Raw genomic sequence first — 121,896 nt, forward strand, 5'->3', positions numbered from 1 at the left:
GCCTTCTGGTGCACTGTAAGAAAAGTCCATACAAATAGGGGCAAATATATTGCGCTTTTTAAAGGAATTTTCTCTATCGATTTTTGACAGCTGTTTTTTTATTTTTAAATTACACATTACATTTTGGGAGAACCCCCTCTAATTGCAAAAGGTGCAAGGGGCAGGCAGCCATTCACACACATTAGTCATTGAAATCTGTCAAAGTTTAATTCGAATTTTTGGAGTTGGGAAAAGCTTTCTCACACTTCTGTGTGCACGGGTCACCAACTGAAGCTAAACATCACAAAGACATGGCAGTTGAAAAGTTTCTGTTGGTGGACCTGTGGCAGGGAAGGAGAATTCCCATCGTGCTTGCGTGTGACAGTGAGAGGTTTGGCCACTGTGGGAAGTCCCCAACCAATAGCACAAAGAATTTCTTAGTGTCTTTGAGAACTGTGAAAAGCGCTATATAAATGTGATGTACTCTTATAAATACCTGGGTATTTTGATGGATGACTCCCTCACTTTTAAGCCACATGTGCTGTACCTGGTGAAAAAGCTGAGGCTAAAACTGGGTTTTTATTTTCGAAATAAGTTGTGTTTTTCTTTTAATGTACATTTTTTTTATCTGTGCTGGACTATGGTGATCTATTGTAAATGCACACCTCTGCTCAGTGTCTTCATAAGGTTGACACAGCATACCATGCTTCCTTGAGGTTCATCACAAACTGTAAAGCTCTGACTCACCACTATGAGTTATACTCTCGGGTAGGATGGCCTGCTCTGGCCACCTGTAGGCTCTGTCATTGGTTCGCCTTTATATATAAGGCCATTCTTGGTCTGCTCCCATACTACCTTTGTGTCCTTATCAAGCAGAAAAGTGCCGGGAAATACTCTTTGCGTTCTCAGGACTTATTTATGCTATCTGTCCCAAATGCCCGTACAGAAACTGGGAAAAGGGCTTTTGTGTATTCTGCACCCTCAGCATGGAAGATGTTGCAAAAGGACTTGAAACTAATTGAATTCATCTCGCTAAATGCTTTTAAATCCAAAATGAAAGAACTAGAGACAGATTCCTTAAGATGTAAATGTTTTTAATGTACCTGGCTACGACACTGACTCCTATAGTTCTGCTTAATTTTGTCTCCTTTTGTGTTTCTGTCTGTAACTATGTTTGTATGTATGCTGCTGCCTGTCTTGGCCAGGTCTCCCTTGAAAAAGAGATTCTCAATCTCAATGGGTCTCTCCTGGTCAAATAAAGGTTATAATAATGTATTATTATTATTATTATTATTATTATTATTAACTGTGTAGAGAAAAAAAAAACTACAACATTAACAATGTATACTTATTATATTTCTGATCACTTCTAGATTTCTAGAATTGGGAAAAGTGTGATTTTCCCAGCGAAACTTTTGAACGCTACTATTGTTTATTTATGATATATTTAGTTATGTATTTAAAATGTATGATGATAAGGATGCAAACCTACACAGAACAAATTGTTCTTAATGACTCAGCTATCAAATGTATCTATTTGTGTATATGGAGATGAAATATAGAGCCGAGCGCGTGTGTTGTGGAACACAAGCAAACAACTAGGTAGATTTGTAAGTTTGAGCCAGAATGGGATCCTGACTGGCCTTGGCAAGCATGTCATCATTTTTGGGCTTGGTGATAGATGGATTTAATGGTTCCATCATCCATGTTTTCATTGTGGTGCTCTGTGGAAATAACTTTTCAGCAAGTAGCGTGCAAAATACACCCCTGCTGTAAGCAAATCATTTTTATTAAAAAATGCTCATCAGCCTCTGAGGAGGGGGGTCAAGTAGTGCCCTCCGGGTTTTAGCAGGCTGCTTTATACTCCCATATAGGCACGAGCTTGACTGCCAGATGGATAACAGATAATAAGCATCCAGTACATTTTTCTAATATATTTCAGCACTGACAGACAGTTATACATCTTATCTCGTCTCAATATCAGCCTTCCATATGGGCCTGAGGCAATATACCAGAGGCTAATTAGACTTCAAAAATGTGGAGCTGTAGTGATAGATATGTACCTGATATGAGAGACCCTATCTACTCCCTCGTTTTAAGTGCAGAGTGAGTGGTGAAGACAGAGGGCTAACAGGATGTTCTAAGGACACTGCCCACGCTGCCCCAGCATTGGCTGAACACAAGCTGATCTGCGCCATTTTTTCAAGGGACTCTTGGTTGCATTGGCAAATTTCTGTTGAGTTTTTAAAGTTGTATATTCCACATAATAATGAGTGCTATTCTTACATGTAAACAAAACCTATTTAATAAATAACAAATTGTTATTGCTGTGTTTAAAAGTTAAGATCAAGCCCTTGTTAGCAAGGCAGTTAGCTGTCATTTCTATATTATTTTCATGTGTGTAGTAGATGAGATCACTAAAGAGTACATCATACTTCTCTTACCACTGGCGGAGTCCCCCTTTCATTAAAAACTGTTATTGTCAGAGCAACACTGAAAAAGCCTGGCCTGGATCCTGATGAATTATTGACCAACCTACCATTTATATTAAAAGTCCCTGAGAGGATAGTGGGCTCTCAACTCCAGTATCACCTAAAAAACTTGGTTAAGATAAACAATGAACTCCTTTGTGCAGCTGATACTGGACTTCTTTCTATACTCTTTCTCATCAACTTCTCCTAGAACATTTAGCCAACATTGGAGTCCATGGCACTGTACATCAGTGGTTCAAGTCCTACCTCACTGAGACACAGTTTGTCCAAATAAAGAGCTGCACGTTGGAGAGCTCAGCTGTCACCAAGGCGGTTCCCCAGGGCTCAGTATTGGGGCCTCTCCTATTTATCATCTATCTCCTCTGAAAAATATTGGTGTTTTTTCATATACTTTTATATTCACATTTATATTCAATAAACTGGTACCAAATGCGTCTGTATTCTATCTTTCTATATCTGAACATCATTTGTATGATATTGAGGAATTTTCCTGTGGAGTCACTACATGTGGTGTGAGAACAGAGCGAAGACTGATGCTGGGAGTTTGAAGGAACGTCGCTGACTTTGGAAGACAAAGGGATGCAAGCAAGGCCAACACAGAGGAGACTTACACTACACAATATCTCAATCATCGTTCCAATCCTGCTCCTCTCAGTGAGCGCTTCTGATGATACAGTATCACTCTATAAAAGCATGTAAGGAGGGTACAAAGCTGTCCTGGAAGAAAACTCGCTTCCTTCTGCTCTGACAATGTTCCCCAACTCTGAGGAGTGTTTTTTCCAGCAGGACAATGCTCCATGCCACACAGCCAGGTCAGTGAAGGTGTGAATGAAGGACCACCAGATCAGGACCCTGTCATAACCAGCCCAATCTCCAGACCTGAATCCCATTGAAAACCTATGGCATGTAATCAAGAGGAAGATGGATGGTCACAAGCCATCAAACAAAGCCGAGCTGCTTGAATTTTTGCGCCAGGAGTGGCATAATCACCCAACTGCAATGTGAGAAACTGGTGGAGAGCATGCCAAGACGGATGAAAGCTGTGATTGTAAATCAAGGTTATTCCACCAAATATTGATTTCTGAACTCTTCCTAAGTTAAAACATTAGTATTGTGTTGTTTAAAAATTAAAATGAACTTGTTTTCTTTGCATTATTCGAGATCTGAAAACACTGCATATTTTTTCGTTATTTTGACCAGTTGTAGTTTTTCTGCAAATAAATGCTCTAAATGACAATATTTTTATTTGAAATTTGGTAGAAATGTTGTCAGTAGTTTATAGAATAAAACAAAAATGTTTTTCAAACAAAAATTTTACTCAAACACATACCAATAAATAGTAAAACCAAAGGAACTGATCATTTTGAAGTGGTCTCTTAATTTGTTCCAGAGCTGTATAGTGATTGGACTCAAGAACCACAGGTGAGAAGGTCACAGGTGTACTCAATTTAGTTTCAATCACAGGTTTTCTAACTTGTGTGTCAGGGATCCTTTTTTTCTAACTTCTTGGGTGTATTCATTTTTGCTGCATTGAGTTTCTACTTTGAGACCTGTTTCATCAATGTAGTCTTCCTAAAGTATTTGTTTTTGATTGTTCAAAGGAGGAAATACTCGCTTGGCAGTTTAGAAATAATGCAATTATTGAGAGGTGATACAATTTCAGAGTAACACAAATAAATAAAAGGAAAAAAGCAGTGGGAGGTTTTTGTCCCAAAGTTCATAATAACTCAATCCTAGCTACCTGCTACAAAACCCTGGAATTATCTAATGAGTTGCTGTGTCTGTTCATTCTCCCATACAAATTTTGGAAAATATAATCAACGTTTATTAGGGTATTTCAGGAAGCTTTGTAATGGAAAAGCCACATAGAATTACATGAAAAATAAATAATGAATAATGAACCAGCCTGTTCAAACGTGGGGGCTATTTTCAGGAGCATAGCCATACAAATTGTGATTGTGGGAGGCATCTAAATGTACCGCCATGGCATCTATGGTCTTAAACTCCTTCATTTTGTGATAGGAGAGGTTACAACAAAAGGAGCAATTCGATTGAGCATTAGAAAAGCTAATAGATTATTTGTATACAAAGATATATATATCAGAGTACAACTCCAACGTAAACAACTAACCAAACTATTATCTTACAAGAAGGATTTATTCAGTTTTTAAAATAATGTGCTAGTTCTGCAACAGAGCCTTTTGGGGCTCCAGCCCAGATCCCATCAGAGGCAGTAGGAATGATATGATTGGCCCCGTTTCTACTTGGTGTTGGTCTCAAAGTCGTGGCTTCTCATGCAACAGGCATGGGATACAAATCCGGTCTCTCTCCTTGATCCCATTCTGTCTGCAGCTCTGAGGACACCTCGGTTAATAGATGTTCCCACTCCCAGCCGATATCCTCCTGGTCAAGAAAAGAAAGAGAGCAGTTAGATAGGGACAATCAGCATGAGAGGGTGTAAGAAAGGAAGATGAGGCAGATTGAACAAGATGGAGACAGGAGTGAGAAAGACTGTGCCAGAATGACTAGATAGATGGGTAAAGCATACAAGAAACAGGAGTGGGGAAAGATGGTAGAAGAGAACCAGAGCATCATTTGTACTGGAGCATGCTATACAAATCAGTACATTATCCAGGGGCGTCACCTGGCCTGGGCCTTCAGGGCTATAGCCCAACAGATTATTTATTTAGCCCTAAATAATTCTCCACTTTGAGCTGTTTGTTACTACATAACTTAAAGTCAGTAAAAGAAGACAGCCGTGTTGTCATTTAGTATCCTCAATGAATGGAGTGTTGTATTTAATCTTCAATGAACAGGGGCGAGACCAATCAGAGAGGGTTTACAGGAAAATACTTCCAAATACTCATATGTTATTGGCTGACAGGTGTCGCTTCAATTGATGGGGTTACTATGTCAAACACTAGCTCACACAGTCAGTATGAGGGGGAAATGGATATACACAGATTTTTTTACCAAGCATTCTCTAATACTGAGCCAGGAAAACATAGTGTGTAAATGTTTCTAGGAGTTCCATGTTATGTGAGCATTCTCTAATACTGAGGCAGGAACACATGGTGTGTAAATGTCTATAGGACTTCCATGTTATGTGAGCATGACATGAGCAGAGCACAATATGCAGCTATTCTGAATTAGCATTGCACTGTACTGCTAAATCGTTAGCTAACATTAGCGTTCGGCCTCCCCTTGGCTAGGAATACTAAACTAGCCTAATCTTGTGTTAGCTAGCCAAAACGTTTTATTTTTCATTTTTCTTTGGTAGTCCTACAAACAGTCATAACACTCGGGCAAGATTTATGACCAATTACATTTTTTGTGATTATGCCATACATTGATAACTACCACAGCTTTCATAAAACTGCTAAGTTACAGAGCTGATATCATATGTTCAGTTGTCTCACTAACGAGATGTCAGATTAGGAAATGAACATTAAATCTAAATGATTTCGATGCACACATTACTGTAGGTCAGGGTGAGGTAATAGTGGTGTGTGTGCCATGAACATACCTATGTTTAATAGTAGTTTCCTTCGACTGCCCTTCCAAATCAAATCAAGATTTGGGCATTTAAACGTATTGAAGCGCATATGACAACTGTTTAGTCTCGACAAGAATAGATGCATGTAAACAGTATTTGGAAGTAGCTTATGTTGCAAACCAAATCCAACTCCTTCCTTTCAATGTTTTGTGTGTGTGAGTGTGTGCGTGTGTGTGTGCAATGTGTAGCCCTCGCAGGCAAGAGCAAATGCGAGGACACAATCTATTAAGAAGTATGTTTTTCCTAGATTTTTGATGGAGTAGAATCTGGGCTCAGTCCAGCCGACGCCCCTGGTAATAGTATCTGATCCTTCATGCTTGTATTTCCCAATGAAGTAAAACCCTAAAACACGCGATAATAGTTTGGTTTCTTAGCCTGCTTGCTTTTCATGACTGTAAACAGAACGTTCGGCCCTAATTACATTTTCTCACATTGTCACAATCTATAGACAGAAGGGAAACGACAGGGAAGTGAAGGGACTGTCAACGAGAGAGAGAGAGAGAGAGAGAGAGAGAGAGAGAGAGAGAGAGAGAGAGAGAGGGAGTGGGCGAGAGAGAGAGAGAGAGAGAGAGAGGGAGAGAGAGAGAGCTGCAAGTTGTAAATAGCTGTTTCTACGTGCCTCCTCCTGCTGATTTTGAGTGATTATTGTGAATATTCTGATTATTAAGTGTAAATAAATAACATTTGAGTTTAGTTTAGTTTGAATTGCTAGCACCTAGGCATTGTCCAAGGTGCTCCCGGAACACTGAGAGGGTGCTGTTCCGTTCGGTCAGGGAGAGAAATAAAAGCCCCGCTATGTATACAAAAATCCACAGTGCTTGAGCACATTGGACAATGCCTAGGTGCTAGCAATTCAAACTAAACTAAACTAAACTAAACTAAACTAAACTAAACTAAAATGTTATTTATTTACACTTTATAATCAGAGTATTCACAATTCAATTAAGCACTGATGAGGAGAAGAAGTCCACACCTGAAATACTCATATAATCATTACTCCTCCGCCCCTCCACACACACGCAACACTTCCACCACAGCCCCACTATCCCAGAAACTACTAGCTCAGAGCAACTTCAAATCCCACTCACCTCATGCACCTCCTGCTCAGGGGCCAAAACCTCAGTGAGAAGCTTCAGGTCAATCTCCCCATCCTGTTTCAAACACAAGGTTTTATGTCATTTAATCAAAGGATTTCCATCAAATGGATGCCATAAACTGTGTGACTGAAACTAATGGTGAGCAGGCTTGAAACCAAAGTTGGATCAACACACATCTTTAAACCCATCTAGAATAACTGTCACCAATAAAGCATTTGATAATAGATTACACCTAACCTGGGATATTTACTATACACTTTTCGTCTGAGCATTCATCTGTCACGAGTCGGGACACTGTTGGGCCTCGTGAGGCTGCCAATGACTGCCTGTTGTTGTGCTTTGTGTTTGGTTGACCATGTGCTTTTGCTCCGACCTTTCCCCTTCTTTGGTCTTGAGTTTCATACTTGAGGTCATTCAGCATGCTTGAATTACCCTGTTGGTTTTCCTGCAAGTCTTTGGATATTTTTGGTCTCCTGTTTGGTTTGTTTTTTTGCTGTTAGTTGCCGTTTTTTCCTGCCCTGTTTTCTGTTCAGAATTCCTGAAATTTTCTGCCATGTCTTTTCCCCCAAGATTCTTTCTGTTTTTTGATTGGATCTTCTGAGCTTTGACTTTATTCTGACCTCTTGCTTTTGTTTTCATCTTCTGAGCGTTGGGTTATTTCTTGTTTTTTGGGAAAATAAAAGACAACGTTTTTGCACACCTTTTCTGCACTTTGGTCCTACATTGCTCAGCGTGACACTCAATGGACTAGCAATCCAGCGGCCTGGTTTCAATACCTAATGTTAGTTTGAGGTGACACACACTCAGCATGTTACCACCTTAAAAATATAGCAAGGATAAGAGGCCCTCTATCTAAACCAGACCTGGAAAAGCTTATCCATGCTTTTATCTCCCATAGACTCCATTACTGCAACGGGCTTTATACCGGCCTTGCTAAGAAAACCCTCTAAAAACTACAGCGTGTTCAAAATGCAGCTGCAAGGGTTCTCACAAAAAACTAAAAATACGACCACATCACAGAAGTTCTCAGATCTTTTGCACTGGCTTCCACTGTGCAAGAGAGTTGAATTTTAAATGATTTTATTGGTCTACAAAACCCTAAATGGTTTTGGCCCAAAATACCTCCTAGATCTTCTTACTCCCTATCAACCATCAAGAACCCTTTGGTCGTCTGGAAAGGGACTGCTAACTGTGTATAGACCTAAGACAAAATATGGTAAAGCATCATTCAAATATTTTGCTTCTTATTCCTGGAACAAACTCCCAAAAACACTTAGATGTGCCCCAAATGTTGCTACTTTTAAATCAAGGCTCAAAACGTTCTTGTTTTATCGGGCCTATGAACACTGATTTGCTTCACTGATTTGCTTGGAGTACCTGTCTAAACTGTGAGTTGTGGCACCTATATTCCATATGATTATGTTCTTCCAGTACACTTACTTTCTTATCTTTTATTTTTATGTTTATGATCTTCTTTTTACTTGTTTCACTTTACTCTTATTTTTTTTATCATTTTAATTCTTTATTGTCTTTCCTGCTATTGTATATGTAAAGCACATTGAGTTGCACATGTGCATGAAATGCACTACATAAATAAAATTGCCTTGCCTTGCCTTTGTTTTTAGCAGTGATGCAGTCAATTGCCATGATGGTTTTAGCAGACACATTCCCATCATCTGTGGCTCCACTTCAGGAGTTAGGTCATGCAAGTGAGGCTTCACATGCTTGAGGTGAGACATTAGCATGCAAACGTATGGAAGTATGAGAATGTTCATATTACTTGACCATAAGATACAAAGGGTATTGAATTGTTTTTATGAGTATATTTGTTTTTCTCTTTTAGGTTTGCGTCTGCAGAAGACCCCTACACATTTCTTCAGGCGACACCACTCTTTAGCCCCGTCATGGTTGTCTGTGAAACCAACTGCATGCTGGGCATTTGAACCATGGCTGGGGTGACGTTCCCAAAAGAGGACCTCTATGAGCGCGTGACATCTATCTCTTGGCGTGTTACTACAGGCTGCTTTCTGAGTTGAGCTTGTAATGCAGTATTGTCCTTTTTTCTACTTCTAACTACCCTGTTACATTTTCTTAACCCCCCCCCCACACACACACACACAATTGGACTACCCAAAATACAATTTCTACCTATGCCACTAGTGCTTAGGTGCCCGTAAAATGCATTAAAGGCTGGCTTACCAGTGTCTGGAAGGTTGAGTACTTCATTAGGTCATTGTCGAGGTCTCTGTATGTCATCACTCTGTTCACTTGGATACTAGGGAGTCAAATGAGAAGCTGGTGAACTTCATAAACTGGCTTGAGCTTTAAATAGTTAGAATATCTATATAAGGCTGAATTTGATCAACAGCAGTGAATCAAACGAATGTCAAATTAGTATGGGACAATACATTTCCCTTTTCAAAGTAAATATTAACTCTGATGTATTAACTGAGCACATACATCAGCATATTTTGTGAGAATTATAGAAAAACTATTATATATTATAAATGACTAAATGCTAGGACACCACTCCCAACTTACACTTAGTCATTTCCAAAACGTACAAGCACCGATGATTTATTGAGCAGCAACAGGCTTTGCTGCCTATAGGGCTCCTACCTTACTATACACATTTGGGACTAAGCTAAGACAATTCTGCTTTGTGTGTGGGCGTGCGTGCGCGCATGCGCCCGCGAGTGCCCGCGGGTGAACAGATCACCTTGGGGGAGCAGCCACCTGCATGCTGAGGTCCTCCTCCTGAACCTCCTCCAAATCTGGGATCACAGGGATGTCTGAAACACAGCACAATTTCATCAATGAGCCTCAGGAAACAGACTAGACAGCCAAGTCACACAGGACAGGAAGTCATCCACAGAAGCCAGCACTGATGGAGCAATGCAGACAGGACAACACTGTCTATACCTTCCAGAGCTTGTCCAATTGTGTACGCTTGTAATGTTTGCTTTATGCAACATGGAAATTTGCATTCAGTTCCCATCATCCCTCACTCCCTCTGCACGTATGCCGCCCCCTCCACCTCCCTCTGTCTCTCCGACATGCTCCTCAGAGCTGCCTCCTGTCATAGTGGCCAGGCGGCCATGAATATTCAGCGGCAGAGGCGGCAGCTCTTCCTGCTGTGTGAGAGAGAGAGTGTGTGTATGTGTGTGTGTATGTGTGTTGGTGGGGCTCTGGCCAAACCATACATAGAAATTGACACCCAACCCAACACTCTCTCTCTCTCTCTCTCACACACACACACACACACACACACACACACAGGCCCACCATAGTCCTATCACTAGGTCTTCTCTTCCTTCCTGAAACAATAAACAAATCTAACCTCCACCCACCTATTTCCCTCTCCTGCCTCCCCTCCATCTCTACCCCCTGCTACTACAGCATTCGGGCCCTGTCAGCGTCTGCTCTCCTCTCCATCCCTCTGGTGGCTGGAGCGCTGACCTGCATGTCCACTCTGCCACTCTGAGCATCTGTGGGCTGAGCTCCAAGAGCATGCGCCTGCCTGTGGGCCCATCTGTGTGGGGTCGAAAGTCATGGCGTGCCCTGGCAGGAGTTGGGGGGCCTGTAGCAGCCCGCCCGCCACACAGAACAGTGGGAAACGGCTTTAATTGGCAAAACGCAACAGGACAGAGCATGGTGCCACTCCCTGGGAAGGACAACACAGTAGAAGAGTGAAAAGAAGAAAAGGACTAAGACTTTAGAGAAATCGGAGAAAATTAGATGGAAAAATGATTCCCCTCCCAAAAAACATGGATATGTGACCATTAAAGAAAATTTGCATAGGAATACACAAAAAGCAGGTGTATGGAAATTGAAATAAAGCATGTATTATCCAATGCACTCCTGGTCATACAATGGTAGGAAATCATATCAAGAATTAGGTTTGTAGATATTCCGAAAAAAGTTCTTAAGATCACCAGTGGTATCACTTGTAAAGCCATGTGCAGCCAAAAGAATGCAGGTCCACACAGCCTAACTCAATACCTAAAACAATCCAACATCAAATAAATAAGAGAAAACACAAATAAAAATTAATTCTTTACCTAGTAACTAGCTAATAACAAGCTAGCACTACTGCTGAGAGATCTGTGGGAAGGAAAGATGATGCGCTGAAGGACAATTATATTCATTATATTACCATCATTTAGGCCTTCATGCATTAACTATGCACAAGTCATTAAGTGAATTCTGTACAAAAGCATTGAATTGCATTACTAAGTAAGTGGGACAATAAGATGCAATGTGTGTGCGCCAGTTAGACAGAGATGAGATGGGCACTGGTTATCTGTAATGGGTTCTATTCAAATTAGAAGTTTGAGGGGTAATCTAACTGACACACCCACAACAGGAAAGCACAACTTCAGTGGAGAGTACCATGTACCACAGTGTACCTCAGCTATTCTGACCATTATCAACAAATATCAATAAAACATGCTAAAAAACTGCACAATGACTTCAATATCTATGAACTTAGCCCTTATAACAGGAGGCCTGTTGTTAGCTGCCACCTGTTAACTCACTCACCTTTTTCCTGCTTTTTTTTTATTTCTAGTGAATTAAAAGTATCATCCATTTTTAGCCACTGACAAGACTTGTCTGTTTCTCTGAGGGCTGTGTGAGCCGCCCGCTCTGCTTCATATTCATGAGCTCCCAATGTGACACCGTGTCCTCTCGGCACCAAACCCACACGCTCAGCACATTCACAGCCCCCCTGGACCCCTAATCAAATTGAACAGTCTTAGTGCAATGGCATCAAAAAAGCTTTGAACTGCATCTTGACCTGCACCTTCTCTTCTCAAAATAGTTTCCTGGGGTCCTCCAACAAAACCCCATCCAGCCTCTGTCTCTAGCAACACTTACTCTATCCTTTTATTTCTCCTTCCCTCTGTGAAATAACACACTATGAATCCAGCCATCTACTCACACATGATGGCATCTCACTAACATCCAAATGTTTGTGTAACTATTGACCAAGGCCTCTCCTGCAACTCACATCAAACAGATTTCAAGAAGAATTTTCATCTACACATCAGTCAGGATGCAGAAAAAACAAATCCACACATTCACCACTTTGTGACCTGGACTACTGGAGTGCACTTCGGTCCGGATATACACTCACTAAAGAGCCTGTGTGATACAGCATGCTGCAGCTCGCACACTCACTAGAACTAAGAATATGAACATACCTCACCTGTACCTGCCTCTCTACACTCATTCTAACATACATGGCTTAGCTCCGCATCACCTCAAAGAATGAATTGTCCCCTACTGCCCATAAAGACCCCTTCGTTCCAAGAGTGCATGTCTTCTTGTCATTCCAAGAGTAACAGAGCCTTCTGTTTTTGAGTCCGTCTCCAGTGATGTAATCTTCCTATCTCCATCAATGTAGTATTTAGTAGATGCACCTTTGTCATCAATTGCAGCTTTGAACCTATGTAGATAGGTCTGTATCAGCTCATTCTGACATTAAACAATCCTATAGAAATAATGGGATATCAATGAAGCAAGGGCTATGATATCAATGGAATGTAGTGAAAGGGCCCCCCCCACCCCCCCCTCGCCCTTTTTGAACATGTTAAGTCAATGGTTGCAATTCCCACTGCAAGGGTATCAGAACATTAACGATCATCCAACACCATAACATTAAATAAACCCTTAATAAATGCATGGTTTTCACTGTGAGCAGGAATGATGTAGCCTTTAGCCGTGATTCTACTATGGGGCCAGTGCAAGCTAGGGCTATCTTCGGGCCAACTGGGGCTAATGGTCTGGGACCTCAAGCACGAGAGCCCCGCAGTATTAGCCTAAAACCCGCCCGTGACATGCCGCCTTGCGGTAAACGTCACCCATTTTACAAGCGAGGGGGAAGTTCAAGTTGAGATATCATGCGATAAACACTGGATGCCAGGCAACTACGAGCCATGCATTGCTACTCATTCTCGAACGCAGTTAAGAAAAAGTTAAGAAATGTCTCCTTAACTCCACTTATGAAGGTCCCGGGACAATTCTGGCATTCATGAACGTTTTCTCATCGAATTTAAGAAATATCAGTCGAAAATCGGCCAGATTGGAGTGCGCCCATGTTCATTAGGGCTGAATTTATGAGAAATCGTTGGTGATTTCGTTCACATCAATTCTACAGACATCCTCGTATTTAAATAATTATAATAATAAATAAGAGAATATTTGTATCATTATCAATTATATTTCTCATTTATATTCCGAGACTGATGCATCGTGATGTCCTAAAATAAATCAAAGCACTACCCGAGCACTGCAAATGGCAGTGAATAAATAAATAAGGACTAACTGAATCGCGTGGATATAGCCATAGTGGAATAGAATGGACACATCTACATTCTGCAACAGTACCTCCACCTCTGCACCGGTGAAGTTAGGTCTGCGTTTACTCGATTGGTGCTCGCTTTCCGCTTTGACATGATTTTGATCAGTATGAAGTTGCTTTTGCATTGCCTGTGGACACGTCTCTTCAGTTGCATGCCCTTATAAGGAGCTTGCGGGGCGTTTCTATATGCAAATTCAGGTGCACGAGAACGCGCGTTCAATTTAAGAATCAGTGCACAGCTAAGAACACTTTGGCGGTTTAAGAACACATTTCCAGGCGTTCATTAATTCGGCGGAGATGTTTTCTTAGGTTGGTCTTTCGAAGTTCGTAACAAGACATTTAAGAAGACACTTAAGAAAATGTTCGACAATGAGGTCCATTGATGTTATGAGGCATTTGTGCTGATTTGCAATTCAGAAAATGAAAAGACATACTGTATTACATCAAAACTGTTGGTAATACATTTCGTCCGTTGATTTGCTGATGCCTTTAAGGTCAACAATGGACTTCCCTAAGACTTGAAAGCCAGCTCTAATTAACCAACATGACTTCACAAATGACTGCATGTCAATCATTTGCTTTCATTGTGACATGTTACATGTCATTTGGTTATATCTATCAGCTACTACTGCTTAATTTGTCAACATCTATTTGCTAATGTGAGCATTGTAAATAAAACAAATTATTTGCTACGTCGCACTATGCTGCTCTGAGTTGCTTGCTTCCAGTCACACTAGAGAAAACACTAGAATCTATTTGATTTAGTCGTTTCATAGCGTGCTGTTATTGTTGGACTAAATAAAGAAAAGAAATAAAGCCAGCCAGCTAATATTGAGCATATTATATTCCTCTGATAAAGAGTGATGGTATCTTAAATAAACACAATGCTTCTGAGAGTGACCTCTGAGATCTGCTAAGCTCGGGAAATGGGACATACTGGTGAGCATAGGCGTAGAGGCGTATATCTTACCTCCTTCACTGTCTGACTCCTGTGGTGTTTGCGGCCTCAGGCGATGACTGCAGAAAAACAAAGCAGAGGAGTTTGGACAGGGGTAAAGCACTATGGTTAATGAGTTGTATATCATTCAGTCATCTATTCAGAACAAGAGTGATTATATGATGAGTTGGTTAAATAGCCACTTATCCAGCATTTATGAAATGTGTACCAAATACAGTAACTTTTTATTCAAGATTCTAGAATGTTCTAGAGCGTTTCCTCCGACGAAAACCTGCACCCTTTGTTCCCTCTGTCATTTCAGAGCTCACTGAATTGCTACTTTTAGTCTTTTGCTACATTTAGTCATGGCATTGCCCACTTATTCGTAATTACAATTCAACATTAATTAGTTTCATTTCCAGCAATACCTTCCCCCCAAAGCCAGTCTGTCTCATTTGCCAAACCATGCTAAGCAACGAACCATTGTTGAAGCCATGAAGCCATCGAAATTGTGCCGCCATTAAAAGTCAAAACTTGCACATCTCAAAGACAAATCGTATGACTTCTTTAAAAGGAAAATGGATGAATTGGCGAATCAAACTTAATTCATTAAAAACGATTCAATGGAAAACGGGAAACTTACAAAAGGCATCATACATAATTTCACACCCCATTTCAAAATGCCAGGCTCCACTCTTTTTAATATTTTTTTTATATTTATTTTTGGGCCTTTTGCCTTTCATCAGATATGATAGTGAAGGTTTTCGAGAGAAGAGGTGGGGAATGGGAACGGGAAATGACCGTGGGTTGGATTCAAACCCGGGTCCCCCATGGGCATTCAAGCCCTTACATGGTCGGGGCTGCTGCTTGCGCCACAGCTCCCCCGCCAGGCTCCATTCTTGATGGGGGAGAAACTTGTTTACGCACTTTCTAGATATGTTTGAGTGTTTGCTCTGAGGTGTTGGGTCAGGCTGCTACTGCAATGGCAAGGGAGGATGGTGAGCACAGTCTATGAGCCGAGACATGAGATGGTGGCGTTCTTAACTTGTACACAGTCTAGTCTTTCTCTACATCTTCTACATCAAGCCTGGGTTATGAAACTAGCTTATCTGTCTGACATACTGGACCATTTGAACCAACTAAGGCAATCAGGGAGAGTGTGTGACATTTTACTGGCAAATGACAAAATCACGGCCTTTAAAAAAGAAGCTCTCCATCTAGACTGAGTTGATAGAGGTGAGTACGATATGTTACATTGTGTGTTTTCTCTTGCTGATGAGAGTGTGCATCTGGGACTAGTATCAGACACTATAGTCAATACCTTAGCCAAACACTGCGTCATTTCGAGTTGTGCTTCCCCTCACAATCCATGATCCATTTGCCAATCTAGAGATGAGCGATCACACTTTGAGTGGCCTCGTCATCATGTCTTCCATGTTTCAATCAGTTAGTCGCAAGAAAGCAGGCACACACTCAGACGGGTTTGTTTTCCTGCCCTTTTCATGAAATTGAAATGACGGGAAATGTTGTAGGTGAAAATTGACAGTGATTTGATTTAGGGGATTAGAAGGAATCAGAGGAAAGAAGAAACTTTGTTCAGATATGATCCAAAATGAAAATGTGCTTATTACAGTGCATTATGGCCGACTTGTTTCATTGTGGTACATAGCTTCTATGTGCCATTATGAATGAAGTTGCATGAAGATCGGCCATTCACACCGTCAAAAGTTGGCTACTGTTTGGTTAAGTAGGAGTATACCAAATTTCTGTATTTAGCTCAAGCGGTTCTTGAGATATTGACACGTCTAAATTGAAAGTCCATTTTAGGAAACAAAAAAAAAGGCTATTTTGAAAATGGGTCAAGTAATTACAGGCTAAAAGAGACTGAGAGTTTGTACAGTCCTTCATGATGTCATAAATCAGTTTCAATTTTCATGTCGAATGGCCATTCAGAGGGGAAATTACAAGCTGCTGAATTTGAACTGGCTGCTGGAAGCACTGACTAAGTTATCAAAGTATTTTTTTGAAAAAAGTTAGAAAATCTAACATCTTGTGTACTTAGGCATTTTGATTAAAAAAAAAACGATTGGCTCATATAATCAAAATGGATAGACATCGAACTTTCTTCAACCCATTGCCTTTGATAGTGGGGAGTGGGAACTTACCTGAGACTAACACCTATCTCATCCACATACATGATCTAAGACACTTTCAAAAGAAACAGTGTCACTCCAAACGTATAGAGGTTTAGTAAATATGTATATATATATGTTCAATCTATATTTGTATTGTTTTTGTGTCTGAGAGCTGCTACCTTAATTTCGTTGTACTTGTGCAATGGCAATTAAATATATTCTATTCTATTCTATTCTATTCTAAACACACTAAATGAGACTGATGAATGCTTGAATTACCTTTGTGTAGCTAACACACTCTACAAATGTGCACAGTTCATGATGACTTAATAATAACAATTACATTCAATCCCCCTTCTACCTCTAGCTACCTAACAGTAAACTATCAACACTTCAACTATCAACACAATCATAATAGGGTCTAATTTACCAATGCACAGCCCCATATTAAACAAACAGAAAAGAGAGCCAGACCCGTCAAAATGCCAAAAAGGTTCAGACAGGATACTCTAGATCTGTTTCTGAGGGTAACCAAGCACTCAAGAAACCGCAGGACTCTATGTAGTCTAGAAATCACACACACACACACACACACACACACACACACACACACACAAAAGGGCCTTAATATCATTTTAACTACTTTTTGCAACATACTTGTTTCTAAGTAATAATACACAATCTATTCATATGCAATACCCCAACCTCCAAAGTCATTTCCAATCCCTAACAGCACCTGAGTAGACCACGTCTGTGTCTTTTAATCAAATTAAGAGCATGACCTCAGGCAGTGAGTATTAGTTCCAAGCTAACAAAATGTAAAAACAATCAGGACAATATCATCTAAAAGCAAAAGGTATTCAGGAATTCCAGTAGTCCTCAGTTTGTTCTATTGTTTGTTCTATACTTGGCATATGTTGATAGAAAGACAGGAACACTCATTTTAATGAGATGGACTTACTCCTCAACTTCATCAGAGGCTTGTCTTTTCCCAGACCTGAGGAGAGAACAGACAATATAGACAATATATTAGGAAGGATGCCAAGCAACAACCAAAACAACAAATCTTATTAAATACATCATTCTCCCTGTTCCATTTACAGTTTTTCTCGATTGCTTAAACACAATTTTGACTGTTTTGTTTTGTTTTTCATTTCACTCACACAATTAGCACAACCTCACACCCAATGAGCAAAACACCTCAGATCCATTGCAAAATGAAACACTCTTGTAAAAACTATACACTAATTTAACAAAACCATATTTTGTTACCATATGAAACACACACGTTGCATATGACTGAATTCTGTTTGTACCACTTACACACTGCTGTTATAAACCTAAAACACTTTTAGCAATTCTACTTCTCAGTGATTAGAGTAGTGTAAGTGAAGTACACATAGGAAGTGCAAATATACAATAAATTCAACAAACACTACACAAGACCAATGCTGCAGACTGATGAAAATATAATTTAATCCTCTCCATATACCCAAATCAGTCAACATGGAGAATCACAACAAAACATGTCCCAGTTTTCATGCTACTTCAGTAGTGTGCATAACACTGTAAGCTCAGCAAAAATCAGACAAACGTAAAAGGATGTTTCCAGTACAGGTTACAATTCAATTTTTAGAAAAGATCAGAAAAACACTGAAAATAAAATAAAGTTGTTTCATTTTACCCTGATGTCTTTTTAGGATGTGTGTTGATTGAGAGACCTGATGGACATTACTGTATTGAAAATGGCATGGTCACCGATAATGTTGGCTTGAATTTCTCTGAGCCTGATAGCATTATTTGCCAAAACCATGTTTATGATCTCTCGATCTTGTTCTTGCGTGAATACGGGCCCCCATCCTCCTTTCAACTTTATTTCAAATTTGGTCTTCTTCTTCTTTGAGCACGTTTTCCTCCTGCTTCAGGTCTTCCTCTTCCTCTACATCCACCTCGACTTCAGCCTCTGGCATGGCCTCCGCCCCTTCCTCCTTCTCCTCCTCTGTGGATTCCCCCTCTCACCCTCACTCTTCTTCTTCTGACTCCTACCATTTTGGTTGAAGACAGATGAACTCATCTGCTGCATTTCTATAGTGCTTAAACCTGTTTGGTGTGTCTACAATTAAGCAATCATGTGTTTGCGCACTTGATGGCTGTGTTTATTTGACAGGGTCATAGGTGTGGTTATTTGACACAGTGTTTTGGAATTGCAAGGAAGTGACCTCTTGATATACTCCTGTGTCTAAAGCATTCAAGTGTGTTTAGTGTTTTGCAAATCACTTGTGTGTATTGTTTTGCAAAAAGTGTGATGTTGACATGTGTTTATAGTGGTGCAAATCTGAGCCGTTGTTTTGCTCCTTGAGTAAAGGTTTTGATAATTGTGTAATACTTTTGATTTTAGTGTTTATCCAATCGTAAAAAACTGTATCATGGATTTCTCAAACAGGCATATGATCACCATAAAAAATTATACATAATACAATGACCTTCTCAGATTTGTGTTAGACCTGCTTATAAGTTTTACATGTATTATATGATATACTGTATATTTATTATTTATACATGTATTATTTATTAATGTGTTTATTTTTATTTATATATTTATCAGCTATAAGCAAGTTATTTTTGTACTTGATTTAATTCAAAACTAAAACAAATTCAATGTTTTCTTTGCCATTTTGTTTTGTTTTAAGTTGATTGCTTATTTATTGATTGCTTACACACTGTTACACAACTAGCAACATGAACAACCCAGAGTAATTGAAGATTCAACCACGTCAAGCAAGTTCCAATGACTTCATCTGCATGTTCATACTCATCCCTAAATGGATTTACATTGTTGTCATGTCCTGTGTCATATCAATCTGAATGGCAAGAATGAATGAAAAATGGTTGGAATTGTATATCATTACACACCTTTCACACTCATCATGAACATATGGACATGCAAACACATTTGAACAATACTTCAATGGGTGTTCTTGTTTCTACTGTTGTGGTGTAAGACTGAAAAGCAAGGTGGCTTCTGGGACAAGTACAGCATCCTTGTGGATGAGCGCCCCCCTTTGGACACAATCAAAACATGCTTGAAATTCTGACTCAGGACTTACAACTATCAAAACTGCTAATAATTATCAACATTAACACACTTATTCAAAATATGCTAATTCAGATATATACATCTATAGAATGAACATGATGAATAGAAGCCATCTAAAATGTCCAATCTATTTCCAATTGTCAATCTATGAAACAGTACAGTACTTCTGTATGTGAGCGAACTGAATCTGTGAATCACAAACGTGTGTCCACCACCAACAGCCAATAACACAAGTGCAGTGTTCTACTGGACTTTATGTCTATTTCCAATGTAATCAGTGCATGGGGTAAACCTGTTTTGAACATGCTAATCTCTCACAGGCACCTGATTTGTGCCTTTTTCTGAGCTATCTCTCTACCATTCCTGTCTGTAAAATGAGTCAGACAAGGTCTCTTGACTGCCCTTGACGTGTGACATGCTCGGTTTTGCCCCCTTAATGCTCACGTAAGGTTAAGCCACAGACATAGTAAAAAATGTTGGCAAATGTTGTTCAGAATGATATTTCAGACTTCAATAGGTTCATCAATAAACTGACAGATCATTTTATGTCAATTAGGAATGTCTGATCACCAAATCCAGGGATTTCAGTGCTGGGATTAAAGGCGAAGGACAAGCAGTGATTGAGCACAAAGAGTGTTATTGAACCAGGGGACGGGGGAGGGGGGGAGTCTTGGGCATTCTGAAACCAGGATCAATGTTGTCTTTTAAGATCTTCATACCCCCATCTTTACCATAGACATTTCCTCTCTCTCTCTCCAACTCAGAATCAGACAGCAATCAAAATGACTTGTATACATTGGAGAACCTATATCATGCAAACCTGCACAATAGAAATGCATATTTAGAGCCTTAACTTTACTTTACTCCCTGGCTTTCACTTTCTGTCTCCCTTCCTACACTTTCTGGCCTCTGAGGGCCATGGTGGAGCCATCGGTGGATTAAACCATAGCATAGGAAGAGTCTTAAAAGGTTTGACTAAAGTCACAACAGACCTGTAGAGCGACAAGCGGAATTGGCAACTGTTAATGAAAAGACTTACCTTTCAAAATAATAAAACCAATTCTTGCTGTGAGATAAGTCAAGATCACACATCTGTTACAGAAGCCAAGTGTTTGGTAAAACTATCAGTCATGTATTTAATCATCTGAGGTAATGAGGCATGACAGTTAATATTGCAAATATAGGACTGTTGTAGCCACAGCTTTTTATATGAATTTTCTGAGTGTACCTTGGGAAACACTGCCCTCTTGTGATAGACACAGAACATCCTGCAGTAGGAGTGATGGAGGCCATGGAGGACTCATCATTACTCATCACTGCAAGAGTTTACTGAGGATATCTCCCCCAGAGGTGTCTCTAGATGGACAGGTGCTCAGACTGCCCGGGTTGTGTTCACTTTATTGCTGGCAATAGGTTTGTGCTGTATTGTACTGGGCATTCCATTGTCCAAAAGACTTTATGTCAAGACATATACAGTGGCTTGCAAAGGTATTCAATCCCCCTGAAAGTCTTTCACAATTTTCTCAATTACAAAAGATGCTTACAGTATTTGTCTACTAACATAATGAATTCAGAACTTAAGTATACTGCTTGCATAAGTACCCAAACCTATATGCCTTTGAGTTCGAGATTCAGACACATGACAAACAATTAACAAACGATACCGACGTCACTTATTTGAAATAGCTGATCATTTTAAGGTACTACCAATAGTTGATTAAAGTTAAAGATCTCCATCTAGATCTAAAAAATACTCTCTATAAGGTTGCGAAAGAACAGAAAAGAATCAAGACTAAAGGGCATATCACTGATTTCAGCTTAAGGAAGAGACTGGCTCCATAATAAAAAGTGGAAGTTGCATCACACCACCCAAGTGCTTGGTAGAACAGAAGGACCCTCAAACCTAAACAACTGATGAGGGAGGTTAACAAGAGTCCAGCCATCATCCACAGAAATCTAAAACGTTCAGTAGACAGAATTGGAGTGCACATGTAACGGTCCACAACCTCAATTGCTCTTCATAAAACTGCCTTTTATGGGTGGGTGACAAAAAGAAGCCAGTGCTTAAGAAAGTCCACATTAAAGCATGTCTGGATATTGCTTAAGATGTGGGGAAAGGTTTTATGGTCAGCACAGGGCCAAAACAGAGGCTTTTCTCCAATCATGTCCTACACGTGGCATAGACCCTGTCCATAATTCCTTGCATTGACATTTAATAAAGTAAAATTGTATTTATTTATTTAGCGCTATTTAACAACTGACATTGTTTCAAGGACCTGAACCCATTAGAACAAGCATGTAGGCAAAGGTGGCAAGGAAAAACTCCCTTTTAACAGGAAGAAACCTTGATCAGAACCTGGTTAAAAAAGGGGGGACCCATCTGCCTGAGGCTAGCCAGTAGAAATATAAGGGGGGACAGAAAAGAAGTAAGGAGAAGCAGAGAGAATCAGGAAAAAATATGACCATTACGATGACTATGTGGGTAAATATGACCATTACGATGACTATGTGGGTAAATATGACCATTACGATGACTATGTGGATAAATATGACCATTACCAAGACTATGTGGATAAATATGACCATAATCATGACTATGTGGATAAATATGACCATTACCATGACTGTGGATAAATAAGGGGAACCTCAAAAATGTTTGAGAACCCCTGGAATAGAGAACTGAGGAATATAAATACTACTGCAAAAGAACCTGTTGCTTGGGGGAGGTCTCACCTTGCAGCCGTTCAATTACCCTGAGCACAAGACAAAAGTCACACTGGAGTGGCTCAAAATCACTAAAGTGAATATGCTTGAATGGTTAAGAGACTCTGTGGCACTGTTTGAAAACCATAGTCCAAAAGTGCCATCCCGCCAAACTAGATGAGTTCTATAAATTCTGCCAATAAGAATGGGAAAAATACAACAGAGAGCTGGAACTTCAACAAAAAGGCACAAGGCTCAGGGTCTGATGGCTTTCCTATCGAGTTTGATAAGTTGTTTTTCAACAAAGTTTTACTTATACTGATGAATATATTCAATGAATCTCTGTCATCCAGTATTCTTCCCCACTCTCTTCGGCAAGACAGTCCAATGTTCATCCTACCACCCCCATCTCTTTGGGACTACCCCTAACGCAGCTCTTCGGGAAGCTCCCACCCAGTCATCAGTTTGGCCCCACCAGGACTAAGGCTTCTCTTAGTTCAGACAGAAGATTATTTTTGTGATAACAACATAAATGTATGTGCAAGTTGAATTTTGCCCTAAATGTAAGCTCAGTATGCAATAGGTTAATTTGCTGTAATGTAAACAAGTAAAAAGATGCTTACTTAGATGTGATTGTTGCACTGGTCTCTTCTGCCCACCCTCCTTGACGTCTTAGGGGTTTAGGAGGAGGTCCCTGAGGAGAATCACAGGTGAAAGTCGGTTCAAAAAGGCCTCCCAAACAACTGTGTTAAAGTAACACTATGGAGTTTCTGGAGCCGCCAGGTAGGGGGCTACTTTCTGCTGGACTATTCACTAACTTATTTGCTGTCTTGCACTTGCTTGATGTTTGACTGTATTAGGAAAGTTGTTGGCAAGCTAGCCAACATAGCTATCACAATAACATTACAAAGAAGCCAACGCGGGAGCACTTATTACTAGCATCAATGTCCAAGCGTGTTATAACAAGCTTGCTAACAACGCTAACGAGATGTCTTGCTAGCAGCTAAACTTAGCAAAACCTTTTGAAATTTGCTTACTTTGTTTATGACAAACTAGCAAGTCAACAACTTTCTTAACACAGTCAAACATCAAGCAAGTGCAACACAAGACAGCAGATAAGTTACTGAATAGTCCAGCAGAAAGTAGCCCCCTACCTGGCAGCTCTAGAAACTCCAAAGTGTTGCTTTAACATACACACAAACACACAAAAGGCAAGTTTATTTATATAGCACATTTCATACACAGAGGCAATTAAATGTTCTTTACATAAATACAAGTAAAATGAACGTCCAAAAGAAAAATAAAGACGAAGGCCCCCTATTTTGAGGACGATAACGGCTGGCAGAAACAGGAGCACGTGTGTACTGTTGCTCAAGTGCTAAAGCGAGCAATAAAGGTGTAAACAAAGGCACTAAGTGGGCAGAGGCAGTTAATTAAGGAAATGTTTGGTTAAAGCCAAACAATAGCATTGTCAACCAATCCCTTTAAACCGAATGCATCAGATGAGATTACAATGTATATGGGTGTCTGGTGATTACAGCTAAATTATAGATTACAGCACAAGCCAGCTATGAAATATAATTTGCCATGCAGTTGTTTTGGTTTGCAGTCAGTAACATTGCATTCTAGATAGCTGGCAAACTAGTTTGATAACTCCGGCAAGCTAGCAAGCTAACGTAACATATTAAAAAATCAATATGTCTGAGGATTAATTAAAGTAGATAATTCAGCTGTTGTAAAGTAGGCTATATCGACTAGCTCTGCACTACCCATAATTATGGCTAAATTCATCGACTACGGCACCAGGCAGTTATGAAATTTTATTAAACATTATCTATCACAGTTCTTTTGGTTTCAGCAAACAGCCTTAATAATTACGTTGCATTATAAATAGCTGACAAACTTCTTTGAAAACTCTCCCTTGCCAGCAACCCAACGTAAGCTATGCTAACATATGCTAACATTGTATCTTAAGCGCAATTTATGGTCGGCTTTAACATGAAAGCTGTGATTGTAAATCAAGGTTATTCCACCAAATATTGATTTCTGAACTCTTCCTAAGTTAAAACATTAGTATTGTGTTGTTTAAAAATGTATATGAACTTGTTTTCTTTGCATTATACGACATCTGGAAACACTGCATCTTTTTTGTTATTTTGACCAATTGTCCTTTTCCTGCAAATAAATGCTCTAAATGACGATATTTTTATTTGAAATTTGGTAGAAATGTTGTCAGTAGTTTATAGAAATAAAACAAAAATGTAAATTATACTCAAACACTTTCCAATAAATAGTCAAATCAGAGAAACTGATCATTTTGAAGTGGTCTCTTAATTTTTTCCGCAGCTGTATGTTCAAATGTAGGTTGCACACACTATTGTATTCTGTATAATGCCCGCTGCGCTGCACACTTTAGATTTATTGGTGCTTGTATCCACTCAACACGAAACTCTGAACATTTCCATTTGTCACATCTGTTTTGAAGTTGGTTGCATTAAGTCTCCACTGTTCCCAATGATATTTAGCATGATTTTTTAGGTGTATGGGTGCTTGGGGACTGGAGTGGGAAGCTCCATGACAGGGCTGGCAGTAGATGCACCAATAAAGAACTACAGAGATCTAAAAATCATGGGTTCAAATAACATCTGATATTGATGAGATGAAGAAAAAATAAGCTAAATTATATATATATACAGTATATATATATATATTAGTGCTGTCAAACGATTACAATATTTAATCGCGATTAATCGCATTTATGTCATAGTTAACTCAAAATGAATCGCGATTAATCGCACATTTTTATCTATTCTAAATGTCCCTTCGTTTATTTATTTTTTCCATCATTTTTCAACATGGAAAAGTGGATTGGCTTGCTTTATGCAAATGTTTTATTTTATTGAACACCAACATTGCCAAACAGGGCGGTACAAAATAAAATTATAAAGTGCACATTTCAGGTAAACAAGGACTCAGCCTATAGTGCAGTTAAACCATGGCTTAATATTTTCTTTTTTCCAAGTTTGCTGGGAACATAGCAGTCATGCCTCTTATTTCAGAAACAATGAACTGTAACAGTTAGGTTACCAATAAAAGGCAAGCCTACTACTTCTTTGCTTTCAGCCAGCTGCCTGTTGACATTTTCAGACAACAGTGAAGCTCGCTTCTTTTGCACAACACAACTTTTAAAAGTAAACTTTCCATTCAGAAGCTTTTTATCATCCATTTCGCCGTATCGCGCTCACCATTCACTCAAACCGTAACGTTAGCCTACAACACAGTTTGCGAGGCCAAAAAAAATGTTAATCTAAAAAAAAAAAAAAAAACGCGTTAATCTCGCGATAAAAAAATGAACGGCGTTAAAATGGGTTTGCGTTAACGCCGTTAATAACGCGTTAAACTGACAGCACTAATATATATCTATACCATACCTCATTTACATAGAAATACACTTATTTGGAGTAAATAGACACCTCTTACAATACATGAAACATCTGTAAACACACCTCTCCAGGTGAAGTAACAGACGTCTTCCTTGGTCGCTGTTCGTCTGATGAGTCAACTGCAAGACGTGCTCTTCGACCAGACTTTGCAGCCTAAAGACAGAAGACATAGCAGACATGACCAAACAATTGAGGTTTCATGTTCTGTGACCAGCATTATGGAGTTTCTGACATAACATCAAAACATCACCAAATTAATAAAAAAATTGAATGGGCCACACTTCAATACAATATGGGCCATACTCAAACTCAAACTCAAACTCAAACTCAAACTCAAACTCAAAAATGAGAATGCAACAGTGTTTTGGTAGCCTAATTGTCTCAGAAACAAACAGCATGGCTCATGAGGACTTGTCAAAATTGGCTCCCACTACATTTAAAAAGCAATCTGCATTTGGTTCGAAGACAAAAAGGGGTTTTCAAGCATCAAAAAATAAAAGTATAATACAACTTAAATATTTGTCTTTATTCCTCATGTATAATGTAGCTTTAGCAGTAGGCCAATACCTTTGATTGCGTACATTTCCTAGTTTTTGCTTGTAAGGCCCCTGTTGATGACATCACCAGTAATGGAGCCTAAAATGTATAGGCCTATTTATGGAGATGTATATGCATTTGTAGGCTACTTACTTTTTTATGTCCAACTTTATACATGATTCAAATTTTCTTTTAAAAAAAGTATAAAAACTAGATACCATTTCAAAAATGAAGTTCTAAGCTGGCTAATAATATAATTCGGATTTAAGTCCCTTGCACACCAACAAAATATTCACACTGAATCACGTAGGACATGTGTTCCAATTAGTGGTGCGAAAGAAAGAACAAAACGCGGTATAATGAAAAATACATTTGCACCAATCAATATGCAAAATTTCATTAAATTTTTTCACATTTTCATGTGTGCTGGATTATCAAGGCAGTGAGTATTTGAGACACACAGCCAGTGAAGTGATCCCAGGAAGAGCTGGCCAACGCTGTCATACTAACACGTATAATGTTAGGTTAACTGCTATCAGTCACACGGGAGGAGCCGACAGGCTGTTTACTACCTCTGCAACAACCAGCGTGAAGGAGTAGTGGGCTTTTGTTGTCGGGATAACAGGCTTAGCTTTGACTAACGTACACAGCCAGCAATACATCTAGCTAACACTGAGAGTATATACATAGGACATAGGAAAGGCTCGCTGAATCACATCTTTTCTGACATAGACAGCCCATAACAAACTGACTGGGTTGGCTTTTTTCAGTGTTTTGAGATGGGTAAGCATGCCAGATACCCAAATATATGTGTAGTAGCACTAAAAGAGTGATATTGCTACATATTGCTCTTTTAAAGTTATATTGGCCGAGGAGGGAGAGGAGTCATACATCGTAGTTCCAGAGGATGACAGAGGACAATGACTTTCAAACAACCCCTAAACAAATGTGTAGCCAGGGTGTGAGTGCAAGCAGCTTTGTGGTACTTGGAGAGGAAAGAGAGAGCTGCCTGCAGATCGCCAGTCACTGGTGAATCTTAAGTTACAGCAAATAATGCACAAAGCAGAGTTTGGTCAGATGCACAGTGGGCAAACACACGAGTACACTGGGGAATACAACACTTTTTTCACAAACAACCAACACAGACTGTGACTATTATTTTAAATATGTAAAAGTGTTCCAGTATAAATATGTAAAAGTGTTCTTATACGGTGGTTTTATTTATCCTTCATCCACTTAAATTGGTTTGTATGCTTGAATATTTTAAATGATTCAGTTAATACATAGATTATCTTTCTCTTTATTATTGTGTATACACTGTGGTCCACTGGCCTTTTGTTATCTGGATGTATGGGATTAGAATCGCAGACCGTACCTTTAAAGTGGCACAATGTTGCGCTCCATTCATGCCTCAATCCATTTTCAGAGTACCAGATTAAAATTACAAATGGACCCAAGTAAGCATGGCTATTCTGTAGTTAGTATCAACAAGTAGCTCAGTAGAAAGCCCATCTGTTAACATTAATGTTTCGCCTATCAGCTAGTTCAAAAACTCGGCTGCTTAAATGAAGACCTACCGGTCAGCTTGCCTCGACTAAGTTAATGTGTGATACAGTCATTATCTAAAATTGCGAACGTTAACAATTTAAACTACCGACGTTACACTAAGACACGATCAGTCGCTTAGTAAAAGAAACAAGCCTTTCAAATCAGTTAAGAGCAACGTTACTTAAATATTACGTTCAGATAACAAGAGGTTTCGCTTCCTCAAATAAGTAATCTACCTAGCAGATGGGTTTAGCATGTCAATGATATTTAGACTGCTATCTATAGCTAGTTTGTAGAGGATGTATTTAAGCAATGCATTAATCATGAAACCTCAACTAGCCAGCTAAATTAGCTAAATTCACTGACGTTAGCAAGCTAGCGAAATGTAAGGGCCAGCTAGGATAACAGGGCAATCATGAAGTTATCTGTTCCTATAGCTTGGACTATAACTAAACGGCAACACATTTCTAGCTGTTCAGCTATGTGTTCTACAGTTGCCTTGATCATAGAACTCACATTCTTTGCATGTTCGCCGTCGCGAAGTTGTCTATCGTCCATGTTCAAGATGATAACCACCTCGGGACAACGTTATATTAAAAAAAAAAAAAAACAGCTCCGTTCTCGTCGCCCAGACCTAAGCAAGCATAGCAACCGTCTCTACAACTGAGGGTGATTCTCATTTCCCTTGTGTGTCAATCATCCCGTCCCTCTTTCCCTGCTTCCTTTCTTACGTCCTAGTCCCGCCCTCTAATGGAAATTTGAAGGAAAGGAGGAAGGAATGCAACGAGGATGGAGGAATCAAGGACAAATACACACGAGAAATGAGCTGTGAATGCCCATTCACGCATCACTTAGCAAGAGACGTTAGTCGTCAATAACTGATGAAACAGCAGCTCTTGCTACTTAACTGACCTGTTAAATAGAATATAAGCGATTAAGGACTTGATTAAGGATCAATCAAAATATTAATTCTACCATATGTAATTGTCATTGGAGACAACAAATAATCATTCGGGTTGTAGCAATGATTTATACCATGGACACAGGGCTACATTTAATTTCATTATTAATCATTATTATTTTCTTTGTCTATTATAACATAGCAATCGCAAATGGGGGTCTCCATTTAAATCCATAAACTAGGCTAAATGTGTTATTATATGAATGACACTTTTGTCCAAAGTGACTTACAAAACACATTAAGGAACAGATAAAGAAACACATTTAAAAAGGCAGTAATAGAAATAAGCCCAATGAAAAAAAATCTAGAAACAAGGTACTGTGACGATTAACGAATGAGGTCGAGACGATGAATGATTCCGAACTCTTTACTGTTCTCGAACACTCACTCTCGAACACTCACACTAAGTCATACTCGTACCAAGATTAACAGTAGGCCTAAATACAGAAGATTATAACCACGATCTGTACCACATGAACACGGTTGGCACTTCAGTTATATGTATAAACCACATTAATACAGAACAGGAAGGTTTCTACATAGACCACACACATAACAATTGAATATACACAACACATATCCTGTTAGCATAGGCTAACAGTCGCGGTGTAGTTCTCCCATAATACACCGCGGAATAACAATAACACCAGTCCGCGTAGCGGAATCCGAGCTACGCTACAGTACTAATGAATAAAATAATAATTATATAAAATGATGACTATTGAGTAGGCCTCAAGTAAATTAACTAATTAGACAGATCATAATTAAAAGGGTGACATTTTCTCAAAAGTTTTTAAGCGCTTTTTAAATATACCAAGGCTATCACTGGAACGGACAGCACTAGGTCATTCCACCACCGAGGTACCACGAACAAAAATAGTCTTGACTGCAATCTCTTGCGGCGGAGAGACGGCAAAGACACCAAATGCTCATCAGAGGGGCAAAGTGGCCGAGAGGGGGAATTTGCCTTATTCACACGCGGCCATATTGAGTTGGGGTCAATAAAGATGAACCGAGCTGGATGTTAATCTTTTGTGGGATAGTCTGGTTGGCTGGAAATGCAAGGAGCTCATTTTCGAAAGACTAAGCTGAAGGGGACTATCCATTATCCAAGCTGAAATATCACTGAGGCATGCAGAAATTCGAACCGATATAGTGGAGTCATCCTAGGGGAGAGACAAGTACATTTCAGTGTCATCCACATAACAGTGATATGAGAACGCATGGGAACCAACCATCTCATCTAAGGAAGTGGTGTAAATAGAAAAGAGGAGGGTTCTAAGGACCAATCCTTGAGGTACAACAGTGTAGAGTTGGTGAGGTTTTGACACCACAGATATGTACCAATAAGAAAATTGTAGATGTTAAATGTATCTGTATCGCAATGCTTGTTAGGCTACTCATTCAGTGCACACGTTCTAGATTAACATTCCATTCCCCACGTTCCGCTAGTTAGCTAACAGTGCTGTCATACTGAAACTAATGGTTATTTTATTTTACTTGTGCAGATCCAGTGTACACCAACAGCTTTTGTATTTTTGTATAATCCAAGTATGTTGCTCCAAGACTGAAATGTATGTTATATGTGCATTGTTATTTAGATTATTCGTGCACTGGTTTATTGTACGGTGATTTACATGTTGTTGTAAAGAAAAAGAGACAGAAGCGGTATGCCTGTCTGCGATCCTGTGTACATCCACAGCTTTTGTATTTTTGTATATTCGAAGAATAAATATAGAAAAACTCGTCTCGTCTCAATTCCTGACTGCCAGACAACCGTTACACTTGAGGATAGAGGACATACGTTATCCAGACTCTCTGTAGCATCATTAACCTCTAGTGACGAGAATGAACTCGGAGTAGGCAGATTAGATGCAACCATGGAAGAGAACTCATCAAATCATTGCAACAACCCTAATTAATTGTTGCCTCTCAGATGACAATTACACACAGTTGAATTTATGTTTTAATTGATCTTAAAGTCTTTAATTCTGTAAAAGGAGCAGGGGTGGTTTGTCCTTAAGGGCGATTTGGGCAACGCACTGCCAGACAGGAAAAGGAGAGAATTTTTTTATGTCCGATACTTCCAATGTGTTCTAGACCATCTGATCTGCCTCTGAATGTCATTGTCCAATCAGGCTAACATCGTGCTTCAAATGGCCCTTCCCCTTTTTGGGCGATTTCAGCCAGGTTGAAAATATTTTTTTTCACATAACAGGGTTCTCAATGCAATCTCTATGGGAAGTGCTTTGAAAGGCTGGTGAAAATGATATCTGCACCTCCCTGCCCAGCTCCTTCGACCCCCTCCAGTTTGCATATGAAGCAAATAGAAGCAGAGACGATGCCATCTCCAACCTTCTGCACACAACTCTAACCCACCTGGATGGGGGGAGGGGGAACTATGTGATGATGCTGTTCATTGATTACAGTTCAGAATTAAATCTTATCCTTCAACATACCTAGAGAGGGTGGTGTGCTCAGCCGAGTGGACTATCAGAGCCTCCCTACCAACCATGCCAACCAAGATACTTACCACACGAGGGTGGGGTCGAGGGCAAGGAATATCATGAGGGATGCTTCACACCCCAATGCCAGCCTCTTCAGCCTGTTGCCGTCGGGTAGACACCTCCGCAGTCTCAATGCAAGGACTGAGAGACTAAGGAGGAGTTTTTAACCCACAGGCAGTGAGACTATTGAACTTATTATATTTATAGTTGTTTTCAACTTTTTTATAAATGTCCTTATTTTTGCACAGTTTGGAACGTAGAGCCTTTTACATTTCACTACATGTTCAGTGTATGTGACAAATAAAGCACTTGAACTTGAACTTCCGGGAGGGCTCCCCCCAATGTGCTTTCGTCATACGTTACTGCGAAAAAAGCAAGGTGGTCACATTCTGTCAAGATGGCTAGCGTTCAGTGCAACAACTTGATTCCTTCTTTGAAAGAAACTCCTTTTAGTCGACGTACTTGTCAAGTGTAATATACCATGGACTGATTGGTTGGAACTTGTTTGGTGTATTGTGTTGTACCTGTTATGAACTAGGCACTGGGCTGCAATCGCTTGCTGCTTATCTAATTGCCAATTGCATGCAATTAGCTTAATGGGCTGGAGTGGAGCAGCTCATGGGGATAGGTCCCTTCCCTCTATAAAGAGGGTAGTGCAAGCGATGAGCTGGAGAGAGGCACAGATGGTGGATGTGAAACGTAAAACGGAAGATGGACGAGGAGCTGAGAACCACACGACCAGCACTGGGGATTGCAGCTCAACGAACGCTGAGTATTCCTGAAAGGGATGTGTTTGTTTCTGCCTTTGTGTGTGGGTACCTGGTGATGTGCAGCTCTAGGTACTGGCATACTGTGTAGAGCTCCCTTTTGTTTCCAGCTGGCAAAGACGAGGCCACTGGTTGCTGCTCCAGACGCGGTGCATGGACCTGCCACACTGGCCGGTAGCGACTGGACGCCTTGCCAACGCGGTTAAGCGCGGTGCTGATTCTGCATAGACTGCCTCTGTCATGGATTTTAGTACTGGTCGGTGGGTACAGACCATCCAGTACAAACTTATATTCTTCCTTACTACAGGCTGTTGGGGGAGGACAAGGGACTGCTAGGTGTGTGTATAAAGATCACCATGGTTGGCTATTGTCTGGCCTAAGATGACTCTCCTCTTTCATGTGGGGTGCTGTGTTGCTGTGGGCTTTGCTGTGGGGCTCGGTTCAAATACTGTGTATTTATAATACCTTTAGCAGGTTACTTGCTGTGGTGTGAATATTATTGGGTGGGGCCTTTCCGGTTACGACATAGTTGCCCAAAGGTGGGGTTTATGCCTAGCACTTAGTGGGGTTCTGCATACAGCAGCTCTGTGTCCACAGTCCTGTCTTATGTTTAATAAACATTTATAAACCTATTCCTGTTTCTGTGTATTGTCCGTGACCTGGGAGGATCTGCTTCCTGTGACCTGAGCGTGGTTGCTAGGCACGACAAACTAATCAAGATAAATTGGCAACAAAATAATTAGGACCTCCTAGACCAAATGTTTCCATTCAACAGGTTTCTACAAGGGGGGATCCTACACCTGTGGATTTTCCAAGAAACTCTGAGTTATTTTCTATGTGATAACCTATTTTGCTTTTGTAAGCCAATACTTTCAAGATCAGTCAATAAATATTGTTGGTTTTGATGTTGCCCCCTTTATGTTGTTACTGGACATATCATGTGTCCTGTTAAGCTATTTTACATCATACAACATTTGAGTAATGTGAATAATGAATAAGTAGGATAATTCATTGTGGAGCCACATCATTTTTGCTTATGAAGGCTCCTGGATGCAACTTTTTTCCCAAAGCTTTCCACCTGTAACTTATGTAGCTAGAGAGGAAATCTTTATGTTGTGTGTTACTATGCATAGCGCGTACAATATCTGGTTTATTTAATGCAACAGATTGTGGCTACCAACTTTGTGGTTGTTATGAGAACACTTGTGATCCCCAATCGGTAAAGCTAGCTGTGGTTAGCTTCTATATAATAGGTCTAAAGTATATGTGAAGATGACATTCACATGCATTTTATCAAATATAATCAAATGCTGGGTCTCTCAAGCAGTTTTTAGTGTTAGCATTTTATGGGTTTTTTTTTAATGACATTTCTGTCTCTGTGTATCTTTGATTCTTATGTGTGCTGATGTTTTCTTTCTCTGTGTCTGTGCTTAAAAGTGTACCTTCTGTGTGTGTGCATAAGCAAGGGCAGATAAGAAGAACTAGTAGTCCTTATTTTCTGCCTTGCTGATGCATTACGTTGCAAAAAGCAAAGCAAGATGAGCTCAGATGTGGGAGACCCACCACGTGGTTGCTAGGATATTGCTAGTCACAACCCTTTTCAGTCTATGACCTCACCAATGGGCTGTGACCGTGGGGACAAGAGTAGGTGTCTCCGCAATGCATCTACACAATTGTCAAACATGAGCATGGTGGTGACAGGATTACTTTGTAAAATCTCACATTTTGAGGGCCAATCTAGCTCAGAGCAGCACTAGATGTATAGCCCTGATAATTTCACATATTTAAGTGTTATAGGCAGAATATCTGTGCGGGGGGGGGGGGGGGGGGGGGGGGTGTGGCGGTTGCGGTTACAAACACACACGCACGTGCAGGCACATTAGTGGGCCGCAAATTACTTTCTAGTCAGAATGGTGGTCCCTGGGACAAAACCAGTTGAAAACCCCTGCTTTAGTGCAAAAAAAACGCAGTAAACTAAGAACTTTTTCCACCCAACGCTAAAACTGCATGGATTAACTGCTGCTAGCAACCTGTGGTTACCACAGGGTTTGCAGATTTATCTAATTTAGTTAGAGCCATTAACAGACAAGAGAAATCAAAGTCCCACATTAAATTAAAGCTAATCGGCAAAGTAAGGATTGATCGATCAAGCAGTGGCCATAAGCGTCAAAAACCACAATAGTCAGGTAACTAAAAACTGAGATCATGAAGAGGCTAATCAGTGTGGTGTTGTACATGGGAGAGCAAGAAGTAGCATTTTGTGGGCATGATGAATCTGCTCTTAGTCTGAACAGGGGTAATTTCATTGAGTTTGTAAATGCCAGATAGTCATAGATCGTTTCACTTCATTGAAAGAGAGGAGAATGTTACAGTCCAAGTAAGCTGGGCAGGAGCTGTATATATGCATATATTTTTCATCAATTATCCGATGTTTCCGAAAGAGTTTGTTGCTTCCACTACCATGTGAGGAGATAGCCTAATTCCTGAATTTCAGTTTGTGTTGTAAATAGGCCTACTTACAGTGTCTTACAAGGCAGCCCATTTGTCCTATCATTTACAATTTTGATAGCTTCAATCCTACAGCATGCGTTGCAAGACATTTGTTACCTGGATTATATCGTTCTTTGTTTGACATTTGAAACACATTTTCTTTGTTTTTTAGTAAGTGATGACTTGATTTGGGCAACTGACAGTTTTATATTAAATACCTAACTATCGTGATGTGAAGTGATTAGACACACTGTTACTGTGAAATGCATCACCGTAGGATATGTTTAGCATTGCTCAACTTAGTGTAAATACCGTGTTGGGCCTTCTCTATAACATTTGTCACGCTTTGCTACTGATAGCTAGGTCAATGAACACCACTTGGTCACCAATATTATTATATGTGTATTATATGTTAGTATTATATGTATAGCTTATTATAGGTTTAGCATACTGTATTGTATATTTATCTTGTATATTTAGTAAGGTTATTGCATGTTATCATTATATGTAGAGGTTATTATATTTTTAACACGTGTAAATTATGTTCAGAGTACTTGTACAGAGTGTATGTCATGTTATGTTATACTATGTTATGGTAGGTTGTTGTGCGGTGCCTTGTCCTAAGAATTTTAGTGCCCACTCTGACCCTGTGTCATTCTGTGCATCTGACAATAAAAGACTTGTTGCTTGGTACACAGACTATGTGGCGGCTCTTAGCGGTAGGCAGGGGAAGCCAGGTTTCCTCAGAAATAAATTATTTGAGACGTAATACGCATTTGAAATACTACTTAATGAAACATTTCACGTCATTATGGATCAATTTTGCTTGTGCACATTATATTTCTTCTGTGACTCTGGTGACGATGTCATATCATACGCTTTTCGCTTTACAGTAGGCTTGCTTGTACATTAATGCTGCCGAGGGGAAGCCCTATGCCCTATTCAGCTCTGTCCGGGTCGGAACACCCCGCATGTAAAATGTACAAAAAAGCTTTCACAGCAGGACATCTGCGACTATTGAATGCCTTTTCAGTAGTTAGATTTCAAAAAGCCTACTGCTGCTTTAACCTGACCGGAGAGGATTGAGTAAAATCTTTGACCTGACCCTGCCATCAGCTTGCCCACCGAATCGCTACGGACTTGTGACGTCAGGGATTTGTTTTACAGAGAGTCGATATACCTAATGCGATGTGAACCCATTGAACAACAGAACTGCCATCCAAAGTTAACTTAACGTTACTTGTGAAACAATCGGGTAGGTACAAGGAATTTCTCTGTACGTTTTAACATGAATGCTTTAATGCGTTGTTAATTACTTCATTTGCTTGTCAGGTAACATTAGCTAACTTATCAACTAACGTATATGTTACATCAGCTAAATTATCCAAGCTGTCGCTAGCCAGCGACAATGGTATCAACTAACGTTGAAGTGTAGCTAGTCACCTTGTATTGCCAAACCAGGAACTACACTTAGCTTGCTCTAAGTTAACGTTATCTTATGTTAACATTAACTTTATTCATAGTGAAGTAACGTTAAATTAACCATGAACAGGTAACTCTAACGTTACTGTTAATTTAGCCGGATTAGAAAAATCGGCTAACGTTAACAGTTCCCTGTAACATTAACGTTACCTTGACATCTCCCCTATTATCTAAATGTATTGAAATTACATTATCTAAACACCGACGTTACGTTATTTCTCTGTTGCACTTTGCAATTGCAAGTCAGCTGCGAGCAACTCCTAAGCTGTTTAAGCCAAATAATCAAACGTTAATGTTCCCGTGAGTAGATCCGTAGCGTTAGTTTGCTATGGCAAAGTTAATGTTAATATGCTACATTTCGTCTGTCAGTTGTTTGTGGTTACCAATCGGCAACCATCTAACGTACGTTGCTAACATCATGTAACACTGTTACTAACAATTGACGTGCCAAGAGCCAACAAGTTAGCCTACAACTTGGGCTATGCAATGTCTGTGTGTGCTTCTTGTTTTGGTGACATGTTTACCATCAAACAAAGCACCTGATAGATATGAAGGATGAGATAAATGAACTTCCGATTAAATTCAAAGGCATTCCTGTCACCTGTGTCCTGTCTTAGTTTTTGTAAAGATATTTTCACAAAATATATCACAAAATATATCAGGGAGTTGCACATAAGCAATAGCTTATGGTTTGTTTAGAATTGAATAAAACACTGAACATGTCCCCTTTTACAGCAGTGATGCATGTATAGAAATGAACAGTGGCACAATGATTCTAACAGCAGTTACAGCAGCTGTAAGTGTAGAGTTTTGGTTTAAAATGATAACTACCTAAAAGGCATATAAAAACTTTGCAAACACCAGTAACAGCATATTGGTACTAAAATCTTGGTAGCATGCCAACTGTCTATTGGTGATATAAGTTATCCTGCTTTAATAAGTCTGATATTTTTGCAGAATGGTCTGTCCTGCACCACAAAACTACAAAATGCATAGACTGGGCAGTTAACGACAGGTGTGTTCCTCACATGACCATAAAGCATGCATCAAAATGAATTTGAAGATGCTGTCAAAGCTAGTTACTCAACAGACTTCACAAAGTGGTAAATTGCTGCATCAAAACACTGGAGACTCAAAGGAACTCAATTTGCACGAATGTTTAATGAACAATATAAATTCATTGCTTTCAGTGCGTTGCAACTCACGGCCCACTAGCTGTCCATTTTGTGTGTGTCCTAGGCCTGGGCAATGAAACGGTATAACGATACAAACTACAGTAGACACTTTCTAGATCCTGCAGGGCCGTTCCTGACAAAAGGCTGGTCTGAACCAATTCAACTGTCAAAATGATCCTGTAGTGTGAGGGCTTTACAAAAATCTTAACGTTACCAACTTGATCGGGAGCTCAACGGGAAGTTTCACCAACCAGAGCACAGTAATATTAATATGGAATGGCATCTCCATGGCAGTCACAAGTGACACAAACAGCCAATCTTTATCAAGTGTATTGCTCGGTTCCACCTTCCACATGTCATAGAACAACATAGGCAGCATGACATGTGAATGAGAAGATGATTGCGGTTTGGAAGGAAGCAAGTTTTTGAGTCTGTTTTTGAGTCTGGCCAAGATCAAAGTATAGCTGATCATGATTGTGTAGGAGTGTAATCGTTTTTAACCAACAAACCTGTTTTATCCAGAACTGAATAGAAAGAGTGTAGCTCCACTCCCATTGACTTCAATGGAACGAATGGAAGTGCACGGAGAAGCTCAAAAGTTCCAAACATTGGATATATTATACTGATATTGGCATTTGTTTTCAGCTTGCATCATCGCCCATGTCATCTTTCTTCTGAGATAAATAAACATACGTCTAGGCTACTGAAAGTTTGACAGATGCCTGAAAACAACAACACATGCTAAAGTAGGGTATGGTGAGCAAATCTGGTAAAAGTTTAGTTCTAGGTTTTCAAGTTTTGCTAGCAACAAGCAACAAGTTTGGCAATTAGGCTACTGTAGACTCTTAACACTGTCCACGTCAGACCTGATGTGTTTGGACCCAAATGTTTCATGAAGTTAGTGTTGTGTAGTGGTGATTTACAAAGGACATTTAGAATGTTTCATATTGGTGTTTTATCAGCATAGATGGTGGAAACATGATGCGCCTAATATTAAATTGTAAACAAGGCATATTATTCACATTGTTGTTAATGTTTCACTTTGAGTAGGTATGAGAGGGTGTTTTTTTTTAAATTCTTGATAACGTTTGAAGGTTTAGTTGGTTTTATTTTGGTGCAATGCAATGCAACACTTTATTTAGCAAAAATAGCTTAATGCATGTCCCAGAAATGAGAAACAATACAGATTGTGTATCTTATCATATGTCACTGATATAGTTGCCACAAGATGCTATGCCATGGTATTATTTAAATCAGTCTGTCGGCAGGCAAAAGGAAGCACAGACCAAACTATACTGAATGCAGAAAAGTTTGTGATGTGACATGTTTTTCTTTACTTCACATTGGAGAAGTCAATTTTGTCTCCTAAATATGTGGCAGTTCATGAACCATGAACTATGTTTGTGTTTTTTCCTTTTTCTTTTCTGCTATTTGATGGGTTTTGGTGTGTGGTTCACATTTAGAGTCGACAAACTCCCAGTTACATATAAGATCTGTCTTCTATCCAATAGTGCGTTTGTAATATTACTATGACTTATAGCTTCTGCATGGTGAATAATACATTGCAATCGCGAAATTGGTCTAACAAACGCAATTTAAATATTTTCCCATATTGTTCTGCCCTAGCAGTAAAGAACATGCTTAAAGTACTCACCTTTTGAGTTTGTTTCTTTTGGAGTGCCCCCATGACTTCAAATTGATTAGGCCTCATTTACATTACCTTAAATGATTGTTTTGTCATTCTATTACAGTCACTTAATGTTTGTAATCTGATCCGGATCCAGACTGTATGTGTTATGTTACTTTCCATCATTGACTGAGTTGGCAGTAAAACATTATGTTTTGTAATTGCAGTGAACAGTGGATGGCAGGAAATGTCCATCTCTTCAGCTTTAGACACATAGCACAAAGGACCCTACCTTAGGGTGTTCTGATTGCTTAGTGAAGAAAATGCCAGCAGTGCCATGGGGTATGGAAGAGACGGAGTCCACGTTGGATGACGATCTACAGTAAGTTATATGCTCTCTTTACTATTGTTCAGGCCTGGGCGATAAAATAAGAACTCAATAGCAATCAGAAAACTATTAACAGCACAGTATCAATGTCTTATTATTGATGATGATATTGCGCAAATTATGCTCTTCGGGAGCACATACTCGTCTTTGGTATTCTAGAACACACATTGTGGGCACATACATGCGCCTGAGGCAGTAAATGGGTTAAACAGATGTTCCGTCAAAGTCAAATGCAGTTTTTTAATTGGCTAATTAGCAGCAGATACAAGTCCAGATACAATAGTATGTGTAGATAGTATGCATATCATATTTGTAATTGTCTCTGAAATCAAATCATTAAATAAAATAATCAAATAATCATGAACCGCAATGACGAGCTGTTGCAGAGTCAGAGACTGCGCAAAACATGTACTAGATTTAAATATGGCAGCCATCTCCTTTCAGGTAGTCACCTTGTGCAGTGATACCCTGCCCCGACTGCTCCTGCCATGCTCTGAAGTCCTGTTCATTAAGTGTATCCAGCACCAGCTGCCATGTGCTCTGAAGTCCTGTTCTTTAAGTGTATCCAGCACCAGCTGCCATGTGCTCTGAAGTCCTGTTCTTTAAGTGTATCCAGCACCAGCTGCCATGCTCTGAAGTCCTTTTCTTTAAGTGTATCCAGCACCAGCTGCCATGTGCTCTGAAGTCCTGTTCTTTAAGTGTATCCATTACCAGCTGCCATGCGCTCTGGATCTCCTCCACTTTGCCACAGCCCAGAAACCTAACCTGACCAATAGATCCTGAGCAGCAGGATACTAAAACAACACACAACTGGCTGACCAATAGATCCTGAGCAGCAGGACACTAAAACAACACACAACTGGCTGACCAATAGATTCTGAGCAGCAGGACACTACACCAACACACAACTGGCTGACCAATAGATCCTGAGCAGCAGGACACTACACCAACACACAACTGGCTGACAAATAGATTCTGAGCAGCAGGACACTACACCAACACACAACTGGCTGACCAATAGATCCTGAGCAGCAGGACACTAAAACAACACACAACTGGCTGGTGACCGCTCCAATACGAGCCTCATGTTGTACTCATGATCCGTAAAGGCCCTCCTTCACAGTACAACATGTGATGTCTGTAGCCCACAGGTTCTAAACACAACAACATGCAACCATAGAACCTGAGCAGCAGGATGCACTGGGGTTTTGAAGCAGGCGCGTTTCATCAGTGTTCCGTTGAGTTGGGTCCATTAGGTTATGTTCTTTCTGTAATATGAGCTCACCTTTTTTTTTTTATTATTAATATGTCACAATTTTTAGAGGCATATGTCTGCCGTGTCCTGCTGTGTATCAGGCAACCTAAATGCAAGTTGAACAGGGAGTTAAGCGATGAAGGTGCCCGTTGTTGGTTGGGCAGGTCATCAGTTCTCACTTGTCTGATTTACAATATATGCTTTGTCCCAGGCAGTTAGACAAGCGTTAATGTCAATAATGCCATTATATAATATGTGACTGAATTGAAACCACAGCTGACCCACCCCTTTCTCTTTTCTTATTTTGCCTCCATTTCTCCTCTCTGGCATCATGCTCATCAGGGACCATCTTTGTATTTCTTGGAGTGGAATCTGTAGGAAGACTCCAGTTCTGTTGTTCTATGCTGAGGCCCTTTTGACCAAAGATGGCAGTATCCGTACTATTGGTGGTAATGTATCCATTTTGTCTATTACTATTACATTTTGGGCCTTAGCTCTTTTTATTCTTTCGATTGTCCTGTCTGTAAATTGAAAAAATATTTGGCATTACAAGTCTCATTGTTCACTTGCAGAGCGGTATAATTTGGCCTTTAAGATTGTCCGAACAGAAAGTCGACTGGTGCGTGGACTACTCACCAACCATGGATTCCATGAGGTAAAATGCCCTCTTTAGCATTAGCTAACCCTTTGGAGTCAGGATTGATAATGAACAAAATCAGTCGATTCTATCTCAATTAAAAGCTCTTCGCCACTGTATCACACAGACAGAATTTAAGCATTGGCATAAACCTTAAGGTGAAGGCCTTAATCAAAATGACATCCATCAAAATGTTTAGTATGACATGTTGGCAGGTTTATTTTCCAGTTGTTGCCTTCCTAAACTAAACACTTTCAGCAACATTCAGTGGTTTTTCCAGTATTGTGTTCATGTCACATCACTTTTTTATGTCCCAACATAAAAACATAACCTAAATCTCCTGATTTCTTGAAGAAGTCATATCATTGATAGGCCATGAGCAAAGTCCGCCACACATGAACTAAAGCTCATTAAAAAACTTGACAAAATAATTTCACTAATTTAATACCATGAGCAAGTTCCTAAGTGCATGTGTGGGTCAGCACAATGCTCCCACACACCATAGGATAGCTTTAGTTCATGCGTGACAGACTTTACTTGTTGCTTTGCTCTTTGCCTCTCAATGAAATTAGGGCCCTGTGAGTTAGTTAGACAAAAAGTGGCCTTGGTTTCTTTTTTACACATCTACATTCCACCGCATTTACAGCCCTTAAAATGAGAGGATGTTTTGCAGCTTTGTCTTTAAATGTTAGATATGACAGCAGCACCAATACAATCTTGGTGATCTCACTCAATTGGATAGGCATCGACTTTTCAACACAACAGCAGATAAATAATGGGCATCTTATGAAAACACCTCGATTACATCGATCATGCTTTGGGATTGTGTTGCAGCCAGTGGTACGAGGAACATTTTAGTGGTAGAGGGAAGAATTCATTCAATTAAATAACACATTACAGAAATGAACTAATTGCAGCTAACTTTGCGTTTCTGGGTTGCTATGGTTATCTAGTTGCTATGCTAGCTACCTAAGGAAACTTTTTGATAACCTTAAACGGTTAAATGGAAGAGTTCCATTTGCATGAAATGATATAGTCTTATTGATTGAAGTTATAATAAGATAAGGTAGAAGAGTGTCTGTGTAGCTTCATTTTAAGAAGTTCATATTTACACATATTAACTAGGGCTGTGAAATGATTACAAATTTTAATCAGATTAAACACAGGTTTCTGTGGATTAATCATGATTAATCACATATTACCAATTTTATCTGTATATTTTTGTGAGAACAAAAAGATTTATGACAAAGGACGGATATATACATTTAACACGTTTTCTTTTTTTTTAAAACCAATGGTGCTGCAACTCAGCAGCTCTTTAGCAGTTATCTTTGCTATTCCATATGGAACATTAATATAATCTTCATCCTAAACAGAATTTGGGCTTCTTAGCCATTGTATGGTTGAATACAAATTTTCTTTTCTTTTTAAATCAAACAGAAATGATTTGGGCTTCTTAGCCATTGTTTTTATAGGATGTTTGAAATGTTTTCTCTTTTTTGTCAAACAACCATTAACCACACCATGACACAATCTAATGCCTCTAAATGCCCTTTTACAGTAGTCTAGCCGCGGCTATCATATTACGTGCACTCTTTCCCTATAGTGGTCGTTTTGTCTTCAATTGCCCAGTTGCTTGCAACAGTTTGGAACTGTTGTGCACATGCCTCTGCAAAGTGGCGCTCTTCTGTTTTCATGCACGTTAGTGTAAACGACTTTAACTTCCATTCGTCGGTGATTATATGTGCAGTTACACCCAGGTAGTTATCGTTACTCACAGAAGTCCAGTGATCTCCTGTCAGCGCCTGATGTTTCGTAGCAGCCAAGTCATTTTCCTTTTTTTTCTTTTCAGCTTCATACAGCTCGTGGATTTTTGTCATTATTGTGCTTTGATGCTCGAGTCCCCCGTTGCCACTCGCAAAACTTCGGTGAACCCCTCGTCCTCAACAATATTAATCGGTCTACAGATTTTTGCAATCCATTTGGCAACTGTGCTAGTCAACTTTGCAAAGACAGACTTAATGAGGGGCCTACGTTGTTCAGAGAGGGTGGTTTGGCGCATTCCACTTTAACTCCCCTCGCCGACCAACGCATGCATCGCGTTGAGGTGGTACTTAAGGCTGGTATTGCTACGGTGAAACGATAACGTCTTCGCGCGCAGAGTGTGCATATCACTTTGATTTTATTGAATGTTCCATCTTTGTTTTTTTTAAACACGAACTTCCCATTACAGCGGCGAGCCACCGACTAATGCAGATTGGGCGGAATTGTGGGTATATTGGAAGCTCATTTTGCGCATGCGTTAAATGCGTTAAAAAAATGAACTAATTAATCCTGTAATTTAATCATAACGCGTTATTTTTCACAGCTCTAATATTAACATAAGTTCATCACATGCTAGCAGCTGCCAACTGTTAAGATGGTTCCCTAAGCTAGAGATAGCAAGGATAGGTAAACAGCTGGGTGCCCATGCAGTTCAACACAAGTTCACATTAACTTCATAGATATATAGATAGATAGATACGGAAATATATATATAATAGAGAGTAGGGGGGGGGGCACAATTGTACGATAGTATGTATGTGTGTATAATTTGAAGTTTAATAAGGGTTAACCAACATCATCCAGTAACAAATGCATACGTTTTGGTGTATTGCCACAGGTCCATCCCAACAGTAATGACTTCAACCTGATGTGGACAGGCTCTCATCTGAAGCCTTACCTGCTCCGTGGTCTTCAGGCTTTTCAGAAGGTCAACCATTTTCCAAGGTTTGTCAAAAAGTTTAGGTTTCAATTTTTCCTCCTTAGCCTTTTTCATGTGACCACCTGTCTAGCACTGCTCTCGTTCTTAAACCTGTCTAGCACTGCTCTCGTTCTTAAACCTGTCTAGCACTGCTCTCGTTCCTAAACCTGTCTAGCACTGCTCTCGTTCTTAAACCTGTCTAGCACTGCTCTCGTTCCTAAACCTGTCTAGCACTGCTCTCGTTCTTAAACCTGTCTAGCACTGCTCTCGTTCCTAAACCTGTCTAGCACTGCTCTCGTTCTTAAACCTGTCTAGCACTGCTCTCGTTCTTAAACCTGTCTAGCACTGCTCTCGTTCGTAAACCTGTCTAGCACTGCTCTCGTTCCTAAACCTGTCTAGCACTGCTCTCGTTCTTAAACCTGTCTAGCACTGCTCTCATTCTTAAACCTGTCTAGTTAGTTCAGTAAATTCATTGAAGGTTCATTAAAGTACATTAATGAGTCACACTATCAGATCGCTTTTCATAGATTTGCACACCTCTCAGAAAATATAAGCCTATGGTCCACACTGCGTCCGCCCTTGGTGTAGACGCGAAAGGGAGGGAGTTGTGGGAGACGACGATGATTGGTGAAATTTGCGGGAAAGTTGAGGTGATGTGTTAAAATTGCAATGTCGCGCTGAATTCATGGGGAACTCGTGTTCCACCATTGTGAAGATAGCAACCTGTTGTTTCTGAAAGTCCAGTCCATGGGAAATTGTGGCAACTCTCCCCCCCCCAAATAAAAACTCTTCGGATCTACACGACTCACGTAAATGACATATTTCGATGGAAAACAGCGAATTTAGCCGAAAAGCAACTAGTTTGCAGGTATGTTCACCACCCTGGGAGCGATATTTTTGTCTGCTTTTCAGGTGGTTGACGAGACATATTTTCTGACGCGCGCTCGCTGTCCTCACCTGTGTGAGCGCGCACGTGTCTATGTGTGTGTGTGTGTGTGCATCGGGGCAGAACTCCGCCATGCGCGATACAGAGAGTAGAGGAGAATTGTAAACGTGCGACCATGTAGAGACAAAAATGACATGCCGTCGTCTAAATAAGATAAATAACACAAGGCTATTTAGTTTCTTTAATAAAAGAACAAGCTATAGACCTGTTCTATAAGAAAGGTAACCTTAAATGACTTCTGTTGTGATCTGGTGCTATATAGAAAATAAAATTAATTAATATAATGGTGGGGGAAACACTGCTACTAACAATACCATGCTCATTCACATTCTCAACCAGTTCTGAGCTACCATACTTATGGTGGAGCTTTACAGCTAGCCCCAAAGTTGTCTGATTCCAGCTTTTACTGATGTGCTGCTGGATGCATTGTGCAAGTGTAGGACACGTTTGAGGAGAGTTGGACTTGTATCCTGAAGGACCTTGTCAAGTCAAAAGCTGTCAAGGTTATATTCACCAGGCAAAGGAATATTCCGGACCTCGGCCAGCACTTTTCTAACAACCTTAGTGACATCATCATCATCGTCATTAGCGGTCTCAGCTTGTCCTACTAGTTTGAGTGACTTACCAATGTACTGTCTAAAGTCAACAATAGTCTGGCATCCTTCAACTCTCAACAGCATAACCATAATAATAACATAAGTTAGCTAGCATTTGCTTCCTGCACAAGCCCCAAGGATTAGCGACATAAACATTGTGTAACTCTGACACAGTCCAAGTCACAGACTTGTTTGAATTCATGTGGTCAATAACAGCAGCTAAGCAGCTATCAACTGGTTTACTAGCACTTGCACTTGAGTAAATAGGCACCTTCCAAAAGGCATTGGTGAACAAAAGTATCAGGTGATACTAGTTTTTGAGGTGAGTTAATCTTCCTATGATCTCTTCTTGTCCAGGTCATATGAGTTAACACGGAAGGACCGGCTGTACAAAAACATCCAGCGTATGCAGCAGGCATATGGATACAAGAACTTCCACTTTATTCCACAGACCTTCGTACTCCCATCAGAATATCAGGAGTTCTGCAGTAAGATATTCCTTCTTTCTTTTGAACATTATTGTTTGATTTCACAGGTTGATTTCATTATCAATCATGTAATCATGTATGCAAATAGAACTTGACCTTGTCATCACAAGAATGGCATTTACATGTTCATGGCTCAACAGTAAGCATTGTCATGTACTTGTCCTTAGGACTGTTTTCCAATTAATTTAAAAAATATAATTTTCCCACGCTGTTCACACAAAGGCGTCGGAGGCTGGAGAAATATTGGTAGCTTTTCTTTTCCTCTAATTGTAAATGTATGTGTCTGCCGCTACCCAAGATAAGGATGAATCAAATTCGAATTGGTCAAGCAAGGCCATATTGTTTCTAAGTGACTGCGTGTTTGAAAGACACATCTGGCTTCCAGTCTATGCAGTAGGTTATGTGCTTTAGACTATTTTCAATAGCAGAATGTGAAGTTAAAGGTGCAGTCCTTGATTATAACGCATTACACTTTTCAAGCTAAGCTAAATTCTTCTTAAGCTAATGTTCTTCTAGCTATCTGTCTAGAATGTGCAATCAAATAAAACTTGAGTCTTCGTTTACAGTTTTGAGTCAGACTGAGCCAAACATTCTTCCAGCCAATCACCACTTTGCTTCAGGAGAATGGAAGACAGTAGTGTAATTTTATTGGTGGTTGAACTCAAATATCGACAATCTTTCGCCAGAATTGAGGACTGCATGTTTAACATATACTTTTGTGAAAAGGCCTAGGCTACATTACAAATTGTTGTTGTAAATATGACTTTTTAATCAGGCTACTTGATTGCAAGTGAAAAAAATTGTGATTTGTCATAACAACATCAGGTTTCCATGGCAACTATGCCTTGCTGGACTGCTTGGCCTCCACATCCCTGATTGCAGCTATATTTTTCTTTTTAAATTTGTTTTCTTCTTTTAATCTTTGAACTTCCTCTCCTTGTTTATATGGCAGACTCCTTCTCTAAGGACAAGGGACCTTGGATCATCAAGCCAGTGGCCTCCTCCCGTGGCAGAGGCATTTATTTGGTTAGCAATGTAAGTCAGACCAACACCATCACTACTCGTTCAGTCCATACATTCTTCACATATGATCAATGTAAGTCAGACCAACACCATCACTACTCGTTCAGTCCATACATTCTTCACATATGATCTTTGTTTAATGATCTTTTATGTCATCCCGGTCACCTCTTCTACACATAATGCAAGTCTTATAGTCATGTCTTGTATTGCACAGCAGTGTTAATTGCATTAATACACAATCAATAATAGTGCACACTGGTACTGCACTGGAAATGTGTCCCTGCAATTGGATTTCTGGTATGCACTCAGAATGACATTGTTCTATTAGAACTCAGCAGTGTAATTTCACCTCAACCTAACATGGAAGTGGGGTTTTGACTTACTTTTACCATTCTTGCCATAATTAATATCCACTTTTAAGAAACACAATTGTATATATGTTGACATAACCCATGTCTGTTTTGACTTGGACTAGCCTAATAGTGAGATTTACCAAAACTGTTTAAAATGTTTCTGGCGTATTGATAGATAAAACTGACTATATAGCTGTCAAGAACTAACAAGTGACCAGGAAGAAAACAGCAATGAAGTATGATGGCAAAACACTTCTGCACTATCAGACAGACAAAGGTGTGGTCCACAATTCCAATCCAATTTAGAAATACAAATAGAATTACAAGTGTGAGTGTGATCAAAAGACTCTTGTTCTTTGTACAGTCCAGGCTCTATAAATGGGATACAAATATAGTGGCTTGGACCGAACCAATTCCAGCCAATCAAAACATTGCTTTAATAGCATGGAGGAAAAGGTTGTAATTTGATTGGCTGTTGAGCTGAAACATCAACAACCTTTCGGCAGAAACCCGAACCGCACCTTTGATATCTTAATGGCATGGATACTTAGTACAATTAAAAGGTTGCCCCTTCCATTTACTCAACCCTGCATGAAAAGTGGGATTTTCGTCCCCATGAATGCCCAAAAATCTCACGAATTCCTGGCAGTTAACAGCAGTTTGCAGCCTGTGAAGTTCACATTCGCCTGTACCAGAAATGGTTGAGAAAGAATAACTAATCAGCCTATGGAAAGCAGTGGAACTACCTGGCCTGATCTTGGTAGATCTGTCGCTATTGGTCACATTATCCTACAGGCTTGGGTTAGCCCTCCCTTACAACAACAATGGGGCGACAGTGGTACAGGAGGTAAAGAAGTCGTTTAGTAATCAGGAGGTTGCTAGTTCGATTCCCTGTCGAAGCGTCCTTGAGCAAGACACTGAACCCCTAATTGCTCCTGATGTGCAGTGTGCCATCAGTGTACATGTAAAATGTGTATACATTGTAAGTCGCTTTGGATAAAAGCGTCTGCTAAATGACTAAATGTAATGTAAATGTAACAATAATAATAATAATAATAATTGTAATAATAATTGTGTATTATTAGTAAGCCTATGCCCAAAATACAGCACTTACTGAAGATTATGTATATGTATATGCTATATGGTATTGTCATCCTATGAGCTACACTACAATCAAGGACATAAACAAAGAAAAAAATAGGTTTATTGATAAAAAAGCAAAATGCACAAAACCAATTGTGTAGAATTTAAAGTGTAGAGGTTCAAGTGTGCAACTGTGTGAATAGAACTCCTGGCCTAGCCAGTAACTATCCGGCCACTAGAAAAAAGATTAGCCTACAGTGGGCCGCCTCAAACACATTTATTTGGTCATATTCTGTCCGAATGTGGTCTAGGGTGCAGACGTCTCTGCTTTGTAGCTGTGTACCTGGGTTTGACACCTCCTCAGAGGTGGCCAAAACAAATAGTTAATAAACAGAGAATGTGTATATTTACTTATCCATCAGAATGTATGCAGCCTATTTATTAACTTATTTATTATAAATACGTTACCCTTGCTCCGGGTCGCAGCACCTGCAATTTGCTTCGGAGTTCTGTAAACAAGGCACCACTTCCTATAAAATACAACAAGACAAAAAAAGTGTTCCTGCCGGTTGAGATATACGAGATGCAGAGAAAATAAAACTGAATGAGTTGCCATGAGCACTAAACTTTTCCAGTGTAGATATTTCTAATGTAAATATTTTTCATTTTGTTAATTTGATCATTTTGGTTGTTTGAACCAATGACTGTAAAAACTGTAATTTTCAAGTCATTGGTTTGAACCAAGGTTATTATAGTTAACGAAAACTAACGAAAAAACGAAAACGAGGTGTGATTTTTTTTTTCGTTAACTGAAATAAAAATAAAAACGAGGCTTCATAAAAAAACGATAACTAACTGAAACTGTATTGTGTCTTTACAAAACTAACTAAAATAAAATAGAATTATAGAGAAAATGTCCTTAGTTTTCATCTTTGTCAATGAATTTCATAGGTGTCAATTTATTTCATACATAGTCTATCTTCCGCCGTACCACTTTTAGTACACGCCCCTCACCTGGTTTCATAGCGGCAAAAGTCGGGAGAAAGCGACAGAGTCCTATTTGGGATTACTTGGAACAGTAACGTGCGGTGAGATTCGTGGCTGGTGAGGCACTTCAGAGTCAGATTTACAAATATAGAAACCCAATACAGTAGCTTAAATCACCATTCAATTGGCAGCTTGCACATTGACTACTGGTTGTTTTTCATATTCATTCATTTACACACACATAGGTAAGGTAGCTACATACAGTTGGCAGCTGCTAGCTTGTGATGAACTCGTGTTAATATGTGTGATTATGCACTCGTGAATATGAACTCTTACGAAGTTGCACAGGCCCCCTGAGGGTCTCCGCTGTACGTCCAAAACCAAAATCTATTCTTGAGGTATTTTCAAAGCAATTTGGCTTTGGGTGTGAGAAGTCGATCGAGTTATCTTCTGTCTCGTCGTTTGAAGCATACCTTTTAGCTACGGCATTCTCCCATTATTGATCAATTCACGTTTTGATTGAAAGTCCAGTTGTGAGAAATGTTTTAGCTTAGCTATAGAATTTTCCATTTTCGTAGTCAAGGTCAAATATAAGAAGAGTAACGGCAGAACAAGCATAAACCCGACCGGTGGCCTCTCGCATGCTCCCTTCATTGAAGCGGAGGTAGGGCCGAAACACACCAAACGCGTTTTTAAAAACGGGACGCTAGCAAATGCATTGTTTCCTATGGTACGGCGCGTCTTGCGTGTGCGCCTTTTCTCCGCCACGCGTTGCGTCTTTCTAGCGTTTTTTAGATGCGCTTAAAAGTTGAACTATTCTCAACTTTCCAGCGCAAGGCGCGGAGGCGCACCGCTCATCAATGTCACACTCGGCCCAGGCAGGTTGCGCACGCAGCTCCGCTTCCTAGGCGCCGGGCAAAACAGCCTGGTGATCCTGCGAATGTTTTGCCCGCCGCACTTTGCCAAGGCGTTTTTGAAGCGTCTGCCGTTTTAAAAACGCGTTTGGTGTGTTTCAGCCCGTAGGCTACTGTTTGCCTCCTCTCCGTGCTTTTTCACTGCGGCTTTACGTCAGATCAGCAAAGCTAAATAGGTTCTACGCATGCGCTCAACCCAGTTTGTGATGGATTGCGCAATCTGAGATGAGGCACAGCTCGTCGCTGCCTCACCGTCTCGCTGTCTCCTGTCTGTTTGAAAAGGACATGCGCAAATTTTGACTGACACACGTCTGACACAGATCTTTCATAGTTGTCTTTTGTGGATGGCTGTTCATCTGTCCTAAGTGAATAATTTTTTTTAAATGGTATGTTTGGTGAGTTTTTATTACATATTATTTATTATAGGTTGTATCTTCTATTCATTTTGAGCATTTTGTTTTGCAAGCAACAAAATTAAGCTTCCCTGACTGGGCCCCCCTTGGTCTGTTGCATTCCGCGGTAAAGACTAAAACTAATACTGAAACTAATAAAAACTAAACTCAAACTAAGCATTTTCAAAAAATAGAAACTAAACTAAACTAGCAAACCCGCTTTAAAAACTAATTAAAACTAAACTGAAATTGAAAACAAAAAGTCAAAACGAAATAAAAATAAAAACTAGTGAAAAATGCAAAACTATAATAACCTTGGTTTGAACAGATACAGATAGTATCAGATAGTATGCTGTACTCGCTGTAATACGCAAACATGTAAACTGTTTTTTAAACGGTTTAAAGGCTGTCTGTTATTTGACACCGTTAAAGATTAAAAAAAGAAAAAGTTATTTTCTTCTTCTTTAAGTCCTCTGTTGGTCCCTGACTTTGGACATTGCCAAACATAAAACAAAACATACCATCAAAGTTCATATGAACAGCCGGTCAAATAAACAAATTACATTGATTGCTCAGGGTGTAAATTAATTCTGTAATAGCATTTATAGTAACAATTTAGATTTTATGATAAAGACTTCAAGAGTCTAGGAATGTTTTTGTTTAGGTACCTTGATAGGGCTTGAATTCTACTCTTAAAGCTGTATACATCTTGATTTAAATAAATTGTTGAAATATATTGTACTGTTTTGTGTATCTTCTTTTATAACATTGACTATTGATTGTGGCATACAAGGTAATGGAATTTGTTCATTGTGTGGTTTAATCAGGAACTTGTGTAAACGGTCAGCACCTCTCCTCCAATCGATCACTGTAACTGTAGCCTGATGTCACCTGAACTACGCCATCTGACCTGGTGAACAAAACCCCAAGACACCTAGAGTGTGTTATCTTTACCGTGTAGTCTGCTCAGACTGCTGCAGACTCACCAAACTCATTTCTCAAGGCAGTGACTGCCTAAGATTTCTTGTAAGGCAAGAACACACCGCTAACCAAGAATAAACAAGTTTAGTGCAAGCAGCTGCAACAGAAAGTGCTATCTAGCTTTACAATGAGCCAGCAAAGCGAGTTAAACCCTCTCCAGTCTGGCTCAACAGACATCGGTAATCGCCAGCGCACCCTTCTTCCGTCAAGGACTGGTAACTTCAATATAATAACGGTGCATACATCTAGCTAAAGGCCCCGTCACACCATAACGTTCTGGTCAACGTTCTCTGAACTTTCTAATCGTTCAATTTCGAGCGTTCTAGGGCGAGGTGGACACATCTGGCGTGTGACTTAACGAAAGAATAGCGTAGGACTGACGCATGACTACTAGCGTGGGACTCACGCATGAGGAGCATGTAACCGCGACTTGTGACATGTCACTTGTGCGCGACAAACGTGTGCTGACGTGTCTGCTACTAGCGCTGCTGCAAGTAAGAAGATGATAAATCCTGCTGAAAGTAAGAAGAATACAAAGCCTCTTTCACTAGCAATGTCTTCGGACGAAGATTTACTGTTATTATTACTGTGATTTACGAAATACCGGGCGTTATTCCTGGGGTTTTATGTTATTAAAATAAATGATTTAAATTTGACACTGAATTTGTGTTTCTCAATGTTTATTATTAGAAAACATCAACACATCCACACACATTGTCCATGTCACAAGAGTCTTCATATCATATCCATCTGCCATGGAACAGCACCAGCTATAACAGTGCTCAGCTATGTTCAAGTTCAGTACATCTACTTCATGCTGGGCTCAAGCAAGCATATATACCCTCCACTCCGCTTTTCGCTCGATTATGCAATGACCTTGCATGACATGATAGCATGGAATATGTAGATTTATAGTGCACAGAATAACGTTTGCAATGATGTAAGTTGTGTTTGTTGATCACGTATGGTTAATAACATATTAATTGTAGAAGGGACATGAATCATGATAAAATCAAGATCTTCCCTTGGTGAAAAAACTTTCGCCGATATCTTTGTATGAGAGATGGGTTAGGTGCTCAAATTTCCCGGGATCAAAGAGGACGTTAGTAGGCATGTCCAAACAAAAAATCACGTCTCAGGATTGCTGCGCACATAAGTTATTTCGGGTGCATCAACTGTACTCGGTCTACCCTACCCAACGACTGACTACAATAGCCAAACGCGTGCAAAGTTAATAAAACGTTCCACTAAAGTTCTCCAGCGTTGAAACGTTGAAGAACGCTGGTCTCCATGAGAACTTTTGTGCATGTTCAAAAATGTATTTTCGGACCAGCGTTCTCCGCCGATCACTGACGATTACTGACGATTACAGCGTTCACCAGCTTTCACACAACGCTCTTCTGGTGCTATACCAGCGACCATGGACGATTACCAACGTTTCCTCTAACTTCATAGAACGTTGACAAGAACGTCATGGTGTGACGGGGCCTTAACCTAGCGTAGTCGTTTACATGGCTAAGCAACAGATTGTTTAACTTTCATTTACTGATGCGATTTGTCCACTGAACTTTATTGTCGTGACATCTTGTCATGGTTATTGGGTAGTTGAGTTCAACTTGCTGATGTATTGTATAGTTGATGCCTGTCCAATTGGGTGAGATCACCAACATTGTATTGGTGCTCCTGTCAGGATAGTACCAACATTATCCTAGTGGCTCTCATGAGGAGAGTATTGCTATTTGTGCACAGTCGCACCCTTGTTTATTTGGTGCCCATTCAGTGTTTGTGTCAAAATAAGTTGCAATCCTTCCAGCCATTCTTCTAACTAGAGGTTAGATTGTGAGGTCTAAGATTAGAAAGTAAGGTCTGCTTGAACGTAACAGGGATTTATGATAAAATGGTTATCTACCATTGACTATAATTTCTCTCTATGATAGTGGAGACTTGCAATCAGGGTTCAATCAATAAAGATTTTTCTGAAACACAGAAAACAACCCCATTTAGCAGTATGTTAAATACAAGCCAACAGCTAATGTCAGCTAAATTATCCAAAGCTATGGCACAGTTGTGTGTGTCAAAACATATGCTTGGTTCTCCACCTCATAAGTGGTAACATAAGGGCGAAAGGCTACCCTTTCCTACTAACTTATTCACTTACCTTTCCACTATATTGTACTGAAATAGAATTCCTAGGGCCTCATTTACTAACAGGATTGCGCCCATTTCAGGCGTAAAATAGCGGGTAAAGACATAAAACCCTATTTCCAAAGGAGGCGCACCTGAGTAAAAGCGCAGATTACCGCTGCTAGGAAGTGGGTGTGGGAAAGTGGGTGTTCGTCGCAAAGAGATGGGAGGAGATGCGTAAAGTGCGCCTAATTATGTATTAGTAACGAAACAAGAGGTGTTTTAGCATGACATATCAGCTGCTAAATTAAAACTATGTGCCTGCGAGAAATTTGAAAAATGTTTATATTTGATATATCATTTAATATAGGCATACAAACAAATAGAATTACAAACTGTCCCACCAGCTAGCTGTTCGGGAAAAGTTCAGCCACGTCTTACCCAGAATCGCCGTTCATTGTATGGTTTAAATGGTATTTCATAGTTCAAGCACACCGAGTACAGTGTACACCTTCTGCGTAAGGGTAACGCGTATCTATTCAGGAAAAGTACTTGTACTCGAAGTACACTAACTAAACTACCGGTAAGTAAATTGTAGAGACAGAGCAGCATATTCATTTCACCTTCCATGTTTATTTTGATGTTATAGCCTCTCAAGCGCAAGCTACCATCAGTGCCATGGCAACCTACAACTACAGTTTTCAAATGTATCTGCCTAGGGCAGCGTTTTTGAAAAGCATTGTTTTCAGTGTTGGAATACGCCGTTTTAAAGTAAGGGGTGTCGTGTATTCCTACCAGACTATTTAACGGGATGCTATGGAGCAGTTAACCTGGATATTAACTATCCTAGCTATCTCTGGCTTAGAGACCCATCTTAACAGTTTGCAGTTGCCTGTGTGTGATTAACCCATGTTAATATGTGTGAATACGAACTTTCTTGTGAACATAAACTCGTTAATATGAAGCTGCACAGGCACCCTGAGGGGTAACCGTAGCAACCCAGACACTCAATGTTCGCTGAAAAGTTTAATTTCCCCAAATCAGCTCACCAATAAAAGACAGTCTTGAATTCAAAGTGATCACAAGTTTCTATATTTACCTGGGTTAGTTTGATGTAACCTCGTGAACCAAAAGCTCTAATTCTAATTTTAGCTCATCATCCACGGTGGAACACACAGGCTCTTTCTTCCCTATTTTCGCGGAGCGCTAAATAACACTAATGGGCGGTGTTAGGTGCAGATGACGCGACGAGGGTTCTTGTTTGATAAATAGGATGCAAAATACCGTGCGTTATTTGCGGTTTGGCAAATGCGCGGATTAAGCTGCGGTCGCAATGTTAGTAAATGAGGCCCCTAATGTCTTATTTAGCTTGCTTTCTTGCATGTTGATTAGGCCCATAGGTCTACATGTTAAATGATGTGAAAACCATGGCAATGATTAGCCTTTGGTGGTTTGACCAGTGCTGGGCTTGTATGACATCCACACAACATATGACATCATTTCAAAAATGACAATTTAACAGTTGTCCTTAACATGCACTGATGTCTGTTGGACTTTGGAACCAAACAAATCATAAGTGGCTTGTCATTACTGCACATGTTCAAATTCTTGTTGGTATGATTGGTTCAAAAGACACACATTCAACAACACGCCCACAAATGAATGTGCCGTTTCACCTGTCCCACAAAGGCTTTGCGCTACTCTTGTGTCATATGAATGCATAGATGCAAAACACAATTATTTTATACTCCTCCCTTCAATGTTTGCAGATATCATAACATCACACGCATAATGCACAGCTCGTTGCCCTTTCAAATTAGGGCCCAGTGTCACCTCAGACGTATAGGTTGGTAACCAAGCTTTCATTACCTCTAGCTCTAACATTTGTGTCTACTATTTCAAGAGCTCAAACGTCTTGGACACAAACACCAAATGTGTCTCTTTTTTTCGATCTCTGAAAACAAACGTACCACTAATGAAAAGAGTCTTGATTACCATCTCTTTCTGTGAAGAGAAGGCAAAGAGAACAGACACTCTTCAGGTGAACAAAGTGGTCGAGTTCTCCATGTGCATTGCACACAATGAAGACCACCAACTCATTTTGAACATTAACTGATTAATATATGAATAGTGGTCACTGGTGTATCGCCTTTTTAGGTGATATTTATTGCTTAACCAACCGGTGGTAACAGAGTTAAATCTTTCTTTTGTAGGGCAAAGTGTTAGGATCCACTTAATTACATGTGTTACTGTAAGTAGAGGACGACGGCTGTTGCGGCATTCGCATTTTCTTGCAGCAATACATCTCTAGTTATTAGTATTCTGCATGTTTCTTGTCCAGACGACTTCTCCTACATTTTTAGAGATCTCAACGCCATTCCAATGCTCAAAGGTCTGTCCTAATGGTGTGATCCTGGTGTGTGCACAGCTTTTTGATAGACTAGACCCAGTGTTTTTTTTCTAGTTTTTCATCCCCTTTTCCCTGTTGAAATGAATGGGGGAACTAAAAATCTAATATAGCTGGCGGAAATGCTTGGTATCAGACTTCATTGCTAACTGTTAGACCAACTGTAAGTTTGTAGATAACTGAATGTACCAGCTCCTCTATGAAATAATTAAACGCCTATATTTCAGCTGATATTTTGTTTGTGGTGAATCAAGATGACAAGGTAACTCGAAAAGTGAATTTGCTAAATCCTGCAATCGCAACTAACTTAAAAGCTTAAATAGAGTGATGTTATAATACAGCTGGTGTTTGCACCTAAATCTGACAATCTTTCAGAGTTTTCTCAACCATGCCCTTTACATGATGCCATAAAGTTGCCATGTCGAATGTTTTAGTCTGTTGTTGTTTTGTGTATGTACTTAACTTTCTCCTAATCCATTTACAGCCCAGCCAGATCTCTTTGGATGAGAATATTCTGGTGTCCCGTTACATCAACAACCCATTGCTCATCGATGGTGAGTCTGATGATCTTCCCAGGTGTCTTAGAATATCTAGACATTTTACTTACGTATTTATGATGGATGGAGTTTTGTAGTTTATATAGTCTCTCAACTCTACTTGTATTTATCACCTTTGTGCCCTCACCCTCTTGTATGTACTCATTCCATTGAGTCATTTGCTAAATTCAGCAACCGCAACTAATTTAAGAGCCAAAATAGAGTTATGTTGTAATACAAAGATAACTTGAGTTAACACAAATTATAATACGTGTAGATGAAATCAAGCATTCTGATTGGTTGAGAGTGAGTCAAGGGGTGTACTGTATTGAGCCATTATGTACTGTACACCTGTTTACATTTACCTGAGCGTTCCATATCAGTGCACTCAATCAGTGCACTCAAAATAACGGTAGATTTTGCCCGACCGACTTGGCGACTTTCCAGACCCCCTTGGCGACTTAATTAGCAAAAAGCGCCTAGCGACAAATCTAGCGACTTATTTTTGTCATTTGGTGGATTATTGTGTTGACACAGATCTGCAGTTCACGTTGCAACCGATCTCACGAGAGCTGAGTACAGCGAGGGCTGTCGTCGTCTCCTCCCCACTCACACAGCGCCTGCCCGGCCAGTCTGACTAGATAGCAGCAAAATATTAGAACTTTGTATTCACGGGAAAAATATTAGAACTTTGTATTCGCATATTATGCGAATTAGTTCATTACGTCATCTAGCGACTTTTGGAGCTAACAGCGACTTTCCTTACAGAGGAGTTGGCAACACTTGTTAGTTGTCATTTCAAGCTTGACAGTTACCAAACATGGTTCGTGTAAAATTTTATATTTTGGGGGGAATGACTTTTGATGAGTGGGTAGCCAATGAATAACGTAGTAATTAACACCGTTACGATAATATCCTTGCTGGAGAAGGCACTTCAAACACCGAGCCACCGGCAAAGAGAGCAAGAGTGGTCGGAAGCGATATCATCAGAGACGAAGGGGACATGAGAAATGTTTTCCACGGATGCACAATTAATGGAGATATCCAAATCAACATAAACAAATGTTAACAACAGCCTAATGTTAGTCTATCGAGTCCCAATTCACTCGTAACTTTAGTTAATTAAGTTTAAACAGCATAGGCTATTTAGGTTACATGTATTAACCTAACGTTGTTATTCCCAGTGCCTACGAAGCATTTATGATTGATTTAGAATGTTTAGGCCTAATGTTTAAATTAAATATAATTTTATTGAAAGTGTCCCATTGTCATTTTTGTTATTTTAATGGCGACTTTTATAAAATGAGCAATGTGAATGAATGAGATGGTGCGAGATCGAGCAAGGAGACCTGGGATGTTTTCAGACGACGCACAAATGAATGTCGATCTCTTAGCTACGCGTCGGGCCTAACAAGAACATCATACCAATAGTCAAACACGGTGGTGGTAGTGTGATGGTCAGGGGCTGCTTTGCTGCTTCAGGACCTGGGTGACTTGCCATAATTGATGGAACCATGAACCATCTACCAGAAAATCCTGAAGGAGAGTGTTCTGTGATTTAGTTTGTGACCTAAAGCTCAAGCACAGTTGGGTTGTGTAATGATCTGAAGCATACAAGCAAGGCCACCTCCGAATGGCTCAAAATAAACAAAATAAAGGTTCTGGTGTGGCCAGAAAAGATTGAGATGATGTGGTATGACCTTAAACAGGCAGCTCATGCTCGAAAACCTTCCAATGTGGCTGAATTAAAACAATTCTGCAAAGAGTGGGCCAAAATTCCTGCACAGTAATGTTAAAGAATAATTGCCAGTTATTGCAAACGTTTGATTGCAGTTGTTGCTCCAAAGGGAGGCGCAACCAGTTACTAGGTTTAGGGGGGCAATTAATCTTTCACATGGGTGATGTAGGTTTTGAATAACTCTTTACCTTCAATAAATGAAATGATAATTTAAAAGCTGCGTTTTTGCATTCGCTCACGTTGTCTTTGTCATATATTATAATTAGTTGGATGATCTGAAACATTTCTATGTGAGAAATAAGCAAAATTAGAAGAAATCGTGAAGGTGGCAAATACTTTTTCACAGCACTGTAATTGGCTTTGTACATGTGTTTGTACAAGTACAAAGCCAATTAAATGCAGTTGGCATCTAGTAAGTGCAAAAAAATTGTATTATTATTACATTATTTTAAGTGCAGGTATAACTAATTAAGTATTACAGCATAAGTCATGCTATATCTTACAGTATGTACAGTGTTATTAACAGTGGTGAGCAACATCTATACAGATTGTTATAGATGTATAATATATTAAATATGGTATACAAAGAGGTGAATTAGTGCTAATGGTTTCTCTTTTGTAGACTTCAAGTTTGACGTGCGGCTGTATGTAGTCGTCACTTCCTATGACCCTGTCATCATCTACCTCTATGAAGAAGGACTTGCCAGGTAACATGCAATGTTTTCTGGTTACATTTAAAAAAATTGTGTCTTTCAAAATGTAGCATTTTCTAGTAGCATTACTTTATATGCTAGACATAGGTTAGGCCAGTGGTTCTCACTTTCAGTAAGTGATAATGTATTGTCCGGAGGTCATTATCCAATAATAAATCCCGACGGGGCGAACAGCACCCCGACGCGCAGCGACACTTGTAAAAATAGTTATTATACGGCTCTTCAGAATGTTCCAAAAGTTGCGTTGATTTGAATGGGCCACCCCAACGTTTGCAGGTCTGTAATGTATTGATATTCACAGCTGCGAAAAGTTAATGACCGCTGTCATTGGCAACGGGTTTTGTGCTTGTAATTCACATCTTTCATAGCATATCATTCAATCATATCATATCAAGTAGTCCGGTCATTTAACGTAACGGAAAGTCATTGTAACTTGAAGTCAGCAAATAATGGGTTGCTAAGCTTTGGAGCAGCTACTATCCTTTGCCTCCACATATTTATGTGAGGCCTCTTTCTCTGCAATGACTGTGATCAAAACAAAGCAGAGAAACAGATTGTGCCTGGAGAAGAGCTTGATCAGAGCAGTTGCCTCCCTGCCACCAAGACTGACAAAGATTCTCCGTGAAGCACAAGTTTCTCACTAAAATTTTATTGCAAAAGCACTCAGTTCAATGCAACAATGTTCAATCTTCAGTGTTGACAGTTTAATAAATCAGACAATGATGGCATAGCGCTGTGTATTACGTATTTTTTTTAATCAAAAATGCTTTGCGCTGGTAAGGGGGTACTTGGCTGAAAAAATATTTCACAGGGGGTACATCACTGAAAAAAGGTTGAGAACCACTGGGTTAGGCTATTTCTGTGTGTATGAAGACCTTTTTGTGCATGGAATTGTGCAGAGGAAAGAATGTCTCAAAATGATGTCGGTGGAAGCTGGGATGAATGAGTGTGTTGGTTGATCCATAAAAGCAGATCCAACACTTCAAATGTAGATTGACAGATTAGCAAATGCCCAGATGACTTTTCCTTTTCTCCAATTCTCGCATAAGTGCACGTATCTAGCTACGCGCATTTGAGAGAGCCGGAGACATTATAAGAGGAGGAGACAAACCACTGAGAGACAAATTAATGGGGGGGGGGGGGGGGGGGTGTTTGTTACGCTAAACATGGTGGATCTGTAGCTGGAAGTCCTTCCCTGTAGCCAATCACATTGTTGAGTCATGATATCAAATTAGAGAAATTATCCTTCCTAGCATTTCTTATTGCTTTATTAAAGACTGAAAGTTTATCCTTAAAGATATCAAGGTGGACCTGTAGCTTGGTCTTTCTCCATGTACGCTCAGACCAGATGTGCCCTCTTAGTGTTGTTTTGCCTCACCTGAATGTTCTGTTATGTCCACCGTTTCAATAGCAATAGGTGTGCTGCAAAATGAGTTACATGCACAGTTAGTAAATCAAGATAATAAATAAAGCCCTTATAAATAATAAATAATGCATAATAAATAAAGCCCTTATAAATAATAAATAATACCTTACTAAAGCACATGAAGAAAAAATGTAAATGGCATTTATGTGATTTACTTTTAATGTCCCTTTGACCATCCAAACTCTCCATTCATCTAGATTGGAGCCTGATCTTGTCTGCCTGAAATAGCTGAATACAAACAATGAAGAAAATATACAAAACGTATTTATAAAGACATGTTGGAAATGTGGAGATTAAAGGCAGACTAGGCAATTTATTTTAGAAGCATTTGTGTTATATTTCTTCAAATGTTCTTTACATCCTGACAGCCATGAATAAATCAAATGCTCTGGCAATAAAAAGAAAGTAATCTGTCATCTGTGGCAGTCACAGGGCTGTAAAAAGCCTGTCCAAACATTTCATTCATCCTCCACTGGGTGGCAGGGTCCTGTCCGTCCAGTTAGGAATTATTTTCCGATACATTATTATTATTATTATTATTATTATTATTATAATGCGACTTTAACAAAGGAAATCTCACCCGCGAACTCCCCAAATACAGACAATATATTAAATGCCCGACCAGAGAGGAGAACATTCTGGATCACTGCTACACCACAGTTAGCAGTGCCTATCATGCCGTCCCCCGGGCTGCACTGGGACACTCTGACCACGTCATGGTCCATTTGATCCCTGCATACAGGCAGAAATTAAAACTCTGCAAACCTGTTGTGAGGACATCTAAGCAGTGGACCAGTGAAGCTGTGGAGGATCTTCAGGCGTGCTTGGACTGTACTGATTGGGATGTCTTCAGGACCGCTACCAACAGTCTGGATGAGTACACAGAAGCTGTGACATCATATATCAGCTTCTGTGAGGACAGCTGTTTACCATCACGCACCAGGGTGAGTTATAACAACGACAAACCCTGGTTCACAGCTAAACTCAGAAAGTTAAGGTTGGAGAAGGAAGAGGCATTCAGGAGTGGGGACAGAGACAGGTTTATTGACACAAAATACATGTTTAGCAAGGAGGTGCGAGATGCTAAACGTCTTTACTCTGAGAAACTCCAACACCAGTTCTCAGCCAACGACTCTGCTTCTGTCTGGAAAGGGCTTAGGCAGATAACAAACTTTAAGCCTAGAGCCCCCCACTCCACTAACGACCCACGCCTGGCCAATGACTTGAACGAGTTTTACTGTCGCTTCGAAAGACAATGGGACAGTCCTGATACCATCCCCTGTGACACCACCCACCAGCTCCAGCCCATCAGCTTCACCTTCCCCACCACAGCAGAGGCCTATGCCTCTCCACAGCTGCCCACCTCAGAGCACCCCCCCTTCTCCCCCACCACAGTGACGACTCTATCCATTATGGAGAGGGACGTCTTCAGACTCTTTAGGAGACAGAACCCCCGCAAAGCAACCGGGCCAGACTCTGTCTCTCCATCCATCCTAAAGCACTGTGCTGAACAGCTGTCACCGGTGTTTACAGACATTTTTAACTCCTCACTGAAGTCATGCCACGTACCAGCCTGTTTCAAAACCTCGACCATCATCCCCGTCCCCAAAAAAACAAAGATCAGTGGACTTAATGACTACAGACCCGTTGCTCTGACCTCTGTTGTGATGAAGTCATTTGAGCGGCTTGTGTTGCGGCATCTCAAAGCCATCACTGACCCTCTACTGGATCCCCTCCAGTTTGCCTACAGAGCTAACAGGTCTGTAGACGATGCAGTAAACATGGCCCTTCACTCCATCCTCCAGCACCTGGACACCTCAGGAACCTATGCCAGGATCCTGTTTGTGGACTTCAGCTCTGCCTTCAATACTATCATCCCGGCTCTGCTACAGGACAAGCTTCTCCGGCTGAGTGTGCCTGACTCCATCTGCAGGTGGATCACAGACTTACTGTCTGACCGGAGGCAGCACGTGCGGCTGGGAAAACATGTCTCTGACCCCCGGACCATCAGCACCGGTTCCCCTCAAGGCTGCGTTCTTTCCCCTCTTCTCTTCTCCCTGTACACCAACAGCTGCACCTCCAGTCACCAGTCCGTCAAGCTCCTCAAGTTCGCGGACGACACCACCCTCATTGGGCTCATCTCTGGTGGTGATGAGTCTGCCTACAGGTGGGAGATTGACCATCTGGTGACCTGGTGTGGACAGAACAATCTGGAGCTCAACGCACTGAAAACAGTGGAGATGGTTGTCGATTTCAGGAAGAACCCAGCCCCTCCCAACCCCATCACCCTGAGTGACGCCCCAGTTGACAGTGTGGAGTCCATCCGCTTCCTGGGCACCATCATCTCCCAGGACCTCAAGTGGGAGCTAAACATCATCTCCCTCACCAAAAAGGCACATCAGAGGATGTACTTCCTGCGGCAGCTGAAGAAATTCAACCTGCCAAAGGCAATGATGGTGAACTTTTACACCTCCATCATTGAGTCCATCCTCACCTCCTCCATCACCATCTGGTACGCTGCTGCCACTGCCAAAGACAAAAGCAGACTGCAGCGTGTCATTCGTTCTGCGGAGAAGGTGATTGGCTGCAATTTGCCATCTCTCCAGGATTTGTATGCATCCAGGACCCTGAGGCGTGCAGGGAAGATTATGGCTGATCCCTCCCACCCTGGACACAAACTCCTTGTGCCACTCCCCTCCGGCAGAAGGCTGCGGTCCATCAGGACCAAAACCTCACGCCACCTGAGCAGCTTCTTCCCGTCTGCGGTTGTCCTCATCAACAAGGCCCGGGACCCCCGCCCCCCAACACGGACTCTAATCCCTTTTTTGCACACTCCTGCTGTAACCTAATATGTGTATTGTTTATTGTGTATGTTTATTGTTTGCACCATTGTACCACAAAGAATTCCTCGTAGGTGAAAACCTACTTGGCAGTAAAAACCTTTCTGATTCTGATTCTGATTCTGATTCTGATAATAACTGATGTTCTTCATTTAATTTAACTTGAACTGTTTAACTTGAATCAAACTTTGCTTAATACATCTTTTCAGCCTGATTTAATGCTATCTATTTTTGGATTTTGTACATTTTTGTAATTCTGTAAACTTTTAAAATATTTAAGACCACCAAAACTATCCTAGCCACCTCAACTGCCAAAACTACCCTATTGATTACCTAGGGACCGCCATAGCAACCAATGTAATCAATGTAATGAATTAACTATTTTCTCCATCCTTTCCATGTACTAAAAAAACAGGCTCTTTTTCCTTTTGTAGGTTTGCCACTGTGAAGTATGAGCACAACACAAAGCATATCAAGAATCAGTTCATGCACCTGACCAATTACAGTGTTAACAAGAAGAGCAGTGATTATGTCAGGTAAGCAAGAGAGTCTGGCGGGATGAAAAGATTTGTAGTCTTGTTCTCCCTCCATTTAAAGTTATATGCTTAAACCAAAGTTACGGTTTCACATGTAGGAACCAATCAATTGAGTATAATATAATTTAGACACAAATTCAGACAAATAGTGTAATCTATAATATATACATTCTGTGACATTTTGAATGACGTGTTTGTGATGTGGTTTATCGTGTCGACAAAGGATAATGAAAAGCAGTCATATTCTTTTAAAGTTGCCTCTCAATGAACTATAAACTTGCTATCAAAACCAAGTACCACTTCCACCAAGCTGGTCTACTGAAGTGCTATTATGTAGACACTGTGTTTTTTGTTCTGTGCAGCTGTGATGACCCCGATGTGGAGGATTATGGCAACAAGTGGAGCATGAGTGCAATGCTGCGGTATTTGAGGCGGCACGGAAAGGACACCACATGTGAGTTTGTGGAAGACTTTCACATCCACAGCCAACTCCCACACCTGTGGAATTTACAGTTTTCTGCCTCTTTTCCAGCACCTTCTGAAGTTCTCAAGCTCCTGTTGAACACTTTGCAAATAAGGATGGTTTTAAAACAAATGAAATAAAGTGTTGTATTGAACCATTAGAATGTGAGTTATGATACATGTACTTTATGGGTCATTGTAGTCACGTGGTACAGCCAGTTCAAATATACAGAGACCGTTCTTCTTATGTTGCAGTGCTTATGGAGCAGATAGAGGACCTGGTGATAAAAGCTTTGCTGAGTGTGGAACTGCACATTGCCACAGCCTGCAAGATGTTCATCCCCCACAGGACCAATTGCTTTGGTAAGATCCACACGCAATGGCTTGTTTCCATGTTTGCCCACAGTTGGCTGTTAGGCCATTCAAGTGTTAGAAAAAGGAAAGGGCTGGGCAACTGGATGCTTTCAGGAATCTTTTCAACAAACATGGTACTGCTGCCCCGATATCAAGGTTTCACCCTGCCACTGACCTGTTGTGTGTGTGTGGAGTGCAGCTCTAGGCTTATTAGTCAGCCACTCAGTTATTCTCCATATTGTCCGTATTAGCAGGCTGCGATGCTGCATTTCTCTTCCTCTTTCTCTGGTAGTCTAGAAATGTAGTTTGAGTCTTCTAGTGTGTCTCTCTCTCCTCTGTCATTCTTTTCCCCTCTTCCCATCCCTCTGTTTGTGTACACTGTCTGAAGTCTTTCTTGTCTTTCTTTTCCCCCTATTCCCATCCCTCTATTTGTGTACACTGTCTGAAGTCTTTCTTGCCTCATCACATACTCCCTCTGCCTGCACTCTACCTTTCCATTTTGTCCCTTCCATTTCTCTTCCCTACTCTTGTTCTCTGTGCTTTGACCGTTATATTTATTTGTGTGCTGCCTAAAGCCATTCTTGCACTCATTCTCCCTTTTTTTTTTCCTACATGTTTTCCTCTCTTTTCCTCTCATTCCACCGTTTCTCTGCTCTTTTTCTCTCACCCCATCTCTGTTTCTGTTTGACTCTCCTCTCTAGGCATATTAATCTTCCCAGGGATGTTCCTTGTTGAGCCTGTTGGTGTTGAGTACCATGGGTAGTGTTATGTCCCCTGCTCAAAGGAGACAACAAAAACCCATGACTTTATTGAGAAGTGTTGAATATTCAGCCGGTACCATGAGATTTTTCTAACCTACTGAAAACCATACCATAAGGTTGTGTTCAAAGGTAATTTGAGTATTGTTTATCGGTGGTCACGAAGTGTGTGGAAAATGTCTACTGTGCCTTCTCTAACCATGAACACATTTGGGTAGTTTTCTCTGGAGAGGGTTCCATGCCACATTGTTTACATTTACAAGTTTTAATTTGAAAAAGTAAAGCCTGAAATATTTTGTTGTTTTAGTACTCAATTTAGTACAGGGTGATTCGAATTTACACTCACTCTTTTTTTTTTTATCAGCATTTTCCATTTTATCCCAATTTTTGGGGAAATCAGACACAATTTTAGCAGTTAATTCATTTAAAAGCAAATCTACAGATTGTTTTGCATTAAGGTTGACTTTTTGCGTAGGGATAAATTGTTTCATGAGAATGTGCTGATGACTAGCTTGAGAATTTGTATTAGCCCATAAATGTGTTGTTGAATAGTTAAACGCAGGTGTGCAACTAATAGTGAAGTTTGAAAAATATATTTTTTGATTATTTCTGTATCAGTACAGTCTGATACAGTTAATTTGATCTGGCTAAATATCAAATAAAGTTTTGACAAGTAGGCCTATTAAAATATTCATTTAGTTTGGAGGCTCCAGTATGATGATGAGTGGAAGATTTCTGTGGATAGTGCACTCTAAGTTTCCTAGTAGTCAGACTGAAGAGGAAATGAGATAGGATGTGTTTGTTGCTGACGGTAGGACTAGTTTTAGTCTGTAGAAATGTTTATTAACAAATTTGAGAATAATGTTGACTTGATAAACGAGTGTCAGTAGCTTGAATTGAGCATTCTATTCTATTACTTAGCTCACATTGTTATATATTAATAACTTTTAGATATTATTAGCATTATCTCTGCCAAAAGCAGGCCTACTGCTTTGTTCTTGTCGTGGGTGGTTGTATCCCGAAAAGCTATTTGATGAATTTCAGCATTCATATTTAGTCCTAAATGTATATAATATATGTAGTTGTCTTATTGCTCTCAAATTCCTGTGTTCTTTTTTATGTGATTTATGTGATGTCATGACAATCAGTTTGATGTAAATGTGCTTACAAATAGCTTGGTATAAGTGATGATGATGATTCAAACTGATGTGTCACTGGTAGATAAATGGTCACAATAAGTTTTGAGATATATAACACAGCAAGGGTTTTGCACAATTATGCTGAATTATGTGTTGACTTTTGAATTAACTTTTCGTTGTTGCAGTTAAGGTATTTTGGTAAGATGTATGCACATTCATGCAATGCACATAACCTGCGTATTGGAAACTGAGAATTTGCATTAGGGTATTAATCAGAATTAGGAATGACAGTCCTAATATCAGTCAGTCCTAAGTAACTAGCTCCCACAACACGCCCACACGAAGCTGTAAGTTTAGCTTGATTTGCTTTCTCCTTTCACTATTTATGTTTCTCCTTTCACTATTTGGAGTCTGTTGTTTAAAATCAGTCATCCATGAATATCAGAGTCGACTGGGTTAACCTCAATGTTTTCCATGTTTGTATTTTTGTGCTTGGATGTGTCTGCAGAACTCTATGGTTTTGATGTCCTAATTGATACCAACCTTAAACCTTGGCTCCTGGAGGTCAACCTCTCCCCTTCTCTGGCTTGGTGAGTGACAGATGTTTTGATCTTCTGAGTATGCAATTATATTTATAGCGTATTTTCCAGACTATAAATCACACCGTACATAAACATCATTACATTCATTGTATGTGTTTTACCTGTGTATTAACCACAGTTTATTCAATGTTAAATCATCTTGTCACGTAAAACTAAATGCCATGTAGTCGTGGTGCGCACACTACTAGCCATTTAAAAGTTTTATGGGATGGGCATTTCAAGCAAAAAACTTTGCTTCAGGTTATGCAGCAAACGGTGTTACTTGGTTGCTATGGTTGCCTAGTTGCTATGTTAGCTGGCTAGCTAGCTAAAGGAAACTTTTAAATAACCTTAAATGGTTTAGTTCCATGTGTATGACATGATAGCTAGTTATCTAGCTGATGCTACAGCCTCCTCAAAATTATAATAGGAAAAGGTAGAATCCCTTTTAACGCTAGCAGCTGCCAACTGTGAAGATGATTCCCTAAGCATTGGATAGCTAGGATAGTTAAAAAGCTCCGATAGATAGAAATCCTCTGGGTGCCTGTGCAGCTTCATATTAACATGAGTTCATATTGCACATGCTAGTAATTACCAACTGTTAAGATGGTTCCCTAAGCTAGAGATAGCAAGTATAGTTCAAAGCAAGGTTAACTGGTGTGAGACCTTGCATGTTTTGCACACCTCTCATGGAGGTTCAAGCACCTTAGCATCCTGTTAAATAGGCTACGGTTAGGTGGGAATACACACCCGATTTCTTTACCATTATGGAAGATTGAGTACGAAAGAAAATGTGTTTTATCCCATGTTGTTTTTAATGGGATTCGTAAGAGGGAGAGAGGCCCATTCTACCTGGCAGAGTTACTGTGTGTGTTACTAACTTCCAGGTGGAAAGAAAATAAACCTCACCCAAATATTAACCAAAGGGCTGCAGAAAGTTTAAAAACCAATGTATAAACAGTGGTTAATAGTCGTAAAATTACGGTAGGTGTTATTATGAATTATAAGCCACTTCCGTATACAGTCTAATGTTGCACGGTGTATCGATACTACAAAAGGTACCGCGGTACCCTCACGTTGTAAACGATACGATTTTGCATATTTTTAGTATCGATACTTCATTAAAATATTGCCGAATCAGAGCACGCTCACGTTCCGCTCCCTGTCAAGCTGCCTGCACGCAGTGACTGCATGGGCGGGGCTGCTAGCTCTCACACACGCAGCAGGCAGCCCTCACTAACAGACAGCAGGGGAGACATGGCCTCAAGTTCAGGAGCTTTTGCCGACCATCCTCGGCTTGTTGATAATGGCAGAAGTGGCATGGCAGAGTGGCATGGCAGAAGTGAAATCTGGAATTATTTTAGATACATCGCAGATAGTGAAGGAAAGCCCACCGACACACAGAGACCCATCTGCAAATTTTCTTTTAAAGCGACTCAGACAAAGGGAGGCAACACGTCTAATATGGTAAAGCACCTCTCAGACAGACACCCCGAACTTTCCAAAGAGTTCAAATAACGACAGGTTAGCAAATGTGATTGCAAACATGAACACCCCCAAGCTCACCCATATACTGCCTAACACGAGTAGCCTTAGCCTATTTTAGCGACAAGCAATTTTCTCCATCACATAATTTTTACGATGCGTAGGACAAGGATCATAATGCAGTGTGGTTAACGTAATGAAACCAGTAATGTTAACTGCCATAATCTGAAAATGATGCATTTAACTTCCATCAGTAGTACGGTTCGTGTTTATCCTTACAGAAGGCCCTTTTTTAAGGATAGGTTAGCTGAAGGCATATCTGATGGCCCTATTGTATGTAGCCTCGTTTAAGACGTTGATCTAGCTTTCAATTTGGCAGCAAGAACGTAGCCAAATTCATTGTCAAAATTCAACTTTAGAGAGAAAACACTATATATGCAAACATTTTTACAATTTCACTAATGGGGTCAGAATGCTCACAGAAGTGCACCAAATGAAACACAATTGATGCAATAGGCTACATGCTGATGGAGCCTGAGGGTGGATCTTGAGCTGGTAAAAATGGGAACCATACAGATGTTTTATTTTTAAATATATCGATAAATATGCAAGTAACGTATCGTATTTGTGGTATTGTTTCGTATTTGTAGTATCGTAAGTATCGGGTATCATGATATTTATGGCAGGTATTGTATCGAAGTCATAATTTTGGTATCGTGACAACACTAATACAGTCATGGCCAAAAGTTTTGGCAGTGACACAAATGTTGTGTTTTGCAAACTTTGCCGCTTCAGTATGTGGTATACTGAAGAAACTCTATATGCATAAGGCTTTTATTGGCAAATATATAAAATGTATGCTAAGACTCAATATTTACACTATTGACCCTTCATAACTTTTGCAACTTGTTCTGGCATATTGGATATCAGCCAAATCCTGACTGATGGCAATCCATTCTTGCCTTATTAGCGCTTGGAGTTGATCACAATTTGTGGGCTTCTGCTTGTCCACCCGCTTTTTGAGGATTGACCACGAGTTCTTGATGGGATTAAGAAGAAAATTTCAATGTAATGATCTCCGAGCCACTTCATTATCACTTTTGCCTTGTGACATGGTGCTCCATCATGCTGGGAAATCGGATCATCACCAAATTGCTCTGTGATCGTCGGCAGAAGTTGCTTTTGGAGGACCTTTTGATACCATTCTTTATTCATGTCTGTGTTTTTGGACAGAATTGTGAGTGAGCCCACTCCCTTGGATGAGAAGCAGCCAGGAGGCTTCACTGTTGACACGACACAGGACTCATGGTAGCATTCACCTTTTCTTCTCCGGATAATCACATTTCCAGATGTCCCAAACAGTCGAAAGGGGGGAACATAACTTTTCTCCGATGAAGCCAGTCAGTCGTCTGCTGTCCAATCCTTGTACTTGCTGCAGAATTTCAGTCTGTCCTTGATGTTTTTCTTGAAGCTTCTTTGCTGCCCTTCTTGACACCAGGCCATTGCCCAAAAGTCTTCGTCTCACTGTGCGTGCAGATGCAAACCCACCTACCTGCTCTCAATATTGAGCAAGCTCTGCATGGGTGGTAACACCATTCCATAGCTGACTTCTCAGGAGGCAACCTGGGACCTGCTGGACACTCTCGGACGTCCTGAAGAATTCTTCACCGCAGTTGAACCTCTCCCTGAAGTTCTTGATGATCCGGTAAATTATTCTTTCTGGTGGAATATTCTTTGCAGCAATTTGCTTGCATGTGAGGCCATTTTGATGCCAAGGGATGATGGCTGCATGTGTTTCTTTGGAGGTAACCATTGGTAACACAAGAAGATGATGATGATTTCAAGCTCTTCTTCCCTCTTTTAAAAGCATCAGTCTGCTCTTATAATCCAATCAGAATGATGGAATTGCACTCTACACACTTCCCCTTGTGCTGATGATATGATTACTGAAATTATGTTAGCTGGTCATTTTGTGCCAGGGCCAACAAGTGAAAAATGTTTTTTTGTGATAAAGTACATTTTGGATGCCAATGAAGCTCTTTGCAATTAATTAAAATGCATCTGATCAAAATTGAGCAGATTGTGAAACACAATATTTGTGTCACTGCCAAAACCTCTGGCCATGACTGTGCATTCAGATGTGCCACTGTAGGGGGTAGTAGAATGCCACTGATTTGTCTTTCTCTTTTTTGTCTCTTCATTGTTTCCTGGATTCCAGTGATACTCCACTAGATCTGAAGATCAAGGCCAGTATGATTTCAGACATGTTTTCCCTCATTGGTAAGTATTTTTCATTTCTTTATTTTCATTGTAACATGTAATATGGCTGAGTAGAAGAATAAAGCTCTTAAAGACTGAGCCTTGAATCTTATTTTCAGGTTAAAATAGGATAGCCTACATCGTGGTTGGGAGACAGGGATAGGGTGAACCAAGCCTTTCTCATTCCACACATTCACATTAGTCTAGACAGTGTAGACCATGGGTGAAGCCTCCAAAACATGCAATTCACCTGAGTATTCCTGAACATGGTAGAAAATGTTGGCAGTCACAGAAGTTGCATATAATCTTTAAATTGTCGTTCAGTCAGGCATTGTTTGGTGTCAGCTACATAGCCTAATCCAATCAAAAATCAAGACGTCCCGAACAACCAGCTGAAACAGCAAATGATCAGGTTGCGTGTTATGTGTTAAGTAGAGAATGTTGGCCAGATCTTCCTCTCCACAACATCATGGATGGTGTTAATGATAACTGAAGATGTGATCTATTGTCTGACATGACTACCAGCGTCAGATGGCACACTGGAGCTTAGGCACGGCTCCTGCCAAAAAAGGTGTCAATGGAACGTGCAGATGCCAGCAAAATAATTTGAAGTGCACAAATTAATTTATGTCTTAACTGCTCAAACAAATGGATTAACATCAGAGTCAGCATATGGGGCAAGAAGTCTCTAATATAGTTCCGTGCCAGAGATTCCACATCTCAGAACATTAAGCACATAGTGGGTCTTGGCCCACCACCTAATGGGTATTCCACTCAAATTGTAACAGGTCCAGTCAGTCAAAACTCTTCCCCAGCTAAAACGGAAGCGATTCGATTTGGAGAGAATTACATCTACAACATGCTTTTTTACCAGATTGTAGCTTTGTTAACATTTTTGTTGAATGGAGCCGGCTTCTTCTCTCAGTTTTGTAGTAACAGGTTACGGCTCAACCAGCCTCAGTTCTCTCCTGGAGTAGGGCAGGGCTGAACTAGAGACCTTTGGAATGGAATTCAATGCAATAATACAATTAGAGAAATTTAAGAAAGAAGCTTTAATTTATTTTCATCCTGTCCGAATTTATTTTCCTGTACTGACTGGCGGACTATAGATTATCCCACATTATTATACAGTTACTTGCCAAAACAAAAGACATTCCTCCAAAATACCTTTTTATAATAGTTCTTCACATGAAAAACAAAAGTTCTTCACATGAATATAACTTTAAAGATTCAGGTGCTGCAACGTATTACTGGCTGACTTCAAGATTTTTTTCTACAATTTTTTTTTGCAGTAGTCTATATAAAGAAATAGCCGACCTCCGAACCTTGGGATAGCCCATTCAATTCAATGGAACTTTTTACAAAATTCTGAAGAGCCGTATAATAAAGCAATAGGTGGCATCAGTTTTGGTCAAAAGTTACAGACAAGTGCTCTAGAATCTTTGGATTAGTTTACCTTGCAATGGAATTGACTTGGCTAGAAAACTGTCTACAGGTGCATGAACATTTTGCAAGAGAATCAAGGTTGTTTTCAACAATTTCATTACATGTTTAAACATTGTTTTAATGTTTTACGTGTAGCTAACAGCTAATCGCTGTTTAGAACGTTGTCGTTCTCTATTTGCGAATGGCCCCTATATTACAACTCAGAACTGCAACAGAAGACCAAGGCTATTCACATTGCTTAAATTATCACACCTCTGTGCTCTTGAAGCACCGTGTTGATTGGCTAAGATTGTTAATGGCTCGGTCCAAGCCACTATGTTTGTTTCCTATTTACAGAGCCAGGGCTGTACATGAACACCAGAGTGTTTTGAGCGCAAACACTGAACAGACAGCTAAAGGACTGAGCAGCAATTGAATTTGACAAAAAATGTATGGGGTTAGAATTGTGGACTGCACCTTTAAATCCAAGTAGAAACCTCGCTTTGACCCTAGTCTTAACTGGGAAAAGGCAATCAGCAAAGTGTTTTTTTAACTTTTCACTAACCAATCAGCCTTGCATATTAGGGAGGATGATATGTCAACATGCTCTTTTGATGAATGCTTCTTGTCTTTATGTTGTATGTTTTTACCCATCAGGCTTTGTGTGTCAGGACCCTTTGCTGCGACAGCTGCGATTAGATCGAACGGGACAGGAGCCAAGCCTCAAGTGCCAGACCCAGAGGGCTCAGGTAGGCACTGCTTTAAACTCTACTCAAATTATGAAGTACAAAAGGTATTTCAAGTTTAGTTTGTATACCTAAGTGTTGCTACGATACAGCTCAAATTTACATGTAGTGTTAACACTCTGGAGTTGAGAACAACAACGATATTTAAGACTAGATCAGTTTCATCTTTGACACTTTGTTTCATTTATTAAATGTATTTATTAAATTATTTGATTCTGTTCTTAGTCATAATATACTGTTCAGTTATCTTCTTTAAAAAAGCATTTAGCAGGGCTACCATTTTGTTTTCTTCTGGATTACTTAATATTCACGACGTGCAGGAGTAGGGTCCCCACTCTGCATTTGTAAACTATTTTGTGAGCCATCATCAAATAAGCTGGTAGAAGATGTGCACTGTCAGCAGGGTATGATTTAGGCCTACAGTCAATTTGAAGTCCTTTTACACATCGGGTATTCTCCTTTGCCGTTTCCGTGCTGCTGTGGCACTTAATGGTAGTCTATTGGTTACTTTCACACTACGCCATATAAGCACACAAAATTGATTTGGAGTAGCCCCAACCTTAGATCTAAGTGGGTGGATTTTAAAATGGGGACATGTCTTTCACAATCCCGGCAAACAAGCAAGAGCAGTAGCCTAACATTTATGGTTATTTCACCCCAATTTAGGACAATTGCCTAGCCATCAGAATACAGTATGTAGCCTAGTTGACCTGTGATTGTGTTTAGGGAGTCTTTGATTTAGATTGGTTTTATTATGTTTTATAAGGCTACGTTTCAAAGAGCTCATCTTAATTCCTTTGTAGGACAGTGCATTGAAATAAAGGATATAGTTTTATTATTCAATACACCATTCCATAGTAGGCTAGGTCTACACTGTCGGCCTGCTTCTTCATTTTGGTTATCATGCCCCAGTTCACAAAATGTGCTGTACACCATCATTGCAATCATAAGTACGGACATATGGACCAAGCATTGGTTCATAGACATGCTTCTCAATAGCGAAGATGACAACTGAAATTTAAGGGACAAAAAAATGCTACAGTGAAACAATATAATTATCATTGAAACTACAAAGCACATTAACTCACACGGTTATGTTCACTTCACACTAGCCCTCTCACATCATACATAAACTTGCTTAGAACGAAGTGCAGACAGTGGGTGCGACGCTTTCTGAACACCCTTTTTACAATGTCAGTGTGGTGACAGACATTCATGACCGACATTTTTTTTCCCGACTGCTCAGCCAAAGATTCAGTCCATGAAGATGAGCTTTCTTCCCAAAACAACTTTAATTACACACATGTAAAGTGTTTGAGAGCATTGTTTTACAAGTCCCATCAGCATGGCACAATTTAAATTCCGCTTGAGCTAACTTTCAGCTATTACTACTTACTTACTTGTCAGTGCTATGAAATTCTATTTTTTACAGCCCCAATTATCTGCGACAGTAACAGTATGTTTTTGTAGATTTGATATATTTTCGATTAATTTTATAATAAACTGTTTTATATCATATTAGTGTGTCTTATTTGTTATAAAAAAAGTTAGAGAACACCCAGATGTCTCTGCTATCAGGGTTTCTTTGCTGGGCCATTCAGATTCCCTAAAACTTGACTTCTGTCCAACACGTGTATGTGTAATAGCACTTGATGCGAGACAGATAATTAGATAATTGTACTGATTCAAGATAGAGAAGTGTTAGTCAGATGCAAGAATAGAAGTAGGCTTCGGTACCAAGCCCCCCTCAGATCATTGAGTGTTATTACATTTGAAAGGCCAAGCCATTAACTAACGACTGGTCAGTCGGGTTCCTGAAAAATAAATACGTCTGGTTTGTCCTAAAATTCCTGGATACATCTGTTTTCCTGCAGTGACAAAGGCTTCTCGCTACTCTAGCATGCTATATGAGTGCATACATGCAAAGAACAATTCCTTCCTTGTTGATGTTGCCCCATTTGCGGAGTATCATTACTTCACACGCTGAGTTTTATCTGAAAGTTGTATTGGTCTTCCTGATCTCGACTTGTTTGTTGATTGCTACAACAACATTTGAGGAGTCAGAGAATGTATCATCCTCTGGACTGAATGTTAAATTCCTCGTGATTGTGGTTAGGGGCCTAATTTTCCTCTGACAGACACATCTAGCTTGTTTCATCTAGCTAGCCTGTACCACACGCAAGTCTCCAAACGTGATTGTGAAATATTTGATTCCCAGATGAATAAAGTTGTATTTCAAAATTAGATTACTCATAAGTCCAATAGTCGCCTAAATCTACATACTTCATCATTACTCCCGACGTCTTCATTCACTCTAATGTTGCACACTTCTAGTGGAACAATCGTTAACTACATCTCTAACAGCTTCACCCCACATTACAATCCAACACTAACATGAATCTTAAAACCTTCTCTTATTAAAATGCTTTATCAAATCCACTGCCAAATAAAACGTCTTACAAAAATGTACAGGTGGACTTAGTTCATTCTCAGTCATAGCAATGACAAAGTGATTACATGATAGTACGTTTCAGTTTCTGGGAGGAACGAGGGCACACAGGGTAACGAGGGACCACTCTTAAAATGAAAATGTAATCCAGGCTCAATCATTTCAAGGAAAGATTTGCAGTGTTGGAAATGGCTAGGAAGATGTAACACAAGTTTGGTTCAAGTGCAACATTATAATGAACACATGGAAAAACATCCATACAACTCTCTAAATTACGCACAGTTTCTCTAGTTTTCTTTTTTACTCAAATGTTCTGTTTGTTTTGTTTTGTTTGCTCTTTTTGTGTTTTGTTTCAGTTTTTTTTTTTTTTGTCTTTGCCCTATGTAAAGCGTCTTTGAGTACCTAGATAAGATATAAGTTGAAAGTATTATCATTATTATTATTAAATTACCTCTACATCAAGATTTAGGATTACCATGACTTTTCTCCCCTTAAAATAACCACTTTACTGCAGTGTTATAAAATGAATTGAATGACATTGAGGTAAATCTGATTTTATTAGCAAAAGTAACATGCACTTTCATGATGTTTCCAGCGACAGAGGCCTTACTCTGCCAGCAGCTCAGAGAAGGGGGGAGACAAGAGGGAGATCCAGGGAGAGAGCACACTCAGCCTTACATCCGAGGAGGTACTCACTAGTGCTCTGCTGAAAGCATTCACCAGCATACACTGTTGTGACCCTAAGAGCAACAATATATCCACACTCATGAATTTGTCATTTGTATCAATGTGACTGGTAAACAGGGTTGCAAAGCCATTGGAAGAATTCCATTCAAGTTTACAGTATGACATGTAAAGCCATCTAGCCAACATCGCTGTGAGATCTCTGGTTTCAAGCAGTGCTTAAGATCTTGTCACTGATCTTGTCAAAGTCTCATTCTCCATGTATGACGGTAGGCTTTAAAGTTAATCTACTGTTTACTGTCTTGTGTCTATGGACAGACAAAGGTACTCAGAAGAATTCAGGAAGAATATGAGAGGAGAGGTGGTTTTGTACGGATTTTTCCCACTTCAGACACTTGGGAGCTGTACAGGTAAGGAAAGTTGAGTTGTACATTGTCTGTATATCTGTCTTGAAAGAAACAAATGCACAAAAATGGTTGAAAAAAGTGTTGTTAGCTTTGTCCTTACAATTCCCCCAAAAGTAAAAAAAAAAAAAAAAAAAAAACACTGCTGTGGCACATTATGTTAGTTAATCCTAAATGATAGTGTTTAAAAAGCTAATTCATCATTAGAAAACCTTTGCCCAATTATGTTTGTGCAGCTGAAGACTTAAGTGCTGTTAAAGGAAGCAATAAAAGAGGCCGTCCTTGGGCTACTCGAGTATCTGGAGCCTCAGCACATGTGGATCTGATTATGGTCTAAAAAGGGTCAGAATGAAAGAGCTTTTATTCAGAAACATGGCAGTCTATTATGTGCCTGTACAGGTGATTAAGATGCAGTAATGAACAGTCTTCCTCTCTAAATGTATATTAAATCGTCAATATTTCATTCACAAACATTTTCAGCGTATTTCTCTACAAGAGACAAATTTGGAATTTATGAAATACTCACAATTATGTGGGTTAATTTAATAAAAACGGAATGGGAATATCATGAATTGTTCAAAAGGGGTGATACTTTTAGTGATCAGTGTAAAGAAAAATACAGAAAACATGAGCTTGTGGGGGAGGGATTCAAATGAGTTGCAACTACTTAGAGTAGGATAAGAAAAACAGCAATATTCTTCAATATTTATTTGTATTTAAGGGAATGGTAGTCAATAAGGATGACAGATTTAAGAAAACATTAACAGTGGCTAGTTCACATGAAGAATACATATATTTATTTAAGCCTATTTCAGATTAGAGACCTAAAATACATTTTATTCAACAGATTTCTTTCCATTTAATACTGACTTATTATTATGAACGAAGGATCTTTTATATACATAATCAGTATAATATGAAAGTTATGTATATCAAATATTATATTAAAAGCTAGGAATACAATCAATTCATAATATCACTGAACAGTCAATTGTTCTGAATATTTTAAAGTAGACTTCATAGTAGAAGTCTGTCGAGAAGTATACACACACATATACACACACACACACACACACACACACACACACACACACAGACACAGAGAGAGGAGGGTAAGAAAGGGGGGTAGGAGAAATGCCTGCCAGCTGTCGTGATAGATTTTCTCAGAAGTCTAACTGGCTGTAGCTACCCAACCTAGGCTAAACACCATTGCATTGCGCTGCCAATCTATTAAAAGGATAATGCAACATGAAGAATGTGATCTGTGCAGAGACTTGGCTCCCCAGTGTCTATGGATATTAGGGAGAGAAGTGAGCCCTGTGTGAATCGTGTCAAACTCTTCTGTGCTCCTCTGCCCCTGCACTGAACAAGAAGAACAAGAAGAACCCAACCCTTCTGAACTACACATGTCTGAGACAATGACATGAGTTTATTTCACACAGTGTTTTAGTGGCAGTCTGCACCGCTCTACACACGCCACCCAAGTTGACCACACAGAAGAAGTGGTTTTAGAACCGGCGCTTCTGTGTCCCTATCAGCATAGGAAGGAAAAGACATTGACAAGGACACGGGAAAAGACAGGGAAAAACTGAATACCAAGGAGAAGCCCCACTGACTGCCCCTTCGGTTCAACAGTTAAGTGCGGTTGGACTCATTTAACTGTCTGGGATGCAAATGTACCCCTCTCGATGTCTGAGACTCAGAGAGAATCCGCAGTACACAGTTTCTGTCAGCAACTACAGCAGAACATAGTGTTTGTAAAAACAGCCAACTTTCTTTAGGTATCTTTGGTCAAAGTATCATAAAGGCTAAGTTCACACTGCAGGCAAAAGTGGGCCAAATCTCCCAAAACCACACAATTCACATGGAATCTGATCTCAAATCACATGGAATCTGAACTCAAATCACATGGAATCTGATGTCAAATCACATGGAATCTGATCTCACATCACATGGAATCTGATCTCAAATGACATGGAATCTGATCTCAAATCACATGAAATCTGAACTGAAATCACATGAAATCTGAACTGAAATCACATGGAATCTGATCTGTTCAGCTCTGATTTGAACCACTTGCATATGTTTTCCTTAATCAGATACAGGTCTGATTTCTGGCAATGCAACTTCAGTCTGAACAGTCGTATGGGGATTCATGCAACTTTAACGTCACTCTAGATCGACATTAGTCAGAATGATTTGCTGCTGGGAATCACTCAATGAAAACAAACATGGAAGCCAGCTGCGATGGAGGTGGTCCACACACAGCCATTGCCCAACAAAAAGCCTCTCTTTCTCCTCATCATTGCTATCATCTGCTCATAACTTATAAATTAAAACATAAATAAGTATCCTTGATGTGTATCTTTTCGTAAATGTATCTTCTTTATTTCATGACATTAAAAGGGGTGAAAGATTTTATATTTGTGTTGTGTTTGTGTCACTCACTCATAAGGAAGGCTAGACTAGGTGTTCCTATTTTATTTATTTATTTTATTTTTCCTTTGTACTGTAAATTGTAAGTCCTTTGAGCACAGTAAGCCTTTTGTATTCATACTGGAACTATGTTTAATGATGGGACAGAACCCAGTTCTCCACTCTTGACAAGCTCTTAAGATTTTAAGCAAGATTTTGATATGAACTGTCTTTCTGTCCTTTCTTAGTGGTTATCTGGAGTACAAGACAAATATGAACTCCATGCTGGCCAACAAGTTGTTCTCTGGAAGGTGAGCCTCTCCACCATGAGTCGGAACCTGACCTGAACCTCTCCTCTACCCCCCCCCCCCCCCCTCTCCTCTCCTCTCCTCTCCTCTCCTCTCCTTCCCTGGAAGGTGAGCCTCTCCACCATGGGTCGGAACCTGACCTGAACCTCTCCTCTCTCCTCCCTCTCCTCTCCTCTCCTTTCCTCTCCCCTCCTCTCTCCTCTCCTTTCCTCTCCCCTCCTCTCTCCTCTCCTCTCCCCTCCTCTCCTTCCCTGGAAGGTGAGCCTTTCCCTAATGGTTCGGAACCTGACCACCTTCTTTGAGGAAGAATGCTGTGCTCATGCCTTGCATTAACAGTAGAAGATGGGAATACGGGAATGTTATCCCGTTTCCTAGAAAGTACTGTCTGCCTATGTGGCAGTGTATATTTTCCTTCACTGGAGGAAAAAGAAAATGTGCGGCCACAGAAAACGCAGTGTAACAAAAGCTGCTCATATTTCTACCAGAAAGTTTTTGCTCTGCCATACCTTATGTATATGATCCATGAAAAGGACTGTTCCTGTTGGAGGTTGTGTTTCACTTAACACTGATAGGAATTGTATAATGTGAAGAGTTTGTGATTATAATGTTTTGCATTCTTTTCTCTCGTTTTTCAGATATGGGAAAGCGGCCACGGCCTCGATATCACGGTTGGTGGTCCAGTTCTCTAACTGATGTTAGCACTCATGCTGCGCTACATACAGACACACACTCACACACACACACATACGTCGTCTTTTCTTGTCAGAAATAATCCCATAACTCACCATTCCTAATTGCGAGTGGTTATGTGAGGAGCTGTGTGTGTGCTTTGCATGCGCTGTAGAGCGAGCGCAGTTGCCGTACTGGATGGGGATGGCTGCCAGGCCGATCATGGGCTGCAGTATGAGAAGAAGCTGCTTAGCCTGGAGGCCCGGTGCCTGAGGAGAAGACACACAGCCAAGAGAAGAACTAGCAGCCGGAGAGGAGCTGGTTAGTTTCATTCATCACACACACACACACACACACACACACACACACACACACACACACACACACACACACACACACACACACACACACACACACACACACACAGACACATATATATGGCTAGCAAACCAAATCATTTCATACTTCACTTTACATGCAATTTGGGGGCAGTGCATCACTGGATTTGCCCATTTCTACCTCCTCTCTGTTGCAGAAGTAACCAAAAAAAAGTTTGGCCAAGATGTCAGAGGCTATAGGCTACATGTAGCATGGAAACATTTACATGATTGAAAGATATCTAGACGGCCATTAGTGTCTCCATCAATAACAATTGATTTATGTGACATTAACTTAGTCGAGTTAGATAGCAGATCTTCATTTAAGCACTCAAGCTTTTGATCGAGCTGATAACGTTAACTGATGGACATGATAGCCAAGCTGACTTTGCTGTTCATGCTACAGTGACTCACAATCACTTCTTGAGGTGCAAATTGGTATTATGAGAGAGAACAGACTGACGTTAGTTTGCATACTGACTTAGTAAACATGCTGGCCACTTAGTGCATTGGCATTTTTTACATTATGTTAAAGTATATACAATTATTACCTATAGTACTGTAGGTGAAACCGGGGTTATTACATTAAGTTAATTAAATCAGTCTCATAAAATGTAATAATCATTAAATTTAGTATTTAATATTTTATAATTAAATTACTAAACAATGGAAGGTTCTAGTTGTATCACTATGCTACAATCTATGTATGGTATCACAATACTAAAGTACTACAATATCACTACACAGTCTATAACACTTTATGAAACAACTAGAAAAGTGAAGGCATTTGAAGTACTTGATTGGCGGAAAATGGCTTTCAGTGTAATATTGGAACAATAACAGGCAAGACAATTGTTTAAGTATAATATTAACAATTTATTAAAAGTAATAAACGGTGATTAACAGTAATATAAAATCAGGTATAATCACAATACACTGGAGTAACAAAACGAGCAAGGCACAAAGTGGAGTTGTGAACGAGGTACGCTGTTTCAGCAAGGCTGAGGAGAGTGCGTTTGCTTCCTCGTCTCTGTCTGTGTGTGTGTGTGTGTGTGTGTGAGCGGATGCGTGCGTGTGTGGGGATGCGAGTAAACGCGGTCGCGCGCTCAATGGAGAGATGGGGGAAGTGAAAGGAAGGCTATGCGCAAGCGCACAGGTGAGGGATGCTCTGTGCGCAAAGTCAATCGTGTCTCAGAATAGTCACCGGATGCGGCTGCGGGTCCGAGACAGGAAACTTTAGTTTGCTTAGGCGCAACTTTAGTTGGGGGGAGGTACACGAGTATGGAATGCCTAGAACAAAGGATTTTGCCTTAAGGACAAATCCTGGTTGGGCCTTAATTCAAATACTACGATCTTCGACAACACTGAGATTGCAATGTGTGCGTGTATATGTTCGTGTGGTGATGCAAAAGGGAGTTAGAGAGAGAGAGAAAGAGATAGAGAGATAGTGCATGCACAGTCCTATCTAATTAACTAGCAAAAGAACTAAGCAAGATTATTAACGGTCAAAGACCGGATAGCTTGTGAAATTACAGTTTGCATTTAGATCTTAAACTAAATCAAATAACAAAACTTATCACACAGATTAAAACATACATGTAAAACTAAATTCTGCCCAGATATCAGCCTTACTTCGATCGCTCTTGCGTGGCGACCAAGATGTTTTCTGCGGGTTTCCGTGGAGCAGCGTGGAACGCAGGCTTCTGGAAATGCCGGGTTTCTTCCTTCTTAATCAGTCCGTCGACTGGACTCTGGTACGGCCTGGTGAGGGTCGGGGTGAGTCGTGAAGGGGATGAAGAATTCTTTCCGTCGACTTGAATAGCAGGGAGGAGGGATCCGGTCGCCTTCTCCTATTCAATTAAACTGCGGGGCTGCAGCGTATTATATCGATATACTCAGGTTTTTTACTAGCGATTTCAAATAGATTAGAACTTTGATCAGAAGTCCTATAAGCTATGAGTCGTCGTGTCGTCCTTTGTCCTGATGAAGGGTCATCTGCAGGGAGGGGTGTCTCTATAAGATGGATGGACTTCACTGCAGCGAATCCAAACGAGAGAGAACGAGTTTTGGGTTTGCCGCGGTGATAAAGGGCAAAAACGCGTCACCAGTTTTATGACCTTGGTTGCGGCCAATAAAGAGTCAATGAAAGGTAGATAAGGAATGAAAGGTGATAAGGGACCTCTGGGTAATGTAGTCTATGGTTAGACCACCTACAGTACAAAACTTTAAATATGTTTTGTAACTTGCTTTGGATAAAAGAGTACAAAATACATAATACAAAGGTGCTAAATTCGTACACATATGCATATAAGCCTTCACTTTTCTTCACACACACAGAAAGTGTTATTATACAGCTGCAAACTTTGGGATGCCATAAACGATACGTTTGGGAGACAAAATGTCACAAAACACTAAATAATTGATTGCATAAGTCACCTGTGATGTAAATACACATTTCTTGCTATTTTAATTCACTTATTGTCATATTAGTCTCAGGCAGAAGAAGAAAGGCTGCGCTATACCAGTGCATTTTCCATGTAAGATCTCTTTTTCTTTGCCTGTCACTGGGATATCCCATATCATTAATATATATATACACATACAATCATCAGTAGTCTTGTGTTACGCAAATTAATACCTTTAAAGCCTATTTCCACCCTCTCCTGTTGATCTGCTGCTGAGCTAAACAGGCTTTCAGTCACCTGCTCTGTTCTGCTTGGGTTCTGGATGGATCGACTGCATCAAATACAATAAAAAGGATTTCAATGTAGCCTAATTAATGTTGAATACTAGCTGGCTGTTTCACAGCTACACGCTACACAATGTTATGAATGCAGTAAAGGATTGGATGCAATTCCTAGGAGCAAGTTGTAATATTGCAGAATTATCTTACAGAAAATGACAGGACAAATGTTATGATTGCGTATCTAGGAGAAATCTGGGAAAACAAATGCTACAATATATGAAGGCTGTCTTATTGTATATTGTAAACAGGTGATTGGCCACTATTTATTTAGCCATTATTTGCTCAATAATTCTCAAACAAGGCAAGTCATTTTTATTTCATTGTGATAGTTACATTTAACTATGTAGTAGTAGTATTAAGAAATGCTGTTTTTATATTGTCGTTAAAAGTGAATATAGAGGATCTGTCTTAGTAGGTAAAACTGAATAACTGTATAAGCAGATATAATATTTAGAATTAGAATTTAAAATCACTTTTCATGATCTCTCCTGACTGCTCAGCCAAAATGTTCAGATTGCTAATGCTAAACAAAGGGGAAAAATGCTGTTTGCGTATTCGGTACCAAAACAATGCAGTTGTGTCATACTGAGGTAGGAGTATGTGTGGTAGTCTACTTCCACTGTGTGCAGTGGTAGAGACTTAAAGCAATGTCATCTCCATCTTCCCTATCAACACTTCTCAATATACTGTTTGATCAAATTAACTAATGCTTGTCCTTCATTACAAAATAGCCAGAGAACTCCCAGATGTCTCTGCTACTGTTTGCTGGTTCTATCAGATACGCTTCACACACAGTGGCATTATCCCCTTGATTTGAACACTAATGTCTTTCTTATATAATCTTTCCTATAGCATACAGTAAGTCTATGTCATTTCTTTTATTTAAATGGCCCATTTAAAATCAGTTCTAACTTGCCCTGTGTCTCTTTATCCTTCGTTCTGCTTCAGCCAGGAGATGTAGGGGAAACCCTTTTGTGAGCAGTGGAGATGAGGAAGGTGAAGAAGCAGAAGATGGAGCACCTGTGGAGGGTGATGAGCAGAGGAGGCCCTCTGGTCTGTGTCCCCGCAGAGTCCTGGCTGAACGGGGGGATGCAGCCCTTGTTTCAGGACATGCCTCAGCTGGCAACAAGCCACATGTCAACCTACTGAATGTCCTTCAGCAAGGCTGGCACCTCAGGTCAGACTTTTCATTTGACTCACTAAGGGTGAGACTTGACTTGAAACCATAGAAGCCAAGCTTTTAAGATGGTTTCTTTCACAGTAGTTTGTTTGTGACTGTTAGTAGCCCACTTAAGCTTGAAGCTGCTTCAGTTTTGTGCTGTGTTTCTACCTACCTATTTGAGTTTTATTATTCCAATCTATTCCCCTTTCATTTGACCACTCTGTTCCTCTGATGAACGTTGGTTCTCTTTGCCCTCTCTCCACAGCAAGAGATCGCATCGAGGCTGTTTTCATTTGTGGGACCTCACTGCTGTCTGTTCTAGCAACAGCCTTTTAATATTCAATTTGTATATTCAAGAATCGTTTAAAGACCCATCTCCTTAAAACTCATCTGTCATCTTAATGTATTTGTCACATTCCCCTACATTTCCTTATTATTATTATTATGATTATCATTATTATTGATATTATTATTAGTAGTAGTATTATCTTCATCCCTCTATGCATGTTCCTGCTATCTCTTGACTTCTCACTGGTCTCTCTCCCTTCCGGCTACTTCTATACAGTAAAGTGCAAGCTCGGATGGCCTTCTCTTGTTACCTCCAGCGTGTGAAGAAGAGACTTCAAACTGAGAGCAAAATGAACTGTACAACACCTTGGCCAGAGAAGGACAATGATCAAATGGTAAACAAAATCTTTATTTTAAATATTTATCAGTGACTTATGTTATTTTGTCTGTCTGTTAATCATTTACCCCTGTTAGTAAACCATGATATCCACATTATGTCTAACTTGAGCCGATGAGAAAATCTGTGACTAAATCTGTTTATCAGTACTGTAAAGTTAAAATGACGGTTTCTAGAAACGACATGTAAGACTGACAACTGTCAATGCCTTTAAAGAGGACAAATTGTTGTTAGAAGACAGAAAACTGGAACTTCAGTGAAAAAATTGGGAAACACTGATTGTGGGATCATGGAGAAAAAAGTTTAAAAAGGCAAAGGTTGCACAGAAGGTTTATAAAGTTAACAAGATAAGTCAATGTAGATAGCATGAAGTTCCCATAAAACCGCCTTTACCTAACTAGGCTTAGCACACCTAAAAGACTGAACACTTACATTAGCAGAAGATTCAGTAGCTTGCTATTGCTAGCTAGCTTGCTAGTTAAAACTTAGTTGTGTGAATGGCCGAGTAAAGAGGCACATACTTAAATATTGGATAAACAGAAAAACAGGACTTAAATTCTCTGATGGAAATTTCGTGTTCGCTATAATGTTATTGAATCTAGCTTATGTTATGTTTATTTTATCATACTTGCTATCTCTGCTGCTAGGCAACTAACGTTAGATAATGTTGAAGTTAATGAAAGTTGGCAAGTAAATGTCACTGGCTTACGGCAAACATCTCGACATTTCTTGAAAAAACATATATCTATATGGGATAGAATATCGGCCTGGCGAGTGATATCGGCCACGTCCGCTTTGTCATGTTTACGTTCACTTTCGTCTCTAACCACGGAAGAGAATGTCAAAAAATGTGGGCTCCTTAAGGCATATAAGCTATACTTGTGAAAAAAAATCAACTCTTGAGACCTAATGAAATAGTGTGAAATTCTTAAAGTTGTACTATCAGATTTGTTCTCTCTGAGATGAAGTTTAACTGTCATTTTAAACTGTAATTTCAAAGGCTAACACAGCTGGCATGACATAGTGTAACTACGGATTTTCACAGAGACCAAATCCAATGACCCTGTTTGTTTTGACCTATGCCAATATGAACTTGAGAGATTGGGTGTGACAAAAAGGCAATTTGAGGAAGGTCGTGTTCCGAAGTGGCGTTTACAGTTGAACTACCAGCGCTGAGCAAAATGTTGTATTTCCACCAACAATAGTACAATTACAATACAATACAGTTATAATAAACGTATTATATACAATGGGAAAAACACTAGGTCGACCTAAGTATATGGAAAAATCTTTGACTTTTTGTTTCAGTCAGAACCGCATGATCCTTTCGACACCGACTCCATTTCAAGATGATAATTTCTTTGACAGACAAAGTTGTCGGATTCTTCTGTCAGATGACATTTAAATGTATGTTTACATGCCAGCAGTTCTGTGCTAACATTGCTTCGGATAAACTAGATTAGCGTTGACTTCTTGGATGTTTCAAGTGCGTTACTGCCACCTACTGGAATCATTATGGGCACAAAAGTAACTAAAACAAAAAAATAATACCAATATATGTGTAATTAATATAAAGAAATAAGAAATGAATGTATTAAATGTTACGTTCTTGATTTTGTTCATAAAAAAGGTAAGAGCTATATTTGCATTTCCTTTAGGAATTACTATTGCTGGCAAAGCAAAAAATATTGTGATGAAGATAAAATTGCTATTGCACAAAAGTTCGTAATTTAAAAGAGAGTAAAAGCTACTAAAACCTTATCCAAGTATAAGCTTTGAAAGTTAGAAACAGTGGGCCTCATTCTCGAACGTTTTCTTAAGTGTCTTCTTTATTATCTTCTTCCGAACTTCGAAAGAAAAGATCTCCGCCGGATTCATCAACGCCTAGAAATGGGTTCTTACATAGCCGAAGTGTTCTCAACTGTGCTCCCCCGAATGAGGATTTTTAAATTGAACGCGTGTTCTCGTGCACCTGGATTTGCATACATACACGCCCCACCAGCTCCTTATAAGGGCACGCAACCGCGAAAGCAACTCGAAAGCGACAGTCATGTCAAAGCGGAAAGCGAGCACGGGTCGAGTAAACGCAGACCTAACTTCACCGGTGCAGAGGTGGAGGTACTGTTGCAGAATGTAGATATGTCCATTCTATTCCACTATGGCTATATTAACGCGATTGAATTTAGTGCTTATTTATTTATTCACTTACATGTGCAGTGTTCTTGTAGTGCTTTTATTTATTTTAGGACATCACGATGCCTCTTGAAACATGACTATAAATGTGAAACGTAATTGTTAATGATACAAATAGTCTCGTATTTATTATTATTATAATTATTTAAATCCGAGGATGTCTGTAGAGTTGATGTGAACGCAATCAGCAACGATTTCTCACAAATTCAGCCCTTAAGAAAAATCTGACTGATTTACGACTGCTATTTAGTTCAGAAAGAATCCCAAATGAGAAAACTTTCATGAATGCCAAATTTAAAAAAGCCACGTAAGTGGAGTTCAGAAGAAATGTCTTCCTAACTTGTACTTAACTGCGTTAAAAAATTAGGCCCAATATTTAGAAACATAGGCTGTTGTAAGGTTGTTACTGGGGTGGTTGTTTGTGTGTTGCTGTGGTCGTCAGGGTAGTTGCTAGGGTGTTGTAGTGTTTGTTGAGGTGGTTGCTTTGGTAATTGCTAGGGTGTTGCTAGTCGCACGGTGGTTGCTATGGTAGTTGAAGTGGTTGCTAGGGTGTCATAAGGGTAGTCATGATGGACTCCTCTCTCATTCAAATTTTCAATTTCAATCTCACAAATTCAAATGTAATTCAACATAACTCAAGAAAAACTTAGTTGTTTATGTTCGTTAAAGGAGCAATTAGGAGTTCTGTTCCAAAATTAGCAAGCTAACTACCTAAAAGGCATGCAAAACCCTTGCAAACACTACCAACAGCCCAGCTGACACTGCTAGAAGCTTGCCTAGACACTAACTGGTGTCTTTTGGCAGTATAGCTGGCAATGTCATGCTGTGAAAGCTTTTCTTCCATTTTTGCAGGGTATTCCAGCCCGTTACACAGAACTTCATAGGGCATATCCTGGATGGCTAGTGGGAAAGACACAGGTGTCTATCTGTCCTTCACATGACCATATGCTATCAAAATGAATTTGAGGATGGTACCAAAACTAGTGTCCTATAAAACCATACCTCAAAAAGTGTCAAATTGTTGCATAGTGTTACTTTAACTAGGTAGCTAGATAACTAGTTGTTCATATTAGGTTAGCAGGAACATTTTCACAATTGCAAACTTGCTACTGGTAGTCTGCAACGTCATTGTGGCTAGCTTAGAAACCAGCTTTCTCTCCAAGCTAACTAATGTGCAGCCTACTTGTTTCGTTCCTTAGTCTGATAATCACAAGCCAGGAACGCCCATAAGTGACCTGTGACAAGGGTTTGTCTCTCACCTGTGTCATCCGAGTGACCGTACAGTAAACCAAACAGAGTATTTCCTGTAGGTGAGAACATGTCTGACACGGACAATCTCCTGTTTTGTGCCACAGGTGTGAAAGGGTATTTTCGTTTCATTTTATGGTCTCTCCAGAAATGTTCTATTAAATTCAAGTCAGGGCTCTGGCAGGGCCACTCAAGCACTCAAGTTGTCCCTAAGCCACTCCTGCATTGTCTTGGCTGTGTGCTTTGGGTCATTGTCCTGTTGGAGGGTGAACCTTCAGCACTCTGGACCAGGTTTTCATGAAGGATATCTTTGTACTCTGCTCTGTTCAGCTTTCCCTCAACCCGACCAGTCACCCAGTCCCTGACACTGAAAAACACCCCCACAGTATGATGCTGCTACGACCATGTTTCCCCGTTGGGATGGTATTGGGAAGGTGATGTGCAGTGCCAGTTCCTCCAGACATGACACTTACAATTGAGGCCAAACATTTAAATCTTAAATATTCCATATGTGATTATTATTTATTTTCATATTACAGCTTTTAATTTGATTTGCAAGAGCCTTTTCAGCTAACAAGCCACTGCCACTAATGTTAATCCTTGCTCAAGCTCATTTAGCAAGTGCCATATTCCTCTATCAATAGCTTCAGTGCATCTTTGCAAGATGGAAGGAGTATTATCAGTAATGGAGTGAAAAACATTCAACCAGCGCAGTGCATGTACAACAACCCTGATTTCCCAAAGTGACCTTGCAGTGTTTCTGTGATGGTGCATGTTTATTGCACTTGGTTGCGTGAAATTGTCTTATCTTCGGTAGTCTTATTGATGTGACAGAAACTCACTAGCTGTATGGATTTACTGATGTCTATCTTTTAACCCTCCACTCTTTGAATTTGTTTGTTAGTGGTCTGCAAAATGAATGATTACATTGGTGTGTTAGCTACGTAATGTAACATGCTTGCTATGGAGGACATAAATATGGCATAGCACCTTTGGAAAACCTTAATGGGTTTATATGATGGGGCAGTTATATCCACTGTCATATCATATCCACTGAACATTCTGCAGAATGGCTTGGTCACCATCATGCTGATCTGCACATCATCTCAATCTAATTTCAAACTAAACCAATGCATCTGGGGATGAGGGGGCTCTTATTGATGGGTCCATTAGATAGATAGATAGATAGATAGATAGATCTGCATGACCTTAACGTAACCAACCCCTTACTCCTTTGTAGGAACTGATCATTCGCTTTTTGAAACGAGCAGCTAGCAATCTTCAGGAAGACATGAAGATGGATCTGCCTAGTACCCAGCTGCCTCTACACGACCGCTGTCGGATCCTCTCATTCCAGCTGGGAGAGTTTATACACTGTTACAACAAGGCACGGTGTCCTTTAGTTTTCTATTTGAATGCATTCTAGTGATTTGATTTTTAACTGTTGGTGACTATGTGAATGCAATGCATTTTTTACACTGATGAAATGACACCCTTTAATGTATTCATAGTGTACTGAAACAAATACCCAGGATGGAGATGAACATTCCCAAGACTCCTTTACAAATATATTTTCTGTTATGCAGCATACAACATTTATGACTTTAGGCAACTCTGACAACTTAAGAAAGGATACACAAGTATTCATTTCAATGGTCATTTCAGTAGTCCCAGAGTTTCTTGACATTTATTTTGTCCTCCCAATTTCTATGAATGACCAAAGGAGACACAGCAGATGGTTCAGAAGCTGGAGAAGATCAAAGATGAAGAACGCTGCATAAATCGAAGTGTATTCCAGGAGTTTATTGTAAAAGCCAGGTTGGTGTAATAAATGACCCCACATCTCTGTGATTAGTGGCACGTATATTTAAACCCTTTCATTTAAGAAAAGAAAATAATTGGTAGAGCTTTTATCAACTTTCAATTTGTTCTGTTCTAGTGAAAACGACTTGGAGGAAGTGCTGACCTTCTACACTCAGAGAAACAAGTCTGCCAGCGTGTTTTTGGGAACCACATGCCCCAACTCTAAACCAGAACATAAGGGGGACCTCTGTCCTGGCTCGGGAGAGCCAGAGGGAGTGAGGCATGCAAAGTGTGAGTAGGATGGAGCACAGAAATATATTTGAACTCTGACTTCTGCCCGTTTAAATCACTGAAAGATGGTAAAGCAGTCAATTGTATACAACAAACATATAAAAATACTGAAAGAGAATTCCCCTTATTTTGGGGTACAGAAGAATTTTCACTGATGCCAGTTAATGCATCAGACTACATGATGTTGTCTCCCTCAAATATTCTGATACAGGCATGTTCAATAATATTAATTACTGCCAATTTGTATTTTGCTGAAGCAAATGTCAAAGAGTTTGTTTGCATTTATGGATACATTTGTGTAATTGACAGCTAAAACAGATGAAGAGATGGGTTCACATTTTGAGAGAAACCAAATGAATGGCCACAGAATAGGTGATCCAAAAGATCAGTAGTCTAACTACATGACTAAAGTAATGTTTGTAGGATTTGGCTCAAATATTGACTTCTATTAGAAATGAGGTGACGTCTCCAAAATAGTTTGTTGATTATGTTATCATTGGTTTTGCAGATTTTGCCACATTCTATTCCCTTCTCAGTGTTTCATGCAGGCACCTGTACTCTTCTTGCATATGGAAGGGCTATGGCTATTCAGTGCATAGTTGGGAAGTGTTTGGTAGTGACTACAAGGACAGGGCAGACTAATGGATGATTTGGCTCGTGTAATGAGAGATTTGTTAAGGTTGGAAAGGCTGTGGTGGTATTCCTTTAATGGTCCTGTCTGCTACCTAGGGGGCTCCATGACGTCTGCTGCCTGTAAGGTCCAGGAGATGGGTGACCAAAGGGATGCAGCCCAAAGGGAAAATGTCTCTGAGAACGATGATCTCCGAACAAACAGTGGACTTCAAAGGGATATTAATATAATTGAGGTTCAGCCTCACAAGCTCACTACCAGTGAATTGCAAAGTGGTGTGTCAACAAGTGAAATGAAAAAAGCCTTAACCTGTGATCAAATGTATGCACATCATGGCTCTCCTCTACCTCAGGCCCAAAGTCACCCTCATTCTTACTACCAGCCCTCTACCTATTCCCAGCCTCCACCCCATCCCCTCAATCATGTTGAAAAGGATCATCATAGGCCTGTTTCTTCCATGCTCAACACCATGTGCTCCAGCGCAATGTCCGCCCCTGACACTGGTCCACTGCAGGCAGTGCGCTCATCTGTATCCTCTACTTCTGTGGACTCCTCCATGACAACATCGTCATTGTCCCTCCCCAGCACTTTACAGTTTGGTAGTAAGATGACTTCTGACCCCGGCTCCACAGTTTCAGGTAAAAACTGTTGTCTTTGGTTTTCCAAACTTGTCTTAGTCGAGACATGAGGCCATGAGCTACTTTACTTGTTACTTCAACCAAAGACTTCAACCAACCTGCAACCAGTGACAAACTTACCTCATCTCTGTTCTTTCATTTCCCCTCCCGAAACTCTGTCAGAGAGATCTAAGAGCAGTTTGAATAAGCCTAGACCTGGCTCTGCTAGAGTGCTGAAAGAGCTGGACTGCCTGTCGTCTCACCATAATCAGAAAGCTATCACGTCGGCCTTGCAAAATCTGGTGGAGAAGCAAGCGGCACAACAGTACTCAACCTCCAACCACATCACGTTGACACAACATGTGAGTGCTACATATGAAATGGTGATCATATTGACCTAATTATTGACTAAATGTAAATTTGATTTTTTTGTAAAAAGATGTTTCTGTGAGGCTGCACCACCTGATCAAGGGCTGATATTCTGCTGAGCAACATGGCAGCTAATAGGTGCTTCAGCAAGTTGTTAAGTTGACAGTAGGTTTTACCATGAATGTCTCTCCAGTGGTCAGAGAGGTCTAGCAGATGTGTTCTGCTGCTGAAACGTACTGTATATGAGAGGTATTTTGTAGGGCTGAAGTGGGACGTATTCATACAGGACTCATTCAGTACAGGCCTTTCAATTCAGTATACCCAAATAAAGCATTTTGCTTTTAGGTAAAAAACACTGCTCTATTCATGTCTGTGGCATGTCACCAAATTTGACACCGTCCTTTTGGGTACTTTGTTGTGATGCCCAGAATCTTCAAACTCATTGAGGCAAAAATCTGCCACTCTCTGATGTGGCACTATGAATCTAGCTGTCTGACTCCCCTGTTGCTACATGCTTATCTGACGATGCATGGCCGCTAGTCTCTCACACTGGATTTAGATGGCATGCATTGCTTTACGGATGACCGTAGGCGTGTCTGGCGCAAAGTGAGATTGACAGGTCAACAAGAAAAGTAAAACTTTTCGAGAGGCAACACATGCGTCAGCCAATCAAATCGCATTTATGCAAATACACCAGCACAGGCGCTAGCCAATCAAATCACGTTAATGCTAATATCCAAAGACCGCGATGCTGGAAAAAAAAAGATGGCGGACCAAAATCCGTAGATGGGTGTATTTATATATAAAAGAGGTGTGTTTGATTTTTTTTTTTGCTTGGATTTTTTTTTTATTTACCGAGAAATAGACACTGTACGATGTAAAAACCCTGTTTTTGTAACTGAAGAATAAGTCTGAGGGGGTTTGCGAGGTGTCTGAGCCAGCTATCTAATGTTAGCACATTAGCAAGGTAACTACCACAAGGTAAACAGCTCGCTAGTGGCGTGATTAGTGTCAATCTCACTATAAACGCCTCCATCATCAACGCATGCCGTCTGAATCCAGCATTACCAGGCCGTCAGAGCTAAGAGGCATTAGATTGCACTAAGAAGATGACAATAGACTGTATGTATAATGCGAAATACATGGACTGTAACATCAATTTGAACAAAAGTCTAGACCCAGACTTGAACACTAGCGCTAACATCACCAGTAAACCAGCTTGGTGTTAAGTGCTTGTGTTTTTAAATGTGCAGATAGTTTCTCTCTTTCGTTTTTTTTTCACCAATGACTAATTGATGATTCATTTTAATTAATTCATTAATTAATTAATTGATGATGTTTTATCTTGGTTAAGCTGGAGAAAGTTTTGTGACATCCATACATTTATATCAGAGATGCAATTTACCAAACAATCAATAGAGCTGTAGTTGTTGGGTGTTACAGAAATATAGAGCTGGGTGTCATCTGCATAGCTATGATAGTCGATTTTGTGCCTCCTAATTACACTACCAAGGGGTAACATGTATAAACTAAAAAGTAAGGGCCCTAAAATGGATCCTTGAGGGACCCCACAGGTCATACAAATATGTTTTGAGCTGTGGTCTCCGAGGGTGACAAAGTACTCCCGGCCAGTTAGATACGTCCAGGACCAGCAAGGCCAACCCAATTTTTAAGTCTATCAATAAGGATATCATGATCGACAGTATCAAAGGTTGCCCTCAGATCCAGAAGGGCCAAGACAGATAGTTTTTTGGAGTCAGCATTATTCCTGAGATCATTTACAACCTTGACTAATGCCGTTTCTGTGCTATGATTGGAACGAAAACCAGATTGGAAAGTGTCAAAGGCACAGTTAGCATCTAGGAAATTATTTAACTGTTTAAAGACTGTTTTTTCCAGGATTTTGTTTAGAAATGGAAGGTTGATGGGTCTAAAATTGTTTAGAACTGAAGAGTCTAAATTGCTTTTCTTCAGGCAGTTTTAAGTTCTGATGGGAAAATACTTGTAAGCAGGGAACAGTTAATAATGACTAGAATGTCCTTAGACACAGAGTTAAAGATGGTCTTAAAAAATGTGGTGGGAATGGGATCAAGAGGGCATGTAGACGGCTTCAGTTGTGACACTACCCCAGATTGCTCAGCATTTCTATATCAGCCAGTGCAAAAAAGCTCATACTGTTACAGCATGGTGGAAGGGGATCAGAAAACAAGACATTTGGAATTTCCTGAGCAATATTCATCCTAATGTTCGTTATCTTATCTCTGAAGCATGCTGCAAATTCCTCACATTTGGAGGTGGAAAAGAGACTATCATCTACTTTAGGTGCACGATTTATAAAGCTGTCAATTGTTGAAAAGAGCACCCTGGAATTGTTAGAATTTATAGATATCAAATTTGAGAAATTATCCTTCCTAGCATTTCTTATTGCTTTAAAAATATCAAGGTGGACCTGTAGCTTGGTCTTTCTCCATGTACACTCAGACCTTCTGCAAGATCTCTTAAGTCTCTTAATAATTTCCTCATTTCTCCATGGAGCTTTTTGTTGTTCATCATTACTTTGAAATTATCAGCTGCTGCAGAGTTAAGATAGTGTTTCTTAATAAAACATTCAGCACTATTTTTACCAGTGCTGTAAAGAAAATACAAAAGTGGTCGGGAAGAGCAAGATCACCGATAGACGATATAACAGTTGTAAGACCCTTTGTAATAACTAGATCAAGGGTGTGGCCCCGGTTGTGAGTGGGTTCAGTAATGTGTTGTGTAAAGTCCATTGAATTCAAGAGATTCATAAAATCCCTGGCCTTTGAGTCGTTCCCATTATCCACATGTATGTTAAAATCACCAGTGATAATAATCTTAACGTGGTTTGTGTGGATAATGGAGAGTAGTTCTGAAAAGTCTGTTATAAAAGTGGGACATTGCTTGGGTGGCCTATACACAGTTACTGTCAGAACAGGAGGCTGGCACTTTAGAACTATGGCATGATATTCAAACGAGGCAAAATCATCGGAGATGCTCCTGCAGCACAGGGCATCCGTGGTTATGGTGGCTGTCCCGCCCCCTTTTTTACCAGTTCTAATGGACTGAAAAAAGCTATAATTGGGAGGGGAAGCTTCAATAAGAGCTGCAGACCCATTTATGTTTAGCCAGGTTTCTGTTAAAAACATACAGTCTAATTTACGTTCACATACATTATAAGATCGCTAATGAGAAACGTTTTTCCTGATAGGGACCTAATATTTAGCATTGCCATTGAAATATTTTCTGGATAGAGTGACTGACAGGATGGAGGAATATGCCGAGGTAAAGATAGAATATTCGCTAGGCTTCTATTGTTACTATTGTATCTATGGCCTTTGTTTTTAACTATGCGTTGGGTAGAGATTCAAATTGGAATAGGATTATAGGCGCATGCCATAATATTATATGAAGCAGCCTATTCTGAGATAGTGGTGTCATATATTGCGGTCATATATTGCTCTGTAGAAACAACTTAGCAAGGTTCGATCAGTGCTTTATTCAACTTTATTTCGCCATGAATACAGATACTAGGAATTTGATTTGGTATTCTCCATTTGTTGGTGTAGTCTGATTAAGTGAGTTGTTCACTAGTTTTAGACAAACTATGAGATGTGTTAATCAGGAATCTTCATTATATAAAGTTCATTGGTCATTGTTGTTGTTTGCCATTAATGTTTGGTAAACATCACACTGCAAAGGCTTATTTACTTTGTCACTTCACATTCAATTTTTTATACTTCCCATGGCAAATTGTTATATGTGATTAATTTAGATTAGATAATCACAAAGCATGTAATTGATTAGATAATTTTTTTAATAGTTTGACAGCCCTAGTTATTATTTAAGGTATGTCAGGCTATACTGTAGCTCATAGGTCTATGTAAAACATTAAACAAACAAACAAAATAAATAATAGTTGTGCTATTGCAGATAACTTGATGTTTTATAAATAATGGTTGATGAGAGCTGTGGACTAGTTTGAGTACCTGCCCTCCAAAATGTCTATGCATGACTCCATTATGCTGAGTTTTGCCATGGTGGGTCACACAAATTATTAAAATCAGTTTGAAATTCCCACCTCCTTGCAGTTGACCAACCTGAATATTGCCAGTGGGGTTCTTGGGAAAAATAGTCTCCACCTCAGCCAAAGTCTTCAGAACTGGCCCATGAGAACTCTGTACTCTGGAACTAGCAGTGCTACCAGTGCTTCAAGGTAAGTGCAAAATGGTCATCGTCACTGAATTCTGATTAGCACTACACAACATGAATTTCCATTAGGACTCAAAATCACAATTTGACATTACTGTGTTAATACAGTAATAAAAAAGGTATTTCTATTACCGTTTGTGTCATTAGTCTAAGAAGCCTCTATGTGTCCTTGGCATCACTGGTATCAGAGCTCTGCAGAGTATTGCAAGCTACTGACACAACTGATACTGCGTTCAATATCTGACTCTTTGGACAAAAAAACACTCAGAAATTGTAATGCTTATTTAAAATAAGTACAGTCACAGACACGGGTGTATTGGTAGCATAACTCAGCAGCTGTAAGTGTAAATAGATTTACATTTCTTGAAGAAAATACCAGTGCATCCAAAGCAAAACATTTAAAATTACAGATGAACTATGGTAGTTGAGGTGGTTGCTATGGTTAGGGAATCACTATGGTAGGGATTACTTGGGTGTTTGTATGGTAGTTAGGGTGGTTGCTAGGGTGTCACTAGGGTCGTTATGGCAGTTGCTAAGGTGTTGCTAGGGTAGTTGGGGTTGTTGCTATGGTGGTTGTTAGGATGTCACTAGGGTAGTTATGGGGGTTGCTAGTTCAAGTTCAAGATGAACTTTAAGCTTATTTATACTGTATAGCACATTATCATACACAGAGGTTATTCAATGTGCTTTACACTTTAGGCTTGAGACAAAATTTGGCAATAGGAAATATGTTTAGCATAGTTATGTTTAGTTTCAACTCTGGGCACCAGTAGCTGACCAGCTCCTGCAGATCTAAGAGACCCACCAGGTTTATATTCTGCAAACATTTCAGAGATATATGTAGACCATTTATACTGATCTCAACTAAAATAATGTTAACTACCCTAGCAACATCCTAGCAATCACTACCATAATGACAACCTACCAACCACCTCAACTACCATACCAACACCCTAGCAACCACCAGAGAGAGCACATAACTCTAATCCTCAGGTCTTTGCACTGGGCTCCCAGTTAGATACAGAATTGAATTAAATGAATTGTATTCTTTTTTTTTAAAGCCTGCCAGTATACTGTATGTGTCAACTTCGAGGATATCCGAGATTGATCAATTGCATTAACCCATAACACAAGTTTCCTTGTTAATACAGAAATATGTAGACATAATGCTGTACTTCCATCAAAGGGGTCGTGATATTTTTTTGCTAGATAGATAAATCACTTGGACAGTGATGGTTTGTGAGTGGTGCAGAGACATTGATGATTTGCCAGGGTGAAATGGCAGTTACATACCCCCACTGCAAATGGCCTTGGGACATTCCTGACCAAAAAAGGCTGGCATGTCAGCCATGACCTTTTGCAAGATCTTGTAGAATAGTTACATCATAGATGTGTCAAGCTTCTCATCCAGATATTCTTTTGAAACTCCTGCAGTCAGAGGGCCACACCGGAATACATGACCAAGTTGGACAGGGAGGCCCAGAGTGTTTATCAGCTGGTCAGGGGCATACTACCTCAGGACAGCAACCAGTCTTCTGCTGGGAGCTACCAGCTTCATTTTGCCATCCAGCAGTTGCAGCAACAGAAGCGGACGTCAAGTCAGTTGCTGTGTCAGAGCCGCAACCGGCACCAGGTGAGACCCTATAAATCACAAACATCATTCACTGTACATACACACACATGATCACAGGAGACATCATGTTGTAATGGCTCATACTGTAACTCCGTTGATAAAGCAAGACAGGAACACTTCACAGTTGCTCATGTTTTTATTCTTACCTATATTGATGTTTTGAGGTATTGTTTGTTTGTTTATTTGTTTATTTACAATTTCTAGAAGTCATGTTGTTTATCATCTTATATTCTGCACATTTTGGTAGTCTCTTAACTTTTGCAAGAGTGTATAGTATGTGAAATAGAAAGGATGGAACATCACTCTCCACTACTGAAAGTTTCAAGTCTGAGTGAGTCATAAGGCTATTCTAGACTGGGATTGGTTGGCAAAACGTAACGTCCTTTCTGATTGCTCTGTGTCAGCTGCTTGTTTTGGTTATCGGCTGAGAAACCACCTAAATCCCTGGTGGGAAATGGTTCAGCTTAGGGCTGAACGATGAATTGCATTTGCGATTTAATCGCGATATGATAGAACGTGATTTTCTAACCGCAACGTTCGTGATTAAAAACGTGATCTAAAATAAAAAAATAAAATAAAAATATATATATTTTTTTTTTTTATATAATATATATATATTTTTTTTTTCTTAAGATGGTAAATTTTGCACACAGTGTTTAAAAAGTGCATGCCTTGTGTTTATTCTTACAATGACTTTGTTTAAATTACTTAAATGCACAGTGGCAAAGCCACCGATTTGTTGTTCTTGATTCTGTAGGATAGGATAAAATAAAAATAATCGCATATTAAATCGCAATCGCAATATTGGGGGGAAAAATCGCAATTAGATTATTTCCCCAAATCGTTCAGCCCTAGTTCAGCTGACCGTTCGTATGGAAAGCCTTTTGAACATTTCCCCTGGTAGTCTGTTCCTGTTGACTTTGTATTTCCATAATTTCTCTTTGGATCTGTGATGAGGGGCAACTTCCAAACAACATTAAACTCTTGTCAAGTAGCACCTGATTGTAATTGTAATATCTGAAGTAATTTTCTTGTCAAATTCCTGCTCAACTCTTACAAGAGAGCTATCAGATGCTAGCAAGTTTATTTCCCGTTGTGCTGGGAAAAAAACAATCATACAGTTTTGTAGCAGTGGAAATCATATTCAAGACTTATATATGCTTTCATTGTATTACCAAATGATGCTCGCCAGTGTGCTAAATAGCTTTCTTAACCCTCCAAAGGCTTTTTTGAGGTAATTGTACATGTTAGTTAGTCTGTGGCCTACATCATGCATATGGGTGAGACAGGTCACAGGTCACACAGAGGTCTTCATTCTCCCCCACTGTCAAAACAAATGGCCCATCAGTCTTGAATGACATCCATACATCCATGGAGTTCCATATCATCTACATCTATGAATTAGACTTGGACCTGGGTGGAGTTTTGTTTCCAGTGGACTTTCTGCCACGTGGCCTATGTCCTCCCTCAAAGCCACAGGTAATGAGGAAAGCTTTAGCATGTTGATAGAAGAACTAATAAAAGGGTGGGTGTTGATGGTGTCCTACTGATTATGTGACTTGATGATGTACATACCTGAACATTTCACTTATTTTAGGATGCTTTCAAACAGTCATTTTATTTGTCAGTGTATGAATGGGAAGGGAAAGCCTTTAAGGTTTATGGCAATGCTATTATCGCGTTGGTGTGATAATGTGGTGAGAGGTTATAACTTTAAAATCGTCGTAGCAAATCCTATCTTCCATTATCATTTATGGACCTCCCTAACCTCCATGTACCTGTCGGCCAAGTTGAATGACTTGAATGAAATGGGCAAAGATGTAAGTGAAACCTAGCAAATGTAGAAGTGTTTCTAACTGGTGGAAGAGATTCATTTAAATTGATGTTTAGGTGATTCCTTAGAATAGAATCCTTAGTGTAGAGTTTAGGCATGTGGTACAATTCTACGTTGAGTGACGTAGGACAGGTTTCAGAGCTTACTCTTTGTTTAAGGCTATCCATACTATTGATAAGACCTTCTTGCCTGGTAAACTACAATTGTGGTGCTTCCAGTTTGGACTTTTATCACGCATAAGGTGGCCTTTGAGTATGACGTTGCTATTTTAAAGGTGGAGAAATCGTGTCATGAATGAAGTCATGAATAAGGCAGTTAGGAAGTGGCTTGGGGTGCCACATTGTTTACGCTTTGTATGGAAAAGGAATTTTGGAGTTACCAATGACCAGCTTGGTGGAGGAGTTTAAATGCGCTAAAACCATCAAAGTCTAAGGATCCAGTAGTCAATAAGGCCAACAGTAAACACAGGTAGTAGGTGGAAGATGATACCTAGTGAAACCCCCAGTAAAATGCTCACGAAAGCAGCTTTGTTGATGTTGTTGTGTCCTGATAATGATGTAATTATGGTTGGGCATTTATGTTGTATTTAGCACTTTAGTCATTGCATTACCCAACCTTGCAATTGTCATCAGTAAAAAAAATGAATGTCCAATAATGTCATTATTACAGTTTTTCTCGATTGATTACATTCAAAAACTGGAACTTATGGCACAATGACCACAACCTGTAACTCATGTGCCAACTCCCTAAACCAATTCTGCTAAACTATAAGCACAATTATCTGCTTTAGACACAGATTTCAATTGTTAACCGCACTTTCTTCAAAACACAACACACAATTATCTGCTTTAGACACAAATTTAAATTGTTAACCGCCCTTTCTTCAAAACACTAAACACCATCCTCTCTACTTTGCACACTTCATCAATGCCAAAACCTCCTTGTGTTCAGACAGAACACACTGCTATTCAATTGGCAAAACTTCCATTTCCAAGGCTGTTGTGCAATTTTTAATCAAAGCTTTAGCAATATGATGGCCACAGGTTAGCTCCTGGTTTGGAGAACAATTGATGGCAACATTGAAGTGAGAGGTGATCAGAAAGGCAGAGGAGTGAGAGTAAGAGGAGGAGGAGGAGGAAGAGGATGAAGAGAAAGAGCAAGAAGGAGAGCCATTATCTCTGATGAGATTCGGGCCACTGTGGTCAACCCTGTGGTCAACCATGGTTTGACCATGCAGGAGGCTGGCCAGAGGGTTCAACCAAATATAAGCCGCTTCTCAGTTGCATCCATTCTCTGGACATTCAGAAGAGGGAATAGGTAAGAAACACTACTATGACAGGAAAACACTAGTTTGAATGCCTTATCAGGAGCATAGTATTCTTGTATTTTCCATTGTACTGTATCTGTAAAATTACGTAAACAAATACAAAGTGCAACCATTGATGACCAAGACTAATTCCTAAACATCAATACAGTGAGCCTAGCCACAGTGGACTGTGTTCTAAGGCGGAACACCTTGAGAATAAAGCAGGTGTACAGGGTGCCTTTTGTCAGAAACTCCGACAGTCAAACAGTTATGCTATGACTATGTGCAAGTAAGTCATATACATTTCCACAACTGATTGCGTCCTATCAGCACTGACACATTACTGTACTGTATTGCAATCCAATCCAATGTTACAGTTTTTCTCGATTGCTTACACACATGAAGCATGCCTCGTTTTCTCAAAACTCTAAACACAAATCCCTAAACCACTCACACAAAATGCAACAACACTGTGTAGGTCTATTTCTGATAGCACATTGTCAATATTGTCTTGAGCTAGAACAGGATGCAGTAGTTTTTTGTCCTTTTTTATTTTACATTTTTCTTTCTTTTTTTTGTTGACTGTACTGGCCTATATCCTATTGTTTGTTCTGTGCAAATTATTTACACATTCATTTGTGTTTGCTGTGATGTATAGGCTACAGCACTTTTGGAAAAAATAAAGAAATATTTTAGTTGTTACTGTATATTTGTGTGTTGTTTTATATTTGCGTAAAAACATTATACAGTTATATTTTACTACAGGAGTAAGCGTATAGTAACATAATGTTCCTGATAAGGCCTTCATACTGGTGTTTTCCCATTTCATAGTAGTGTTTTCCATTGAGCACATCAGTGTTCAATCGATGCTTAGAATGTCTACTCATATAATGGGCTGTGTTTGTCATTAGAAAACAAAGTACCCTTTTGAGGTGACATAACACTGTTTTGAAAGTAAAGTTGCCTTTTGCAGGATATATAAAGGGTTTTGCATTTTGTGTGAGTGGTTTTGGGATTTGTGTTTAGAGTTTTGAGGAAACGAGGCATGCTTTCAAAAAATGTGTGTTAGCAATCGAGAAAAACTGTAAGAATTAATTGAATGTTTAAATGTTTACATTGCTTGGAGCCTTGACAATTCAACAGTTTGATGAGGTTTAATTCGGTAAGTGAAATCAAGGATGCTCTGTGTGCTGGGGGTGAGTTCCACGAAGCTTGGCCAACTGAACAGCAGTTGAAAGGTCATTGGCATACATGGCCTTCTCCTCAAAGTCTTCAATAATGAGTCCTCCTAGAGATGCTACACGACTCCTTATCGAGGACAGTGCACATCTGAGCACACCACGGGCAATCACTCTCTTTTCCTCTGGCTCAATCGCAGTGGCATTTTCAGACAAACAAGGGTTCTTGGCTCTTGCATTTCTTCCAGTTCTGGAATCAAAAGTCACATATATGCATGAAGGGAATGAATCATCATAATGTTTGTAACACGCCTTTGAAACTGTGCCCAATGCGCCATTCACAAGTCAAAAACATCACTATTCATAAGGAGCATGAGCCAATCATCATGATGAAGTCGAAAACATCAATATTCATAAGGAGCATGACCCAATCATCATCCATTCACAAGTCAAAAACATCACTATTCATAAGGAGCATGAGCCAATCATCATGATGAAGTCGAAAACATCAATATTCATAAGGAGCATGACCCAATCATCATGATGAAGTCCTGCCTGAAGACAGCCTGCTTTGTGCCTGCTTCATTTGATAAAGTGTGCCAAGAATGGGAGCAAACACTGTACGGTCAACCACTGGAATCTCATATGTTATCAACAGGCACAAATGTCCCAGCTTTGCCCTTAAACTGTTGGTTTGATCTGATCCAAGGGGTATGGTAGACTCACATCTGTTCCATTTGCCAAGCTGTTGAGAGATTGTTGCACAATGAATGTAAGCAGCAACAGTTGGGGCAGTCATTAGTATGAGTTTAATCAGGTTATCTGACAACTTACATGACTGGCTTCATACTGTAGTGCCTGTTTCAAGCGGATTCCAGCTCCTCCAGTAACAAAAACATGAAATGGCTCTGGATTTTTTCCATGCGCTTTCTGAAAACACCACTAGCAAATATAGCTCCAAACTTGAGACTTGTTTCTCATTCAGTGTCTTTAACTAATTCAAAGCCTTCCCTTTTGGCATTATGTTTGAAATTGGTTCAAATGTGCAGATGTTTTCTACAGGGGACAGCAAATCTGGAATCATCTCATCACATTCCTCAGCATCCTTAATTTTCTCTTCAGCACATTCGCGTTCCAGTTCGATTTCAGGACAGATCTCAGCCCAAGCACATTCCATTGGACCATTCATTTCGAGATGTTTTTGTACAATCTCCAATGTATCATTTAATATGCTCTTATGAACCACAATTTCGACAGCTATCACCTCGTTGTCCAAAAGGTTTGCAAAACCAGTGTTGTAGAACTCCTTGAAAAATGGCAAATAGTTGGTTTCATCACAATCTAAATAGTGTGGTAGTAAGAGTTGTAAAACACTGGATTTTTTGTAGGGGAGAATCTTGCATATCTTATGACAGCAAAGTCTGCATGTCCCAAATTGTTGTCAAGCATTTGATTGCTCCGATTTCAGTACAATGCAATATTCTAGTTGAAACCTTGCCAGACACGATGACCAAAAAGTCATCACTTTCTTGGTCCTTCTTTCAATCTAATTTTGTAAGGGGGTATAAACTCTCTTGAGCAGATACTTCACGATTGAAGGGATGGACGAAACCAAGTTTCTTTAAAGCTCGTTTTGCATCCAGACTTTCTTTCAAAGCTTCTTTTTGTGCACACTGAAAGAACAAGCCCATTTCACGTCCAGACTTGAAGATTTGTAAGAAATAATGGAAACAATACATGAGTAGGAAACAAATGATATCTCCATTTTTGCATTTCAGCATTGAAAGAGATTCCTGTTGTATATATCACAAGGTCTCTTCAACCCAACACTTGTTTTCTTCGTGATTCTTTTGTAGGCCTCTTGAATAATACCTCTTGCTTCAAACAAGTGAGTGAGCAGAATCAAATGTCTGAGACATATCCATCGAGACTTTCCATACTCTCTCCTCCATTTTCATGCATTTTGTTTGAATATCTGGTAGCATTTTGATCAGTAGTTATTTTCGCTTCTTTTTTTGCGGCAAATTATTTTGTTCAACCTTTACATCTGCTTGTTCTTTGGAAAGTTTACTTTGTGTAATGAAAGTTCCGCTACTTGGCGGACAGTGAAAATTTGAAACAAAGGACTGTTCCTTTCTTTTTGCACGTCTTTGAATGCTTTTGACTATGGTGCTGCACACTGCAAACAATGTCATGCAATTCCTCATCACTGTCAGGTGGCATTTCACAAGTCACATATCGGTCCACAAACTCTACAACAACACGGTCATCACTTTTGTCAACTTGAGAAGCATTTTCCACCCAAGAAAGCACATGGCTATGAGGAGAGCCGCGGGCTTGAAATTCCACTCTGTGAAAGTCATCAATCACTTGGCCAATAGGCTCAGCTGGTGACATGATGACTTCCGTCGGTAAGACATGGAAGCAATGGTCAAACATTCTAGCAGCTGTGACAGGATTTCTTTTTAACAGACCACATCTCTCAGACCAGTCCAGATCATCAAAATTCCTGTTCATTCCCTCTTGCTTAAGAAGACTCTCAGTCACTTCTTTCCACCTCAGATCAGCTGAAGAGAAAGAACAAAACCATGTTCAAATTCCAAGCTGTCTGACCATAGGAAACAGATCTTTCTGGTGCACCTCAGATCAGTTTGAGGAACTTGTATTCATCATCAAAGTTCAGGCGAGTGTTCAACCATTAATTTCAATGGGAACAAAAAAATGGTGAAAAATGATAATAGCAAAAGAACGACAGGGAGCATTGCAGTTGAGTTGCTTTGCATTGAGTTGGAGCCTATCTCAAAAGCGCTAGGAGCAAATGCATTAGGAAAATGAATAAACACTAACAAGGAAGGCTGTCATTCTGTTTTACCTATTTTACATTGCCTTTCCATACACTCGATGCGTATGAAACAAAAGGTTGCTGTCTTGTTAACTCGCTGGCGTAACAGGTGTCTGTCAGGCCTAACATTCGAGTGAAGGCATCTTAAAAGGTTTTTTAAAACCATCGTTCTTTAAAGATGGCATTTATGGTAATGTGTGATGTCAGTACGCCGTAAGAACGTCATGAAATTATGTTATGCGACTAATGAAACAAAATTTAGAAATTAAATGTGGCTTACACATCAAAGCAACTTATGCATGTATTTGTTAAATTCGTTTTTATAGGTTTATTTATTGATTAGAGTTCCAAATTGATTAGTGATGCCCTGCCTCTATTGACGCAGTATTTCCCTACAGTATCCTCTTGTGCCACACTTGCATTAGAAAATACATACCATAGAATGTTTTTTTTTGTATCTCTTTATGGATGGTTGTTCCAGTCCTCCAGTCACACAAGCACACTTGGAGACTGAAGCCTGTTCTCTTCAGCAAACCTCCTGCTTTAGGCCTACATATCAGCTATCAGTCATGTGGTATGTCAGTATCTATGTGAACAGGAAGTTTCGTATTTTTTGTAATAGGAAAAACAAGTGGGCAGCGTAGTTATGTCTACACCTTAATCATGGCTTGCTTCGCAGCTTAGGCTTGCCTCCCTTTCTCCTGATCATCTTGGATCACGGCAATGTTACTGGATAACAGGTGTTCAACACACATAGGATAGTTATGTGTATTTACACTTGGATTATTAGCAAAGGTCTGAAGCTGTGTTAGAATATCCCCCAGACAGATCTTCCTGCTTTATTTTAGCCAGTGTTTCTTGGTTCCTGACCACAGCACATTAGTATGAGGGTTTAAAAGAAGAAATGCTGTACAGGGAAACAGATCATTGGTCTTGTGCTAGATAGGAAACATTCTGGAGCTTACTGTAACATCATATTTAGTATTTTGTAGAATCATTTAATTGAAGTCATTTCTATTTATGTGTAACATTTTGAGAGACCAGTTTTTGTAAGCATACTTTGGCAACTCTTTTCATCAGGGACATAAATTCATCACTTCCTTGGCCAGTCCCTATGTTCCATAGCTGCTGACTCAAAAGAAGCATTTCTTCCATACCAGTTCCGAACTGCAATGAAGAACTCTGGGGGACGTGTGTGTGGTGTGTGGAGCTTAACCAAGTTTGAAAAGAAGCTGTGTGGACAGGTTTGTCGTTGGACTCTATATGAGTGCCATCAGTGAGTTTATGAGGGGATGTGGGATGTTCACCAGAGGGTCTCTGTCTGTGTGTTTTCTTCATGTACTTGTTTATCAAATGAATTGCTTGTGTACATGTGCGTGTGAATGCATGCAAGAAAATGAAAGTGATAGAGGGAAGGAGAATGTTAGTGTGTTGTGTGTGTTGCCCTGGTGCTCTGCCTTCTGTTCCAGTTAAGTGGGTGCAGACTGGGCGGCTCCAAGATGGGCTCATGGCCACCTGGCAGCAGAAGAAAGGTGCACTTTCCTGGCTCCGCTCAGCCCAGTCCACCTCTCTGACCACTCTTTCATGATACACTCACTTCAATTCCATCTCTCTCTCTCTCTCTCTCTCTCTCTCTCTCTCTCTCTCTCTCTCTCTCTCACACACACTCACAAGCATACCATCTCTGGCATCTCACACACTCTTTCTCTAACTCATTCTATGCCTCTATAAATACATGGTTACTTTCAGGGACATACTGATATTCAGTGTACATTATACGGAAATTAGGCACATTTACGTAAATACGTACATTTACACATTCACACCTCTACAACAACCTTTGTTAGTTTAATCTAAATGCACACAGTCAGGCCTAAATAGACTTAGGTTAGAGACACACATACACACTGTGAACAACATGTACACACAATCAAGTCACACCCTGTACACGTACATATTTTAAGCTATACACAAATGCACTCACATACACAAGCGATGTTATCAGACATGTTTCATGTATGGAGTGCAGTGGCATAATAGGCAGCAAATCCATGCAAGGTGGAAGAAATATGTGCTGAAGTGCTCCCCTCTCCAAAGGAATCGATCAGCAGTAACCGTTAAACAGGAGGCATGTTGGGTAGAACCAAGAAGTTGCTGAAAATCTTGTCCAAACAAGCATGAAATGTAAGGAATTCAGTCCGGTTAGAAAATCTGTAGTTGCTGTTTTGATTAGGCATGCTGTATCTGTCTGTCTGTCCTAATGGATGACTTTGGCATTTTTTATCCTCTGACCTGAGATGACTGGAGGGTGTTATGCTGCTTCATGTTTTAACTCCCAGCTGACTGCACCTACTTGTGTACATGAATTAAAGGTCACTTCTGCTCCTCGCTTCTTAATGTAGCACTTAAACATAGGGTAGCTGATTCTGGAGAGTTAAGATAGATTTTGAGAGTATACAACTGAAAAGATCCCAGTCCCTTCCAAAGCCTCTCCTCTAAAACCCATGAGCGCGCACTGCCTGACTAACACAAGTCCACGAGAGACGGCGTTAAGTTCAGCATTGGGAAGAAGAGCTCAATGAATTTGTGTTTGTGAGTTTGTGCTTGTTAAATATGGAGGCCTTTTGGTACACAGCCCTTGTACTTCTGTAGCAATGTCTGCCTAGCCTTGTGGAGGGCCCCCGTTCACGTGCAATGACTGCACAGGCATAGTGCGCAGAGATAGGTAGGTAGACAGGCAGGTAGGCTATCCAATCATTTTATCCAGGTTGAATGAAATGAGGGGACATGCTCTTTACAGCCCTGCAGCTGCCACATATTACGGATTTTTTTTCGTTTTGTTGTTGGAGCATTTATATGTATTCATTCCCATCGGGATGTGAAGAAAAAAAACCTTCTGAATAAATCGCCTATCCTGCCTTGTACCATGAACATGTTTCATGGCATTTGCTTTCAATGTTTTGAAATGATGTTGAAGCACTTAAAGCAACAGCCTACAAACACCAACAACAGCACTGCTGATAAAAGGCTTGCTAGCAACTTCATGGCTTTTGGCGATGTCGTGCTATGAAAGCTTTTACATTTGGTTGGGGTGATCCGATCCAGACCAAATAACTGCATAGTACACAGCCTAGGTGTCACAACAGGTGTGTTCATTTCTCCTTCACATGACCATATACCATGAAAATACATTTGAAGATGATACCTGTTCTAGTTACTTATAAAAGCATGCTCTTTCATTTTTTTTTTACATTTACTAAAATTTCAAACCATATTGTTTATTCAAAATACACCGCAAGCCCACACAGTAAAAGTAGAACACCTACAGAGTTGAATTTAAATTCAGATTAAGATTTGGTCCCACTTGAAAATAGTGTTAAATTTACTCTTTGGTCAGTGCCAACACCAAAATGTATATTTAATACTGTGGTTTAATCACACTCTTCAGAGTAATATAATCACACTTAAAATAGTTGATTTAAAGTAACATTATACAGTAACTTCCAATACGGAGAATTGCGTCTGTGCCACTGCTACAGTACGCCTGGTGCGCCTGGTATGCACTATGTGACTTTGGGGTACTGGGCTCGAGACCTCGCCAGAACTACGTAATGCTTTGAGGCACCATGCGCTAGCTCTAAGAGGAAGCTAGCTCAGTATTCTCTGACCTTCTATGGACATCATGGCAGAGGCCATGGAGAAACCGAGGAAGACGTTGATGAGGATCGGAAGAGAAAAAGAGAGAGTAACCAAGCAGGAGACAGAACAAATAAACGAGTGAGGCAGATGCTGAGCTGGCCTTCTTTCTGTTGGACTAGTCAGTTATAACTTGATGTCTTGCTATGTCTTGTGTTGTGCTTGGTTGATGTTTGGCTGTGTTAGGAAAGTTGTCGACTCGCTAGTTTTCATCACAAACATCCCTGCCGATGTTATTTATGAAAGAATTCGTAGGCTGTAACCTTATTGGTGTCATCCGATCTGTCCTGTCCTAGCATCCAAATAAATTCATCACATGTCAAAAAGTTTGATCAGTCTTCGTCAATCTCACGCAAATAAGCCTTGAAAGTTTGCAACCTTAAAAACCTACCGGCTAGCTTGTAATATATTACACTATCCAATGTATATAAAGCATGTCGCCAACAACATTTTCGTTGATTACACATACTCCACATTCAATCTTCAAAACAATGTATATGGGCTGAAAATGCAAGCAGTATTTCAGCAAAATTAAAATGTGTCATTCTTTTTTGTTGTTGTTCTTTGGTAATGTTCACCTTCATCTCCGATGTCACAATAAATAAAACTATGCAGAGTCATATTTGTGTAAAATCTTCTGATATTACTCTACCTTGTCAGTCGACATGCTTCTTTGGGTTCTGCTGTTGTCTTTGCCGGTTCCATGTCCTTCAGCTTCTCAACAAATACACGTGTACCTCTGTCCATTAGGGGGTCTCGAAGCACGATTTGTATTTACGACAGTGGTGTAAAAGTGAGCTACACTCCACACCTTTAGGGGGAGCTCAGTAGAAAAAATATATAAATTCTTCTTTAACGCTAAACCGGCACTTTAATGTGTTATTGTATTTAAACCGACACTTTAATGTTTTATTGTATTTAAACTGACACTTTAATGTGTTATTGTATTTAAACCTGGTGCAGGTTTTTTTTGTCTCAACAGTGTTATTTTAAAATTCGATTGCATGATACAGTGTTATTGAATTCCTGTAATGTAATTATTGTCAAAAACAAACACTATAAAACAAGATGACCGTACCAGTATTTATTGCAAAGTTCATTACCATTTCAATGTCAATGAAAAACATTCCCTATAATCACATGTTTGTCAATCACTATGAAGTAGGAATGAATACTGGCCCTGGACTCCAGAGGGTTTAAGGCCCTGTGTCTGTGTGCACTTCTGTTACATCCTCTGGAATTACCCTCGCTAATCTTCCTCTGTTCATTTTGTTAAGGTCCTCTGTTAAGTTTTCATTGGAATCGTGCTTTTTCCCCATATTCCAGGCCATTCTGGCTGCTCATGCAGTAAATCGCTGCCCTGGTGATGCTGTATTTCACCCAAGGACCTCAACTCTTCCTGCTTCCAGGACTCTAGTGAACTACTCACCACAGCCAAACTCTGTCGTCTGGACCCCAAAACCACCCAGCACCAGCCGAAAAGGTCCAGCCGACAAGACTTCCATCCAGCGTCTCAATAAGTCAGTTGTATTTTTTCCCACCTGATTGACTCCTGTTTTTACCATCTAGATACACAGTCAGCAGTTCTGTGTATAATGACAAACCACTGCATCAAAACTTGACCCCTAGAAGTCTAGAAGTTTGGTGAGCCTTTACAGATGACATTCCCCTATTTAATGGCATCAGATCATTCCTGTCATACTACAGACTATCAGACAAGACAAACAGGGAAGGAGGGAAGAAAACCGGGGCAGAATCATTCATTTCAGCCTAAGAAAAAATAAAACTAGGTTTTATGCTGAAATGAATGATTCTCCTCTGTTGTAGCTGTTTTTTCAGGAATCATCATGAAGCCATTAAAGTCTCATCAGTCAAGACTCACAAATAGTTAGATACTTAAACATATTTCCCCCATCAGTATTCATTTCAAACATGTATGCTCTAGTATAGTTACAAAGGCAAAATAAGTAACATTAAAAAGGAATACATTGAAACCTGAAATATACTACTTGCATTAGAACTCAAACCCCTGTGCTTTTGAGTTCCAGATTAAGCCAGATAGCACATTAGTCACACATGATACAGGGGACAATAACTATTAATAGTAGCAGTAGTAGTAGTAAGGCTAGTAGTACTATTGTTGCCAATATTATTATCGTTATGATTATTATTTTTTGGAACTGACAAGGCTTCAGTCCGACAGCTCTTTTCTTGAGAGTTAAAATTGTATCCTTACTTCCAAAATGAAAAGTAATGATTTTGGATGATCTGATAGGAGTCTATGTGTCGGTGTTGTGCTTAGGTTGTGAGAATGTAATATGAATAAATATATAATAAAGGCAAGAGACTATTGCTCAGTAGACTAAGGGCGATTGCATTGCTAATACCTTTATGACAATGCTAGACATAAACCAGAGCAGGTGGGAAACGATTAGCTCAGAAACCAGAGATGAAATAAGTTTGAATGCTTATTGCACCAAATGAAAGCAGCATTGGGGATGTTAATAGCAGTGTTGTAAGGCTAAGGTTACGTTGTGAAACTGGACTGAGATAGGAATAGCCTTGACCCTGAGCCCTGTTAGACTCTTTTAGGTAGTCTGCCATGCCCTGATATTTTTGTTTATTTCACCGAACTAAAAACATTGATGCAAAAGTGGCATATATGATTATATTCTAAAAGACATCAGCAGTCATAACGTGAGAGTAAATGGAATGTAGTAAAAATGTATATATATTTATTTAAATGAAATCTAAACATACTGAAATAATATGCTAACATCCTCCGCGAATTCCCTGAAATAATTGCCAAGGTCCAAGTTAGCTCATTCAGAGTGTGAGACTTGTGGAAGACGGCTAGGCGAAAGAACACGTTTATTCCTAAATCTAACAGTCGCCCTACAAAAACCTACTTTCAGAGGTACTCAGACTTTGTAGAAAAACACATTGTAACTCCCCATTGTCATTGCTTAGGGCCCATGACTCAATAGCCCTCATTTGCTAATGGGTGGATCGTTAGCAGCTACTTTGTCACTCAGAGATTGAAATGTGTAAGATTTTAGTTCTATTCTCCTTACAAAGTGCTAACTTATTTTTTTGTTTTATATATTTAAAAAGTGGAAGAATCAAGGTTTCTGGGGGTGTTGTTTTTATGTCTGTAACTCGCGGAGCTTTTAAAGGAAATTCCACACAACACCACAATATCCCCCACAAGACAACGTCAGGTCTTAAGGGTTAAAAAGACCAAGATGAAACTACAAAACTATCGATAGTTGTAGCCTATGTTTCAGATATCTGGTCTTACATAGGCCTACCTGTGGACATCTGCTGCAGGTCGTTGTTGAGACATAGGTTGAGACATAGGTGTCTGTGATTTGTTGATGCAACTGTAATCCACATCCCTTGCATTTTACAAGTGAGAGTTTCATCGTCACACGTCCCACGTGTGAGGTCGTATACTTCTTGCATTATGTGTAATAATGACTGAGATGTCTGCAACCACACACCCCACTTGTTTGAGTCTTTTTTGAGACCCCAGTTTGAGACCACATATCCAATGGGTTTTTTTTCAACTTAGATTCTTTTTTGGATGATTCAGACCCTGAAGTCTTGAATGACAGTATATAGTGCTAATCCATAGAAAGAAATCAACACCACAGTTGACAGCGATAATGCAAACGTAGCCAGAGATGGCAGCGGCGGTTACAAACATGGAAAAAAAACGGCGGGGGTACGTAGCTGGAGATTGAATGTCTGAAGGGGTACGTGACTGTAAAAAGTTTGGGAACCACTGATGTAGAGCACCTTAAACCAGTCTTCTATATACTAGTGATCTTTGACCCACGTGAGTCTAACCATTTTTGTTAGGAACCATCTCCCTGACATAGCCCTGTCTCCCTCAGTTTTCTGAAGACAGCTGAAGAGAGACAGAAATTAAATTAAGTCAATGATCATGGTGATGAAGCGCAGAGTCGTATTGAAGGTAGATGAATATAAGATCACTTGCGACAAAACCAGACCTAAGTACATTCTCTTTACGCATATACGCAATTTCTGTCTCTCTTCAACTGTTCCTATGCTGTCTTTCTAGTTCAAAGGGCTTACCGCATTGTTTGAACAATTTGAACTTGGCGGTGGTAATAACGGCTTCGGATAAAGATGACGATTCCTCACCAGAGCACCCAGGGCCATATCTAATCCATGTTTGAGATTTTTTTTAAATGAAGAAAGATTCATATCGTTTTAAACATTTGCTCTATTTATCACACAAACTTCATCTCTGCCAGGTGTAGTGGCTGTTTTTTACGGTATGGTTGGTCAAATTACTTTTTATGGATTTGCCTGCCAAGTTGTCATAATGGGACCGGGTCCTGTGTTAATCCACTGCTGACACATACTAATAGTTAGCTAGTAACAATGGCATGGACTTTTACTGAAGTCCTTTCAGAAATGTATGTTTTAATTTTGTTAAAATAAACACATGAAAACCTCATAATATTCGATACCCACAACCTTATCAAACTGGTTGGCTCCTCCTCTTTTACACTGGTATGTGTAGTTTCTTTTAGAATCTTTGAGGACGAAGTTTTTCATTGCCGAAAAGATGGTGCTTTATCACAATATATTGCCTAAAAATTCTTCAACACCATGGTTTCATTGTTACATGTCGTCATGGGTAAAATGTCTCAGTACTCAGTGTTCAAAAAAAGATTAAAGTTTGAAAAGCGGTAGTTTTGGTGTTCTCTCTCAACTGTCAATGCATGTCATTGAAACTAGTCAATTGATTTCAGGATATGACAGGAAAATTCAAAAATCAGTGACTGACTACCAGAACTGCTGTAATCAGCTAAACTAAACTGTATAGTGGAGAAAACATGCATCTCTGCTGTATCTGTATTCCCTCAGGCGAGCATTTGGTGCTAGCGCTAGCTGGAAAGCTTCCACAGCATCCACATACCTGTTGGTGTCTGTCATCATATCGATCATGTCAGCTTAAAACTCTGGTCCATTTCTGTCTTCAAAGGTGGCTAGTCTTCTCCCTGACAAGCCAACATCAATGTGATTGCCATTAAGCCCTCTCTCACTCCGGACTCATCTCTGTGTTTCTCTCCCACTCCTTCAGCCTACTCTTCACTTCACCCCTCCAGCTCCTCTTCCTCTAAAGCAAAAACTCCTCCTCGCTCTTACTGTCCCAAAAATACTCCCGCTCTGTGATCACCAATAACACACTATGGTGACAATCACCACCAAAATGGCTTGTATTGGCCCGGAGATGCAAATGAAACATCAACATCCACACAGATCACCTTTGACCCATCCGTTCATTCCATGACACAACATACCTACAATTTTATTTGACAAATTGACATCTTCCACTGATGATGCATTTTTCTCAATGTAGTCTTACAGCATGCCATGAATATGCAAAAATGCTGTATCTTTTCGGTGCAGCTGTGCACCCCCCCAAATCGGGTGTGTTAACAACTCCAAAATAATGTGATCACATCAGGTGAAGGTAAAAGTTCAAAACTTTTGTAAACTGTGCATGCTTCCTCAACACGTTCTGAAAAAACATTCTCTACACTTGTGGACACAACAAGCAGGGAGAGATCCCACATTCTTCCTGATGAAGCTGTTTCTGTTTGCTTTATGCAAAGGACATTCCTGGGACATTGTTCCTTTGCTCTGTTCAAATATTTTACATTTCAAATGTCTGTTCACCTATGTGTGGGTCAAAGACTACAGAACTCCCATTGGGGATCAAACTGAAAAAAGGCAGTGTTTTTGGTACTGTTTCTGGGAAGGAATATATATATATATATATATATATATATATATTCACAACATTGTCTGTTTTATAAAACCATGAGTAATATCATACAACTCAAAAGCAAAAGAAATCCAAAGCAAAATAGCGTTTGTACTTCCAGTACACTTCTGCTTCCTCTCATGAATCTCTTTGGCACTTGGCAGGATGTCTAGAGTTGGTATGTTGGGGCTTACTTTTAACGGATCTCTTAACGTATGCTTGATTGTTGGGCCTCACTTGTCACCTCAGAAAAAAGGCATCTGCCGAATGAATAAATGTAAATCTAAATACCAGTATCTGTAACCCACAAGAGAAGGGGTTCATTATTGAAAATGAATAAAAATCCAAGGACATTGTTCTGGTTAATATAGAGGGGGCATAGTGCTGATCATGGTAGAAGCCAGGGAATAGCTAGATGTGGGATAACAGCTATGGCCCGGTCTCCAGTTAGGCTGAAAGCTGCAGAGAGTAGCTGTGCGCTAGTAATGGAAAGGGTAAGTGCAGTGTTTGCTCCTCCATGTGTGTGTGTGTGTGTGTGTGTGTGTGTGTGTGTGTGTGTGTGTGTGTGTGTGTGTGTGTGTGTGTGTGTGTGTTTGCTCCTCCATGTGTGTGTGTGTGTCTTCATGGCAGCTACTGTGTTGACTCAGGGCATGTGGAATTCCAGACCCCTCATACTCTCCACCAGCTGCATTTTTGTGGTTAGCCAGTGTGACAGGGGTGAGTAGGGGGGAAACAGAGCTGCTTCTGAGCACAAATGCATGGATGGAAAGGGATTTTCAGAGAGGAGCATTGGGGAAAGACATAAAAAGGGAGAAAAATAAGGGAGTAAAATAGAAGGACATTTAGAATTATGGCTTGGAGTAAAGACAAAGATATACTGTACATTCTAGAAAAATAATGAAAAAGTGAAAACAAGTGAAGAGAAAACACAAAAGGGAAAGTCAAAATAGGCAGGACAAGAGAAGAGCTGATAATGAAAAATAGAATAAAGATTTTCTTCCTTTTAATTTATTTTAGGATTTGCAGCAGTTGCAATGTAGTGCCAATGTAGACCGTGTATAGTGTAGTATCTGACTATATAAAAGACTTTCTCTGTGTCCTTCATTGTGTTCTTTTTATAATAATGTAATGTAAGGAAGTGGTAGATGTATAGACCGCCGGCCATTTTTGAAAAATAAAACCTGACAGTATGAACATTATTACTTTACATGTACATCTGGTAGGCAAGGCAATCTATTTGAATACCAAATTCCATTCATTCATTTTCAGGGCCTTGTTGAATCTATGCCACAAAACCTTTTGCCTGTTCAAAACCAGATTACACCACAATACTTTGTTGCTATTTCTTAGTTCGATACACATGAGAAGATTAAATTCCTTGTGCTATTGGACTTCCCACAGTGGCCCAACCTATCACTGTCACATGCAAGTATTCATACCCAACAACCTAGTCTATATAACATGTCACACTGATACTTAAAAATACTTACTGATACTTTACAATACTGTGTTTCAGTAATGGTTTATGATGTATCATATAGAAACCAAAGACTAGATGTTTCACTAGATGTTTCGGCACTTTTGGCACTTCTATTTTCATCTTGTTTTTGTTCTCATGTCATTGTATTTAGGCCTTTTGTCCCCCCTGTCAGAGCACTTACTGAGCGCTCCAGAAGAGGTTCTGAAACATGTCGAAAGGAGCTTCAGCGTTTGTTCGGTGCCATTTGCCCTGTTTCCTTGCTGAGCTGGGAGAAGCTGCTTCCAGCAGCAGTGTCATTGCTTTGAGAGTTAGGGTGGTGTTTTCATTTGTCTGTTCTGAAAGGCCTCCGAGTGTTAAAGAGCACCAAAATAAACAATCTGTGGAGAAGGAATGAAAGAGAATAGTGTTTGGGAGGGCAAACAGGGTTGCTCAGACTGCACATGGAATTTCCTTTTCTCTCAGAAGGACGGATAAACGGAGAGGACCCGGCAGGGAATGAGAGGAGAGAGAGGACGAGAGAATACAGAAACATGACTTGAGGTAGTGGCATCACCATAGAGAGACAGAGGGGACACAGGTGATGGACCCTGTATGTGAACAGGAAAGAACACACTATTTAGGTAGAGGTGATTATGAAATACATAGGTGGACAGGAGGGACAAAACATGAAAGGGATTCAAGGCAGGACAGGGATTCTGCAGGTTTCAACAAATTAAGACCTTTTTAAGACCATTATGAATGCAATTTAAGACGTTTCACGTCCATATTGGCAAAACGATACTTCGTACAGAGGATATGAAGGAAAATCAGAGTCCTAGAATTTATTCACATTCAACATGAACATTCAACAGAACTGTGTGTGTGTGTGACTCCTTTTTAGCACTGTCAGAATCAGGAAACATGGTTTGAAACAGCTCACTGTCTTCATTGCTTTTATGTCTGATGTTTAGCTACCGTGTGTAAAGTCCCGAGCACCGGAGGTCGTTTTACGGAGTTGCAGGAGTTAACATTAGAGCAGATTGGGTCGTGCTGGGGCCTGACTTTGGTGATGCTCCTGATGTGAATATAGATCAATATTGGGTGATGCTCCTGATGTGAACATAGATCAATATTGGGTGATGGCAGGTGTCTGCTGGTGATGCTCCTGATGTGAATATAGATCAATATTGGGTGATGGCAGGTGTCTGCTGGTGGCTTTTTACAGCAGCTTTGTTTTTTGACATCCTATCCTTGAATCCCTTTATACATGAAGTTCCTAATTTTAGTGTTTTCTTGCAGAAGGTGCAGCGGGCTACAAATTTCAATATTTTCAACAGGCTTCAACTATTGAACTTTCAACAGACTTAACCTGCAACTAAATGCACTGTTCTCGAGGCAGATCTCGTTGAACCTGCACTTACCCATAGTCGATGAAAGTAACGTTAATAGAAACAATTTAAAGGTATTGCTTCTAGTGGTAGGTAATATTTTTTATGAGATTAAACGCCACGCTCTGACTATTGAATTTTAGCCATCTTAAGACTTTTGAATGACTCGCAGACCAAATAAGCTGCCTTTGACTTCCATACTTGAGAATTCTTTCTGGGATTTTGACCAGGCATCTACTGGTATCTACTTTGCTTTAGGCTCCACCCTTTTCAGTGTGTAAACAAAGACTTGAGATATTTCAGCTGGGGTCAAAATAAGACTGCTGGCCTCATCCAATGGGAGCCTTGTATGCCTTGTCCCAACCTAAAGTTAGCCTCATCTTAAATTCATACATTTTTTAAGTCTTTGATTTTAAATTAAAGGAACATCATTTTTAAAGTTACAAGTTATTTAAGGATTGCTGTATTCAGTTCTTCAATCCTCTATGTGCCCAGTCTGTCTATATTTGTATCTATATACAGGTATGTCTGTGTACAGCCGGCTGTTCTCCGCTCAGGGATCTAAGCAGAAATGACATGGAAATTCCACAAGGATTTCTACTTTGCTCCTGTTCTCTTCACATGATGTTTTTGTCTCCGCAGGAACTAGATAGAGTTCCAGTTGCTTGGCTCTGAAATAGTTCCTTTGGTAGTCTGAAATACTTATAAATAAATAAATAGATTGCCTCCCGCCAGATTAGTTTCTGCTGGTCTCACGGAGGAATGTCTCTTCTTATGTGTTTTTCAGGAAACCGGCTGACAAATGCTGTTCCTGAGCCAAAATCCAGAAACCCCTCTAACAATGTATAGCTGCACTCCAAGGTGCCCGTGAAGTAAGAAATCCCAGGTCAGACATTTGAAGGGATACTTTTTGTGAAGCCTTTGCTCCATCCCACACCAACGCCAGCATCAGCTGTGTTCTTCCAATCCCATGATGCTCAAGATCCAGTAAAAAAATATTGGCAATGGACAACCAGCAGCAGCCAGTCACTGCATGGGGATGTCTAAGAATCAGCCCGCTTTAGTTCCAACGCTTGTTTGTACTGTCGTACTTGTGTATGAATGTTCAGCACCTGTGGAAACACACAGAAAACAAACTTGTACTTTTCAGCATGGAGGATAGTTTCTTATGAAAGAGATGTGCCAAAACCTGGCATGACATAAAACATAAAACCACTGTAAGTAGTGTCTGTCTGTGAAATTATGAGTAGATCTCTCAGTAATGTGATGCTTGAAGATAAGGCAGATTTTGGATTAGATGGTAGTCCATATGCCACAGTAACCGTCATAAATAATATAAATCTTTGGTTTGGTCTCCTTCCACTGGTAAAGCATTTTTAATTAACAAATAAATAAACATATTTACTACTCTTTATTGTGATTTTGTATATTAGAAAACTGTGTTAGAAAACAATTTTTCAGTGAAAGGAAGGCTGTGGATGAAGACACTGATGATACTTTTCATGATCAGTATTTTCTCATGTCTTTTTAATGACACAAAATAAATAAATGGTCTTTTTTATATTCGTTGATTGTCTTTTGTACTACAAATAATAAACATTGTTCAAATGACTGCAAAAGGGGATAAAGCAAAGGGTATTTCATTGAATTTGGTCAAGTTTGCATGGATTTAAGAAAAAAAGGTGAATACAATTAAAATGATGAAGTAGCAAATTGCATAAAATCGTTTCAAAATGAGACTATTGAAATGAAGATGATGAAAGTAAAAAGTATTGAAATGAGAACACACAATGTCTTGCCCGTCATACAGACCCCGTAACCAGCATAGAGGACAGTGACACGACCTCAGTATTTTGAAACACAACGCTAGTTTTGGTAGAACACACATTCATTTAACTTTGAACAGTAGTGTTCCTGTGATCTGAGTGCAATATAGTCACAAGAAGTCACAGTCATGGGCTTGTGCACTGTGCAATATAATGCCGTATAATACATTTTGATGGGTATGGTCTGTGATATGTATGTAGGTATGTGTAATATAGTGTCTCATCTTCAAAATACATTCTCTTGGGAAAGGGCTTTATGTTAGAATGGAGAAGTGTTAACATATTCATTTATATAACATATATTTAACTCTGCATATTCAGGGTTTCAAGGCCATTGGCTTGTGCTGAAATATATTCTTTTAAAAACATACTATGTAAAAACATATACTGAACTATAGTGGCTATAGTTTTGGTCACTTGTGGTCATTCTCTGAGGTCTTATATGAGTATAAAAGCCTTCGGTCACTTTTGGCAATGAATTAGCCATCTAACATGTATTCCTATTGCTGTGGTATGGAAGGTAGTAAGGTAATGGCCTTTCTACACTAAATATGCAGAGAGAGCTGTTAACATCTTTGCTCCAAGAAATGGTTCCTCTTCCCCATTCTAAGACAAAGCCTTTTCACTAGGAAATATTATATTTGACAACAAAACACAACTTTTTTAAAGAAATCTCACTACCCATAGCAGTATGTACATACATACTGTTATATTTACTAGATACATGCTAAATTACCTTTACTCGAAACCTGTCATCTCCTATGTTATCCCAACTACCTTGCTACACATGCAAACGCTGGTTTTATTTATTGTTTAGAATTATGTTTTGTATTACTCCCCACACAATATATGAATGCAATAAATAGCCAAGTAGCACACAGCAAACTAGGAAAATATACTACCTAACAATGTAGGCTGCCTAACAATAGATTGAAATAGATTGCAATGGCTTTACTGTTACTGATTTCCTCATCCAGTTGATCCGGGTGTTGTTCTTGTACGCTTTGTGTATGAACCCTTTTTCACATCAATGGTCAGTGCTAACAAGGTTACAGATTTGATGGCCATTTTTTTCTTCCTTGTTTATTGCAACATTTCAGCAAATGTAGAGAGAATATATGGTAGCTGATCTACTCAATTTATTGGGGAAAGAAAAAAAAAATATTTGCTTGGAACAGCTTTATTGATACGCAGGAAAGAAAACTAATGTACAAAGTGCAAGATGGCACAGCCCACACAACAGGGGGGCGGCAGTGGTACAGGGGGTGTGTGTGTGTGTGTGTGTGGTACAAGAGGTAGAGAAGTCGTTTAGTAATCAGCAGGTTGCTAGTTCGATTCCCTGTCGAAGCGTCCTTGAGCAAGACACTGAACCCCTAATTGCTCCTGATGTGCAGTGTGCCATCAGTGTAAATGTAAAATGTGTATACATCCTTGTAAGTCGCTTTGGATAAAAGCATCTGCTAAATGACTAAATGACAACAACACATCACGTTACCTGGAAAGCACTACTGTCCAACTGTGTGAAAAGAACTACTGGCCTAGCCATTGACTTTCAAAGTGTCCAGCCACTAGAATAAAAGTTAGCCTACAGCCGGACCTGGGGCATCAGATGGGCCTTGAAATGTATTTTTCCCGCCTCAGTCACGAAAGAGCTGGAAACACTGACGGTGGCACGGGGCTATACCCAATCCTGCTAACCACACAAACTGCCGTGAAAGTGACTGAGAGAGCCACGTGAATACATGCTAGTCACTACAGGCAGTAAGAGGCAGTGGTCAAGATTGTCCTCCACCTAGGGGCTAATTGCTAGCATCCTCTGGTCCCACAATAAACCTAAAGAAGAGCAGGTGGTGAAGACCTAAAGCTCCAACGACGGATGAATCCTGAAGAAGACCTGAAACAACAAAAGATTGAAGCAACTGACTGCACCTGCCTGCACTCGAATGACCCTAAGCACCATTATGATCAAAATATGTGGTTTAGATATGTAAGATGCAAAGCCAAAAAGGCGAATCGGTCCGAGTTTTATGTGTGTGTGCATATGCCGCACTCAGCAGGGAGTAGTTTGCTTAGAGTGCAAGATTTCAATGATAAAATCTGTCTGATTGCATCAGCCACACATCCAGGGGCTAACCAAAATGACTACAATGCTAATTTCAAATCCCAACCACCTAAAGGAAAATGAAGTACAAATCCAGTCTGCACACCAGAGATACATCTTCTCCTATGGCCTCCTACAGAAAAGGTAAAAATAACAAATGACTTAGTAGTGCCACCAGAGCAAAAATTCAATACACGTGCAAACGGAACAATTGACTTTCTTAACTCCACTTACGAAGTTTTTGGGAGAAATCCGTAATTAATGAAAGTTTTCTGATCTGGGATTCGTTCTTAAATTAGACCAGAATTTAAGAACGCTAAAAAGCAGCCGTAAA

The 121,896-nt window shown here is 39.8% G+C and overlaps 2 protein-coding genes across 4 annotated transcripts; one reads left to right on the forward strand and one right to left on the reverse strand.

Annotated features, from left to right (window-relative positions):
• Positions 1-4,278: 4,278 nt before the first annotated feature.
• On the reverse strand, positions 4,279-28,650 carry LOC105909401 (intraflagellar transport protein 43 homolog A). The gene is made up of 9 exons (XM_031580524.2): positions 28,405-28,650; positions 25,867-25,956; positions 22,984-23,054; positions 17,522-17,557; positions 14,459-14,505; positions 9,844-9,916; positions 9,324-9,399; positions 7,116-7,178; positions 4,279-4,874 (listed from the first exon to the last, which is right to left on the reverse strand). The coding sequence occupies exons 1-9, from the start codon at positions 28,444-28,446 to the stop codon at positions 4,764-4,766; spliced, it is 609 nt and encodes a 202-aa protein (XP_031436384.1). The 5' UTR covers positions 28,447-28,650; the 3' UTR covers positions 4,279-4,763.
• Positions 28,651-35,510: 6,860 nt separating this feature from the next.
• Positions 35,511-119,196, forward strand: ttll5 (tubulin tyrosine ligase-like family, member 5). 3 transcript variants are annotated; one of them, XM_031580737.2, is made up of 32 exons: positions 35,511-35,868; positions 37,053-37,110; positions 39,125-39,279; positions 40,883-40,989; positions 41,113-41,195; positions 43,840-43,946; positions 45,820-45,950; positions 46,903-46,985; positions 56,699-56,768; positions 59,111-59,195; positions 63,902-64,003; positions 64,366-64,457; positions 64,721-64,828; positions 67,225-67,306; positions 71,001-71,062; positions 73,124-73,215; positions 76,257-76,349; positions 76,664-76,755; positions 79,413-79,475; positions 80,108-80,140; positions 80,317-80,462; positions 84,213-84,441; positions 84,992-85,109; positions 89,793-89,939; positions 90,276-90,370; positions 90,492-90,646; positions 91,376-91,915; positions 92,078-92,256; positions 96,373-96,497; positions 97,928-98,126; positions 110,309-110,502; positions 118,423-119,196. In XM_031580737.2, exons 3-32 carry the CDS (start codon positions 39,221-39,223, stop codon positions 118,448-118,450), a joined length of 3,699 nt encoding a protein of 1,232 aa, XP_031436597.1. In that variant the 5' UTR covers positions 35,511-35,868; positions 37,053-37,110; positions 39,125-39,220; the 3' UTR covers positions 118,451-119,196. The 3 variants fall into 3 exon arrangements, with proteins under 3 accessions (XP_031436597.1, XP_031436596.1, XP_031436598.1); XM_031580736.2 differs by lacking the exon at positions 37,053-37,110; XM_031580738.2 differs by lacking the exons at positions 37,053-37,110; positions 110,309-110,502 and having other exon boundaries at positions 35,513-35,868.
• Positions 119,197-121,896: the final 2,700 nt, after the last annotated feature.

The sequence above is a fragment of the Clupea harengus genome, chromosome 14, assembly GCF_900700415.2.
Source record: "Clupea harengus chromosome 14, Ch_v2.0.2, whole genome shotgun sequence".
Taxonomy (NCBI): Eukaryota; Metazoa; Chordata; class Actinopteri; order Clupeiformes; family Clupeidae; genus Clupea; species Clupea harengus.

Bases quoted from the DNA above. Each gene is read 5' to 3' on its own strand.
- LOC105909401 (XM_031580524.2), bottom strand. From the start codon at position 28,446: ATGGACGATAGACAACTTCGCGACGGCGAACATGCAAAGAAT. The intron at 25,957-28,404 runs GTGAGTTCTATG...TTCTGTCTTTAG, and splicing joins ACGGCGAACATGCAAAGAAT to GCTGCAAAGTCTGGTCGAAG. The intron at 9,917-14,458 runs GTAAGATATACG...GCTGTGTTTCAG, and splicing joins GGAGTCAGACAGTGAAGGAG to ACATCCCTGTGATCCCAGAT.
- ttll5 (XM_031580737.2), top strand. From the start codon at position 39,221: ATGCCAGCAGTGCCATGGGGTATGGAAGAGACGGAGTCCACGTTGGAT. The intron at 46,986-56,698 runs GTAAGTCAGACC...ATCCATTTACAG, and splicing joins GCATTTATTTGGTTAGCAAT to CCCAGCCAGATCTCTTTGGA. The intron at 91,916-92,077 runs GTAAAAACTGTT...AAACTCTGTCAG, and splicing joins CCCCGGCTCCACAGTTTCAG to AGAGATCTAAGAGCAGTTTG.